Source organism: Miniopterus natalensis, chromosome 10 (assembly GCF_054644295.1).
Source record: "Miniopterus natalensis isolate mMinNat1 chromosome 10, mMinNat1.hap1, whole genome shotgun sequence".
Taxonomy (NCBI): domain Eukaryota; kingdom Metazoa; phylum Chordata; class Mammalia; order Chiroptera; family Miniopteridae; genus Miniopterus; species Miniopterus natalensis.
The window spans coordinates 75,205,561-75,340,270 of NC_142090.1; the positions used below are offsets into that span (position 1 = coordinate 75,205,561).

The 134,710-nt window shown below is 55.0% G+C and overlaps 10 protein-coding genes and 5 long non-coding RNA genes across 26 annotated transcripts in view; 3 read left to right on the forward strand and 12 right to left on the reverse strand.

The window, feature by feature from the left end:
- HOXA2 (homeobox A2) overlaps window positions 1–1,519 on the reverse strand; it is a 2,716-nt gene extending 1,197 nt beyond the window's left edge. The window contains exons 1-2 of the mRNA XM_087821425.1: window positions 775–1,519; window positions 1–66 (exon numbers count right to left, since the gene is read on the reverse strand). The exon at window positions 1–66 is cut by the window's left edge and continues 1,197 nt beyond it. Coding sequence (XP_087677551.1) covers window positions 1–66; window positions 775–1,150 — 442 coding nt within the window. The 5' untranslated portion in view covers window positions 1,151–1,519. The remainder of the gene's footprint in view (window positions 67–774) is intronic.
- Window positions 1,520–5,654: 4,135 nt separating this feature from the next.
- HOXA3 (homeobox A3) lies at window positions 5,655–50,512 on the reverse strand. Of its 4 annotated transcripts, XM_087821224.1 has the most exons (7): window positions 50,426–50,512; window positions 38,028–38,131; window positions 24,914–25,093; window positions 20,686–20,769; window positions 10,895–10,960; window positions 8,782–9,430; window positions 5,655–7,361 (listed from the first exon to the last, which is right to left on the reverse strand). In XM_087821224.1, exons 6-7 carry the CDS (start codon window positions 9,308–9,310, stop codon window positions 6,556–6,558), a joined length of 1,335 nt encoding a protein of 444 aa, XP_087677350.1. In that variant the 5' UTR covers window positions 9,311–9,430; window positions 10,895–10,960; window positions 20,686–20,769; window positions 24,914–25,093; window positions 38,028–38,131; window positions 50,426–50,512; the 3' UTR covers window positions 5,655–6,555. The 4 variants fall into 4 exon arrangements, with proteins under 4 accessions (XP_087677350.1, XP_087677348.1, XP_087677351.1 ...); XM_087821222.1 differs by lacking the exon at window positions 50,426–50,512 and having other exon boundaries at window positions 38,028–38,904; XM_087821225.1 differs by lacking the exons at window positions 24,914–25,093; window positions 50,426–50,512 and having other exon boundaries at window positions 38,028–38,904.
- Window positions 27,236–28,758, reverse strand: HOXA4 (homeobox A4). Its single transcript, XM_087821426.1, has 2 exons — window positions 28,134–28,758; window positions 27,236–27,588 (listed from the first exon to the last, which is right to left on the reverse strand). The coding sequence occupies exons 1-2, from the start codon at window positions 28,756–28,758 to the stop codon at window positions 27,236–27,238; spliced, it is 978 nt and encodes a 325-aa protein (XP_087677552.1).
- On the reverse strand, window positions 39,000–41,987 carry HOXA5 (homeobox A5). The gene is made up of 2 exons (XM_087821226.1): window positions 41,090–41,987; window positions 39,000–40,057 (listed from the first exon to the last, which is right to left on the reverse strand). Exons 1-2 carry the CDS (start codon window positions 41,982–41,984, stop codon window positions 39,807–39,809), a joined length of 1,146 nt encoding a protein of 381 aa, XP_087677352.1. The 5' UTR covers window positions 41,985–41,987; the 3' UTR covers window positions 39,000–39,806.
- HOXA6 (homeobox A6) lies at window positions 43,697–46,063 on the reverse strand. The gene is made up of 2 exons (XM_016217012.2): window positions 45,363–46,063; window positions 43,697–43,958 (listed from the first exon to the last, which is right to left on the reverse strand). The coding sequence occupies exons 1-2, from the start codon at window positions 45,802–45,804 to the stop codon at window positions 43,699–43,701; spliced, it is 702 nt and encodes a 233-aa protein (XP_016072498.1). The 5' UTR covers window positions 45,805–46,063; the 3' UTR covers window positions 43,697–43,698.
- Window positions 50,513–51,925: 1,413 nt separating the features above from the next.
- Window positions 51,926–54,858, reverse strand: HOXA7 (homeobox A7). Its single transcript, XM_016216995.2, has 2 exons — window positions 54,376–54,858; window positions 51,926–53,432 (listed from the first exon to the last, which is right to left on the reverse strand). The coding sequence occupies exons 1-2, from the start codon at window positions 54,752–54,754 to the stop codon at window positions 53,134–53,136; spliced, it is 678 nt and encodes a 225-aa protein (XP_016072481.2). The 5' UTR covers window positions 54,755–54,858; the 3' UTR covers window positions 51,926–53,133.
- Window positions 54,859–60,630: 5,772 nt separating this feature from the next.
- HOXA9 (homeobox A9) lies at window positions 60,631–64,700 on the reverse strand. Its single transcript, XM_087821227.1, has 2 exons — window positions 63,118–64,700; window positions 60,631–62,082 (listed from the first exon to the last, which is right to left on the reverse strand). Exons 1-2 carry the CDS (start codon window positions 63,695–63,697, stop codon window positions 61,844–61,846), a joined length of 819 nt encoding a protein of 272 aa, XP_087677353.1. The 5' UTR covers window positions 63,698–64,700; the 3' UTR covers window positions 60,631–61,843.
- Window positions 64,701–68,388: 3,688 nt separating this feature from the next.
- LOC148092300 (uncharacterized) lies at window positions 68,389–69,060 on the forward strand. Its single transcript, XR_015715190.1, has 2 exons — window positions 68,389–68,627; window positions 68,990–69,060. It is a non-coding gene; the product is annotated as an uncharacterized LOC148092300 (long non-coding RNA).
- On the reverse strand, window positions 68,756–72,816 carry HOXA10 (homeobox A10). The gene is made up of 2 exons (XM_087821228.1): window positions 71,630–72,816; window positions 68,756–70,430 (listed from the first exon to the last, which is right to left on the reverse strand). Exons 1-2 carry the CDS (start codon window positions 72,591–72,593, stop codon window positions 70,156–70,158), a joined length of 1,239 nt encoding a protein of 412 aa, XP_087677354.1. The 5' UTR covers window positions 72,594–72,816; the 3' UTR covers window positions 68,756–70,155.
- A 6,810-nt stretch (window positions 72,817–79,626) lies between these two features.
- HOXA11 (homeobox A11) lies at window positions 79,627–83,491 on the reverse strand. The gene is made up of 2 exons (XM_087821229.1): window positions 82,590–83,491; window positions 79,627–81,160 (listed from the first exon to the last, which is right to left on the reverse strand). Exons 1-2 carry the CDS (start codon window positions 83,287–83,289, stop codon window positions 80,928–80,930), a joined length of 933 nt encoding a protein of 310 aa, XP_087677355.1. The 5' UTR covers window positions 83,290–83,491; the 3' UTR covers window positions 79,627–80,927.
- On the reverse strand, window positions 83,162–98,396 carry HOXA13 (homeobox A13). 4 transcript variants are annotated; one of them, XR_015715191.1, is made up of 3 exons: window positions 97,432–98,396; window positions 96,194–96,752; window positions 83,162–83,178 (listed from the first exon to the last, which is right to left on the reverse strand). XR_015715191.1 is itself a non-coding variant. In XM_016217013.2 (2 exons), the coding sequence occupies exons 1-2, from the start codon at window positions 98,345–98,347 to the stop codon at window positions 96,508–96,510; spliced, it is 1,161 nt and encodes a 386-aa protein (XP_016072499.2). In that variant the 5' UTR covers window positions 98,348–98,396; the 3' UTR covers window positions 92,374–96,507. The 4 variants fall into 4 exon arrangements, 1 of the variants encoding a protein (XP_016072499.2); XR_001603485.2 differs by lacking the exon at window positions 83,162–83,178 and adding an exon at window positions 92,374–93,155; XR_001603484.2 differs by lacking the exon at window positions 83,162–83,178 and adding an exon at window positions 92,374–93,155 and having other exon boundaries at window positions 93,247–96,752.
- LOC107540303 (uncharacterized) lies at window positions 83,824–87,459 on the forward strand. 4 transcript variants are annotated; one of them, XR_015715194.1, is made up of 3 exons: window positions 83,824–84,399; window positions 86,707–87,027; window positions 87,123–87,459. It is a non-coding gene; the product is annotated as an uncharacterized LOC107540303 (long non-coding RNA). The 4 variants fall into 4 exon arrangements; XR_015715193.1 differs by lacking the exon at window positions 83,824–84,399 and adding an exon at window positions 84,429–84,719; XR_015715192.1 differs by lacking the exon at window positions 83,824–84,399 and adding an exon at window positions 84,737–86,143.
- Window positions 98,397–99,401: 1,005 nt separating the features above from the next.
- LOC107540328 (uncharacterized) lies at window positions 99,402–107,754 on the forward strand. Of its 3 annotated transcripts, none has more exons than XR_001603493.2 (4): window positions 99,402–99,636; window positions 99,763–100,010; window positions 100,622–100,892; window positions 107,662–107,754. It is a non-coding gene; the product is annotated as an uncharacterized LOC107540328 (long non-coding RNA). The 3 variants fall into 3 exon arrangements; XR_001603494.2 differs by having other exon boundaries at window positions 100,626–100,892; XR_015715195.1 differs by having other exon boundaries at window positions 99,763–100,892.
- Window positions 107,755–133,292: 25,538 nt separating this feature from the next.
- LOC107540340 (uncharacterized) lies at window positions 133,293–134,090 on the reverse strand. The gene is made up of 3 exons (XR_001603500.2): window positions 133,894–134,090; window positions 133,771–133,808; window positions 133,293–133,538 (listed from the first exon to the last, which is right to left on the reverse strand). It is a non-coding gene; the product is annotated as an uncharacterized LOC107540340 (long non-coding RNA).
- Window positions 134,091–134,263: 173 nt separating this feature from the next.
- LOC148092301 (uncharacterized) overlaps window positions 134,264–134,710 on the reverse strand; it is a 1,754-nt gene continuing 1,307 nt past the window's right edge. Inside the window, exon 3 of the long non-coding RNA XR_015715196.1 lies at window positions 134,264–134,562. This is a non-coding gene — a long non-coding RNA (uncharacterized LOC148092301). The remainder of the gene's footprint in view (window positions 134,563–134,710) is intronic.

Here is a 134,710-nt window from a genome sequence, read left to right on the forward strand (position 1 = left end):
TGTTGGTGTAGGCGGTCCGCAGGCGCCGCGCGCCGCCCCCGCCGCCCTCCGCCGCCGCCGGCGACTCTGCGGAAAGGGGAGACCAACGAGAGACACACGCGCGCGGTTGGAGGTGGAGGCGTCCGAGCCGGGGGGCGCCACTGGAGGATTAAAGACAGCGGGAAAGATCAGCGGCGACAAAATGGCCGCCCCTGGGCGCAGCGCGGAGCCATTGTGCTGGCTTTCCTGGGAGCCCGGCCCGGGGACACCCCATCTCCTCCGCCTCCGTCCGGTTCCTGCCTGGAGCATCCCCCCCTCCCCATCCACACACACACCCCCTAACCTCTCCATCCGGGAGCAAACTTTATATTAGCCACACCACAATTTATAATTAATGCATCAGCTGCTTAGCTGAGCAGGAGCGATCTATCACTCTTCATTACTGTCAAAAAGCCAAACTCTAGGACAACTAGACAAGAGGAGGTCAGTTCCAACTCAAATAAATCATCCCACGTTACACAAGTTAGGGAACGTTCCTCCCGCGCCCCGCGCCCCCCCCCCCCCCACACACCACCTTCTTAAAAATATATGTGCGTCTCGCGGTGGAGCGCAGGGCGCCTCTCTCTGCACCAACCCACGCCTGGGCCCGCGGGGGAAGGGAAGGCGGCCAAGCGTCTCTCCCGCTCCGCGGGCGCTCGCGGCCCGCGCTCCCCTCCCCCCGGAGCCGCTCTCGGGGCAGCCCCGGAGGGGCGCGGGGTCCCGGGACCTGGGGCCACGGCTTGGCTTCGGACTGACCTTTGTGGCCGAGGCAGGCAGGGCCGGCGGCGGCGGCCGAGGCGGGCGGCAGCGCGGATTTCTTGGCCGCCTTCTTCTCCTTCATCCAGGGGTACTCGGGCGGCGGCGGGGCGCCCGCGGGCCCCGGGCTGGCGCGGCTGCCCGCGGGGCTCGGCTTGGGGCGGCCGCCAGCGCCGTGCCGAGGGTGACTGCCCGGGTTCAGGCTGGGAATGGTCTGCTCAAAAGGAGGTGGAATCAGTGTCGAGTGTGAAAGCGTCGAGGTCTTGATTGATGAACTTTGAAATGTATCAGCGACAGGGGGAAAAGATGTCAGGCACTCAGCGAGCGACGGCTGGCTATTGATAAAACCAATCTCTCGCTCAAATTCGTAATTCATGGCCTTCTCCTTGGAGCCCCCTCGGAGAAAAAGTTCCCTCTTCTGGAGGGGCTTTGGGGGGGCGAGGCCCAGGAAAAAGGCGAGTGCGGAGAGGGGGGGGGTGTAAAAAAAAATCTATCATAGAAGATCGCTGCTGGGGTGTTTTTTTTCTAATTCACTGATTACAGCCGTATGGGGACCGCGCTACTATTAAACTATTGAATTCATGGAGACAAGGTTGAAATTGGACCGAATTGGCTGTCACATGATTGCTTCTGCCCAATGACAATTTGGGCTTTAATCAAAAGAAGCCACTGTCTGTTTGATTGATCCAAAAAAGTCGGGAAGGAACGCCTCATTGGGGGCCAGCGAGGCTTTATTTACACTTTTTTTTTTCCTGGGCAAAAATACATATATGCGGGTGTGGGTGGGGATGCCCGGGAGTGCGCGGGGGCCGGGGCGCCTGCCCGCCTTCCGATCCGCGGCGACCCGGTGTGTGCGCCCGGCGGTGCGCGTGAGCGAGCGAGCGCGAGCGAGTAGGAGCCGCGCGGCCGGTCCCGCCGGCGGCCTCCGCCTCCCCCGCACACTCCGCGCATTGTTTGGGACTGTCGGGAAGACGCCTCGCACCTCACAAATCATTTAAGCACCTCACTCTGACGCCTGCAGTCATTAACAAAGTAATCCATTAATCTTCAAAGTTTTGACACCCGAGGGCCCCCCATCCCAGCCACATAAGTTCTGCTAAGGCAGGAGGAAGGAGCAGAGGGAGCGGAGAGATGAGAGAGGGAGGGAGGGAGAGAGGGAGGGAAGGAGGGAGGGAGGGGGGAGACAAGGGTTCATTCTTGGGTTCCCCCCTCTTTTATTTCCCTTTTTCTCCGCCTTTTCCAAAACCATTTCCTGGATCTCAGAGCCGCTCTCCTCTCCGTCCCAGCCTTCCCCTCCTCTCTGACTTTCCGCCTTTTCCTCTCGTCTCCCCTTTTCTCCCCTCTCCCCCTCCCTCTCTCCTCGCAGTCCACTTCTCCTCTCCTCCCCACCCCCGCAGGCCCTCAACCCTCCCACGGCCCCGCTCGCAGTCCTGCGCCCCCCTGGCCCCGGACCCCGGCCCATTGTTGGCCGGCTTTTCCACCGCAGCTTCGCGTCTGGCTCCAGAGGGAAGCGGAAACCGGGAGACCGCTCTCGAAGCTTCCTGCGCCGTCAACTTTTCAGGAGCGGCTGGAGAGAGAGAGATGCATGTGCCAAGCGAGACAACAACCCCAGGTCCATGTGTTCAAATCCCTGTAGCCAGGGGCGGCGGCCAGCCAAAGAAAGGCCGCCCGGTGCAGGCGTGCGCGGCTCCTGGCTTCCTGGGTTTCATACCCGCGGAGCTCGGGCGCGGTGAGTATTTCCGATTTCCAGGAAGTCTGTTGGAAGTCAGCAGCAGGGAGCGAGAAGGCACTTGTTTCCCTCCCTCTTTTTGCCTTGCCTTTTTCTGTTCCTCCCCTTCTCCTGGTCGCTCTGATTGGGGGGCTTGTTGGTTCAGAGGTAGCGAGCGAGGGGGCTCCCTGGCAGCCCGATGTGTCTCCTGAACCTTCGGGCTCCTTGGCCACCTGGGATGTTTGCACTCGGGTCCTGTTGTGGGAAACGGCGCTGCAGGTGAGACAGAGCAGCCGGAGGAGGAATTATAAAGCTTCTCTTTCTCTGTTCACTCTCTCTCTCTCTCTCTCTTTTTTTTTTCCCAATTCGGAGACTTGAGACTGAGAGCATCTTGGCCTGTGCTCACTCCAGGGTTCAAAAGACAGCAGCTTTAGGTACCAAACAATAACTTTTTAAAAATCCACCAAACCAGAAAGAAGGGAGGAAGCTGAGAGAGGAATCTGAAGGCATCCCCAAACCCTGAGGAGGATGGTTCGAGTTTTCTTCCTTTGAAATGGACCAAGTGATCTGACTCCCCCAGGCCAGCAGGCATCGGTGGCAGGAAAATAAATCATCCTGATGGCTAGAGAGAGAGAGGTTGGCGGGAGAGAGAACCCTATGTAGAAACAAGCAAGGAAGGCCGAGCGAGGCGCAAGGATAGGACTCCATCTCTGAGGCCGGCATCAAAGGGGGTTTGGGTTGGAAATTGATATAAAGTGCCCTCCATCCTTGACTAGCCCAGAGCACTGCCTTACAGATAGAGATGCTATTTTGGAAAATGTGAGGTTTTTCAGTTTTCTTGCTTTTATTCCAAACAAAGCTCTGAAGGAAGTCTGGGCGCGATCAATCTTGCTCACCAAAAGCCTTGACAGCTTCTGGCCCTTAAGAACACATTTCAGCTTCGAGCTCTTTCCAAGATCAAATGTGGCCCAGCAAAAGAGGAGAGCAGGAAACGCAAGTAAACAAGGAAAACTGGACTTCTAAAAAAAGATAGTTTTTGGCAGTGGACAGAGTTATAAGGCTGCTTTTAGGAAAGGTGCTTTGCGGACTCTGGGATGGCAGCTTTTGGTGTTTGCTTTCACCAGAAAATATTGAGGGGTTAAGGGGAGGGGGAGCTACAGAGAGGGAGCAGGGCTGCCCCCATACCACCGAGGCTTTGTCAGGGGCTGCGTGGGTGAGAGCTTTCTGCTGCCTCAGCGGCCTTAATTCAAATACCATCTGGAAGAAAACCCTTTCCTTTGACCATTCAACACTGGAATCTCCAAATCTATTACTTTAACTCAGGAGATATTTTAATAAGGATTTCTTTTTAATATCTAGGAAGCTGGGGGTGAGATCGATATTTTTTCTTTGGAAGCCAAAATGAATGTCTTGACTGGCAAGATGTGGAAAATCATATTGGAATCTCATTTTTAAAAAATCTCTGCCCTGGGGGAAGGAGAAAGCCTCCAAACCAGTCTTCCCTCAGCTGAAGAGTGGATTTTAGAAACGGGTTCCAATGGTGGTCTCTGCAAGATATCCCCCCTCTCCCTCTCCCTCTCTCTCTCTCTCCCTCCCCACACTGTTCCTTATTTTCCCAGGTAATTTTAATTTTCATGCACTTCTCTAAAATTATCCCTCGAAAGGGGACACTGGCATCTGCTCACCCTGCCTAGTCTGGATGTGCACCACCCGAAGGGCGGAAGCTCCAGTCCTCACAAAGGCTGCGCTTCCAGCCTGTTTCTGAGACGCGCCATGTTCCAGCAGGGAGGCTGGCCGTGGGCTGGGGAGCGAGTCCACTTCCTCCACAGCCCAAACCCTCTAGAAAGAGAAAATACACGAGGAGCCCCGGGACAGAGGGGGGCAAAGCACCTCTGGCTGTGAAACGGCCAGGTCCTTCCAGCTGCCTAGGTTTGCGCCCTCGGAGCCCTTTCTCTTTCTCTCCAAAAACGCGAGGAGGTTTCCTAAGAGCAGCTCCTGCGGACGCCGCAGGCACCCAGAAGTGGCTCCGGTGCCCGTGTCTACAGATCACCTGAGGGAGCTCCTGGGGGGGGGGGAAGACAGAGGCCACGAGGATGGACATTTGGACTGCGGACAAAATGGCGACATCTCCACCTCTGCTCAGCAGCAGAGGCTCCAAGGAGGGGCTTTTCTCTCCACGGCAGATGCTCCGGGTCCCCAGACGCAGGTGGTGCCTCGCTTCCAGCTTCCAGGTGGGCTGCTGATGGGACGCGGCTCTGAGGTTTGCTCCCTGACTCGCGGCCCTGCGTTAACCTGAGGGCGGAAACCTGTCCCTTTCCGCCGCCTCTGTGCTTCGCCGGCCCGGCCAGCAGGCAGCCCAGGAATAGAAAGGTCCCGTTTAGCTCCTGTAGCATCGGATGGAAGAAGCACTTATAAAATTGCATTTTTATTACAAAGATGTTAATCTCCTTTCTCTCTCCCCCTCCCCCTGGGGCCATAAAAAAAAAAAAAAAAGCGGGGAGGGAAGGAGAGGAAATCCATCCAGAGAACTCCAAATCCAAGGTTCCGAGAGGGCGCCGGTGCGGGGGTCCCCGAGGTCCAGGGAGGGGCCGGCGGAGACTCGGGCGAGCCTGTGCGTCTGTCCAGCCGCCTCGCTCCCCACGGCGATTTCAGAACCGGTCCTTTCCTCGAGGCTGCGTAAAGCACCGCGAAGCCTCCGCGGGTGTCCGGTGGCTCCTTGAAAGTGCTGGGCATCTTCCGCGCGGCCGCCGGGGTCCCAGGTTAAGGCGCTGGCTGGTCGGCTTTGACCGGAGGAAGGTCGCGGACGCGAAGAAAGGCCGCCTGGTCCCCGGCGGGGTCGCCCGGCACCTGTGCGCCCCCCGCCGCGCCTGGGCCCGCCGCCTTTGTCTCTCCCGCACTCCGCTCTCCGCATCCCCCGCGCCCGCCGCGGGTCTCGGTGGCAGCTGCGAACCAGGCAGCGCAGCGGGCCGGCCGCCCCGGCGACTCCACAGCTGCAGCCGCCCGGAGCCCCGGCTGCCGCCCCGCGCTGAGGACGCGCCCTGCTCCCGGGCGCCGCGCGCCAGGCCCCAGCCGGAGCTGCCGGGCGGCCTGGGCCCGGGAGGCCGCTCCGCCTCCGCCTCCATTCCGCGCGGAACCCCATCTTCGGCCAAAGAACCCCTTCCGAACGCGGATCTTACTCAGAATAAAAACTTTATTATTTTTTTTGTTTTGTTTCTCAGAGTGTGAGCAGCAAGGAATGTAGAACTCTCAAAACAAATCTAGCATTTTTCGTGTTTACAGATTGTTTTCTTCAGTTTCGCCGGATGTTACAAACTTAAATCGCTGTGTTCGAAAGCTGGGTCCTCTCCGGTATCATTGCATCGTGACCGTTTTCTATAAAGGAATTGCATTTCCCTTTCAAATAAAAGAATTTCCTATGTACGCCAATACACTATTGAACAAAAGGCCCAAGAAACCTTCTGAACAATCAGGGTACAGAATTTCTTTAATATAAATACGAACGGATGGGGGATAAATAATATTTAAAACTTAGATTATTCAATGCTTGCAAAAAAAATATAAATAAATCTGACTGTTCACCAGCACACACACGGAAAGACGTACACTTAGTCACCCTTGCACAGGGAGCCCTGTTTCAAAGCGCCTTTGATTTTTTTTTTCTCGCTCTTTACAAGTGCAATAAAAAAACTAAAATTAAAAAAAAAAGTAATCGCTTCCCCTCGGGAGCCATAATGTACGAACAAATTCACATTGAAGAACTCGGCTAGGAAATTTGTTCATATACCCTGTTTCTGATCAACGAGAAGAGAAGGGAAAGGGTGCAGGGCCAGCGGCCGAGCGGGGCGGAGATAAATATCGCTACTGATACTGACAGCCATTCCAGCAACCAAGATTGCTACGTCACATAAACTATAAAAACGCGTTACCAAAGAAAACAAAACGAGGGGTGGGGTGGGGGGTGGAAGGGGGCGGAGGAGAGAGAAAAGGGAGGTGCAGGGAGAACCTTAAAACAAAAAAAGCAAACGAAGAAAGGTTGGGGGGGGCTCTCCTGGCGCGCAGCCCCGAGCCCACCATCACAGGTGGGTGAGCTTGGGGGCTTCCTGAATTCTTCCCTGAGAAGGATGGTGGGCAGTAAGGTCCGTGTAGGTGGGGTGCGGCTCCCCTGGCCCAGGCCCGTGATGGTGGCTGCTGCCCAGCGGCCCAGCACCCCCGTAGTCCATGGCAGCTGAGGCGGCGTGGGGGAGGTGAGTTAGGCCAAAGAGGGCCGGCCCAGAGTTGCTCATGGGCTCCACATAGCTGCCCCCCACGAAGACGGGGCTTCCCTGTAAGTGTGGGGTCCCATAGCTGCCGTTGCCCTGCAGGCCATGAGCGTGCGGGTCATAGTCGGGTGTGCCCCCTGCGCCTGCCCCCGCAGCTGGGTAGCGCTTCTGTGGGGGCGGCGGGGGCGCGCAGCTGGGCAGGGGTGCGGGGTAGGAGGCAGGGGGCAGCCCGTAGGCGCCCTGGGGGGGCTTGGAGAAAGGCGGGGGCGACTGGGGCTCGTAGGGGACACTGTTGACCAGCGAATGCATAGAGTTCAGATAGCCGCCAGCGCCCGGGGGCACGGGGCTGCGACTTGGGGACTGGCCCCCTGATGACGTCAGCATGCCCTTGCCCTTCTGATCCTTCTTGTATTTCATGCGGCGATTCTGGAACCAGATCTTGATCTGGCGCTCGGTGAGATTCAGCAGGTTGGCCATCTCCACGCGCCGCGGCCGGCACAGGTAGCGGTTGAAGTGGAACTCCTTCTCCAGCTCCACCAGCTGCGCGCTCGTGTAGGCCGTGCGTGCGCGCTTGGAGGACGCCTGCCCAGGCGGACTCTTGTCGCCTGCGCAGCTCTCCCCTGCCACGACAGACGAGAGAGGAAGAGCGGTGTCAGGGGCTGCTCGGCAACCCCGCCCAGTCCCTGACCCAACCAGGCCCCTCCTCGCTGCAAACCCCAAAGTGCCCTCTATTTGTCAGGGCCCAGAACGGGGAGGAGGAACGGAGTGCTGTCCTCTGGCCTGGTGGGGAAACAGTGCTGGTCCCTGGCCAGCTAGCCCCTCATTCGGTCAAATTGCAAATCATAGGCTTCTCCAAGGGGGTAAGGACAGAAAAGCAGAACCCCCAGTTTGCTTCCTAGTCTGCATTTCCTTCCTGGAGCTGTTCACTTTTTGACCCCTTTAATGATCCTGCAGGCCTATCAGACTACAAGCTCCCTGTGGGCAGGGCCTCACCATCTTCTTTCCCTTCACACTAACTGGAATGTGGGCCACATAATATATACTCAATAAACCTTTCCTTCATTCAGTCTGTCTAAGAGATTGGATAGTTGCCTCAACTGGCCACTTATTTAATTTCCCGGGTGGAGATGGGTAGCACAGAAGCCCCAATCTGGAAGCCTTCTCATCACAAAGGAAGAGATCCCATCACAGTATCCATTTCTGGTGGAGAGGCCCAGGCTCCTGATGCTGGGTCCTATTAATTAGGGTTTCTCCATGTCACCAAACAGCCTGCCCAGCTTTGCCCACTAATCTGGCTTCCTGTCCTCCCTGGCCCTCCCAAGTCCTGGTTTGGGAATGCCCCAGACTCTTAGAACAGAGCACTGGCAACTGGAGAAGGCAGGGGCAAAGGTAACCAAGATACTGGGAAGCCCCAAGACCCAGGACCTATCATCCCCTGGAGTCGGGTTCCAGGAAGCCCATGTGGTTCCTATTAGGATGACAAGTCTGAATCCCCTCCCCCAGGAAATCTCTGCTGCCTTCATTTTGCTAAGTCTGAGTTGGGCCTTCCCAGAGGTAAGGCAGCCACTCCATCTGCTGGAGCAAAAATTAAAAATAGGCTCTGATTATAAGCAAAGCATTGATTCTGAATTGGAGGGTGATTAGGCCTGCTTTTATTCTGCCACATTCCAGTGTGGGGGTGGGTGTCACTACTTCATTAAAAATGAAGAGTTGTGCTAAAAACAGAGTGGAGCTCAGGTTTGTTCTGCACAAAAGCCCGAACTCCAAGAATGGGACAAGTGACTCCAAACACACTAGGCCCCACTTGCTCTTGGTGAAGTCCAGAGAGACTTCCATTAGGTCTCTCTGGGGTTTCCTGTGTGCATAGTCCTGTCACCTCCCTAGTTGCAGACTCTGGGAACCTGTGAAGGGTAGAACCAGGAGGATCAGTGGATCCTTGGAAATGTTCCAGTGCTCCAGGCCGTGCTAGCTATGCATGGAGCTGGCTTAGGAAATGGGGAGCCAGGCCAGAGGACCCTCCTCCAGAAGGCACCCCTTTACCTGAGCTGGAGCCACTGGTTTTCTGCTTTGTGTTCTGTCGAGACTCCTTCATCCAGGGGAAGATCTGTTTGGCCACGGTGGGCGAGTTGAGTAGGGGGCTCTTGGCCGCACTGGCTGGGGTGGGGTTGCTGCTGGCATTCTGAGGTGGGGAGACTGAAGAAGGGGGTGGGGGTGGAGCAGGAGCCGGCGCTGGGGGTTGCGGAGGGGGTTGAGGCTGCTGAGGGGCAGGGGGCGCAGCCTGGGGCGGTGGCGGGGCCAGGGGCGGCTCGCCTAGGCCTGGGGGCTGGCTGGGTGGGCCACTCAGGGTGTGCAGACATGCCTCACTCAGCTCGTGCGCCTTGGGGTGGCCCCCGGCGCTGGAGGGTGACTGGAGTGAACAGGCGGGTCGGTGGTACTCGCCCTCGGTGCCCAGTGCTGCGGACGCCGGGTACGATGGCTGCTGGCTGGCATTATAAGCGAACCCGTTGGCAGCCTGGTAGGGGTAGCCACCGTAGATCGCGGAGCTGTCGTAGTAGGTCGCTTTTTGCATCGCGTTGTTTCACGATCTTGATCACACACTCTGACAGGGGCTTGACACCCGTGAGGGCGCACATTGGCACGCCCCCGCGGTCACGTGACGCTCCGCCGCCAATGGCCGCCCCGCGCAGACCTGGGGGGGGGGTGAAAATCGCCGCGCGGTGAGGGCTGCGCACAAATCCATCTTACTCTCAATAGCTAAGTGACATGAAAGCCATAAAAGAAAAAGTGGTCAGCAATATTTAGCAGCACGACTTGGCCCCGGGCGCAGAGAGCCGCGCTATAAAAAGCCGCTGGAATTTACTGGCGGCTACAAATATTTGCTTAACTTGCGTCTGGAGTTGGGGGGTTTTCCGGGGAGAGAGGAGGCGAGGGAGTGAGGGCTGGAAGTCGGGTCTCGGGAGCTGGAGTCCAAAAGAAGAAAGGTCTGATGGGCTAGAAAGGAACAGGGCTGGCATCCTTCTTTTCCAGGGAAGAAGAAACTCGGGGTGCCCCTTCCTCTCTGCTCCTTGGCCTTGTCCGGCAGGTCCCGGGGCTCCTTCCCTCTGGGAATTTTGGAGAGGGGTCCAGGAGGCAAAGAGGGGCTTGAGACGCCACTTTTTCCTCTCCAATCCTCGCTCTAGGGCTTTTATTTGCCAAAAGAGCACTGGCAGGGGGCGATGTCTCATCCGGCCCCTTCTTGGACATTCCGGAACCAAAGAGAGGTATGCGCAAAAAAATGTCAGGTAATTGCCCTACTGGACCCTACTGGATTTCGAGATTATTAGGCAGTCTACCCCTGTGCAGGGATATGACCCGCCTCCAAATGAGCCCCATGTGGCTAAGAAGGGGAGAGAGAAACTTTAGATGGACCATCCTGAGTGAGGAGGGACCACCACCAACACCCACTCCAGCAAGTCACATTCAAATCCTGGACAGCTTTTCACTCCTCTCCTTCTGCCATTCCTCAGGCATGTCCCAGCAAGCCACTCCCACCTCTTCTCCACGGCTACAAAAGGTCCCCAGACCCTCCTGTCTTGGACTTTCTGAGGTGCTGTTATTCAGGGCAACTATCAAATTCTACCTGTTAAAACATGATGGATTAGAGAAAAAAAAAACCCCACCAGGAACCTGAAAAACCAGCGTTCATCTCCATGACCACGGCTTGAACTCTCCTTCCAACTTAACGATAATAGGTTCTGTCTTAGAAACTGCTATGTAATTTGATGTATGGGGGTCATTTGGCTCCGGACGAGGGATGGAGGCACAAACCATAAAATCCTGCCAGAGTTCCCTGATCTTTGTGTGCTGTTGTTGTTGATATTTGTTACTGGGCCTATTTACCTGCTTCAGAAACACCAAACACCAAGTAAAGGGCAACCCTGGAAATCTAAAATAAGCAATGGAAAGCCTTCTCAACTCAACTTATTATTATTATTTTTTTTAAAGAAAGCAGTTTGCAGAAGTGAAATCTGTTTCCCTTTTTTTCAGCCTTTGCATGGTCAACCTCTGGTTCTGCTCAGAAAAGTTCCATGTGAGTTCATATATTCACACTCAGACTCTGACCATTTGAGAAAATTACAAGGACAAATTCACGAAAATGGTTTACACTTCATACCGCAACTCTGTGTATTTCAGTCCTGGAGTTATTCAAGTTTTCCAGGAATAGCGGACACTTTGTTAACTAGAAAAAAAAAATAATGTAATAAGCGTCTACCAGTGGATGATTACACTGTAATTTTGTCTTTAATAATGGACTCCTTTGGATTTCATTATTAAACCAACAATCTGACCAACATCTGGAAAACAGGCACAATTAATTTTCCAGAACCTCAATTAAAAATTACAGCATCCCTTATCCGTCCAGAGTTATTGTGTGTGATCTTGAGCCCTGGAGTACTGTTTCTCTTTGGAAATAGATAGAAAGCTACAGATACCATAATCAAAAGTAAATAAATGATAAAATAAAATTTAAAATGGAATAGTACTTTAATGTCTGTTTCCTGTCCTTTCACTGAAAACAGGTCCTATTACATTTGGCAGTGTTAATGTCTGCCACTATACATTTTTAAGATACTAGGCTTGTGTAAAATGAAACATCGGGTTAAGAAAATTACTCCAGACACTTGAACAGCAAGATATTAGATAATACAAAATTAAGTTGATTTTGAACATGCACTATTTCAAGTGAATTGCTAATCCATTGTCATAAGCTACACCGGCCTGCTGTTTACCTAATTCTTTTTATCAAGTTGTGCATTGTCTTGTAAAATATCAAAAAAATACCTTTAAAAATCAAAGAGCAAACAACAACCCCCTTAAACTTAAAATATGAATTCACCTCGAGGTCCCCCTAAAGTGCTTCCTATTGTTTGAGGTCAGCAGATAACCAGCTTGGGGCCCACACAGTCCACCCCACCCCCCCAACCCAGCCCCCAAAGTTTGCAACCTAGTAAAGAAGTTGGAGATTTGCCAGCCAGGAAACTTTGCTTTGCACCCCCTAAACAAGGGCTGGGGATGGGAGGAGATTGCTCGGAAAAGATCCTTTTCTGGACGGTAACCCCCAGGTGCAAGAGCTGACAGGGTTGAGGGGGCTAAGTTGAGTGCAGGAAACAAGCCCTATTGTCTCTCTGGAAGATCTGCCCAAATTTCAACCTCCGTCCTTCAGACACCGCTCTCTGCTTCCACTCCCGCCCCTTCCTCAGCCTGCCCTCACCCCGAGTTTCAGTGGGAGCACAGGGAAAGCGCCCCCACGGCCCCTTGCCCACCCCTCCCTCCCTCCCCAACCCGGAAAAGTTGCGGCCGGGCTCGGGGAGCGGGGAGAGGTGGGGGCGGGGATGGGAAAGCGGCCTGAACTCGACGCGTAAGGGTATCAGTCACTGCCGGGGAGGAAGCTCCGGCTTGTGAACTCTTCTTGAACCGAGATTTAAGTCTGCGGCCATAAATCACCGAGACGTACACTCCGCCATTCAGCGCCGAGCGCCGGTGGCGGCCCTGCTTACCTTAACTTCTGACGGGCGCCGCGAGCGCAGGCTCGGGCGCGGGCGCGGGCGCGGGCTCCGGCCCCCGGCCCGGCTCGGCGGCCCGGCCGGGTCCCCTCGGCGCGGGACAGGCACCGACCCTCAGCATCAGCCGAGGCGGCGGGCGGGAGGGAGACCCCGAGGCCCAGACGCCGAGGCGCGGAGCGTGGCCTCCTCGCTGCTCCGGCAAGGCTCGCCCTGGGCGGACTGGGGCGGCTGGGACCCCCCCTCCCACCCACCCCACCCACCCTCCCCTCCCCCACACCCCCGCCCCCTGCCCTTCCCGAGGGCAGCAGCCGCGGCCCGGAGATAAGCTAGCGCCGCGCGGGGCTCTGCCTGGGCTAGTGGCACCGACTTGGGTATGTTTCTTATGAATATTACGCGCCGAGCGGCGGCTGGTAGGGGGTGCGGCGGGGGGTGCTGGGGGCGGGCGGGAGGGGAGACCGAGGCGGCTGGGGCTGCGCGGGCCGGCGTGGGGGATGGGGCTGAGGCGAGGGGAGGGCCGGGAGCGAGGGGGAGCGCGGCGGCGGGAGGAGGGCAGCCCCCCCCCCCCAAACCCCACGCCCTCCCTCTCCCGCGCCTGGGCGTCACTAAAGTCCAGGAAAATTATGCTAATGAGGACAATCGGCTCTCACAAAGGGGATCTCTTGCCCGGCTCTATATTTCTTAGGAATGTTGGAGAAACCCTGTAACCCTCTGCCCCGGACATTTCCAGTTGAGGGGCGAGGAGAACCAGAAGAAGAGAGTTCCCCAGACTTTGGGCAGCTGACCTCACCTGCCACCCCTAACCCAAGACCCTCAAAGCCAATCTTTGGGGGAGGGGGGGCTCCGATAGGGCCTCTTTTCTCGAGAGACCTCCCGAAGAGGCAGCGGGGCAGCCAGCGGTGGTGTTTCTAGGCAGAAACCCTGAAATCCTGGCAGCCGGGAGCGAAGGAGCCGGGGGGAGATGCGCGGTGGTCGGGCAGTGAGACGGGAAGCTCTGGGCTCAGGTACGCACAGGAGTCTAGAAACCCGAGTCTCCAGCTCTTGTGTGTCCGGGGGTGGAGGGGGGCACAGGACAAACAGGCAGGTCACTCACAGGCAAAGGCTGATAAGACTCTGACCCCAGCAGCACCCGGCATCTACGGTATCCACTCCCACCCGAATTAGGGGCGCACGGGGGAAGCCGAGCGGAGGGAAGGCCTGCATGTGCCCCGCGATATTTCCCCAACTTTAAGGATAGTCTTCCTCCCTCCCATCGCCTCCCTCAACTCCCCAGATTCAAAAGCCAACTCTGTAGGGGTATGTGTGTGGCAAAAAGAGAGAAATGGAGCTTTCGTGCAATTCCAAGGTGTCAACGGCCGGTCCTTCTCAAAGGAAGGTGTTAAAAATATAAGTAGTATGTTTAAACTGTCAGGGAGCCAAAGTGTCACCTTAGAGCAAAAACAAAGCCAAGGGGAAAGGGAGGAATCAAAAAGCACTCCCGGCCAGGGTGGCCTCATGCATACCAATGGTTTTTGTCATTTATGGCTGGGCAAGATTTATGACTCGGCGCCCCAAAGCTGTAAACAGAGCACAAAACAGCAAACACTTGCTTCTTATGGCATATTGCAGCCGCGCAACTTGAAAGGGGGAGCCGGGCCGCGTAGGAGGCGAGAGCCGGCCTCAAAAATCCGCTCGGCGGCATTTTCTCTTCAAACTGTCCTGGTCCGATGTGGCATTTGAAGAAAGAAGGCGTGGGTCAATTATCAACCCGCACTTTCTCCTTCAAACTGCTGACGCGACTCTCACGCCTGCTCAACTACGCCAGCTGCCTGCCCGGAAAGACGGCCAGCCCTCAGTGAGAGCCTGCCAGGGAAGGGGATGGCCGGGCCAAGGGATCCGAGGGCGCGGAGGTGAGCGCTGGAGCACCCGGGGCGCATACCTTCCCACGGGCGCCAAGACCGTGCCGGGGTGGGAAACGCGGGCGCTGGACCTGCGGAGCTGGGGGGCCGGGGGGAAAGCTGGGACAGGAGCTCGGGACCTCCGCCAGCCAGCCCCAAATAGGTGGCTTCTAGGCAGAGGCAGGGTTCCGACCTCAAGGCTGGAGTCTCGCGCCTTGGCACGCAGACTGCCTGGATTCAGGCCGCTCTGCTGAAATCCAAAGTCCTGGCTTTTGGAACAAGGCAGGCGAGGTGATTAAAAAATAATAGTTTATAATAGCTGAAGGTAATTTTTGTTAGTTTCTTTTCTTTTTTTTAAGAGAAAAGTACCTCCTGTCGATTTCCCATCGCCAGAAACTGCCCATTGCTTGCCGCGGTGCCCTTTCCAGGCAAATTCCGCAGCCATTCACCCGGCTCCACCAAAACCACTGAGGTTTTCTTGGCTAAGAAGATCCCCTGGCTCTCCAAATTCCCCCAAGTCCCTGTGCTCCCAATCCCTCTCACCCATGGGGACCAGGGGAAAACATTTTCTCAGCATTAGAATATTTGGAGCAGCGAAGGTGCACTGGTGCCTTTCTCAGGGGTCTCCTTGTGAACATTTCTGAGAGGGCCTCCGAGGCTGGGGGGGGCTGTGCAGCCAGGGACCAACGTGAGGAATAACCCTTGGCAAGATGAGGCATCGAAACCCGAAATGGGGAGGAAAATTAATGTGGAAATACACTTGCCTGTAAGGGTGAGGCTGGCGTTTTGAGGGTGAGAAGGACTGAGCCTTTTTTATAGCTACAGTTTAGCTATGATAGAGTGGCTTTAGCTCCTTCCTTGGAGGAGAGGCCGACCAATGCTCTGTATCTGCGACTGTTGGTTTCTTCTTACTGCGCCGGCTTTAATACAGAACCAGCTCAAGAGGCCTTCCTGAGATATTTATTCTACTCGCTGGTACTGGAGCAACAATAAAAAGATGCCTTTAACAAACCTCTATTCCCTCTCTCATTCTTTCTAGTGAAACTATATTATTTATGAGTCTTTAACTGGGTCAAAAATGCGCCAGAACTGGGTCATAAATCAAATGAAATGCTGACAAGTAATTGAACAGCAATTAAAGCTTACATTTTATTTCCAAGGGGTGTTTTAGAGCACTTGAAACGGCCTCAGTTAAACACGGTTACTGCCGAGGCTGGCAGAGGGGGAGGGCAGAGCAGCCCTTCCATTCTGGGGAAGTAAATCCCACTCAAGTAGGGTGAGCCTCGTTTGATTTTTTTTTTTTCAAGTACAAAAAGAAATAAGATTTTTTTTAAAGAAAGTCACAGGGCAAATCCGCTTCCTGACTCCTGGTAGGCACCCCTTTCCTCTGCTCTAAGAGCTCCCTCTCAGAGCAGAAGAAAGCAAAGTTTCCTTCACCTTTTCCCGGAGTTTTCATCGTTCCCAGGAGTGCTGGGTCCCCAAAGCCCAATTAGCTATGGCTTTCCCAGTAATTTGGAAGCACACAGTTTAACTCTCATCTGCCTCCATTCTGGCTACAGTACCCTTTCTGGGGCTCGGAAGCCAGAGAAAAGTCTGCCTCTGCTTCCTGCGGACTGTGCCTCTGGACTTCCCTCCAGCCCAGAGTGCACCGGCCAGTCCTCCAACTCTCCAAGCCAGCCGGGGCGTACGGGGGTGGCCAGGCCATGCTCATTATGAAGCCCAAATCCAGCTCAGGCTCCTTCTTCCCGCTGTATCCCCAACATTAGAATAAAAGCTTTTGGGCACCCAGCACACTCGCCTCCCCACCCCAGCTGTCCTCCACCCCTACTGGGTAGAGGGTGTGCAGGGGAAACAAAGGCATGTCCTGGGGTCCACCAGCTCCTTCCATCCCGTGTGTGAGAAAGCGCATCCTGCAACCCAGCGCTGAACAAAGTGGCCTGAAGCATCATCAATAAAATGGCAGCGCATCTGCACACCCATTGATTTCCTTCTCCCAGCCGCTCCTGCCGCCCTGGTCAGCCCTCGCCCATCATCTCTGGCCAGCAAACAGGAGCAATGAGGGGAGCGATTCCCTCTCTCCTTCACTCAGCGTCCACCCTCTCCAGGCAGTGTCGCCTAGGAGAGCAGCGGCCACCTTAGCCTGCTCGGCACTCCGGGACCCTCCCTCTGCTTGGGGCTCAGCTCCCAGGACTCAAGCCCCGCCGTGGTGGACAAAGCCACCCCAGTGCTGGAGGCCACCAGGCCCACCGATTGGCACCCAAGTGCCCCTTCCTTTACATCCCCCAACACTTTTCAGGGAATTAAACTCAGTCTAAGGCGCTACTGGGGATCTTTCGAATGGTTTCGGTTCTAAAGGAGAAACAAAGGAGAGGGGCTGAGGGTCCAGTCCCTGAACCAGGGTCTCCTCGCCTGACCTTTGTCTCTCACAGCCATAACTCACTCTAGATATGAACAATCAACGGAAATACCTTAAAATAAATTCCATCCTTCTGGTGTGGCCTCGAGTCCCATCGGCTAGCTGGCCCAGAACCGCTCCATGAGTGCTGAAAACTGCAGCCCGCTAGGAGAGCGCTCTCCGGAGAAGGGGAAGGGGAAGGAGGTGGGTGCGTGGGGGTGGGGGGGAAGCTCTCTCTCTGTAGAGAATCTGGAAAACGTAATCACAGGCGAAGCCGCCCGGGTCTCCGCTCCAAATGCCACAATAATGTGCTGTATTATGTGCTCACGTGGTCATACGTCAACTTAAATCCTTTTATTTGAAATAGGGAATCACTGAAGAAACTAGGTTTCCAAGCAGAACATTTGGCTTTGGGGGAGGGGAAGAGTTTTGTCTAGGGCAGTTGGATGCTGGGGGCATCTGTCCCCTCCCCCCAACATGTGCCGCACAAGGCCAGTTATCTCCCCTTATATTTCTTTGCACTGATCCAAACATAAGGAAACAGCAATGCTGTCCCCATTCTTAAGAGTCCAGATAACTTTCCTTAGTCTTCCACACATGGACCTGCTGAACCCCTCACACCCAAGCACTCCAGTCTCCTCTGGCCAATACATCAAAAGGCAAGGCCCAAGCCCTTGCCTTTTTTCCAGAAGAAAACCCAATAATGGTCGGCCTAGTCAGTGGACTCCCTCATGGCCTGCCATTGTATGGAGTGTGCTAACACCCACGCCACACACCAAAGCTACTGTAGAAACCCAAAAGGCCCATAATTAGCTGACAAAAGGCTAAAGCACCTCCTCCAAGTCCAGTTGGTTTTGTTTGGTGGGAGCCGCCCTAGGAAAAAGGTGTTTGGCTTTAGAGGGATAGGTCAGAGTTTTGCAAAATCAGGAAGGACCCAGTGTCTGGGCCAAACCTGCATTTACACTTTTCCTCAGTGCAGAGCTGAATGATAAATGAAATGATCAGCTTCTAATGATGAAAAATGTATGGGGAAATTATCTAATTGTCTCTGCAAGAAGAGGGGAAAAAACTACCTTTGCTAGCATCCCCTGAATTAACTAACCTACTACTGCAAGACAATTTGGGACCCTTTCTGTAGACATGTCTGTTCACCCTCCCCTAAGACAATTCTGTGTCCACCAGCAGAAACTGAATTGGACCAACTTTTCTCAGGAACAACCTGGCTGAAACAAATAAGCGCGCGCACACACACACACTCCCCTGCCTTCTGCTTGGTGACATTCTCCACTGATTTCAACACTTAACCCTCTCAGGGGCTGTCTTAAAAGTTCCTATTTTCAGGCCTTAGTTTCTGAACTTCAGGAGTGCTCTGAGGTGGAGAGATCCTCCTGCCATATTCTTTTGTTCCTGGAGAGCCGGTCTTCAGTTAGCTAGGCCTCTCTAAGCATGAGGCTCACTTGTAGCAGCTGCAGGAGGCTGTGCATGACTCTTCCCCTCCTCCCCTCCTGCCTGCAGGGGAACAGAAGGGGCCTGGTGAGACTGTGAGGCCCTCAGTAAGGGAGCCTGGTCATGGGGGTATCCAAATCAGAATGGCAATGAAAGAGAAGGAGACCTCACCCCTTGGAAGTGAGCCCTGGCCTAAGCTGGTGGCAGTATTCCCATAAGGTCTTGTCTGTGGTACAGCTAGGAGAGAACTTCTATGTCAACTTTCACAGCTCTGACCTAAGCCACAAGCTGGAAAGTAAGACCCCAAAGTGGAAACCTGCTTCTCTCAGGTTTGGGTGTGGGGTGGGGGACAAGACCAAAGGCTGGGGGAGGGACAGGACCAAAAAGCACACCCCAGTCCCCTCAAGGACTCAGTCCAGTGATACACTGTCCTCTACTCCCCTTACCCACGACCTCCAAATATTTTACATTGAGCTCTCCAGATAACCTAGAAAGGACCTGAAAGTATTGCCTAATTGTTGGCAAACTCCACTCCCTCCAACCAAAGTTTCTGTAGAGGCTTCAACTCAAAGATGAGAAGGGGCCTCCTTCAGAACTCTCAGAATAGTCTGGAGCAGATCGAAATTCCCAAGGCCATAAATCAATGGGAGAAGTCTTTGGTAGTGCTTCAGAGAAATGCCTTAACGCCAGCAAGGCCCAGAGGCATCTCAGCTCCAGCCAGGAGCCTCCATGCCATTATTAACAGCCCGGTTAATGCTCCAACTGTGGTTTAACAATTAACATTAATGACTTGGGGTAGGATAAGGTGATTTTGTGGGATATAAAGGAAAATATCTGAAGAAGTCAAAGAAGTTTAACTTTTGAGGTGGAAATGGCTTCCCTAAGAGAGACCTTGGTCTGGGCAAGCCACTAGGGAACCAGCAGCTGAGAGTCCTCCTTCACCATTCTGAAATCTGCTTTCCTGGAGCCAGGCTATGGGCCTTTTAAACTTTCATTCCAGAGAACAAGAATGAAGGTGCTCAAGGATGCAGGCCCAGGCCGGGAACACAGCTGCCAGTACTACTTCATTCACTCCTCCGATCCCCAGCCTGGCCAGCCAGGGCTGGGGACACATGCCCTGGATCCAGGCCACCAGAGCCAAAGTAGGCAGAACATTGTCTCAGAAGGAGCAGGTGACTCAGGATACAGAGCTTTAGTCAATATTTGCAACGCTGTTGGCAGATTAGATATATCTGTATTCAAACACTGTGATCTGATTTCTCTGTCAAAAATACACTTAACATCTTTCCCCCCTTAGTTAACTCTAGTGGTTTTTCTACTCAGCATCGGGTTAGGCCCTCTTAGCCCACTTTTCTTTTCTTTTTTTTTTTTTTTTGGTGGAGGTTATAGATCATTATTTAACATGAGATATTTCCTGTGGGTGCAACTGCACTACAAATGGGCTCCAAGTTCTCTGGACACACACGAATGTGTATATCACTTTATACACATGGTCTCAAACTCCTGCAACTGTTTATACAGGCAATAGTTCTGTTGTGTGCTGAGATGCAAATCATATGTGCACACTGAGTGGCAAATTCCTGAAATGCTCTGTCTCAACTTGATATAAATAGACATACAGTAGCTGAGAAAGTAACCCAACTTTACTATTACTCTGTTTACTTCCTATCTAATAAAATAAGAATTGTATCCAGAACACCTTATCCGCCTGAGAGCACCTGGGAATAGCATGTTGCAACAAATTAGCAACCTAGTATCTATTTGGAGAGACTATTTTCGCCAAGACTGAGGCCTAGGGAATAGAAAACAAAACCTCAGAAAACTTTTTAAAAGAAGCAATTCCTCAAAGAACAAAGCAAAACCCATTCCTTCATACTAAGCTTCGGAAAGCTGTTCCAGCAGCCCCTCCCCCAAACAGGCACGAAATTTATGGATCTTTTACAAGGCAATAAACCACAGTAATTACCTTCCTGCATCCCAAACTAAGAGGACAAATTAAGCCAGAACTGGAAAAGAATTTTAAAGAGTTTTCCCTTGTTCCAAATAGGAAAAGAAAACGCGGGGACACAGAAAACCCGTGCATTTCCCCCAGGAAGAAGAGCGGGGAAGCCTGGCTGAAGGAACCTGGAGCCCCCCCGCTGCCTGCCACAGTCTACACTGGAAATACAGCAACTTCCCTCTTGCCGAAGAAAAGCAAATGGGCAGGAGAAGCTGAAAGGCGGCGGGACCAGTTTCCTCCACGCAGAGCTGGACTGACCACAATTTCCGAACTCACAGTCTCCGCAGGCGCCGCCAACAGTGGACAAGAAGAACAGCCCACGCAGCGGCCGCCGCGCCCGTGGCCTCTGCTGGCTTTTGCCCTGCTGTTCCTTGTAGTGGTTTGTTCGGAACTTGCCCGGAAGAGACAAATACAACCTTCTGACGCCCCCGCCCCCAGGCGCGCACAGCTTTGGTCTCTTCGCCGCCCTTTCTGCACTCCACCCGGCTTTGCGGGCCGACTCTTTGTCCGCCTGAAGCCCCGCATTCGCGGAATGTGGAGCCGAGAATAACTCAGCTCCAAAACTCCTCCGAAGTTAAACATTGACCAGAACCTCTTTCCAAGGGCTGCAGCTGCCCGGAGAGCAAACTCCTGCCAAAGGCCCGGTGCAAAGCCCCAAGCGGTGACGAGTTTGGGCGCAGCGCTTACCTTGCAAGATGTTTAAGACCGAACCCCAGATTGTCTCCAACTCCGGGGAGCTCAGGGGATAGCTTCTTCCAGTGTCCAGGAGCTCTGCGGATAAACAAACAGCAGAGGGTGAACGGTGGCTGCGAAGGAAGGGAGCTGGAGGACCCGAGTTGGAAGCGCGGCCGGTCGGGGCGCCAGGGTGGCCCCCGGGGTGACGCGGACACGGAGGAGTCGCCAGGGCATTCGTCCATGCGGCTCACTCATTGCTCGAAAGGTTCCAGTCTACAAATGGCCTGAAGATGGTGATTTATTTTTGTAAAATAAATACATACTCCATCTCCGCACCCACACTCTTCTTTTTCTTTCTTTATATAGGGGGTGGGAAGGGGGGAAGGGGCAAGAAAATGGACGAGGCGGAGCGAGATGGGAAGGTGGAAGGGGCTTTGCTGTTGGTGCCTGCTCTGCTCCGAGAGCTCCTCACGCACCTCAACTTGGGGAATGTGAATGCACGCTTTATTTTCTTTTCTAACAAAGGGAAGCCTTGTCTGGGAGCATTCAATCACCGACTCTCCCGAAACCTCACTAATAGTGTTCATTTCTGTTTGGCGCGAAATCAAACTCCAGCTCAGCCCATGGGCCAGGGGCAGCCTTGAGAGGTTTTGTCTTCTGGTTCATTCAAGCCCTGAGCGCGTCACTTCTCTGCCCCAGTGGGCTGGCAGGACTACCGAGCTAGTCCCTCACAGCAGGCCAGCTCTGGCTGCTGGAAATAGGAGGAAACTGCGAAGGACGGGAGCATCCACAATACCCAATCTAGGGGCCCTATCCGGCCTCACCTTGTGCAGCGGGGACAAGCCCCTAGATGCCCCAATTCTGCTACCACCTTGTCCCTCAAGATATCTGCAACCCTTTCTTGCTCTCTAAGTAGCAAACGGTCAGCCAATTGGGGGGTGGGGGGAGTACACTGGGGAAGAGGCAGTGAGCTCTGACTTGGAGAAGTTTTCCACTGGGCTGGGACTCTGCCGAGTGGGTTGCTTCCACATTCCTGTCCCTGCCCCCCTACCCCTTCACCCAAACCGGCATAGCCTCCCCACACTCCAGCCTGCTCCAAACCAGCCCTCAATGGCTGTCGGCATCCATGCAATCCTCCTGATAGCACCAAGACCGGCCACCAAATAGCTGACAGGTCCCCTGACCCCCACGCAGGCCTCACAGCCCCCTAGCACACTGACCCGTCGGCCTCAAACCAGAAGCTAGCTGCCCTCTGCCACCTCCACGACCTGCAGCCCCCACTCTCCATCAGGCACTTGGGACTGGGAATCTATGCTGGGCCCCTTTCTCTTGTTCAAACTCGCCCTCCATGGTCCCAAAGGGAGTGCCCCCTGGCCTTGGGGCTCCTGGCATGACCCCGAACAAGGTGGGGCTTAGCTACACAGCATGTGGCCACTCAACTTCGTCCCAGAAAGATCCGCTATGCCCCCATCCGCCAAGCCACCCCCACTCGGCGACGCTTAGGAGTGTTGTAATTATTATGGTTATTATTATTGTTGCTATTTCTTTATCCCCCAGTCAAATATTCACGGCTGCTGTTCCCCATAAATCGTTCAGACTAATGAGTCACAAAGAGATGCGGCCCAGGTCTCTCCCTCCGCCATGGCCGCCCGCCGCCGCGGCCTCTCTCTCGGCGATTTTGGCGCTCGCTCGCCCCTCGCCCGCCCGGCGCGGGTGATTTATGAACACCGGGGAAATTGAACAAAGCCGCGCGCCCGTCCTGTGGCATCTCCGCAGCCTTCCCCAGTGTGAATCAGAACATTACCAACTGTCTGCGCAGCCGTCCCACTTCATCACCAAAGCCAGGATGTGACCGCAGAGAACCCGAGCTCCAACTCGCCTTTCCCCGCGCGCGGACGTGGCGCGCGCCCCGGACTCGCAGAAACCCTGCAGAGAAAGCCCCGCGGCCCAGCGTGGGCCCGCAGCTCGGGTCCTCCCCTCCTCTCCAGCCCTCCTAAAGCAGTTCAAAGCCTTTGGAAATCATACTGACGGTGTATGTTTAAAAAAAAAAACCAAATAGGAAGTTGGGGGTCTTACTTCTGAGAGATTCATTCCTAGTGAGGCCCTGCTGACTCCATCCATTCTTGACGATCGGCATTAATTATTTAATGAGTCACGTGACCTCGGGGAGATTACAATTTCAATATCTCCCTGGAACTGGCGCTACACCTTTATCTGCTGCCACCAGGGTCCTTGGTTGGCTTCTTTAGTTCCCAGGCCTCTGGAACGCAGACGCCCTTGCCCAGCTCTGGGGCAAAGGAACGCCAGCGAGATCCCAGGGCCGGCACAGCGGAGCCAGTCACTCCGGACCTAGGAGAACTGTGGACAGCGGGGTGTCCCCTGCTCTCCCAGGCACCCTGACGTCGGTCACCTCCTGAGCCCAGAGGTCAGCCCACTTATCTCAGCACCCTTCCAACCTGGCCAGCGCACCTGCGGCCCTCCATGGCAAGTGTGAACCCAGGCCCATTGGTCCAATCCAGGCAAAATAACCTTCTCCCAAGGAAAGATGCCTGTGCAGGTACCCCCACCCAACCTGACACCAAATCTACAATTCATTAACACAAAGAACATGAAGGGGGAGCATTCCCCTGCCTCAGTTTCCTCTTCCGAAAACTGAGATGGAACCAAAATGGCCTCCAGATCTCTTTTTCCTGGGATATTCTTTCAATCTGGGACCCCTTTAGCCTCAGGAATCCATTCCAGAGAGACTGGGGCTGACCTGAAAGGGGGCAGGGGTTACTCCATGAGTTTGGGGCCTTGAGAATAAGACATGACAGAGTTCCAAGACAGAAATGTCAAATGAGAATATTTCACAACAGCCCCAGCAGCCTCCTAGGTGCTGTTAAAGAGTTAGAACACAGGCCTCTCTCCTTTCTGCTTCCCAGCCCATACTCTTTGAGAGAAGCAGCAGAGTTAGCCTTGGGCCTGTATATATTACAGAGAAGGGCAACCGCTGGAGGAGCAGCTGCTGGGCAGGGTGAGCCTGTGTTACCCAGTAGAGGACCTCACCTCGCCTAGGGATGCAGTGGCCAAAAGAGTGTAAAGATCAGTTTATTGCCTGCTCAGGACCCATTCATTCGGAAGGGGAAGCCCCAGGTTTCTGTTTGCTACATGGATTCTTTGGGTTTTTCTTTTTCTAAAGAGTGGTTAATCTGTTTCATTGTGAAACTGCTGGAGGGAAGGCAGTGGTGGGTGAGACCATCACAGTTTGGTAGCTTAGGGGAGCAGGGAGACACAGGAGGCATGGCATGCCCACCTCATGGGGAGGAGGCGGAGAGGTGGGGGAGGGTGTGGGCACCCTGGGAAGGTTGAGTATAAAGTCAGAGATGCTGTGCAGAGGGCCTACTCCCCATATATCTAGGTAATCTTCCCATGAGCTCCATCCTGGGTATTAAGTACTCTACTCTTCCTGTCACAGTTGAATTCCTGCTGTAATAAAACACCGGGTATATCGTAGATTTCAACAAAACTAGGAAAGAGAGCCTGCAAAGTGCCATTTTTCTTCAGGGGGGCGACTGTTAAGTACTTAATTCAAACTGTGACCATTAAAGTGTCTCCTATCCGATTTAGGTTGATTTCAGATGTTGACAAAACTTTTATCTCCCGACACATGCACAGCTTGGCTATGTGACTAAAGCAGATGCGTGTGTGTTAGAGGGAAGGAGAGAGAAAGAGGAGGAGAGCATGTGTAAGGGTCATTTTGGTAGGCGAATTACAGAGCTCACACAAAATACCATTTTTTAAGGTCAAGGGTTTGAGGGGCCAGTAGGGTTTCCTTAAAAAAAAAAAAAAAACAATTAATGAGATAGAAAATTTGTCCTCTGGGTGAACTCTTATGGTTGCCCTAGCAAAGGGCAGACAATGCACGATTTTGAAGCACAAAGTGGGATTTTCTAAGCTGTTATAACAAGCTGCTTTAAAAGACCAAATCTGAACCGGGCAAAACACTGAAGAAATGAAACAATCATCTGGATCATTTTTGACTATTTTGACCTGGTGAAATTTACCAATACCTTAACAACCAAGACAGCTTGGGTAAAAATGTCATTTTGCACTGGATATTTTAAAAAACCCACAAAAACAATCTCCACCCTCCCTCTTCGTTACCCCTTTTAGCCCCACACAGCTGCCCTCCAGTACGCAGCTAATTAATGCCCTCATCCTCCCTCCTTCACTACAAAGGAGAAATATAAGAATTTACCTTAATTGATGACAATCTGCCATGTGAGGTTTTGCAGCTCGACATTCAGTTTCCACCAAGAGCCTAGGCATTTTTTGAGCAGACAGCCAAGATGCTGCGTCTTTGCCCGAGACCACATTATTTGCAAGAAGATCCCTTGCTTCTCCATAGACTTTTCCCAGAGAATGCCTTTCAGAATTGCTGTTGAATTACAAAGAAGTATTTATTGTATGAGGTGATTAATGATTCCCGGGAAAATTGCTATTTTCAGCGTGATTTAATTTCGTTTTACAAGTGCGTGTAGCAGAGGAAGGGTTAATAAGTTTCAGCAGCAGTTTCAGGGACTCCAGAGATCCCTGGCAGTCGTTCACACCTTATAAAATGCACTTTTTGCCAGGTTTGGCCTGATTTGAGAAGGCGGGCACTTGTTTGCCCCTGAATTTTCTTGGGGAGAGGTGGAGGCCCCTCTGAGGCTGGCGTCCATCACTTCCCTCTCAGATCTGGTTTGTTCATAGGTAGACAGCAGCTCACCTTTGCCTGTGCTACACACAGGCGTTAGGAATAACAGCACTGACCACTGGCTAAGGGTTCCCTGCTAATGGAAAAATATGTTTAAAATTCCCGTTATTGCAGAGGTAGGTAGGTGAGCACTCCCCTCCCATCTCCGCTAAAATTATTACATGAGCTAAAAATTGCCCTCATTCAAGGCCAAGGGACAATTCTAATAATCTGGGGCTAATGTGTGTTGGTTTTTTCTTTTTTCTTTTTGTATCTTGCCCCTTTAGTGACAACTAAGTCTAAATTCTCTTGACTGATTTGTAAATCAGTAAACAAATACTAGGGTTATGGAGATTGAGACGTGGATTTTATTTTCAACCTTTTGAATCTAGATCTCTAGGTTGGGCAGAAAAATTCAGGAGCATTTGAGGAAAGTGACCCTTGTTCAGAGTTTGGCTTTCTTCTAGTACTGAATACTCCCAGGTCTACCTTGCTTGGGGTGCAATTGGTGGTGTCATTAACTTTTTCTTTCCTCAAAAGAAACTTTGGAGGGTGTACTGGGAAAATCCAGTTTATTTTGAAAGGTCTTGCTTAAAAAAAAAAAAAAAAAAAAGATTCCCAAGCTGTAGTTAGTGATGAGAACCTTAAAAACAGCAAAGAGACAAAAAGCAATCTCAACCCTTTGCACAAACTATTTTTCATCTCCAGGGAAACAGGCAGATTAAGTGTGAAGGTGCCATAAATACCAAAGGGACCACTTCTTTCCAAGTGTGCTCAGAGTTCAGTGAGTAGAGCAGCTGCAGAAACTCCTGGGCCCGCAGCACTGCGCGGTTTCACCTTTCATTGCAGGGAAGGACACGTTTCTATGCCTTACAGAGACTTGAAGACTGAAAGCCTAGCCAAGTTTGGGAAGAAGAGGAGCCCTCTCAGAGCTCAAGAGCCTTCATGCTCTTTGGAACTTTTCCCACAGTGGGTCAAACTTGACAAGAGTTCAGCCCAAGTTGAACACACTCACACAAATTATATGAGCAGTCAGAATCCACAGCTCAAGCCATCTACAAGATTTTCACATGCGAGGTCAAGCACTTTAAAAAAAAAAAATTAAAAGTAGGAAACACGCAAATGTGTTTTAGAACTTTAATGTTTTGTTTTTTTAAAACAGACTTTATTCTTAGCAATGGCTTTCTATATAGCCGCACCACAATTTGTACAGTTGCACATGGGTCTAAATGCACTCCCCTCTCCCCAAAGATTGTGCCTCGGAGTAAGACCACAGTATCTCTACAACAATATTTTAAATAAATGCAAGGAAGGGAAACTATCATGTCACATCTACCATCGAGGTCTATACATTTGGAGAATTAAATAATCTTGTGAGGTCCACAATGTCTACTCATTTATTCAGTTCAAGACAAGCTTGTATGAGCTGCCTTAATGAGGGAGGGGAGGTAAAGAAGGTGGGAAAGGGTCTGTTTTCTTCTGCTTGCAACAAATATACATATACGTGTCACCAGACAGCATGGGGTGTCCAGCGGACTTCAGCCATCTCAACAGTGCTTGATGCCAAGCGGTCCTTCTCAGGTACCCAAACCTGGCAGCCTTCTTTAGGCCAGCAGGTTGTTCCACCAGCCAGCATCCTGGCCATTGTCCTCTCTTGGGTGGCAACCAGCTCACACTCTTACCAGGATAATGTCCTCTCTTTTTTTATAATACTTTTCATCAAGTTGGGCTTTGTTGGGGGGGGGGTCTGTTATGGTCCAGACAGGGGAGGGGCGGGTGGGAGAAGGGGCAGAAGAGAGGAGAAAAGCAGGTGAGGGAAAGAAACTGGTCTGGATCTCTAGAAGATCATATGGCGGAGGGCATGGGTGTGGAGGCACCCTGGTGGGGGTGCGGGTGCGGGTGCGGGTGCGGGCTTGGACTCTGTACTTTCCCTGGCGGGCCTGCTGAGGCCGAGGCCGAGTTGGAGGAGCGCATCTTAGTGTTGGGCAGTTTGTGGTCTTTCTTCCACTTCATGCGGCGGTTCTGAAACCAGATCTTGACCTGGCGCTCAGACAAGCAGAGCGTGTGGGCGATCTCGATGCGGCGCCGCCGGGTCAGGTAGCGGTTAAAGTGGAATTCCTTCTCCAGCTCCAAGACCTGCTGCCGGGTGTAGGCGGTTCGGGAGCGCTTGGGCTCCCCTCCGTTATAACTGGGGTTGACTGAAAGCCCACAACCCCAGGAGGAAGCCAAGGAGGAGGGAGTGGAAAGAGAGGGAGAGGAGGAGGAGAGATAAGGTGGGGTGGGAAGAGCAATGGGACATCATCATTATATAATAACCTGACACCAAGTTCACGCAAGATACATAAAACGGCAAAGAAAATGTTTCACAGGCTATTGACAACGGGAAACACCCGAGAGCCATAAAGAACGGTGCTGGGCCTTGGGGCTGAAGAAAAGCTTCAAAGACACATGGCCTGAAGCCTCTGCCAGGGCAATTAAATTTATGGGGGCTATAATTACTGCCCTAACAGTTTGGCGTCTCGTAAATCTCCCGATAAAGGGACCCCGGGTACAAAAGGGTTCTCACATCGGGATCGGGCGGCTGGCTGGCGCGCACACACCCACATCCCCCCGGAGCTGGGGCCGGTGGGGGCTCCCTCCCGAAGCCCCCTCGCCCCGCGTCGCCTCCTGACCCCCGCCCCGACCCCCGGGCTGCGGCCGGGCGCCCGCCCACCTCCCGCGCCTCCCCAGCGGCGCCACGTACCGGCGCTGACATGGATCTTCTTCATCCAGGGGTACACCACGGGCTCCTTGCCCTTCAGGCCCGGCGGGCTCTTGTCGGCCAGGAGCAGCGGGCACGCGGGGGCGCTGCCCCCTGTCGGGACGCCCGGGGCGGCGGGGGCCGCCTCGCAGCGCCGCGGGGGCGCCGGGGGCGCCGCGCGCTGCTGCGGGGGCGGCGGCGGGGGCTGGCGCCCGGGCGGCAGGACATGGCCCGCGTGCAGGCCGTGCGCGGGGCCCTTGGCGAGCGCCGGGGGCTGCTCGGGCTGCGGGGGCCGCCCGGGGCTGGCGCCGCCGCGGTAGCCGTAGGGGAAGGCGGCGTCCGCGGCGCCGTGCGCGGGGTAGAGCGCGGCCGCGGGGTAGGAGGGCTCGCGGGCGGCCCGCGGCGCGTAGTAGGAGGCGGGGGGCTCGCGGCCGCCGCCCGCGTGGGGGAGCTGGGGCTGCTGCGGCGGCAGGTGCTGGGCCGCGGGCGCGGGGGGCTGCTGGTAGCCGGAGCCCCCGCCCGGGCCGCCGTCTCCGCCGCCCGGGCCGCTGTGCTGCGCGTACTCCTCGAAGGGAGGGAACTTGGGCTCGATGTAGTTGGAGTTTATCAAAAACGAGCTCATGGTCATTAATTTGTGAAGTGCAAAAATACTAATTTTTCTCGCGTTGTCGTTTTTCTGGGCTCGCCGAGGCCCCTCCCCCTCCTGCCTCGCTTCCCATCCCCCCTGCCTCCGCTCCCTTCCCCTCCCCCGCTGTCAAGCGCCCACCCTCCCCCTCCCGCCGCCGCCAATGCCACCAAAGTTCGCGCCGCTCCGCCCCCGCCCGCGCCCGCGCGCTCCCCGCCCGGCCCCACGTGACCCGGCCCGGCCAATGGGGGCGCCGCGCGCGCGGACCCGGATCAGGAAGCGCGAGGGAGGTGATGGATGCTGCCGTCCCGTCCCGGCGGAGGGAGGGAGTTGGCGCTTTGGTTCCCCCACAGCCCCCCAACTTCGAGTCCCGCTGGGAATTCGGGGCCCTGGGGGCTTCGGGGCCTCTCGGACGCCCAGAGCCTGCGCGAGGGCCCTGCTCCTGGCCTAGGCCTCGGGGCCGCCGGGCGCCGCGGCCCAGCGCCGCCCTGGGGCCCGGCCTGGCCGGGCCCGGCGCCCTGGGGGTTCGAGGCCGGCGGGGGGAGGGCAGGGCGGTGGGACGCAGGCACTGTTCAGGTTTTAGTCCCGGCCCCGGGGTGGAACGAATGAGGCCAACGGGCCCGTTTTCTCCCGGCGGACCCCGTCCCCACCTCGCCCGGCTCGCCGCGCCCGCGCCCCGCGGAGGAGCCGCCGGGCCTGGGGCCGCGAGGCTGGGCCGCCCCGGGGTGACCGGCCGGGCGCGTTTCACTTCGTATTCCTTTTAGAGACGGGATCTGGGTGTTTTTTTTTTCTTCCTAAGAAAAACCAGACCCTTCTAATAGCATCTCCTTGGATGGGGGGGGAGTTAAACACTCTCCTGTAAACTGGGTGCGATTGTGCGAGAGAAGGTGGCCCAAGGGGGGGATGGAAGCGGCGCCCCCGCAAAAATAGAGCTTGGAGACCCACCACCTCCTATTTCAGAACAATTCCCAAACCCGAACGAGCGGCGGATAGAAGGCGCTTCGCCCAGCCTGCGGGCCGACGGGTCCCCCCCCCCCCCCCCCCCCCCAGAACTCGGTGTTTTGGACGCGGCGCTGTCAGCCCGGCCCCCGGGGGCAGCTCGGAGTCGGGACGGGCCGCGGTGGCCGGGGCGCCGCCCGCGAGCCTGCTGACGGTAACAGCGGCCCTGGAAAGGGGGACAGGATCGCTGCCTTGGTAATTGAAATTTGATGGGTAAACTAATTACACCGTTATTAACAAATAAATGATTTATTAATCCCACCTAATGTTGATCTTTTGGAGTAAATCCCGACGCCTCGCTGGTACCGGGTCCCTGCCCTGCCCCGAGGACCAGGCAGACACACCTGGTACCTTCCCGCCCAGAGGAAGCGCCGGGAGCTGGAAGAGCCACCACCCCAAAGGCTTCCGCAGTGGCACCCACGGCAGGGGCTTTTTTTTTCTTTTTTTTTTTTTCCTTCGGCTGCTGCACCTTATTTGATTTTTCAAAGAGCAGTATAAACAGCCTTCTCGCAACTGAGTCTGGAAGGCAGACAAGGAAAGTTATAGCCGAAGCCTGGAGACACTTCAAAAGGAACGTCAGTTCTATCTTCATTTATATCGCTTACTCCTATGAGTTACTAAATGCTGGGATATCCATTTGATGGATAGTCGCTTAATGCTTAGCCACATAAAGCCTATTATATGGGACTAATCTTTAAACTAATTTAGGAAAAGAGGTTTAAACAGGGATCATGTTAGCTTTTTTTTTTTTAACTGGAATCACCCTGAAGTGGTACAAAGAGGTTTTCCACATTGGCTGTGTGTCTGCGAAGAGTGCTGTCCATCCATGTGGGGCACCCTGAATCTCTCTTTTTTTTTTTTTTTAAATGAAATCTGAGCCACAGACAGAAATCAGTGCTGAATGTAATCTTTAAATATCCTCTCTAGATTCAGGGGGGAAATCTAGCCTATGACACAGATGCCTAAACCAACATCTCTCAACAGTAAGAAAAAATAATACATATATACCGAATATATAATCTGGACAATATATACATAATGTAATTGACCAAACTGGGCTCTTTAGGCTTATGGGGGGGAGAGAACATGACAAGGAAATTTGCCGTCATCCTCATGTCATCAGCATTGAGTACTAGGGTCTTAACCACGTTTGTTTAGTATTATTTACAGACATCAAAACACAAAATTCATGTTGTTTAGCCTCAGAACCTCCTACTGGGTTTCTATTTTAAAGCATTAACAAGGCATGGGCCCTGTTTTGTATATGGTTAGCCTAAACGAGTGAACTGCGCTGTTTCATGTGGTTCTATTACTTCAGGAAGATGGGCTTACACAGAATCCCCCAAGGCCTGTAACTTGTCTTTGTGGTTCCTATCATAAACACAAACGGAGCCAGGACCACCAAGTGTTATCTCACACACCGACATTTTGACATTTTACTGCAAGATTTATGGCTGTAATAAACAATCTCAGTACCTTTTCTGATCCTTCCACAATCTCTCTGTGCAAGCCACAACATCATTCCATTGAATCAAATAATCTTTTGAAAAACATTAAAAAAGCAACAACTCTTGCCTTTACATAAGATCCAAGACACCAAAGTCAAGCCAGAAAGAGAAACTTAACTCAATTAATAAATAAACTGAAGTTTACCAGCAGCATCTCGCCCGAGAAAAAGATGGGATGCTCTGAAATGGAGCAGAGAGGGAGTGTGCTGATCTTCGCACACCAACTGGCTCCAGTCCCAAGCAGGGTGAAAGCAGTTATCCTTTTCTTGGGAAACTGGTGAGCACATTTGCTCATTTCCACGTGCAGGGATAACAGATATTCCCAACAAAAGCTTTCTTAAAATCCCATTAAGTGAAATAACTTTTCATCATCTCCTCGAATCCCAGATGGAGAAGGAGAGCGGAGGGAGGCCAAGGGAGAGGGCGGGCGGGCGAGAGGAAGACAGCGTTTGCAGCCTAGTTTGAATCTGTTTGAATCATTTTGAATATATTTGGAATAGCCTTCGCTCTTGAATGCAACCCTGTCCCAAGATTCAAAGTGACCGAACAGTGACACCGTGTGCATTTTGTTTCTTATTAATCTTACACATTGACAGTCTTTGTTAAATCACAAGGCGCGCCCTTCACCAGCCGACATTTTCATATTTGTTAGACGCGCTGACCTGAAGTTCACCTCGGCCTTGGACTTTGCGCTTCTAAAAGGTCTATACAGTGTCTTTTAGAGAGCAGGGTCTTTGCCCAGGTCACTCCTTCTCAGGGAAAACCAAGGGGGGAAAAGCAAAGGAAATGTAAACCTTATGGAATGTATTGACTGTATTTGTCCTTTGTTCTTTTGAGCGAGAGTCCCCCAGACTGACTGCTCTGTATCTGAAGCACTTCTCCGGAGGAGCGCAGGCGAGAATGGCTGAATTTCAAGAAGCCTGATGGTGGCATTTGAGGGCTTTCTCCCACCTATCCTAGGCGTATGATTTTAGAGAAGCAATGCTTTATCAGCCATTTGACCAGTTAATTGTTCAGGGGTAATTTCCTTGCAGTAGTTTAGAGTAATGAACATGACCCAGGCATAAAGACTGAAATTTATACTCACATTTCTATATGAATTTTCACCAGGATTGTGTAAGAGGCCTAAAAATCAAAATTCTCGCAATAAAAAACGCACTCTGAAAGCAGTAACTTCTACAGGTACCTTTCTCTTTTGCTTTAAAAACTGGCGAAGAGGTGTCTACGATTATTGAAGCTGACATGTTTCTAAGGCGTGGAAGATTTTTAACCAATAAAACAATAACAAGTTTTTCTCAAAGGGACACATAATTGTCTCGGTGAGTAATAGCGGGGGGGTTTCAGTTTTCTTCATTTTGCTAGCCCAGATGTGGGGAAGTGTTCACTGCTGTAACAGCAATCACCACAGTTGTTCCCTTTCTTGTTTTCATCTGGCACACCCCCATTTGGCTTCAAGCTCTTGGCCAGAGCAAAAACTTTACACATCCCACAGTGGAAGCAATCTGATTACTTCCACGAAGGCACTGTTTGGGAAATATTTACCAGCGATGGTGCCTGGCACCCACAAATCCAACCAACCAGAATATATTGGGATGATCTTAAACATCCCTGCAAGAGTCTACATTCCGAGTAGTTGAATTAACTCATCTCTATAGTTTAAAAGAAAAACCTAGGAAAAAATTTCATCTTTCTCTTCTCTGCTCCCCAACAATGATTACTTAAGGATCAATACATGGAAAAGGAAGATATGTCCCCCAGAAAATAGATTCTAATGGCACCAACACTTACAGCTAATATCGGTACATAAAAAATAAGAAACATTGTCTAGCTCTCCAGTTACAACTCACACACGAGGGAGGCATGGTTCCAGTCGGCTTCCTTAACACACTGTTCCCTTTCTTTCCCCATTCTCCCACCCTTCCTCCTTAGCTTGCTTTCCCTCTCCTTAGCTTTTATCCCAAATGTGTTTTTAAAGACTATTTTCTGGAGAACAGAAGTCTGTCACGATGCTCTGGCATTTGTGGATTCCACCTTCCTGCTCAAATGGCATATTCTTTACAGGGTAGCTATTCACTTACAGATTATAGCATTTCTCTTACATTCAATGTAGGGTTAACAATAAACATAATGAAAATTTTCCAACAACAGGATCATTTTCATGGTACCAATAAGCATTTTCTCTCTGGTGGAGGGGGTGGAGGGATCCTGTCCCTTTGGGGGAGGGTTTCCGTTTCCTTCCCCCTCTCCCCAGCTCTAAGAATTGCATTTAGTGGGTGGCAGTTTCAGCAAAAGCATGCTGCGTTTGAAAATCGCTAAGAATACATTTTGCAAGTAGCTCCAGTGTTTGCCCTTGCTCTCGCACACTTTAGGGATCATTAAGGGTACTAAAAAGAGAGAAATGGCAAACCCAAAATCACCATTTTCAAATAAAGGAAGTTTCCTGCTGGTTCTCCTGCCTTTCAAGGTACCACGGAGCATTGGAAACTTGCTACGTTATTTCTTAAAGGTCCACTGATGAGTTCTGAGCTTTTTAATTTTGTGACACGCACACAGACTCCTGGTTCTCCCACATCTGAGGTGTTGGGTTTTCGGTAATCTAAGCCTATTTACCTGCCGCTACTCCCTCAGAATGGGGGCGATAATTCAAGATGAAATACAGCATGTATTACTCTCGAAAAGGAATCTTCTATCCTTTTGTCCGTAATTGAGGTCACTCAACCACTAGGGTTCACCTGGAGTCCAGACCGTGATACACGCGTCACTCGGAGCCGTTTTATCTTTTGTGCTGATAGTCAAGATCGCAGCTCTAACATTGACATCAAACTCTGTCTGGGCAGATGACTGAGAGTGCTGCACAACGTAAACTTTTGACCCTCAACTTTTTGACCTGCAGTTGCAACGCACTAGCCACAAAGATATACAAAGCTGTGCCTTTTCTTTCAGGGGGAAGGCCCCCCCCCCCCAGGATCTCAGGGACGCCCTGCTTCTGCCACAGCCTTTTAGAATAAGAGGGCACACTGGATATTTCTGTGTGTTTGTGACTGTATCTCTTGCCAAATCAGCCTCCTACCTCTTTTTGTCAGCGCTTAAAATAGGAAAGAGATGATTTTGAAATCACTCATCATTACATTTACAAAGGAAACTGGGAGTAGGGTGGGGGAACCTCACAAATAGCAAAAGAGAGAAGAAAAAAAAAGGTGGGGGAAAGCAGGTAATGGAAGTTGGAGACATGTTTTTTTTTCTTTATTTAAAAATAAAGACGCAGCCCTAATTGTTGGGCGAGCTGGCCCAGGCAGGCGAGTTGACTGTGAACTTGTACTAAAGCGTGCTCTGCTGGCGATTCCTAGGGTGTGCAGATTTATCTTCTCTGCATTTACTTAACCCGGCAGTGAACTGCGCGGGCGTCATTTGTTAGGTGATGACAGACTTCACCTCTAGCAAGGGCTGCTTCACAAAATCACAATAATTACCCAATAACCTTCATAACAAATATTATTATTGAAAAGACTGGTTTGTGGGGAGGGGATATGGTGGGAGAAGGAAGCTTTCTTTGTGAAAGACACTAAACAAAACAAACCTAGGCAAGTCTTCCAGTTCTGGGGCTTTGAATGGCTAGGACTGAGGCGCCCCACTCCTATGTGGGCGGGAGCCTAGGCTGACCCCCTTAGCCCTGTCTGGAAGCCCCATTTATAGTTTTGTCATTGACTAGAAAGAAATTCTGCCCTAGAAGCCAAAGGGATAGAGCCGTACAGTTCTGCACTCTCCATGGTGGGCAAACTAGGACAGACTCCCAAGCTAAGGCGGGGAGAGACTTCCAAAGGCACCTTTTAAGCCTAAAGGATTGTTTTCCTCTTTAATAGCCCAACTTTAAGGATGTAATTTGCTCTCCCCTCACTAATTGTTTGGATATAATACTCTTCACATCTCAACAAATGAACATGACTCTGTTTCTGGTAGAAAATTCTGCCTTGCTCTCCCAGAGCCGCCAACAATGAAGAGGGGAGAGAGCAGAAGAAAAGGGATCTTGGCATAATGTTGTGAAATTAGACCATGGAAACCCTAACAAACCCCTAAGTGAGTGTGACCAGAAGCTTCCTATTATATTTATAGTTCAGGAAATATTGTCCCTTTGGCTTGTAGAAACAAACGGGGCCCTGCACATTTCGGACACCTCCTTTTACAAGACAAGGAACACAGACAGACACTTCTGCCACAGGCTGAGGCTGGATGTCTTCATAAAGCTCTCAGTGACAGGTATTTTCTTTCTAAGTAAGTTTCTCTGCAAAAACAACCCAAAAGAATGCACAAGAAATAACTTATCTACAAAATGAGCAGATAACCAGCCATCCTCTTTCCTATGCTTCCTGTGAAAATAGGAAGAAAGAAAAAATTCCTCCAGTAAGGCTCACATGGGTCTGACTGGATGCTGTATTTTTTTTTTAAAGTCATTTAACTCCACGTGAGTTAAGGCCTGCTCCTTAAACTCTAAAGTTTTATGAAGATTACAGACAGAAATAAGCCAGCTGACAATATTTATAGCCTCTTATTCCTTTAAATCATGGGAAAGTTTCTCTATATTGTGTGATGCTGGATATGGGTCCAACAGCCTTTCTGCCCATTCCCACACCCCAGGGTGGGATGTGGCCACGGAGGTGGTGTGGCCACTTCCTCCAGGCAAGTTAGTCAAGTGAGTCTGCCAGCAGCCCTATCACTCTCTTTTCTGCTACTAATTTTAGTCACCAAGAAATCACTCAAGCAAGATCACCCAATGAGCAACTAAAATAAAACCTTCACCCAGTCTTTTCCAAGAAAGAACCCAAAAACTCAGAGCAGCAAAACAAAGACTCCAGAATTCTTACAGACACTTAAAATAATACAAAAGAACCCAAAGAGAGTTTCTATTCTGGTTTCCACCAAGGTGCAGGCACATTTTCCTGAGTACCGAAATAGCAATGCTCACTTTTTAACAGGTTACAAAAAAATGACTTCAGGGATCTGGCTTGCCACTCACTGTTCAAGAGAAGTGGGACTTGTGGGAGGGTTTCGATATTTTCAGGAAACTTCCCAGGTTTTGCTTTCTGGACCTCTGACTTTGGGAACATCTGTTGGACTCATATTGAGTATAAGTGGCCTGTGCACAATCAAGTATGCTGAAACTCCAAATCTACACTTTAAATGTTTTCACTTTAGGCACTTAGTAAATATCTTTACCAATTAGAACTTGCAGAAAGTTACCCCCTTTCCTAAGGAGAAAAGCATTTGGAGACAGAAGATCCCATTTTTTTTGTTTCATTTCTAAGTTGGAGAATTTGGCTTAATTCCTCAGCTGGGATAGGGGGAAATCCGCTAGGTCCCATGTGGGTACCCATCCAGAGAAATACCCCAGGACAGGCCCCAGCGCCCCAGCCACCGCTCTGCCACTGAAGAGTGTGGGGGGTTGAGGCCAGAGGGGGTGGGTGGCTGAGGCCAAGCTGGAATTGTACCTAGGAAAAATTTATTTCGCCTTACTTCACCCGTTGGTGCAATATTGGGGACTGTTTTGGAAATCATAGATTATGTAAATTTCCTGGGATCAAACAGTAAGAGCAGCTAACAAAAGAAAGGCGGAAATCTCCTACTGACAAACGACCAATTTCTTCCCTCAACTACCCTTTATGACGTGTCAGGGAAAACAACCTAATGGCTCTGGGGACTTTTAAGTTGGGTGTTGAGGACACCTCCGTTTCCCCCCAAACTTTAGGGCACAGTTTGGAAGAATCCCCCCTGTATGTTTGAGGGGGAGTCGGTTTCTCTAGTCTTCAGTGTTCTCTAGGGGGACGCCTAAGCTCCTGTAGAGGGTCCTGTGCCTAGATGATTTAATTCTACAAAAGAGGAGAGAAAGGGAAAGAAGCGAGAAGAAAGGCCAGGCGGGAGAAAAGAAAGCGCTGGCGCTCCTCTCAGTTAGCCTGGGGATTCAAAGCCTCAAGTTAAATCCGGCCATAAAGTTTATTGCTTCAGACTCGCAGGCGGGTGAGAACAGTCCCACCGAAATAAAGAGGTGCAGGCCAGCAAGGTTCAGGGCCTGGCCCCGGGTGCGGGGAGGGGGTGGGAGCCCTCCCCGCAGGTGGGGGGACCCGCGGTCCCCCGCGCGCCGTGGCCGGCCTGGCAACCCAGGGGCCCAGCCTGGAGGCGCGGCGCGCGCCTGGCCGGCCTCTGCCACCCTCGGCCTGAAACCCGGCCGCCTCCACCCAGGGCTGCCAGACGACCCAGGCCCCGCGAAGACGTATTGCCACAGCCCCACCGGGAATCCCGCCGGAGGAGAGTCCCCTCGGCCCGGCCGGGGCCTTTCTTTCCAACCCCCGAGCTCGAGCGGCCCTGGGCGCACGCGGCCTGCGCCCCGCCGGCTCCCAGCCCCCACCCTAGGGCTCCGCGACTGCCCCACAGAAGCAGGGCCGGCCAGCCCGGGATGGGGGGCGGCCCAGCCTAGTCCCCCCCGCACAGAAATCATCTTCCCGCAGCAGCGGAAGTCATCCCCAGGCGCGGGGGGCGGCCAGTGAGGCTGGGCCTGGGGCGCGGCCGCCGCGCGCGCTGCTCCCCGTGGGGGCTCCGCGGGGCAGGCTCCTGGCGCTGCTCGGGGGGCGCAGAGGCAGAGCGCGCGCCCCTGTCCAATTCAGGGGCGACCTCAGCAGCCACTGAGCCAGAGAGCGGGAGAGGGAGAGAGAGAGATCCGGGAGGAAAGTTTTCAGAGTACAAACAAACTTGAAAGTGCTCAGGAGGCGAGCTTACCTTAACTCGGAGGGAGCCATTTTTCAGAGAGTTTTGAGAACTTGTGGTTTGGACACTTCTGGACCTAAAATTGACAATTTGAATGACCAGGCGGCACACGTAGCCTGCAAAAGAGTCAAATGGAGTCCAGCGTCAGTGAGATTATATGTTATGTGGTATATAATGTTGGATGTCAACTCCCCAAAACCATAAAACTTACTTTAATGGCCCCACGTGACGTTTTATAGCCAGTGAGCCGATCTGTCTGTGCTATGGATGATTTTACGATCTAATTCATAGACAAAACCCTATTCATTTGGCACCCAAATGTCAGATAGCCGGAACTGGGGCTTATAAAGTTTACTGTTTTATAACTTTTAAAAGGAAAGACGGCATCAGTGTAAGCAGTCGGTAAATGTGCAAATCTCTAGTTGCGCTTTAGCTGCTCTGAGGAGTTTCCCAATCGAGCTAGGATGGGGTAAGTACCTTCCATTTGTAGCAAATTAATTGTAGCAGAAGAAGCCAACTGGGTTCAGGGCGAGGAGTGGGAAAGGGGTGCCTGGGTGGGTTAGGGGCAGAGAGATTGGGGGCCACAACTTGGCACAGCGGCCTCTTCAAGTGGAGGCCCAGGCTGGCCTTAGGAAACAGCCAGCATCTGCGTGGGCCCGGTGGGCCGCTAACAAAGCCCTGGGCTTTTCCTCCTTTCTGTCTCTTCCTCTTGTTTTGTACCCAGCAAGTCAACTTGGTTTCCTCAGAGATGGGCAGGTTGGACTCAGGCTTTGGAAGCACCTACAGCTGTTCTACCTTCTGCCCTGAACTTTCTGAAAGGTCAGAGTTAGGGAGGCTGCAGGTCAGGGCGTTGGTCTGAGGTCTCCTTGCACAGGCAGGCTGCTGCTCAGGTAGCCTCAGACTCACCCGCCTCCAGGACTGGACAGACAGACAGAACAGCAGAAAGAGCCGCTCACTATTTGGCACAAACCAGACCAAGAGAACTTACAATAGAAAGTTTATTTTTTTTTTTGTTTCCAGTCAGTATTTTTTCCTTAAAAACAAATACAAAAAAAAAAAAAAAAAAAAAAAAGCTGATCACAGTTTGCTTAAACAGCCAGACTTGGACAATATTTGTAACTTTGTTCACAAAAACATACATCACTGAAGCTGCGCTTATAAGAGCCACTTCCAGAGTTCGTGCAAAGGGTCCTACAAAGGCACGCGGGGACACACCGCTCGGAGTCACAGTTTTCGTCACAGAGTCACTAGTCACTACACGTCAAACAAGTTAAGTTGTGTCTCATCAAGTCACCTCTACAACAGCATTAATTACACAAGGAATATAGGTAGTTTGAATAAAAATATCTTTAACAGCTTGGAGCTATTGAGACAGGAACACTTCCACTCACATGCACAGTTAAACAACTGGAGTGCAACACACAACATTGGCACTAAACGAGGTCGCAGGGGGGCTTTTTTGTGTGTTTTTTTTTTTCTCTCTTTTCTTTTTTGTCATAGTTACTTCAAGTAACACAGCTTGCTTCATATAAATAAGTTAAAACATCTATTTTTTTTTTCTTCTTCTTCAAGACAAAGCCATTCAGGACAAAGAGATGAACAGAAAGCAGATCTACTTATACAGGCGCTATAATGGCAATAAACAGGCTCATGATTAAAAGATGAATGAGGGCAACGAGAACAGGGCTTCTTCACAGAAGGAACACAAGGGAGTTTCAGAAAAGTCACCTTTAGTACTGACACTACGCGGGATCCGCTAATACTGCTCAGTACTTTGAACGCTCAAAATACTCAGGGGCGGAAGGCCCCTCCCGCCGCCGCCATACTCATGCTTTTGAGCTTGTTATCTTTTTTCCATTTCATTCTCCGGTTTTGGAACCAGATTTTAATCTGTCTCTCGGAGAGGCACAGGGCATGTGCGATTTCGATTCTCCGCCGGCGGGTCAGGTAGCGGTTGAAGTGGAATTCCTTCTCCAGCTCCAGCGTCTGGTAGCGCGTGTAGGCCGTGCGCGCCCGCTTGCCTTCGGGGCCGCCGATGTTGTCTGCAACAGAAAAGTCAGCCGCTTAGCCAGCAACTCCGCGCCCTGGCCACCGGAGCCGGCCGGCCGGGCGAGCCAGGGTCCTGAGCAGGGAACAGGGCAGAAAAGCTCAACAAGTCCTCCCTCTTCGCCCGCCCCCCCCCCCCACGCACACACCCCCCAATTTCCTTCCCTCTTCCTTTCTAGAGAGAAAACAATACGATTTGGACTCTGGGAACAATCGGCCCATCCGAGGCTGGAGCTGCGTCCCGGAGGATCCCCTGGCTTTCCCTCAGCCCTCTCCTGTCCTCTCGGGCCCTGCCCCTGGCGCCCCGAGGCGGGGACACAGCCCTTGCAGGCTGCCCACCGCTCAGAAACCCACCAAAGCGCAAGGCCCTTCCCTGAGCGCCCCAGTGGCCTCCAGGTCACCCTCCCGTGAAGTTCCAGCCCCGAGAGCCGCCTCCTGTTCCAGCCCGCAGGCTTGGGGCGCCTGCTTTCCTTTCCTTCCCTTTTCCCTTCCCTTTCCTTTCCTGCTCTTCCTTCTGCCCCCAAAACTTCAGAGCCCCGCTGGCTCTCGCCTGGATTATTTCCCCCCCTCCAACCCCCCACCCCCAAGCCCCGTTTCGGGGACTCTAATTAGTAACGCCGTTTCCCCCAGCGTAGCCCTCCTCATAAATTATCCGTCCTGACAAGCCCGATTCACAGCCCCCACTGCCATCCTGTACTCTCCGCGCCCTGCTCGGCGGGCCTGGCCCGGGAGCGCGCGTTCCGAGGCGCAGGGGTTCGACCTGGGTTCTCTCCACGTCCCCCTTTCAACGTCTTAAACTTGCCTATCCAGCGGCCCTTTCCCCCCCACACACACTTGCGACCGCAGGGCGCCGCAGAGAAGAGAAGAATGGAGGAAGGCAGGGAAGGAGACCGGCGGGGAGAGGCGCCCCAGGGCCGGGAGAGGCGACACCGGGAGAGAGCCGGGGAGAGAGGGTGGCGAAGGGGAGAGAGAGAGACCCGGAGCCGCGCCCCCGCGGCCGCGTGGATTGAGAAAAAGGCTGGCTTTACCATGACTTATGTGTAGCTTGCGCATCCAAGGGTAGATCTGGGGCTGGGCGGGCGGCGCGGGGCTCGGCTCGCTCTGCGCGCTCGCCTGCTCGCTGCTGGCGGGGGCGTCCTCCTCGGCTCCGGACGCCGTGCCAACCCCCTCTCTGCTGCTGATGTGGGTGCTGCCGGCGTTGGCCGAGGCGCTGCTGGAGTTGCCCAGGGAGTTTTTCCCGCCGTGGTGGCTGTCGCTGCCGGGCGAGGGGGCCACGGCGGAGCAGGGCAGCGGGTCGGGCGGAGGCGAGTGCGTGGACGTGGCCGGCTGGCTGTACCTGGGCTCGGCGGGCGCCGCGCTGGCGCCGGCCGCGTAGCTGCGGGCGCGCTCCCCGGAGCCAAAGTGGCCGGAGCCCGAGCGGCCGACGCTGAGATCCATGCCATTGTAGCCGTAGCCGTACCTGCCGGAGTGCATGCTCGCCGAGTCCCTGAATTGCTCGCTCACGGAACTATGATCTCCATAATTATGCAACTGGTAGTCCGGGCCATTTGGATAGCGACCGCAAAATGAGTTTACAAAATAAGAGCTCATTTGTTTTTTGATATGTGTGCTTGATTTGTGGCTCGCGGTCGTTTGTGCGTCTATAGCACCCTTGCACAATTTATGATGAATTATGGAAATGACTGGGACATGTACTTGGTTCCCTCCTACGTAGGCACCCAAATATGGGGTACGACTTCGAATCACGTGCTTTTGTTGTCCAGTCGTAAATCCTGCCTGATGACCTCTAGAGGTAAACTCGTGCACTAATGGGGGAGTTGGGTGGAGGCGAGAGGGGCGGCGCGCGCGCCCGAGGCGCGTGCCCGCCGCCCGCCGCCGCCGTTCAGTCGGACTCGAGCGCCACCCGCTGGCGGCAGGGCTCATCGCTCCGCTTCCGACCCTGGGCTGCAAGGGCCGGGGTCGAATCGAGGTTACAGCCCATTATGGCAAAATTATTGCATTTCCCTCGCAGTTCCATTAGGATGTACCAATTGTGAGGCCGTCAGCTGCCGATCGCGTGCCCGGCGAGGATGCAGAGGACTGGGGGGAGATGGTGACTTGCGTTTTATTTACAACAACTTTATTTCCCCGCTGTGCAGCCCCTCTTATTTTTGTGTCGAGGTTGGGGTCGGTTCTGCCCGTCCTGCCGGCAGCTCTGAAATTTGAAAATACAGATATCACCTTCGGGGAAGGGGGGGGGAGGCCATTTAGCCAATTGGAGAAATAAATCCTGCCCGCAGCAGCAGCTACAATTACGGCTCTGTTTTGGCGAGCGCAGGAGGGACAGTATCCCTGCCGCTCTTAAATGACAGGCGTCTATTAAAGATAGCTTTTGTGTAGTGTTTCTCCGAGGCGAGGTCAAATTCCATACACTTTTATAACCAGATTCGATTTTTCTTTCGTGTAAATATTGTTTTCGTGTCATTAGTTTGCTATGTGATTTGCCTTAAGTATCCAGCCTGGGGAATCTTCACCACTGGGTCCTTTCCCTGGAACCAGCCGGGCCCCAAGTCCGAGGGGTTCCAGGTGAACCCAGGGAGTGGGCCCAGGCTCCCCGCAGCCGCAGAAGCTGCTTGGGGGCTGGGGATTCGTGGGCCGAGTTCTTAGACCTCCAGGAGTAAAGTGAGGGCGCGAATGGAAGCATTTCGTGGCAGTGCCTAGTATCTCCGTAGTTATTTTCCCGGGTTCTGAAAGATGAAAGTAAATCACAAACATAGATGAAAGGCAAGGGAGGGTTTCCCCGCTAGAGGCCCGGCGTCGCAGGCGCCCCTGGCAGGCTTGGAAACCACGGCTCCTGCCGCGCCCATGGCCCTGGGCCCCCTCCTGAGGTCCGGGGAGCTGCTGTGGTGGCAGCGCCAGCACTGTCGGAGGCGGGGAGCTGGAATCCGGAGCCCGGAGCCTTCGGGAGCCCGGTCGCTCCCAGGCTGTAAAGTTCCACCGGCGCCCAGGTTGCCTGGGCTCGGCTGAGGCCGCTTCTCTTCCACCAACGGTGGCGCGGGGCCGAGAGACTAGGCTCCCTCAGGGCCCCCTTTGTTCCTCGAGCTTCTTCCTGTCTGGGGGCGCACTGGGAGGCCACCGCAGCGCTGGGGCCCCAACCTTTAGGCCCCCCCTCTTTGCAGTGGCCGGAGTCGATTTGGTGGTGCCCTCCGGGACTTGGCAGCCAGGGACCGAGGCCGAAACGCCCAGACACCAAAAGAGGCTCGGTCCCGGGGTTCTTTCCTCTCCAGCAACCCCGCGCGTCCCGGGCTCAGGGGGGTGCGGAGGCGCTAGCACAAGAGTCGGGGACGAATTTGAGGCGCGCCCCGGGATCCAGAGCGGGCTTGGGCAGACTTGGAGAGCGGGCTTGTGTGTGTAGTGCACCCCGCTCCACCGCTGGGATTGGCTGTATGTGTGGGTTGTTTTTTCCTTCCTTTCCTTTCCTTTTTTTTTTTTTCCTGTAAGAAATAAATGCTCAGGCGTTTGCAAAGCTCCGGGCTCCCCTGAAGCTGCGTAAGCCCCCCGGATGGTAGCAGGCAGGGAGAGAAGTTGGGGAGCAGGCGAAGGCAAGGGGGCAAAGCCGAGGGAGGGCGCACCGCTGGCCTGGTCCCTGGCCCGGCGTCTACTCGCCCGCCTTCGCCTCGGCTTCCTCCCCGCTGGGCTGTGTGGAATTGATGAGTTTATTTTCCTTCTTCCACTTCATGCGGCGGTTCTGGAACCAGATCTTGATCTGGCGCTCGGTCAGGCAGAGCGCGTTGGCGATCTCGATGCGGCGGCGCCGGGTCAGGTAGCGGTTGAAGTGGAATTCCTTCTCCAGCTCCAGCGTCTGGTAGCGCGTGTAGGTCTGGCGGCCTCGGCGCCCGTGGCTCCCGTACACAGCACCTGCGGGCAGAGAGGGCCGGGCGCCCGTGAGCCTGGATCCGGGCAGCTGAGCCCGCCAACCCCGCACCGCGCGCCCTGGGCCTCCGGGCTGGAAACCACCCGCTCCGCGCTGACCTCTCCCACTATGTCTTGGGCCAAAAGCCGTCTGGATGGGAGGAGATTATTTCATACCACGCGAGCTATTTTCCACCTAAAACGACTGGGGGGGGGTGTTATTGTTTGTTTGTATTTTTGTTTTTTAAATCTGCTCTGTGAGAAAACCATTACAAGCAAAAGGATATAAGGAGCATTCTTAATGCGGGGTACCTAGGTCGTGTTTTGTGGGAGTGTAGTGTGTGTATGTCTGGGAGTGGGGGTGTGGAACCCTGAGTGTAGAGTAGACACAGCGAATCCACATATGGATCTCTGTGGAGATGTTACTGTGGCCAGCCATCTCAGCATTCAGTGCGCTTTTTGGGAGATTAAAAAACGGTCAGCCTCCTCAAATCTTTGCAATTTTCCCCAAATTGTATGGCCCTTCTGAGACATGCAGACCTTTCTTGAAAAAAAACAAGTGGATTTTAAAGCAAAGCACTGTAAGTTTTAAAATTCGCATTTAGGCACTGTCCTGCTCCAAGGATTCCTTGTGGAGTTTTTGGAAACTGTGGGGCAAAGAGATGAAGCTATGGGCCATCTGGGGTTCCTGGAAATGTAGGACTGTGATGGGCTATTTGTTCTGATGCCAAAGGGGCCCATGGGTGGGGGCTCCCTCCAAGCTGGGTGTCTGAGATATGGGCAGGGTTCTCAAAAGGAGGCAGAAGTTGGCTGTAAGTGAGCAGTTAAGTGGAAGGGGGAGGAGGGGAGGGAGGGGAGAGAAGAAATACTGCAGCTGGGGATGTGGCCCTCTAAGGCTTTGGGGTAACCCTGGAAGAAGCCAAATAAGGACCTCTATCTACCTGAGTGCCTGAAGGGCAGATAGGAGGTGAAGGGGGATTGTCAGTGATGGGTGCAGAAGGCCCAGTCGGCTTGGGAATCTGAGCAGGGAGCTGCAGTGTGCGCAGGAGCTCCCTCCCATCCAGCCTGGCTCTCTCTTTAGGTTGCCCCTGTCTAGGGTCTCACATAGCATAGCAATGACACCCCCCCCAACACACGCTCCCCTAAGGTGTCACCTTACATGGACACTAGTGCCCTGCCTTCACTATGCCACAGCTTGATTGCTCCACTGGGAATGGGTTGGGGTGGTATTTTTTTAAATCTCTCTCTTTTTTTTTAAGTCAAAGAAACTTTGTTCATGCTTCCTTCCTGCCTTTCTATTTCCTCTTTCGACTTTCTCCGTCTCTCCCTTCCTTCCTCCTCTCGCTGCCTCCTGCCCGCTCTCCCTGCGCGCTCCTGGGGGCGGGCGGGGGCTGCAGGGACATGCCTTACCCGCGCAGGAGTTCATCCGCTGCATCCAGGGGTACACCGGGCTCGTGTACTTCCGGTCGCTGCCTTCGTCATGCAGGGCTTTGCCCGGCACGCTGCTGCTGTCGGGTTTGTACTGCTGCTCGGGAGGAAAGTGCAGGTAGTCCCCGGGGCCCCTCTGCTTGCCACTGCCCGAGGGCGAGGCGCCACTGAGGTCCTTATCAGAATAGAAACACGAGGCCCCGTACTCGTAGGACGCCCGGTTGCAGGCCAGGACCGAGTTGGACTGTTGGTAGAAACAAGGTGAGGTGTACGTCTTGTCCTGGAGGCTCGACGCCCCGTACGAGGCCGGGAAGGGCCTCAGCGCGTCATAGCCGGCCGGGTAGAGGGGCAGCTGGCCCAAGAAGGAGTCCTGGCCGCTGGGCAGGCTCCCGGGGAAAGTGGGATTCACAAAATAGGAACTCATTTGCGCGCCCCTCTGCAGGACTGTGATTTGTTGTGTATTAGTACATCTGGCTATAACTATTAGTAGTCATCGAACTGGTTTGTTTCTGGATGGCCGAACGCCAAAAGCGACAGCAGCAAATCGCACCAGCTGACGCGGCGGCGGCCAATGGGAGCGAGCGCCGGAGCCCGCTCCCCGGGGACCGCGGCGACCGAGGCAGCAAAGTTACAAACAGCCCCCAGCCCGCCCGCCCGCCGCCCTCGCGGCAGATTGATGGGCGCGCACAGCCGGCCGGCCCGGCTCCCTTCCCGGACGCCGGCGGCGGGCCCGGCCCGGGCAGGGGCGCGCGGTGAGGCCGGGGCAGGGGCGCCCGGGCCGCCGCCAGGCCCGCCAGGCCCCGCCAGGCCGCTCTCCCCTCCTCCCCTTTTTGCCTCGCTGGATTTTGCCGGTTTTTCTCCCCAAACAGGAAACCTGACAGCTCTGCGCTCCGAGGGGCGGTGACGAGGATGGCTTTCCTCTTTGGGGCCTGCCCTGGCGGCTGGGCCCGCGCCTGCCCCTCCCCCTGCACTCCCCGACCCGTGGGTGCGGGCTCCGGAGCCCCGGGAGGGCTCTGAGAAGCCAGGCCTGAGCTCCGCGCCCCGCACTCCTTAGCAGGCGTCGCGTCCCCCCTCCTCTCCGTCCGCGCTCCCGCCGGGGGCTCGGGCCAGCGGGCCGCAGAGGGCCGGAGGCTCACCTGGAGCCGCCGGGACCGGCCAAAGGTGGTCCCTTACCCCGCAGGCCCCCTCCTCCCACAAACAGCGCGTCTCCTTGGAGTCCCGACTCCCTCCCCTCCAGTGGCCAGCGACTGCCTGGCCTCAAAGCACCCCCAAAACCTGTTCACCCCCGTTCCGCCTTTGAACCCAGGAACAGAGAGGCCAGAAACCACTGGTTTCTACAAGAAAGGGACCTACAGGGGAGTGGCCTTGAGACTGAGCTCTGAAGCCAGCCGCGGGACCTGCTCCCCTCGCACAGAGCCCGGGGAATCGCCCTCAGCCCCCTGGACCGCTCAGAACCGGGACAGATCCAGACAGGGAATCTCTGGGTTCATCGCAGAGGTGCGGCGGCCCAGGGTCCCTGGCCCAGCCGGTCACGGAGGGCAGCTCGCCTGGGCCCAAGGCTGCAGGATAATTGATGTGCTTGGTGTCTGGGGCGCCCCACGCCCCCACACTGTCCTGGGGTGGGTCCTCTTTCCTGCTTTTCCTGGGACTGGTCCGCGGCCTGCCCCGGACAGTGGCTCCAGAACGGGGACCAGTTGTCTCACCAGCTCCAGGAAATCGTGTGAATTGCTTTTACGGCAGTCCCAGGCCTGGTCTTCCCCACACAGGACAGGCAGAACCTGTCTGGTGCTGCTCTCTCTTGCCTGAGAGGTGTGCCTTGGAGAAAGTTGACTTTTACGGCTCATGGATCAGTCTCATTTTGTAAAATGTGATCTTTCCAATGGCATTTTTAGGACTGTATCTTGGGGGCTTGTAAAACCCCTTGAATTAGCTTTAAGATCCTCAGTTCTGTGGAGATTGAAAAAAGACTGTTTATATGATTTGGTCGAATTTCCGGTGGGTGATTATTAGCTCTGTAAAACTCTGGCAAATGCGGAGAGTGGGGTTCAGGACTTGTGGGGAGTGGCAATGCCCCCTAGGAATCTGGAAACGATTTTCTTAATCTCTTCCTTGCTTTTTTATTTTTTCCCACCTGCCCTCACTTCCCCTAAAGGGAAAAAATTGGAAAAGAACTGGGCTAAGGTTAGTTAGGTGCCCAGAGCCTAGTGTGAACCCTTGAAAGCTGCTGTTGCCCATCTCTGGGGGCTGTGCCCAGAAGCCTCCTGGTTGTGCCCCAATCAGTCCAACCTGGGAAAGTTTCTCCTTTGCATATATAAAAAAGGGCCTGGCAGGAGAGGCTAGAATTTTACATTTTCCTCGCAGTTCTTCAGGGAAAGGATTCAATAGATGAAAGTAAAAACTCAATAGTCAAAAAATTTAAAGGGAATTATTTTTTAAAGCTGTGTTTCAAGGAAATTATGTGTGAATTATTGTTTCTAAAACAAGACCATCAGATGACAGTGATTTCAAGCAAGTTTTTATGTAAGACAAAAAAACAAAAACAAAAAACAAAAACCCGTTTAGAGATGTTGATAAATGATTACATTTATAATTTCTGCTTCATTCTGCCAGGTCCCCCCTGCACGGTGTTGGGGCTGGTGGCAGTTTACGACTGTTGTTATTATTTGTTATGGTTTGACCTGGATTCTCAATCTAATAATGCTCCCAGCCAACAAGAGAATTTGATTTCTCAGCTAAGAACCAACAAAACATTGTATTTCTAGCTTCTATAGGCAGTAAGATGGACAAATATATTAAACTGAAATCTCTACATGTTAGCCAAGGCTGGTACATATCATGTTGGCAGCCGCCCAAATCTATTTCTCCAACCAGTGAATATATATTTAGAGAGAGAGAGAGCCAGAGAGAGAGAGAGAGAGAGACTGATTCAGGCGAGAATACAAGCCCCGGACGGCGGAGGGAGCCTTTACTGGGACGGTGAGAATGACCACCAGGGCTCTCTCTTCTCGGTCAAAGCCACACAGAAAGTCCACTTACCTTTCAGCTGCTCTTCAAGGGGGACGGGATGGCAGGCAGGGCCCCCCAATCCGCCCTTTCCCTGGGCTGCCCACTGAGCTCCTCGACCTTTGCCAGCCTGGAGGACGGCCTGCCGGTGTGGGGGGACCTTGAAGGCCACCTCCTCCGCCCTGGTCTCTAGCCCAGGCCAGAGCCCACAGCACACAGGTGCGGCCTGTGCCCGTCACGGGCTCTCGCCTGGAGCCAAAGGCCGCCTTCCTTGCCATAGCCAGTCCTTCCCAGGGTCAGCCAGGCCTGCAGGCCTCGGGACTACCAGTGGTCTCTGTGATTTCAAAATCCACAGACCGCCGCGTTCCCCGAACCAGCGTGCGCCCCCAGGGCGCCTTAGGACGCGCAGTTTGGACAGAAGCAGCCATGACGTGCCAGGCGGCCTGTGCAACCAGTCTCCATGGTGCTGGGGGGGAGGGGGGACCCGAGTCTAGTCGGGCGTCCAGCTCCTGTCAGGTGGCTAAGGCGGGGGAGGTTCCCGGCCAGTCAGGCCCTGGGAGACCGCCCCTCGGGTCCTCCCTCGCCCCCCTCTCCGCGGCCTGCTTGGGAATCTCCGAGGGGCCCGGGCAGTAGTCGCGCCGGGCTGCACCGCGCGGGGCTGCGGCTGGCGTCGGTCCCGGCGACGGCCACAGCGTGGCAGCAGCGAGCCGCCGGGCTCGGTCGCGATAAATAATGGGCCCGCGGCAGCCGCAGTCAGGCCGCCCGCGGCCCTGCGACGCGAAGGCGCCGCTGCCACCTCGCCGCGCGCACCCACGGCGCCCGGGGCGTCCCGAACCTCCGCGGCCCCTTCGTTACCTAACGCACACCGAGGTAGTATCTTAAGGTGGGAAAACATCAACAACCTACACCAAAAAAACAGAAAGAACTCGAGCCCAGAACCTCAGGGTGGCTTCTGGCCGCTGTCCCAGGAAGCTCCCCGCGCAAACCCAGCGGAGAGGCGCCCAGACCGAACCGCGGTCGGTGCCGCCGCGCGACGCACAGCTGACCCCGCGGCCCCCTCCGCGCCTCCGCCGGGGCGGCGGCACCGTCCTCTCCCCGCCTGCCGAAGGCGGGCGCTCGGGCGCCGGCCCCGCTGCGCCCCGGCGGGTGGGTGGGGGTCCCCCTATCGCCCAGACTCGGTTTGCAACCTCCTTGCAACCTTAGCAGCGGGCCCCTGCCCCTCGCAATGACACCACTCCATCCTCTGCACCGAAACTTCCCGCCAAGCAACACCCAGCCAATTAACCAGTCCTCTCCTCCAGCACAGAATCCCACCCGCGCGCCGCTCCCCTCTGCCCGCGCTCCTGACGCCTCCCATCGGAAAACCGCGTGGAGGGAAGCAGGCGATCCGCAGAGGACTCCGCTGAATTAGTAAGTTCACGTTTGTTTACCCCCCACGCCCGCCATCCCACCTTTCTCTCCCCAAACCACTTCCCAGGGAAGGGAGCCTGCCGTGTGAACACCAAACGCGTGTCGATAAATTCTCTTGGCCCTGGCCTCTTCCCCACCTTCCCAGGTCGGGAACTGTCCCCAGTCGCTGGGGAATTCAATCGAACCAATTGGGTCAGGAATGCAAAAAGGAAAGAAAAAAAAATTCCAAACCCGAGAGGCTGGCGGGGAACGCAGGGTGCAGGGCCAGTTCCTCTGGGGCGAGGCCAGGTCGCTGGGGAAGGGAGCGAGGCCTCGGTGCTCGCGCGCGCGTGCCAGGGCGCCGTGCCACCCGGAGGACGGCGGGCGTTCTCTGCCCCCGCGAGCCAGGGCGCGGAGAAGGGAGCGCGCGCGTGTGTGCGCGTGTGTGTGCGTGTGTGTGTGTGTTTGTGTGCGTACGTGTGTGTGGTGGGGGGCGGCTGTCCTGTCGCGTGCGAGGGGACGAATGTGAACGGGCGAGTGTGGGTGACGCGGGGTGTGCCCCTCTTCAAAGCCGCCCCGCGCGGCCTCCCCCGCGGCCGCCAGCGCTGGCTCCCCTCTCACCACCTTTGCTCCTGTCTCCCCACATGTCTCACCTTCAGATGGCGGCTCCCAGAAGCTCCTGCCCCTCTGACAGCTGTCGCTTGGGCTGCCGGGGAGACGGATTGTCCTCCCTCCTGGTGCCAGAGGACGCAGGAAATTAGCCAGGTTGCGAGTTGCCCAGCGGCCGCCGCGGCGCCCGGGGAGCTGGGCGCGCCCCACCTCCAGCGCGAGCGGCCGGGCCGGGCCGGCCCCGGGGCCTCGCCTCGCTCGCCATCGCCGGACAAAGCGCAGCCGAGCCGGGCTGGGAGGCAGAGCTCCGAAGCAGGCAGGACGGAGCGGAGCGAAAGAATGCGGCTCTATTCTCGCAAGGGAAATTATAAAAAAGTTCATGTTCACGGTTCCCATCCACATGACCGACAGCGGCCAATGGAAGGGCCGAACAACTCATAAAGTTGTATTGCAAAGTTGTAAATTTTCATAAACAACAACGGATTTATGACCCTTTCCCCATCTCTACGAGGAGGCAGCTCTTACACCGGCGCCATCTTACCACCGAGGCCGCCCCGACTTGGTGCCTCGGGTTTTACGGACCCAGTTGGACCGGGTTTTATTAAAAAGAGCATCGAGAAGCGGGCCCAGCCCAGGCAGGAGACGGCAGGCGAGGCCCTCGCCCCCGGAGCTCACGCTGTTCTGCGCTGTGCCCACCGCCCCCTCGCCCCTTCCCCAGCCCCTCATCCTTCCCCGAACCCCGACGCCCCGCCCGGGCTGGCTGCGGGGGGCTGCGGCCCGGCCCCCCTCGAGCCCTCAGCTGCAGCGCGGGGCTCCGAGGCGCCCTGGCTCAGCCGGGCTGCGGGGTAGGGGGGCAGCCGCAGAGGCCCTGAGTCCCACCTCCCGCCTGCCGCCAGGTTCAGGGCTCATGGAAAATTCGGGATCAGACCCAGGGTGATACCCCTTTGCAAACCCACCCCACACCCTGAGGCGAAAGAGCGGATTTGGATTCGCTCTTGGAATTTATGGAGGTTTTTGGGGAGGTTCATGGAACATAACGCATATCTAGCGAAGATTCCATTTCCAAGGTATCTGGAAGACGTTTGTGCGCACGTACACAAGTCGGACACAAACCCAGAGAAATGCGCATACACAGCTATGGACACACAGAAACGCATAGCGCCATTCTGCGCACACACATACACACGCAATTATTTACACACAGAAACACATTCGCTCAGTGACAGACACAGAAATACATACAATTACGGACTCAAAAATACACACAGGAGGACACTGAAATACATAGGCAAAAAGAGGCACACACATACCTATACAAACCCGCACATAAAAATTCCACACAAAAAGGAACTTGACCGGCATATGCACCAATTCGTGGACACCCAACACTTGGACCCTATTTGTCCTTTGGTCTTTTGCTTCCCTAAAAGCCCTTTGGACACACACACACACACACACACACACACACAGAAAGGGCTTGCTCTCCAGCTATAATTACCCTCCTCCCCAGCCCTCCTCCCCAGATAAAGCAGTCCACATTTCTTTGTCACCAAGCATCTTTATTTTTCTGTTACCTAAAACACGGTTAGCTGGGCGAGGCGGAAAGCATACCTTCCTGTTCCTGGAACCCGAGGCTAGAGCTGAGAGGGACGATAGGGGGACGCAGGACAACACAGATGAAGGGCACCAGGGAGGGCATTGGCTCTCCCCACCTGCTATAGAGTTAGCTCAAGACAACACACCATGCTACAAGGTCACCCCATTAACACATCCTTCCCAAGTCAAGACATTGCCTTACAAATGAGCTCCAAGACTTATATAAATGACAAAAAAAAAAAAAAAAAATCTTGTTCAAATATACAATATTTGCTATTGTAGGAAAAGTCAGGGTGTACATATTCAACATGGCTGGGCAGTAGGACACAGGGGCAGGGAGGGGGTCAGGGAGGCTGGGAGCATCTCTGCAGTCCTACTAAGCAGAAGCTAACTCAGAAATCTGCAGCCAGCTTGGGAATGCTCCCCTCCAGAAGTGGGGGGTGACGGGCCTGAGCTTGGAGTACCCAGGCCAGAGAAGAGGGAATTCTAGATTGCAGCACTTAGAATGCTTTGGAATAAATATATTATTTTTCAATTTAAATAAAAGCCAATGCCCTGGTCCCCCGGCCCCAGCACCTTCTCAGTGCAGCCTCAGGGACCCCCCAAAGGCTGCCAGCCACAAGCAGCAGGGGCCTGGCTTGGGAGGGGCCGGCACTAGGTAGGAGGTGAGCCAGCGAGCACAAAATAGGTAGTTTGGGACAAGTAGGTAGTACAGAGAGAATCAGGTCCTTGACCTATGGGAGAGGTGCTGGGTGTCTGCCAGTGTTGGGACACTCTGGGCTTCCTGGGAGTGGAGGTCCGCTGGGGCTGGGCCCATAGGTAGTTTGGGGGTGCCTCTCTCCGAGGCCTGTGCTAGGTAGTATTTTAGCCATGCCAGCGCAGAGCCAGCCGGCCTTGGGATGAGGGGGGTGTCTGCTGGGGGTCCTCAGAGGCAGAGGGGATCCCCAAGGGAACCCAGTCTAGGCGGCTGCTGTCCAAAACAGTTGGGAGCTGGAGTGGGTCATGGGGTCCATGGGGTGCAGGTTGGGGACTGGGTTTTTTGTTTTTTTTGTTTTTTACATTTTCTTTTTATTTTTCCACTTTTGTAAATAAAATCGCTGTGTCTCTAAAGACGCTTTCCTGACTGTCTGGTGCAGCCAAGGGCCCGGCTGGACCCTCATTCCTCCTCCTGGTCGTCGTCGTCGTCGTCGTCCTCAGCCTTGTCGGCCGCGGCGGCGGCGGCGGGCCCCGGGCCCTCGGGGGCGGCGGCGGCCGGACCTTCCTCCTTATGTTCCTTCTTCCACTTCATGCGGCGGTTCTGGAACCAGATCTTGATCTGGCGCTCGGTCAGGCAGAGCGCATGGGCGATCTCGATGCGGCGGCGCCGGGTCAGGTAGCGGTTGAAGTGGAATTCCTTCTCCAGCTCCAGCGTCTGGTAGCGCGTGTAGGTCTGGCGGCCCCGCTTCCTATCGGGCCCTGAAAGCAGACATGTGGACACATGGACACACGGACAGGCGAGCCAATAGGGGCACAGACAAGAACGCGCGTTAGCCAGGCCGCCGTCCCAGACCTCTTACCTTCCTCCCGGCCCTGACCCGGGGCGCGCGCTCCCCTCTGCCCTGCGCCCCCAACTCAGCTGGGGGAGGAGCGGGCGTGATAGGGAGAGACCCCAACTGCGGTGCCAGACAAGCAGGCAGCTCCCTGACGAGGGAAGGCGCAGAATCCCAACTTTACAACCGCGCTTTCCAGCCGGCTAGGCTTCCACAATGTCCTGCTGCCCCCTGACAAAGGGAAATTGTAAATATAGAGTGTGCGCAAGGGGAAGCGCTGCGCTTTTGCCATTCAAAGGCCAGTGGGGCCGCTTCCCTGCCTGGTTAGGCAAGTGGGCGACCCTCGGTGGCCCGCACTCCAGGGGCCCCCTTCCTCCCTAGCAGCCGATTCCCCCATCCCCGGACCTTCCTGGGGCACTCCGACCCTCTGTCCCCGCTCCAGCCCTGCACCCCAGCCTTTACAAGGCCCCTGGCACAGGGGCGCGCGAGGGGCCCTGAAGGGTTCGGCTCTCCCAGCTTTTGAGAAAGAAAAGCGGGGCTGAAAGGGCGAGGAGGAGGGAGGGAGGAAGAGAGAGAATCGCGACCAAACAAACTTAATGTTAAAATTCCTAGGCAAACGGAGTTAAATAAATTTACGAGGATTGAACCCATTAATTGGGCCATAAAAAGTTTTATGAGCCTCATTTACATACAATGCTACGGGTTCTCCACGCTATGGCGCCTCGACTCTAATTAAAACCAGAAAGGCAGCGCCGCCAGAAGTCACGGGGCCGCCCGCTCGCTCGCAGCCGCCGGGCTCCCAGCTCCGAGCTCCCCAGCCCCGCGCCCCCGCGCCCCCCGCGCCCGGCCCGCCCCGCCGCTGCGCCTACCTGAAGACCGCATCCAGGGATAGATGCGGAAATTGGCCTCGGCCGGACCGTGCAGCGCGCCTTCTTCCACCTTGTCGCAGGCGCCTTTGGCGAGGTCACTGCAGAGCCCGGGGATGTTTTGGTCGTAGGAGGCGCAGGGCAGGTTGCCGTAGGCGTCGGCGCCCAGGCCGTAGCCGGACGCGAAGGGGCTCTGATACAGGGGGCTGTTGACATTGTACAAGCCCGGCACGGTGGAGGCGAAGGCGCCGGCGCCCGCCCCGTAGCCGCTTCTCTGCGAGTTGGGCGCAAAGGAGCAAGAAGTAGGCTCGGCATTTTGGAACAGAGAAGCCCCCGCCGTATATTTGCTAAAAAGCGCGTTCACATAATACGAAGAACTCATAATTTTGACCTGTGATTTGTTGTCCGGCAGCTTTCAGTGTCGGTTTTACGAGGTAGCGTGATATATGATAACATTACACCCCCAGATTTACACCAAACCCCATTTTCTTTTGGACGGAGCTCGCCGCAGCACGTGACCGCCCACATGACCGCCTCCGCCAATCTCAGCAGCCCTCACAGGTGGTCTTGCTCCGCGGGGCCCGCGGCAGCCTAGAATGGAAGGGGAAAGGCTCCGGCGTGTGGCCGGAGGGTCTGCCCGCGTGCAGCCGGCAGGGCACGTCCCGCGGGAAAAGACCCGGGCCCCGCGGGAGCGCTCAGCCCGCCGCCAACCTGGACGCCTGGCCCGCAGAGGCTGCGCGGGGCCGACAGGGCGCAACCCGCTCTTGTCCACTACAGAACCCTGGACCAAGCCTTCGGGTCCTCTCCGCCCCTCTTCTGCCCACTGACCCAGCCCAGGGAGGGTCTCTGCGCCCCGCGCGCCCCGAAGTGACCCGATGGGCAAGTCTCTGCTCTGGGTAAATCGACTCTCTCTGCCTGTGTCTCCTCCGGCCCAGGTCCAGCGGGCAACAGGCTGGCTTAGCCTCGGGTTCAGATGGGGCCGGCGCAGCGTCGCTTCCAGCTGCAGCGAGAACGCAGCAGCAAACTGGAAACCATGTGGTTTGAATAAAGTCAAGGTCTCCCAGCTTCCTTTCCTTAATCAGGGGCGCACTGTTTATCCGCCTAAAGGAAGTAGTGAAATATTTATCTATTAATGAGCCTCATTTGCCAAAAGATTTACTAACGTGGGATTCCCCTCCCTCCTCCTGGACACTGCTGGCCCCTCAGGCTCTGGGTTTTCCCTCCCGGGCACCTGCCTGGCCTCTGACAGCCAGAGAAATGGTTGAACATTTTTGTCGTCCCAGCAACCTTGGATTCTCCCTGGCTGAAGGGGAACCAAGTCTCCCCCAGCTTGGAGGAACCTCAGGCCCTGCACCTTTCCAGGTACCACGTGTACCCCGAGGTTTCCGGTAGCCTTCCCTGTAGCCACCCTTGGGCCTCCACAGCTCCTCATGGGCTTGAGTGCCTGGGAGCAATACATGCTTTAGAGCCAGTTTGGAGAGGAGAGAGGGAGGCCCAGGCACCTGGGAACTGCAGCCCCCTCTGGGTCTCCTTTTCTTTCGGAGACACCCCCCCAAGACAAATAGGGAGACACCTCCCCAAAGCCCACCCAGCACTGGCAGCTTCATCTTTCGAAAGATCAGCTCACGGAGAGTGGAGCACACAGTAGTCACATTCCCTCCCATCCAAGCCCCCAGCTCCTGGAGCTTACCTTCCCAAACCTGCAACCCTTGGGCAGGGTTGGAACCGCCAAAGCCCCCTCCGCTCACTGCTCCTTTGAGGGTGGTGGGGAGAAGCCTTCCCCTAAACGCCTCATAAACTGCCCAGGCCGAGCTGGAAGCCTGGCGGCCAGGTCAGTATGCCTTTTACTGCTCAGCTCGATTGCACACCATAAACCCGACCTCACAATGGAATTGCCCCGGAAATTCTCCTCTAAATTATAGAGTTTGGTTCTTCGCGTACAAAGCGCTTCCCATCACTTTCAGAGGGTCCAGGCCGCCCCCCGTTCACCGCACCCTCTCAGGGGGTCCTAGGAGCACAAAGGGCCACGGGAGGGTTCAGACCCGCATGCAGCGGAGCCCCAGCTCCGGCCTAGTGGATGGCCCAGGGTGTGTCTGGGGAGGTGGGGGCTGTAGGCGCAGGTGGGGCCAGGGTGGCGTCCCCTGGAGGTACAGGAGCCTCGGTGGGGCAATATCCGGGATACCTTTTATGGCGGGGCAGGATGCTAGCTGTCTTGCTTGGGGAATGGTGGGGATCAGTCAGGAAGGGAAGGAAAAAAAAAACCCAAACAAATATTCCAAATAGCGTCCATTTCTGGCAGGAAATAAAAACCTAAGAAAGTTAAAGGGAGATGAAACAAACAAGGAGAGGGCCAGGAGATCAAAGAGGAGGAATTAGACAGCTTTAGACCAATAAATTGTTCCTTGAGTGACGCAGAGCTTAGATGCAAAGAGAAAGACCCAGGCCCGCCGACCGCTGTCTGTCTAGACTGGGCGGCTGAACGGCCGGCAGCGATGGCGGGTCAGGCAGAGCCTGCCCTGGGCGCGGGGACCCCGCAGGCAGAGCGGGGAGCGGCCGCGGGGAGCCGGGGAGGAGAGCGGCCCCGGCCCAGCGCGCGGAAGGTCTGCGCCACGCGCTCCCCGCCGCCTGGGTTTGTGCCGCGAAGGTCCAGGCGGCGCTGGCCGGACGCGCTGCCCCTCCGCCCGCGCGCAGGCGGCTCCGGATGCTGCCCCGCAAGGCCTCGGCCTCTCTGGACCCCAGGCAGCCAACTGGGGCACGTCCCGCGCGTGCCAAAACCTCCCTTTCGTTTCTGGTTTCTCCATCTCCTCCTGCCTTGTGTGGCAGCGTTTTTAAAACGAAAAGGCCAGATAGAGCCAGGCTTTCCACAGGCCTCTTTAACTGCGTGTTCTGGAGCCGGTGGTATCCTACATATCTGGCTGGGGGGGAAAAAAAAACAACAAAAAACCAACACGATTGCCCTGGGTTATTTGTGACAATATTCTCAGAAATACGCTCGGGCGCTCGGCCTGGAGCAGGCACGTGTAGGCGGGGTTCTCATCTGCCCCGCCGTCCTTAGATGAAGACATTGGCCACCGCCGTCCTGGGGCTGGGTTCCTATACACCGAGCAATATGTGTTTCCCCTGCTTTTTTGGTACCAGGTTGCCTTCAACCTTTAAATCCAGTTAAAAATGTCAACCCAGCCCCCCGGCAGCGCACGGAGCCGGCCAGAGGCCCCGCGCCTGGCTGTTCGCTTCTCTGAACGTTTCTGTCCGCGCCCCGCGCGCGACCTGCGCGTCGGTTCTCCATCCAGTAAGCAGCCCCGGGTCGCGGCGCGGGGACACATCCATCCCCGACGAGTGCCCAGGAGCTCGGGCTGTCGCGGGGTCGCGTCTGGGCGGCGGACAGGGAAGCCGGCCCCAGGCAGCCCCGAGCTGGGAGAACCCCTTCCCAGCCAGCGGGCAGGCCAAGGGCAAGAGAGGCCCCGCCTGGCGATCCGAGAGGCCTCTGGGGTCCCCGCCGGCCTGCACCTACCTGGGGCCCCCCGTGACCTGGGGAGAGAAGCGGTGGCCACCGATCTGCTCCGTGGCCATTTATTTGTAGTTACATAAACGGAGCTTTCCATCTGCCGCTTGGATACGCGGCCGCGGACGGCTCTCGGAAAGTGATAAAACCCTTCTGACAATCGGATGCAGTGAAATACTGTGTCTTATGTAATGAAATAGGATGAAGGCGCGTGTCCGTAATACCAACGTGTGTGTATGAACAGGGAAAGAAGGGGGGGGGGAGAGCGAAACACCCGGGAGAGATGTCAGCCAAAACCCAGTCCCCAGTTTTATAGCTTGTGCAGCGCGGAGATGCAGGTTGTAAACATTTTGTGGGCTTGGCAGAGACGGTTACAATCCAAATAAATGCGCCGCGTGCAGTGTTCACGGGGCTCCCGGGCGCCTCGAAGAGCTCTCCGTGCGCTTTCGAGTTTTCTCGGGGAAACCATCCTGCGCCCGGGCGGATCCTCGCACCGGCTCTCCGGGGCGCCTCCTGGCAGGCTCCGGGCGGGTTCTCCACTCAGGGTGGGGGGTAGGCTGGGCCTTGGTGGGGGTCCCCTCCCTCCTCCTGGCCTCCTGAGCAGAGGATGCCCGACCGAGCAGCCGCAGCATCTCCACTGCCGAGGAAATTCCGCGGCGAGAGAAAGCAGGCGCGGCTTCCACGACGTGAGCGCCCATCCTGGGGCTGGGAGGCTGCTTTAATTATTTTAAACATCACATTTATTTTATAATAACCAGAGAGTCCCTGGTCTGTCCCCCCAAGGATTCCCATCTCTAGGCAACTCTGCCGCCAGACCTACACTGGACAGTCACCAAGGACGTCTTTACGCCCGATTTCCAGCCGCTTAAATTTTATTGTCACGTATTCAAGGCAGCCGAGTCCCGGGGTCCTGGCTCACCCGCGGGTGCTGGCTCCTCGGAGCCTTTACCAGGGCGCAGCTTTTGGGGGTCTCCCTGGCCCCAGGACCTTTGGCACGATGCGCGCCCTCTGCGCACCCTCTAGGTGGGGGTCACCAGGTCCGGGGGCTGTAGGCCTTTCGTCCCTGTGTCTGTCCGCTGTCAGCCGGGTTCTCCGAGCGTCGCGCGTCGCCGAGACTGGTCCGGGGCTGGGGACGGTGACCCTGGAGCGGTCCCCGCGTCTCGAGCTGCCGTCCTGCAGCGCTAGGCCCGCGGGGTGGAGGGGGACGGGAGGGGGCAGGCCGGGCGAGCCCCTGCCACTTGCTCGTTTCCCAGTGAGGCTCCCATCGTGGCGTGAGCAGGACGGAAAAAGACGCCGCCGCCGTTCACACGAACCTGGGGCTCCCCTGGCAGCCAGGCTCGCGTCGAGTCGACATCTTAGGAACTTTCCAGGGTCGCGGCGGCGGGAGATGGCGGCGTGGCTGCCTCTTGCGTGGAGTCACACTGCCATCTGCTGGCCAAGCTGTAGTACTGCAGCCCCGGCTGCCGCGCCTGAACTTCCTCGGCGGCCGCCGGGGACCCCACTCCCCGAGGCCCGCGAGGGCCTGGTCCCCGGGGGGGTCTGCGTGGAGCCCGGAATCGACGCCGCGGAGAGGGCAGCGCCCATAAAAGAGGGCCGTTTCCGCAATCGCTTTATCGGCGGCAGACAGAGCAAACAAATGAAAGGGCTTTGGTGGAAAATCTTAATTGGGGCTGGACAGTTGTAAACTCATTAAGGGCCGAATTCCAGACAGTTCGCAGACCCGGCCTTTATGGCACAACCTTAGTGCCCATTCTTTGAAGTTCCTTCTGTCTGCAGCAACAGAGGGCGTCGCCCCAACCTGGCGGCGAGGTGGGGGTGGGGGGTGAGGGGACACCCCGTCCCCGGCGCCCTGGCTCCCCTTTTACTCGTCGGAATACAGAGAGATACCTTCGCAGAAGTCGGGGGGTGGGGTGGGGGGAGTGGGGGCAAGAAAAGAGCCGGGGAGATGAGGCTGAGCCCTCCGGTCACACGGAGAAGGCGCCCGGGCCTCCGAGGTTGTGGCCGTTCCCCCCGCAGCCCTTTACACCCCATAAACAGTAACAGCCCTCATTTCTTTTATGGCACTTCGGGCTCTTCGGTTGCCTGGGCCCTGCCTCTGCCAGGACTTGTGCTGGGGAGGGGGCGCGGAGCAGGGCCCAGAATCCCCCGGGCCAGCCTGACGGGAGGTGGGGTGAGGGGGTGCAGGCCTCGGGTCCCCGCAGGAGCTCCCGAAGGTCTGTCCCCGCAGCCACGTTGGGGCGATCGGGCTCGTGTTTCCCTCCTGGAGACTCTTTAGGGGTCAGGCCCTCAGCTCACGGTCCCGGTGCCCCCCACCCCCACCCACCCCCACCCCCACCCCCTGCCAGGGGAGGCCCAGCAGTCTCCGTGGACACGGGTTTGGGCAATTTCTTGGGGCGCCAAGATGAAAGAGTGGCCTTTCCTTGCTGCCAGCCAGCGATACTGGGGACGCCAGCCCAGCTCCTCGGAGGCCTCCTGGCCGTCTGGCAAAGGGACACAAAGCGGGGGGACCCCGCCTCGCCTCCCCGTGTTCCCCAGCCTTCCTCAGACACTGTTGCTGGTGCCGCGGGGCAGCCACGGGGCCCTGAGGCCAGCCCGCCGCTGCCTGGGGTAGATCTCACCTCCCCGAAGCCCCGCCGCCGAGCAAAATCGAGGTTCTGTCTCCCCCCATCCCAACCCGGCCCCACCCAGCGACTATCAAGGCTCCCCTGCCCCAGGAAACGGTGCAAAGAGCTGACCCGCAAAAAAATAAAAATAAAAATAGTCAATATATTTTATTTGGCAAAAATTTAAATATCTCAACACAACAATTTGGTCAGTAGGCCTTGAATTAAGTATCACAAAATATACAGTGTGTGTTCAGCCCCGTGGAAACCCCGATTCACCAAGAGTACAGATCTACGGCAGCCCAATGGCGGTTTCATAGTGTATAATTTATTATCAATAAAATTAGCTCCATTACAGTATTATTCCCCCCCCCCAGTTAAAATTAAACATAAACCATAGGTAGTAACCTTCTGCACATACGTAGAGCTCCGAATTTCCTCCCTGTTTGTCTGGTGCAAAAACCATGTTCAAGCTGGTCTGGTTGCCTTTTCTGGAACGTGTGGGTTATCTACACAATGGATGAGACAAGGTCCACAGAGCACGTAGAGACTAAAATGCCCGAATTTCAAGAGTGGAGAAACCCATGAACCTATGCATCCCAAAGAACCCGTTCTTTCTTTTTATTAAACATTTTATTTCACTGAGAAACCCTTACAGCTAATTTACAATCAAAGGTTAACAGCCTAGTTATACAGAAGACATATCCCACTACAGAGCTATCGTCTAGGCAATTGTTCCCCCCCACCCCACCCCATAAACAACCTGAGTTTGAATTGAGTCCTAGCTTTCACAATCACGACGGGCGCCTCGCCCAGCACAGAAGTTCTGAGTCACAAAACATAATTACCACAGTAAAACACAGTGTTCAAGTATCTGGGCAGATCGCTCTGCCCCACAAAGAGAGAATTAAATTAACTACACAGACTAAAAACTATACAGCCCGCAGTCAACAGTTGTGCATTATAAAAAGGTAGTTTTTTTTTTTTTTAATTTTTTTGCTTGTTTGTTTGTGTGAAGTCAGGAACAGGTAGGTTTTATAAAATATATACAAGCTAACAGACACAGCCACCGGCGCCAGCTCTCCCTTGGGCTTCCACTTCTTTTTCATTCATTTATTTGTGTGGGTTGTTTTGTTTTTTTGTTTTGTTTTGTCTTAACAGAAAATGGAAAGCTTACAATACCTCCTCCAGGAAACCGGCAGGCCAAGGAGCCAGCCTGGGGAAGGTCTGCGCGGGGAGCCGAGGCCTGGCGCGGAGCGCGGCTCTGCGCCGGGTGCGGGAGGCCTGGGTGCGCGGCGGGAGGAGGGGCGCGGCCCTTTCTCCGTCCCTCTCGCTCCCTCGGCTTCCTCAGCCGGCTCCAGGGGCATCACTCGTCTTTCGCCCGGTCCTTGTTGATTTTCTTCATTTTCATCCTGCGGTTCTGGAACCAGATCTTGACCTGCCGCTCGGTCAGGTTGAGCAGCCGGGCCACCTCGTACCTGCGGTCCCTGGTGAGGTACATGTTGAAGAGGAACTCCTTCTCCAGCTCCAGCGTCTGGTGCTTGGTGTAGGGACAGCGCTTCTTCCGCGTGGAGCGCGCGTGCAGCCAGTTGGCGGCCGGGTTGCCTGCGTGGAGGAGAGAGGGGGGAGAGAAGCGGGATTTAGACGGACCAGCACGCCCCCTCCCCCTCTGCTGGGGGCTGGGGAGCCTCCCGGGGTCTTCGGCCGAAGCGCAGGACGCTGCTGAATGGGTTAGGGCAGGAGGCAGAGCGGCGGACACAATGGACCCCTGGCAGACAGACGCGGGGACGGTCACTTACAATTGCGCGCAGTAAAACTCGGCTCCCCCTCCCCTCAGAGGCCCTCCTTTCTCCCCAGTCCCCCCGTTCTTCGCTCTCCCCTCCCACTTCCCGAGCACTGTGTGAGGAGTGAAATTTGAAAACAGATCTTCTTGCCAGGCAGGGGGAAACCACGCTGCCCGGCGTCCGCGCAGCCAGGTTAATATTCTCGCTCTCCGCAACTCCGTGCGCCTGCCCTTCCCCGCCCGTCCCTCCGGTCTCCGCACCCCTTCTCTGACCCCCCCGGGAGGCCGGCCCGGCGCCTCCAGGCGCCCCAAGGCCGGGGATCACCTCCCCAGCTTATTAGAATAATCTGGCACCGGGGCCCTCGCGCCCGGGAGCTCGCAGCCTCCTCTCGGGCCGGATTTACGCCGCCACCGGCTGAGACAGAAAGCGGGGGGGCTCGGCCCGTCTTCCCGGCGTCCGGGCCGCAGTTGCTGCCGCTGCTCCCGGACAATCTACTCTCACAAAAGACACTCTCTGCGAAGCTGCTTTCGAAGAACAGCCCAAAGTATCTCTGCCCCGGTCCCGGGCAGCCGGGGAGAGGGACGGCTGGTCTTGGCTCGCCCGCAGCACCCGCCCCGCCCCCTCTCTCAGTAGCAGCCACCTCCCCTCCCCCCCAGCCCGGCGGCCCCGCTCGTCACAGCTCCGTGGACTTGGGGCCCCATCCGAGGCGTCCCAAACAGCAACTTCTGGCTCCGGGGCCTCTGCTCTGGAGGCTCCCCGGGCGGGCGACGGCAGGCTCGAGAGAAAGCTGGCGGGCCGGCAGATCCGGGTGGCCGGCGTGGAGGCGGCGGCCGGCTTGGAGGGAGGAGACACTTACTGGGGTCGATGGGGGGCTTGTCTCCGCCGCTCTCATTCTCAGCATTGTTTTCGGAGAAGGCGCCTTCGCTGGGCTGTTTTTCTCTATCAACTGAAGGAGAACCACAAGCATAGTCAGTCAGGGACAAAGTGTGAGTGTCAAGCGTGGGACAGTCACCCCTTCTGGCCGACAGCGGTTCAGGTTTAATGCCATAAGGCCGGCTGGAGGGCAAGCCCGCGAAGGAGAGCGCGCCGGGCGTGGGCTCCAGCCAGGAGCGCATGTACCTGCCATCCGGCGCCGCCGCCGCCACGGGCGCCTGGGGGTGCACATAGGGGTGGTGGTGGTGATGGTGGTACACGGCTGCGGGCACCGCGCTGGCGCCGGCCGCGTGCACCGGGCTCCACGAGGCGCCGAACACCGCCGCCTTGGACTGGAAGCTGCACGGGCTGAAGTCGGGGTGCTCGGCCAGCGCCGCCGCCTGCCGGGGGGGCTGACCCAGGGCCCCCGCGGCGTAGCGTCCCGCGCCCAGCTCCTCCGCGGCGTCGGCGCCCAGCAGGAACGAGTCCACATAGTAGTTGCCCAGGGCCCCGGTGGTGGCCATCGCCGTACCCCGCGCCCTGCCGGCTGGCCTGACCCGCGGAAATTATGAAACTGCAGATTTCATGTAACAACTTGGTGGCACCAGGGGGGGGAAGTACAGTCACCTAATAAGTTGCCGGCGCCCGCGCCCCGATTGGCCACGCGCGTCACGTGGCCGCCCGGCAGAACAATAACGCATAAATCACTCCGCACGCTATTAATGGCCCGGTGTTTTGCAGTCATAATTTTTATAGCAAAAGCCATATGTTTTTATGCAAAGAGATCGCGGCGCTCAACGATCGGGTTTGTTTTAATTGTGGCCAACGACGATTAAAAGATCAAATCTGGCCTTGCCTCTGGACTCCCGCCCCTTCCCGCCGCCGCCACCAGACGCACGCACTTCTTAAGCGGACTATTTTATACCACAATTAATCACGCCATCGGCGAGGCGCGGGTCCCGCGCGCGAGCGCGGCCAGCAGAGCCCCTCACATAAAATTAGACAATAATTGAAGCCATAAAAAAGCAGCCAAATCGCATTCTCGCTCTACTGTATTTAAATCTATATTTATATTTCATAAGGAGTTATTGTTTCAGAAGCCACACAGGCTGGTGGGAAGTTGGGAACGACCCACAGATTCGTTTACCTCGCCGTGGCTCCCAGTTGTAAAAATTTACGAGGACTTGGAAAGGTTAAATTAGACTGTTGTGTTTGGTTGGCGGGCTCCCTGTAAATAATCCCCGAAGTCCCGGGAGATGCGAGTTTACCCCGGCCGGCCTCGAAAAGTCAAATTCAACGCAGTCGCCTTCCCAGACTGAGCCACCACCGCCTCTGCCCGCGCGCGCCGAGCGGGGACGGCGGCCCAGAGGACACAGCCCATGGAGGGCCCCTGGAATCTACCCGACCCGGTCGCAGGGTGTCCCGGCAGCTCCCAAATTCACCGCTGCGCGGCCACCAAGGAGCGGCCAGCCATCCCTGCTCCGAGTGTTTGGGGGCCTGGTCGTGTCGCGCCTCCGGCCCCAACCGCGCTCAGCGTCAGCGGGGATCACGATCCCCCGCATGGGCGCAGCATGCGCCCTGGCCCGGTGCTCAGCCCCCGAGAGGCCCTGATGCTGAGCCCCTAACCAGAGCACAGAACCACGAGGCAGCCTTAATAAAAGGCCAGTGCGGCCTAAGAGACTCGGTGGCTCAGTAGCTGGGAGGCCCGCACCGGAGAGGCTGGCCCCCGGGCCCAGCATGAATCCTTCGGGTCTCCCTCCTTCCTTCCTTCCCCCCTTCCTTCCTTCCTGGCCACTGCCCCCGGCGGGCCCGCCTGGGTTACCCACGCGGCCGGGCGGCTCAGCGGAGCTACGAGGCCCAAAGTGAGGTGGCCGCAGCTCAAGTCCAGGGCCAGAAATTAAAACGGGGTGGGGCACGGGGCATTGACTTTAATGCCATCATTCAGCCTGACCACATTGAGGAGGGTGATTCTCACCCCTTAGAGTCTTTCGGAGGTAAATTGAAAGGCCTCGGCCTCTTTGCTAATTGGAAGGGAAAAAAAAAAAAAAAAAACCCACACCAAACACAAAAGGAAAGCAGCGCCTACTAAAACCGGGGTAATTAAATTCACGTGTGAACACTGTGCCTGCAAGAGTGTGTTTTTCATTAGCCCACTTCCCTGGCGGCGAGGGCGGGCGGCCGTGGCGGCTTCCACCTCTCTTTCTGCCTTGCCCGCCCCAACAGTCCCAAACCCTGAAACATCTCTATCCCGCCCCGGGAGCGGGGGGGACACCCTCAAATGCCGGGCTCTGCCTGCGAGGCTGAGAGACCGCGCAGAGACCGACCGCGCGCCCCTTTCCGCGCCCTGCCGGGGGAGGGAGGTGGCCGCCCCAGTGAACTCCGACGTGGCCGGCCCGGCCGCCTCAGCCCCCTCCCCCGCCCCGATATTTTCCTTTCCCTGCAAATTCCTCCGCGCTATTCCCACTCCCTCCGCAGCCCAAGGAGGTCCCAAATATGGGGCAGTTCCGGGGGTTTCTGAGATTTTCATTAGGAAAAATTAATCCGGGAGGAAACCTTTGCTCCTAATTGTAATTGTCTGCAAACGGGCTGGACACGCCTGGCTGCCTTTTGCACTGTTTTGTGTTTTTTTGTTTGTTTTTGTTTTTTTTACCCAGAGAAGACACGAATTATTTATAGTATTTTTAAAAAATAATAAGGCCATCCTTTAAATAGCCTTAGCCCCCACGTAGGATGCTATTAAGTAATCAGAAGGGCTTGCGTGTCAAGTCGTCCTCACTGGTGCCTAGAATGGGGGGGGGGGATCACAAAACCAAAATTATCCCTCTTCAGCCCAGAGGTTTAAGGGGAGACTATTCGGGTTTTGTGTCTGCGTTTATTTTGGAAGTAAACGGGCTTGCGTGTGCATAAAGAAATAATGAGTGGGATTACAGACGGTCTCTTTTTTGCCCCAGAGTTCTAAAACCTTGGCCCTCAAAACAAATCCAATTCTCAGGTCCTGAAAATGGCAGAGAGGAGCTGAGGGTAACACCGTGTGGGCCTTTCGGATAACAGGACCCGGGGCTGAGCGGTGGAAACAGCCCCTGGGCGCAGAGCTGAGCCGGGAAGGGCAGTCCTGCTAGAGGCAAACAGTCTGAAGGGCTCCGGGGTGGGGGTGTGGGGGGGTTGGGAAGGGATGGAGGTCGTTTTCAGTTCCCAGTAATAATGAAAATAAGCCCGTCGTGGACTACTACTTGGATTAAGGACTCAACTTTGTATTCCAATGGTTCCGGAATTCAGAATTCCTTCCCCCTGTTATTTGAAACACTGGCGCTGGAAGGGTCCCCATCTCCAGCAGTCAGTCGTAGGCACAAGGATGCCACATCCAACCTACTCTGAACCTGAGAGAGGCTACTGGCAAGCAAGCAGCCAATCTTTGCCCAGGCGGGACTCCCTTATCGCGGTTAAAGCCCGAGCTGAGGCCTAGGAAGCTTCCGGAGACTTCCCTCCGTGGCCCGGCTCCCTGCGCCTGAGCTGGGCCTCAGCCCGATCTGGCCTCAGGCCCCCAGCGAAGCTGGCGAAGGCCTCCTTGCAAAAGCCGCCGCGAATGCCCCCTGACCGGGTCTCCGGGGCGGCGGCGGCGGACCCGTGGAGCAGGAACGCAAGGCCGCCGCCATCCGGTCGTGATCGTAACCGAGGCCTTGTCTGCGCTCAGATCCACAGCCCTCGACAGACGCCCCACGCGAGCCCTGCCTGGGCAGAGGACGGCCTCTACTTGAGCGCGCAAGAAAAACAGGGCGCCCACCCCCACCAGGGCTCCCCCCAGGCCAGCCTGGGTCGCGCCAGAAGGAAGGACCCGGGAGGAAGGGAGGTGGAGACCGAAGAAGAAACGCACACAGAGACCAAAGGAAAAAACAAAAATAAAGGAAATGGAAGGAAAGGAAGGAGACATAAAGTAGAAAAAAGAGGCAGGAGGGAAGGAAGGAAAGAGTCAAAGGCGACTCCTGGGAGCCGAAAGCGGCTCCAAGAGGAAGGGTAAGTGACAAGGCCAGGACCCAGCCCGTCTGCCCGGTCCCTTCTATTTTGGCCTGAGTCTTCACGGGCCCAGGGATCTCTCCTTGTTTCCTACCCTGGCTTGGGGTTGAGGCTGTCCTCGCTTTGCAGGAGGATGGCGGGGTCGCTGGCTAGGCGCAAGCCAGGAGCTGGGGAGGCCCAGGATGGAAGTGTGCGCCCCTGACCTTGAATGGCCCGGGGCCCAGAATTCCTACCACGCCCCCGGCGTCCGCTGGGCACAGCTAACCTGACCCTACCTGCTGAGGCCAGGTGGGGCTGGGGGTGCGTCCAGCAGCCTGGCAGAGCTGAGAAGGAGGCAGGGACGAGGCTCCTGCGTGGGAAAAGCCGAGGTTGCCACCATAGGCCTGGCACGACCAGAGCCTGGATGCCCCGCCCGGCCCGGCCCCGGCGCGCACAGGTACCTGGAGACGATTTCAACTGAAGTAATGAAGGCAGTGTCGTGCTGTCGAGAGAAAGGTGGATCCCAACAACAGGAAACTACCTAAATCACCGACCAGTTCTGGTGCTGCCCGCGCGGGGCTGCGTCGCCCGCGCGCCTCCGCCGCCGCCGCCGCCGCCGCTGCAGCCGCCGCCGCCCAGGGAGAGCCCCGCGATCGCACCCGGCCCGGCCCCTCGCCAACCTGCGCCCGCCGCCGCCACCGAGTGTCCCGGGCAGCCGCCCGGGCGTCGCGGCGGGAGAAGCCACCGGCCCCTGTAAGGTAAACCTGGGAGAGGGAGGGAAGCGAGGTAAAGGAGAGAGAGGAGAAGAGGAGGGGAGAGAGCGCGCGGAGAGCGAGCCGCGCGCGCGCCGGTTCCCCCCCATCTCGCAGCGCAGCCAGCGGGCGCCGAGCGGCGGCGGCCCTGGGACGCGCAAAAGCGCCAGGGACAGCCCGGAGCCCGGCGCCCGGTCTGGTCTCGGCCTCCCGCGCTCGCCGCCCGCCGCTCGCTCTCCCCCTCGCTCCCTCCCCGCCAGGCAGCCAGCCGGGGCGCGCGCTCCCGCGCCCCCTCCCCCCGCCGCCCCCCCCCCCACCTCCCGCGAGCAGGAAACGCGTGGCCCCGCGGAGGGCGACCAGGTGGGGGAGGCTGCGCTGGGGGAGGGGGTCCGGGCAGCCCGGCCGCCGTCTACCTAAGCGCCGCCGCGGACGCTGGAGAGGCGCTGTGGGCCCGGCCGGCTCCCGGGCTTCCCAGACTGGGGGTCATCTAGACCAGGGGACCCACAAAAATAACCAGCCTCTGCGAGCCTCCTGGGGCTCCCGAAAGAAATCCTGTTTGGCTTCCTCTGTCTATGAAGCTCCTCTCTCAACTGAAACCACCGGTCCAAGACAGCCACAATCCAGATATACTAGCAAGTCATAAAACGGAACAAAAGCCGAGGAGCCTCACGGCACCAGGGCTGTAGGGCCCAGACAAGTTACGACCGTCTAGGTAATATTTAAATAGATGCCGAAAGTAATTGCAGGGGGCGCGGGCTAGTCCTCCTGTCATAAAAGTAGTGGACGGGATAGAGTGGAAGGTGAAGATAAAAGTCGAAAAAAGAGGTAAAATTAAAAAGCTTCATTCCACAGCTTTTATTCTATAAGAACATAAACATCGTCTTTTTTTTTTCCACGCACAGCAGCATTACAATATTAATTTATTCTGATTTAAGATTAGAAATAGAGCTAGAACTAACATTTATAATAAGATAGAATGCATTTGCATAAAACAAGATTGGCAATTTTTCATAATAATAGACATTTATACAGATTTGCATTTATAGTTTTTTTTTTCTTTTTCTGCATCTACAGGTTTGACCCTTTTATGCATGTAACTTCACAGTATAAAGGAAACCAAACAATGTCTCCCTTCTCTAGTCTATTCCGCCTGCCCCCAGCCCTCCTCGGCTTCCGTGAATTTTGGAGAAAAAAAAAAAAAAGATAGTGGGGAAAACAAACAACAAACCTCCGCAAGATCGGGAGAATTGTGGTGTGCTTGTCATGGGTTACCAGTGGTAACAATTACTTTATGACAAAAATCCACTAAATCCACATGTATAAACAAAACTACATCAGATTATTTATCTACAGCTGGAGGATATGGAGATTCAGAGGAAAGGGAAATAGTTTAGCCCCACAATGCAAGACCTTACACAAACTGGAGCAGGAGTTTCCTTGCCCTGGGCTGGCTGGCTCTTTCTTTCTTTCTTTCTTTCTTTCTTTCTTTCTTTCTTTCTTTCTTTCTTTCTTTCTTTCTTTCTTTCTTTCTTTCTTTCTTTCTTTCTTCTTTCTTTCAAAGCTGGGATATCTTACAGAGGAAAGAAAAATTCATCTTTCTGACTCTCTCCATTTTCCAATCAGCCAAAGTCAAGCCCTTTTGCCAACCTGTATGCCCATGCCCATAAGCCCTTCTCTTTGCCAACGCAGAAAGAAAGAAGAAACCGAGGGCCTGCATCCCCTGATTAAACACAGCCCAGCACTCCAGGCCAGGGAGCCGGTGGCGGCTCCTTGCACCATTGACCTCGGGCCAGACACCTCAGCGCCTCCGAGGGGACCTGGGCCTTCCGCTAGGTTTGCCCCGGCCCCGCAGGAAACCAGCTCCACCAGCTCCACCAGGAGAACAGGGGCCCTGTTGAGCAGTGGGACACGGACACGACAAACCACCCCAGCCCACCGCTTGACAGCTGGGACAACGTTTACCTATATAGAATTTAAGAGCGATATGGCTTTTTCCCCCAGAAAACAACAAATAAACCAGCACCTAGCCAACGGACAAAGAAATAAAAAGTCAGAACAAACCAGCCCTGCACAGATGTCACGGCCAGCGAGATGCGGGTGTGGGAGGGAGCCACGGGGCTCCCGCACAGGTGCCAGTTCCTGGGCAGAGGCCGAAGACAGGGGGAGCAGAACCGCTCCCTGGAAGCAGGAGGAAGGGGGGGGGACCAAACAAAACAAAACGGCCGTGGCCTGGAGCTTCATCAGGAAAAATTAAAGTTGGCTGTCAGCTCCCGGATCCGGTTTTCTCGGTTCATTTTCTTCAGTTTCATCCTGCGGTTCTGAAACCAGATTTTAACTTGTCTGTCCGTGAGGTGGACGCTGCGGCTGATCTCTAGGCGCCGCTCTCGAGTAAGGTACATGTTGAACAGAAACTCCTTCTCCAGCTCCAGCGTCTGGTGCTTGGTGTAGGGACAGCGCTTCTTCCGGCCGCTCTTTGCAGTGAGCCAGTTGGCTGAGTTCTCGCCTTTGGGGTTGCCTGGCATTTTAAGGGAACAAAGAGGGGAAGGTTAAGTGGAGGCTGTGTGGGCTGACCACAGGGGTGGCTTTGGGCCGCCCCTGCCACAAGAGGGGTGCCCTAAGCCATGCACAGAGAGGGGTGCTCCCCTTTAGCTTGCTTGCCCAGGAAGAGCAGCTCCTCCAAGAGGCCTGTGCAGACGCCAGTGGGCCTCCAGTCCACACCTACCCGCCCAAGTTACATTTTCCTCCATTTCCCCCAAACACCTGTTTTAGCACAAAGCTGCCAGGTGCCTGCAGAAGGAACGGCCTGGGAGGGCGGGCCTGTATATCTTGAACTTAATGCCTTAACTTTGTCTTTGCGTCTTGCCCCCAGGCACACAAGCACTTCCTGCACCCCCCCCCCAGGCTGGGGTCCGGGGTGCTTGCTTGGAGGGGGGGCGGGCAGCAAAGCTGCGTCTCACTGCAGCCCCCTCCTCGCCCAAGGCCTGGTGAGGAGAGGAAGGACGTCGTTGGGACTTGGGGAAGACACACCAAAAAAACGGACTGGGGTCAAGGGCCTGCCGCCTTCACGGCTCTCCAGGAGCCAGGGACGGGCAGTCTGGGCGATTCGGAGCTCCAGGGAAAGCGAAAAGGTCCCTCTCTGCCTCTCAGCTCAGGGCCCCGGCGTCCGGGCCGGGGTTTGCCTTTCTTCTACCCGCAACAAGGATTCCCGCCCCTCCAGCAACTTTGAAAAAAGCGTGGGGGATCGTAAACTCGAACTTCGCCGGTTAATGGGCTTATTTATTGGTGCTGGCGGCTGCTTATTTTGGATGCCTTACAAACATCCGTGCTATCTGCGGGCGAGCCACTTTCCCTCCCTCCCCCTCCCCCCGCGTGGGCCGCGCCTCGCAGCCGGGACCCGGACCACGGCGGAGGGCGCCGCGGCCCACGGGGAAGGACACGCGCGGGACGGGGGCCGCCCGCCGCGCTCGTCGCCCCCAGCCGCGGTGCGCCGAGGCCAGCGCGGAGGGCTTCTTGGTGTGGGGCACGAAGCTGGACATGAATTTTTACTGCGTCCCCACGCCCAAATATTAAAAAGCAAGTTCACAAGGTCAGCCTGCCTGCAGCTCGGGCCAAGGCCAGCCGGCTGCCGCGCGGGCTCCCGGCGCTGCGCTCCTTCCCGCTCCGCGCCAGCCTGTCTGCCCGCCAGACCGCGGCCCTTGCGCGCACCCGGCTTACCCAGGGAGTCCTTCTCGGGCGAGGCCTTGCTGCTCTCGGAGGGGGCCGGGGAGAGCTCCTCGGCCGCCGAGGACGACGCGTGCGCCTCCTCGTCGCCCTGCGAGCCCCCGCCAGCGCCACCGCAAGTCAGCGCGGGGGGCGGCGGCGAGTCGAGGGCTCGCTCCTTCCGGGCTGCGTCCGCCGAGCCGGGGGCGAGCACAGGTGGCGGGTCGAAGCCGCGCCCGGGGGGCTGCGCGGGGAACGGGCCGGCGCCCAGATGCTGCGCGCCGCCGCCGCCGTATCCCTTGGCCGCGCCGTAGGCCTGCGAGAGGCGGAAGTAGCCGGGCACCGGCACCCCGCCGGAGGCGCCCAGGGCGCAGCCGTCGGGCGGAGGGCCCCTCGGGAAGGGGGCCAGCTCGGCAGCGGCGGCCGAGCCTTTGGGGCATTTGTCCGCCGAGTCGTAGAGGCAGTAGGAGCTCTCCTCTTTGATGTTCTGCGCGAAAGAGCACGAAGTGGCCTGCGGCGGGGGCTGGGGCGGTTGCGGCGGCGGCGGCGGCGGCTGCTGGGGCGGTTGCGGCGGCGGCGGCCCCTCGGGCGGCTCCATCCGGCAGGAGCGGGGCGCGTCCAGCCACAGGTCTATGGGCGCGGGCGGGTAGCCGTGCGTCCCGGGACCCAGGCCCCCGCCGGCGCCGCCGCCGCCGCCGCCGCCGCCGCCGGGCGACGCCGCCTCATTGCGCTTGCCTCCCAGGGCCGGGAAGAGCCCGCAGCTCTGCAGCCCGTAGGGCAGGTCGGCGGCCGGCTGCAGGTAGACCCCGCCGTGGGCGAAGTAGCCGCCGCCCCCCGCGCCGCCGCCGCCGGCGGCCTCGACTCTGCCGGAGCTGATGAGCGAGTCGACCAAAAAGGAGTTCGCGGCGGGGCTCTCGGAGCATGACATTGTTGTGGGATAATTTGGCGAAGGGAGCAGATAGCCCTTTCTGGCTGACATTTCTTGTGCAAAACATGCTGAGTAGGATTAGCAATCCCCCCGCACCGCGGCGGGCGCCCGCAGCCAATCCCGAGCCAGGGTTTCCGCGCGACCACTCCCAGTTTGATTTCGTAGGCTTGGGGCCGCTCTCCGAGGGCGCCCTCCGAGCCCGCGATTGATATAAATATGTAATCTGTATTGATGGGCCGCGAGACGCGCGCCCCGCACCTCAGCCCGAAGGCCAGCAGCTGCGGGGGCCGCGCCAACGCGGCCGCGGAGGGGGGAGGAACCTGGTCCTGGGGCTCGCCCGGCCCCTGCCCGGGCGTGAACCCTCTTTCCGGGTCTGTGTGAAGGGTCCTTCGGCCCCGTGCTGTTAACAAGTGGGGTGTTTATGGCGTGCACCCTGGCCCGCCTTGGGTGCACCCCTTCCTTGTTTCGGAATCCGCCACTAGCCCTCCGTACACTCTCAACACTAAGGGGTCCTCTCAGGGCCTCAAGCTCTTCCCATTCAGCTCCTCAGCCGTCTCCCAAACGTGGTGGACCTGCTCCTAGGCCACCAGGACCCTCAGAGTGTCCAAAATCCAGAGCAGACTGGAAGCTGACAGTTGCCACTTATTTATTTATTTTTTGCTTCCCACTCAGAATTTCCCCCCAAATGCAACGCCCTGGACTCTCAGCCCCCTACGCGCGCCTCTGCCAGTGTGCTGATGGACTTAGGGTCTTTGCCTCTGGTGCACTCCTGCGGCTTGCCTGTCGGGGGACCTTGGTGGGCTAGCATGAGTGGGGGTGTGGAAGCAACTGGCGACCTGAATGACTCCTGCGCCCCTGCTCTGAGTCCAGGTCCAGGCGCCCCACGGCCCCATCACCCCGTCGCGTCGGGCTCCCAGCTGCAAGCCCTTTCAGGGAAGTGAAAGGAACATTGGTCTTTAGGGTCTTTGCCAGGCCCTGAGGTGAAGACCCCAGGGGGAAACTTGGAGGAGGGGCGGCCAACGGACACCCCTGACACAGTGTTCTCCAGTTCTCCCTTTAGCCTTGGCATTCGCCCGCTCCTGGAGGCTCTGTATGACAAGAACCAGTGTCACCAAGCTCCTGCCTCTCCGACCCCTCCCTCTCCCCCCTCCCCTCCAAACCCGAGGCTGGGGCAGCGCTGGCTCCGGCGGTGTGCGCATTTTAACGAGGCCCCGCGGTGAGGAAATCCGTTCCCTGCGAGGCCGGGCTAGGCTCCTGGCCCAGTGACAGGAGCCTTCAGAGGACAAGCCCTTTGCTCAGCGGACCCCAGGGTCTCCTCCTTCCTGGGCCGTCGGGACGCGCTTAAGTCAACTGGAAATGGCCGGCCCGGGGCGCTAGCCCCCAAGTGCGGGCCTCAGACGTGTCTCAGGAAATTCGACCTTTTCCGGCCGGATCCAGCGGAGCCCAGGAGGTCGCGGCCTTGCCCCTGGCCCGCGGGCTACAGCTCTCCGGGATGCCCCCGGCCTGCCCGCCCCACCAGCTCCAGCCCCTGCAGAGGCCTTGACTGGGGCTGCAGGACGCGGAGATCCTAGGCAGCCACCGCTCAGGCCTCTGCGCGCGGGGAGGGACCCGTGCGTCCCCGGTGCTTTGCCAGGCATTTGGCCTGGTTGTTCCGAGTATCAACCAAGTCCGAGGAGGAAGCGAAGCCAGAGAGGACCCAGGGAGAGCTCACGGGAGGGCAGGCGACAGAGCCTTGGAGCTGGCTTCTGAGATGCAAGCAGTTGCGGTCTCTGCCGGCAGCAGCTACTCGGAGCGCAGAGCGCCGGAGGCCGCGCCAACGCTCGCGCCGAGCTCTAACCACTTCCACCTCTGCTACCCGAGGTTACCGTCCGCGGACCGACCGGGCATCTGGGGTGCAGAGAAGGGGAATAGAGAAGGAACGAGCGAGAGGGACAGAGGGAGAGAGGGACTGAGGGAGAGTAAAGCCAGTCCTCCCCAATCTGACAGGGTCCTGAGGCTGCAGCATCCGCACAGCGGAATCAAGTGCGCAAGATTTGAAACTGCCCTTAGCTCTCCAGCTCTCCACGTCGCTCTTATGCACAAGGCCAAGGCAAATTCTAACCTGGCTAAGCCCCAGAGGCCAACGAACTTGAGCACAGAAAAGTTTCAGAGCACCGCAGCTCCGGACCCTTCCCTGATGGATGGGCCTGGTCCTTACCCCGCTTGCCTTGCCAGGAGGGTGGAACTGACTAGGACGGCTGTGCTCAGCAGTGCTGCTGAGAAATGCCACAAAGCTGAGGGCTACCTGAGAAGGGGGCTTTGCCCCTCCGTACTGTTCATACCTCTCAGGAAAGCTCTGCCAAGTGGAAAGTAGGTCACAAGAACAAGAGAGGGTTTCTTGGGGAAAACATGGGCCCCAGCAGGCCAATGGGTTGGGACGTTGTGCCCCTCCAGATTAAATGCAGAAAGCAACTATCCAGGCCACAGGGTGGGAAGGGCCAGTGGCCACAGGATAGAATGCTTGAGATGGGGCGGCTCAGAAAATAAAGTGAACGACTATGATCTAAACCCGTCTTTCCTAACCTTTCTGGAAGTTAAGGCCCCTTTGCAAGATCTATGGCCAAGTTCTGCCTCTTGACCTGTGAAAAATAGAAGCCTGTGCATTTCCACTGTTTGACCCACCATTTTCAAGGAGCCGAGAAGGCCCTCCAGAATATTTCAGGACTCTCCAGGAATTCAGCGCCCCTGTTAGTTTGACTGATAAGACAAGCCCTGTGCCCTGCTGTAGGCAGCTTGGGCCTGGTCTGATCAGGGCCCTGTAGGGTGGCCAAATGGGCTTCTAGGCTGGATGGGATCCAAGAGTGTGCACGTGCCGATCCAAGTTACAGAAGTCAGCTTGGTACTGCATCTGCTACAAGGAGGTTGCTGGCTGCTGGCGCCCAGGCCATGGCATTGGCACTTGGGTCTTCACCGATCTTTGGGGAGAGCTGGATGTTTTCCTCCAGCGTCGACTCCCCCACCCCATCCCTTGTAATAAACCAATTGGAATGTTTTGTTTGTGCTGTTTCTTGCCCCCCCCTTTTTTTTAAGTGTGTAAACCAGTGTGGGAGCCCCTCTCTGACCCAGGACCACTACCCAACCCCCACCTGGGCTTGCAGTGCCAGGAGTGAAAGGAGAGGCTGCGGGTAAGCTTGGGGCGCACACTGGCCTGCCGCGGCTGGTTCCAACAGAAAGGTATCAGCATAGCAGGAGCTCAGGCTAAGCCCTCTCAGCCTCAGAGCCCTCAGCATCCCCGACCGCCCCCGAGGCTCCACGCTCCCCAGACTGTAACACCGAGGTGTTAGCTTGCTCAATAGAATATTCCACTGATCGAAGGCCTCGGCTTCCCTGAGGTTCCCCCTCCCCCTTCCAGAGATTAAGAAAAGCGATTCAATTGCAGCAAGGGTGGACTTCTAGACTTACTCTCTGCTGCTGGCCCCTTTGCCTTCTTACCCCCCCTCTCTCTCCCTTTCGCCCTCCCTCCCAGATGCCGAATTTCTCTATCACTTCTGTCTGCCTTTGACCTAAAACTCTCAGTGACTCCTCGCTTCAACCAGGCCTGTGCAGGGTTATCTGAACCCTGCCGGAGCCCACGTTTTATTTAGGAGTAAATATCAACTATTTCTACCTGTATAATAATACACCCCCCCCCCATTGGCTGTGGAGCCAAAATAAAGACCAGGCGGGTGGAATAAACCCTTTGGTGAGGATTACGATGCAGTTCACCAGATAGTGGATACAGAAGAAAAAAAAAGCCCTTGCAAATGGCAAAAAACAAACTGCTATTACAAAAAAAACTCTTTTAAAAAAATACTAGCTACTGAGATTGAGATAGGCAGTAAACAGTTTGTATCTGAAGGTCGCTCTCATGGTTTCCCGACTCAGACTGGCGGCGGAGTTGGGCTTCGGCCCGCAGGAGAAAAACGCTGCTTTCACATACCGCTTTAAGAAAAATGCTGGACTGCTCCGACCACTGCATTTACCGCAGAGCTAGAATTTTTTTTTTCGTAAGCGATGACGTTCTTTCCCGATCGCCTTTAAGAACAGTAATGTTTCTGGGGATATTTGACGTGTTTGCTTTCAGTCAATCAGGTGCAATCTATCTCCAGACACCCGCTTTAAAATTTTTTCTAAATCCAACCACTGAACTGGTCCTTTTCTCCTGATGGGGGACGTGTTGGGCCTTTTCACACACATCCTAAACTGCAATATTCTTAGTTTTATACACGATAAACTGCCTCTGGCTCTGGGATTGCAGGGACGGCTCAGGCTGTGGAGAGCACCGTGTGGGTGCCCACTCCTCGGCTGCCTCGCTCTGGCAGACTTTGGGAGCCTGTGCTCAGCAAAGACTAGTGACTTTGACGGGCAAAATTTACACATATGTACACACACACCCAGAGGCAGCACCTACTCTCTAAGGTTCCCCCACTCACCCATGTGCTGTATATTTGTGAAAAAAATAACCATTTCAAGAAACCAATGAAAATATATTGGAATAAAGATTTAAATACAGGAAAAGAGGGAATTTGAATCTGCCCTCCAAAATTTAAGTGAAATGATTATTTAAAACTGTTTTATGACAACCCTGATGGAGGGATGTTCGATCATGTTTACAACTAAGAAACTGCTGCAAAATCCCAGCCAGGTTTATAGCGGTACATTCCAAATAAGTGATACAGACTTCTCTGGGAAGCCTCGAAAATCAAAATCCACTTTTCTGGAAAATTGGCCTCTTTTGGAACAAAGGCTTCCCCCAGGCTGCTAGGCAGACTAGAGACCTCACCTAGTAGGGAACCAGCGACCACCCCAGGTCTGCCCCAGGGAACAAGCCGGCCGCAGCGACCACGGTTACTGACCACCTCATTGTTTGGAGTGGAAACTTTCTGTTTTCCCCAGTCCCCCCATTCCCCCCCCATCTCCTATCCTAGCACAGCAGGGGGGTGAACCCATTCTCTTAGATGCCCCCCCCCCATTCCTGGCTCATCTCATTCTGAATACTTCTACAAAACCGAAAGATTGCCTTGGGTTTCGAGCGGGCGCAAGGAGCTGAAATCGTCAACTTTTCCACTGAGGCCTCCCCTCTCCAGCCTCAGGGAGCGAGGCCGGGGTAGGTGGGCTGACCACCTATAGCGTCACCCCAGGAGCGCACAAACCCAGCCACTTTCCTCAGCCCTGTTCAAACACCGGCCACCTCCCCACTCCCGCCGCAGCCAGTTCGCAATTGCTAAACTTGTGGCCTCTTACCTTGACACATTTCCGAAATCACTGCCAAGGGACAGCTGGCTTCTCCACGCCAAGACGCCCGCGAGGCCTAGAGAAGGTGCGCTGCTTTACATTACTCCACCAACCACTTCTTGCAGGTGAGCACCCCTTGTTGGGTAGGAAAGGGAACGGGACAAGTGAAATAATGTAACGTGCTGCTCTTAGTATCAGAAGCGAACAAAGGCCAGGAATCGCGCTGGGCTCCCCGGCTCGCCGGCGGCTTTGACATTGATCGGAAGTGCGCCCTCTCGTGGCGGCTGCGCGCCTACGCCGGGCCCGAAGTCAGACCCGGGCCGGCCGCGAGCAGCAGGCTCCAGGCAGAGGCCGGCAGGGAATGTGCCCAGCCCGCTGCTAAAGAGATCTCACTTTTACATCTAAGAAATTGCTGCAAAACCCCAGCCGGGTTTATAGCGGCGCATTCCAAATATGCAAATTGGCCGGCCCCGGACGGGTTTACGACCACATTGTCACAGCCGTCGGAGGATGGGCTTTTATAGGGCTCAGAAATCAAACCCGCGCCCGCGCGCCGCCCGCCCGGGAACAGTCCTTCTGGCTAGACTCTCTCTAGCAACTTGCGAGAGACTTTGGTTAATCTTTAACCATCCCAAAGGAAATCTTTCTTTAAACCTTGGGCTTCCCGGCCCCCTCCCCCTCCCTGCCCCTCAGGAGAGTCCTTGTTCACCTCTGTCTATCAACCTAGACGTCCATCTCCAAGGAGTCTGTCCCGCTCCTCTTTGAGCTCCATTTTCCCAGTCCAGCCAGCTAGACAAACACACAAACAAATAAACAAAGCGGGGCCTGGGCCCCTCTCCAGGTTGGATCCTCTCTGCTGCTCTGGCTCTGCCTGGGAGGCCAGGGAGCGGGTGGGGTGGGGGTGGGTTGGAAACAAAAGGCTCTGGCCCCTCCGCCCTGCCCCTCAAGGTTATGGGTGAGGTCCAACTTTAAGGCAGAAGTTCAAAGGCAGGAAACAAAGAGGAAACCGGCATCTTTCTTTCCCCAAAGGGAAAGGGCGGTGTCAGCTGGGAGCTGGGGAGAAAGCACCCTTAGAGACTCCCGAGCGTCTGCTCTGTCTTTGTACCCAGACCAGTCTCCCTCTTGCTGAAGGGTTCCCCAGGGCACCCTAGAGTGGCTCCACTTCAGTCCTTCTAGTCCTGAGGTGAGGGAGCTCAGCCTGGGATCAGATTCACTCACCACCTAAGGCCCAAGGTTTTCTCCCAGGGCTGCCTCAGAGGATGAAACCCATATGCCAAGTCCTGAGATACCCATTTCCTGGGACCACCCCATTTCCCCCAAAGGACGTGGCCAGTCACCTTGGCTTCCTAACCCTGGCTTCCAGTGGAATTAAATCCTAAGTCACCTCCCCACCCCCTCGGGGGGCCTGGTAACTTGCCCCTTTCCTGTTGTGTGTAGGAGGGTGATGGGGTAGACATTTGGCAGTAAAAGGTGAGCAAGGAGAGAAATGTCACACCAGGACCCAATACTCAAGTTTCCACAGTCTTTATTTTCCTTGTGCCCTGTCGCTTGTATACATGCTGCGACATCCGCGGTAGGTGAGAACAGAGGACAGGCCAACACTCCAGTTACAAACAGAGCCACCAGACGCTTCTTAGCACAGGGAGGCAGATTCAATGGGAGGGGGCCTGGCTTTCTCAGCTGAGGTCCCCAGACACTGTTGGGCAGAACCACCACAGAGAAAACCCCCAACGCTTTCAAAATATTGCAAGAAATTAAAAAGACCATTCCCGGCACCCTTCCTGCCCCCTCTAACACCTCAAAGGAAATCAACTAATGGCAAAAAAAAAAAAAAAAAAAAAAGTATTCAAACAAAATAGGTTATGGTTTCTTTATTTACAAGTCTTCTGAACACCATCCCTGTATGAAGCGTACATTCAAATATTCTTAACAGTGAGTGAGTTTAACCGTGGAACACTGTAAACAGATAGAGCCTTTAAATATTTCTTCATCATCTTTCCCCCCCTCTACATTGCATCTTTTAAAATTCGCTTTGGTTCCTGCAGGGAAATATATATATAATATAATATTTATCTTTTAAAATAATTCCAAATCACTCTTGAGCTCTTGGAAGGTCGCTGGAAGCCTCCAAGCTCAGTTCTGGGGCGTTGAAGGGTCGAGTGTGGCGCTGGAACCGGGTGTTTTGGGGAACTTGCGCCCCTCAGAGCTGAGGACCGCTGGCTAGGCCTGCTCCTCCGCTGAGCAAATCCAAGCTTCCATTAAGTGTGGCAGAGGTTTTGCCAAGCTGCCGCGCTCCACAGGCATTTCCTGCAGAGATCTAGGGGCCAGCGGCCTGGGCGCAGCCTCTTTGCTTTTTGATGCCTTCCACCTTGGGGAGTAGTCTACTCTGCAACCAGGCTTTAGGCCTGCCCGAGTGCAGACCAGGGCGAAGACCCTCATCCATCGGGAAAACTGGGTGGGCTGCAGGAGGCAAATGCTAAGAAGCTCAGGACGGAGACAGTGCGGTGAGTGGCTAGGAGGAGAGGAGAGCCACTAATGCCACTTGGAATAGGAGGGTTTCTTAATTTCCCCTCAAGGATCAGCACCCCTCTCCCAAATCCTATGCACCGCCTAGTCCAGTCGTCTTTCACATTGGCTTTGGAAAGCAGCCCCATTCTGGGCATCTAGGAATCCTCCCCTCTCCTCCTGCTCCTGTCCCCAAGCTGAACTAGGTTTGGAGATTGAATAGCTTCTTGATGCAGGGGTCCTGGGGGGTGGGGTGGGCAGGCTCCAAGTGGAGGGTCCTGGGTGGGGGTCGATCTCCAGGGGGCCTGGCAGAGGGCCCAGTCCCTGATGGAGACCACACTCAGCCTGAAGCTCCGCAGTCACCAAGAATGAACCACCAGGGGTCCCAAACCATTCATTCTAGTTGGTGCACAATTCTCCGAATCCAATTATTGTTAGGAACCTTAACCACGGATGCCCAAGAGAGTCCCGGGCCACCTCCTTCGGGGCTATCTCCCTGTAGTGGCCCCTCTCTTGCACACCTCCTTTCTTCAAAAGTCACCCTGTGCCTTGACCTTGTCAAGGGCAAAATCTGCATATAATCTCATGTGTATGAAGCCCCCCACCCAGTTCCAGCTGGCTGGAACCTTAGAGGAGCGGGTTGGCGGAGTAATATTGTAACCGGTCTCTGTTAATTTTTTTTTCCTTCATTCTTCTGTTTTGAAACCAGATTTTGACTTGACGATCGGTGAGGTTGAGCATACGAGACAGCTGCAGACGCTTCTCTTTGTTGATGTACACGCTGAAGAAGAACTCCCGCTCCAGCTCCCGGATCTGGTACTTGGTGTAGGGGCAACGCTTTTTTCGGGTGCGTTGGCCACCTGTGGAGGGAGGGGGAGGCAGCAGTGAGCCAGGTGTGGGGGCTCAGCCCATCCAGGGCCCCAAGTGGAGGAGAGGGGCTGGCCCCAGGGACTGGAGGCCCTGCCCAAGCCCCATCGGGGTCTCCCCAGGCCCCTACCTTCAGGCTCCTGCTGTGGTCTGGACACAGGCTGCAGGCGGAGGCTCAGCCCCGATAAAAGCCAGCTCCCTAGACAGGCCCCCAGGGAGCTGCTCAAGCCGCCTCCAGAGCAGAAAGGAGGGCTCCTCGCAGCAACAGGCGAGTTTGGGCCCGGAGGCCGCTTTGAAAGCGGCCGGGTGGGGGTTGCCGGCTGCCTCCAGCCTGGCCAGACTAAACAAACAGCCACCCGAGGACATTTCACCTTCCAGCACCTGGCGGCCGGGTCCGAGGCAGTAAAGGCGGCCCGGCCCCAGCCTTCCCCCTCCTTAACATCTGGGGCAGCTGCCGGCTCTTTGTCAGCCTGAGTCCTGGCCATCAGCTCCTGCCTCCTTGGCCAGCCTCCTGCCTCCTGAGAGGTCAGGACATGGCGGTGGAAGCCCCCCTACCCTGGGCCTTCCCTGGGCACCCAGTCGGCCCAGCCACGGTGGTCCCCCTAGGGCAGGGCTGCTTGCTCAGACAGGGTGCAGGGAAGAGGGGTCTCCCAAAGCCCCGGGCGCGCTCCACTCGCTCCCCCCTTTGGATAAAACTCCACCAGACCTACAGAAAAGAAAGAAACAAAAAAGCCACCCCGTTTCTTTGACAGGCTCACAATTGTGAGCAACACGCGGTTGGACAGAGGCCGCACCTAATTGCCACCGCGCCGGAGGAACGTGGCTTCCTTTGGACCAAAAAAAAAAAAAAAAAAAAAAGGCCAACTTTGGGTTAATTTGTTTCTTTTAATATATTGCTCGAGCTAAGCGGGCTATTTTATCTGTTCAACACGCTTCTAGCGCCATCGTTAAACAGCGATGCCTTTGAATCCCGGCCGGGCCCGGAGACCGGGCGCAACACATGGTTTTTATAAAAATCTCCGGATTACCTCGCTATCAAAGGCTCCCGGAGCCCTCGCAGGGGGAATTTACAGGCGCCCACCTCCGGCTCCGCAGCCCCGAGCTGGCCCCAAGCGGGGTCGAGCCGCCGGGCCCGGGAGCTGGGAAGGGGAAGGGGGAAAGGGGAGGGCGCTTTTTTTTTTTTTTTTGGCTTTTTTTTTTTTTTTTTTCCTGCAGGCAAGCCCCGGCCGGTGGGTATTTCACGGCCAATTTCAGCACTCGCCACGTGATCCCGCCTTTTATAACAAAGTTTTGTTGGGGGAAACCTAAAGGCCCTTCATAAACCTTATACGCTTATAAAACAGCATATAAAAGTTTAACAGCGGCGCGCGCGGCGCTCCAGCGCCCCTTCCATAAAGCGCGCGGCCCCGCCGGTATACGTACTGGGGCCGCCGGCCTTGTCCTCAGTGTGGCCGGAAGACGACTCGGGGCTGCTGCTGCTCTCGGGGCGCCGCCGCCGCTCCTTCTCCGCCGCCTCCCGGCAGCCGCCGGCGCCGCCGTCCGAACTTGAAGTTGCCGGCGCGCCCGTGGCCGCCGCCGCCGCCGCCCCCGCGGAGCTCGCCGCGGCCGCCGGGGGCCCCTTCTCCGCGCTCTTGTCCCCGGGGTAGTCGGCCGAGGCGAGGTTCTCCGTGGTGCCGTAGGCCGTCTCGAAAAACTGGTCGAAAGCCTGCGGCAGGACGCCGTTCCTGCCCACGGCGCTATAGAAATTGGACGAGACGGCGGGGGTGGGGTGGTGGTAGACGTTGGCCGAGCTCTTGGCCAGCACGTCGCCCGGCACGCCGGCCGCGCTGGGCGCCTGCAGGCAGTCTCTGTGCACCAGCTCCTCGGCGGAGTAGCAGTGGGCCAGGTTGCCCCGGGGGTGCCACTTAGTGGCGGGCTCAATGGCGTACTCGCGGAAGGTCACCTCGCGCACGGGTTGGACCTGGGGCAGGTTGGAAGAGTAGGAGTATGTCATTGGGCGCGAAGACGGGGTCTGGGGCAGAAAAGAAGGGAGGCTGGAGAAATCTGGACCCGAGACGTAGTAAGTACAACTTGGCAAATACATGTTAGAGGAGCAGGGACCACGCTCATCAAAATCCATCATTGGGCTACCTCGGGCGCTCCGCGGTAGCCGAGCTTAACATGATTCTCCACCGCAGCTGCCTCTTTGAAGCGGATCCGTGAAGTAGAAATTTGGAGACGTAAGCTGACGTGGAAATCTATCCGCATCCTTCGCAGGGAGGTGCTGGTCATGTGACCCGATGTTGAAATTGACAAGCTGCGAGCGGGTCCGGGCCTTTTTTTTTTTTTTTCCCCTTTCCTTTCCCCCCCACCCCCACCCCTCCCCGCCCGCCCTCCCCGGTTTCCTTTCTTTGTAGCTACCTCAGGGGAAGCAACAGATCGTCACTCGGTGTTCTCACCGAAAGCACGTAATCGCCGGTGTAACTCATGTTGGCTGGGGGGCCTCCCGGCGCGCGCGCGGCGAGGCTGGGGTGCGCCCGGCTGGGGCTCAGCTGCGCGGTCCCGGCCCCTCCAGCGCGCCCGGGGCGGCGAGGGAGCTCAACTCCTGCCACCCCCCGCTCCCCGGGTGAGGGACGCCCCAGGCTGCGGGCGGGGGGCCGGGCGGGAGCTCGTCGCTGCGTGTCCCGTGGAATCACTGCGCCCTGCCGCTCGCGTCCGCGCCGCGCCTCGGTCTCGCGGGCCCCCCTCCCACAGCCTTGCTCCGGGAGCCACCGCGGCCCCGACCCCGGGCGGACCCCGTTCGGGGCCAGGGTTCGCAGCCGTGGATGTGCCTGCCTCGTGGCCCGCCCGATTTGCACGGTGACTTGATTACACGCTCGCATTCATGGTCACTTCCGAACCGCTTTAGTCCCTTCCGTCCCTAAACCGCCAACAACCAGGGCGGCTTCCCCCGCGGTTTGTCGGGGATCCGCAGGTCCCGGAGGGCCTTCGTCTTACCCGGGATCCACCTCCCCTTCACCCTCCCCGCGGGCCTCCGCCCCCCCCCCCCCCAGTCCTTGGAGGAACCCCGTCCTCCTCGCTGCCTGCCGGGGTGCGGAGTCGCTCGGCGGAGCCGGAGGCGCGGGGGCTGCGCAGCTGCGCCCCGGTCCGCGCGCCAGCCTGGGCTTCTGCAGCTGAGGACTCGGGGAACCGTGCAGGAGAGGAGAGGCTGAGCTGCTTTGCAGGCGGTGACATCCGCGGGGTCTTCTCCTGGGTATGCTGCACCTTCGGGGGCCCGCCGGCTGCTAGTGAACTCCAGAGCTGCAGGGATGGTGGGGCAGTGAAGAGGGGCCGAGGGCGGGGAGAGGCTGAGAACCGGGTAGCACGCCTCCTCTCCTTCCAAGCAAAGCATCGGAGCCAGGGATGTGCACGGCAGAAACTCAGAAGCCTCTGCGCCTTCCCTGCCACTCATCCCACAGAAGAAACAGTGCAAAGGGAAGGGCTGTGCTTCCCAAACTCCCAGCACCGAGGGGGACCAGGCCGCCTTGAAGGGGCGACGTTTCAGATAAAGACACAGAGGCCACAGCGGCTACTGTGAGTCTAGTTTTCTTGGGAAGAAATAAAAAAAGGGGTGGTGAGAACTGCTCACCAGCCTGCAGGATCGAATGCACAATGCTTGGGGGGGTCGGAAGAAGTAGATTAGCCAGGCAGGGCTGGCAGTGGGGAGCTGGGAGCTGGGAGGGGCCCAGCCCTGAGCCCCCCCACACACACCTATCTTCTTGGAAGAAGCTGGATGTCGCTGAAGCAAAGTTGAAAATGAGAAAGAATAACCTTTTCCCTTTCCCCATCCAGGAAATAGCTGAAGGTATTTATATATCTTGGGGAGATTTAGAGTATAAACTCTAAGATCTTTGGTATTTAAGTGTCAACATCGATTTATTTATTTATTGCTGAGCTGACCGTAACTGACTCAATAACAAATCTAATCATGTATCGCGCTGGAAAAGGAATATTCTCATTATGTATTTTCTCCAAATGATGGCTCCACATTGCATCTGAATGCCCGCTGTAAATATCAATAATATCGAGTAATTACTCAGTAGTGGAGTAAACTAATTTATTAGCGTTAATGTTTATGTGGCTCCTACTCCCCTCCTTTACAAGGGAAGCTTATCACAAATCATGCTACTCCGACACATCGGTTTAATGAACTCTTTATTTGGGGTTTGCTGCAAGAACGTTCATGCTCCTCGAATCTCTGAGAGCTGAACTCGAAATTATTTGTGCATCTTCAGCTTGACATATTTGCCCACTGTGGCTTGTGCAGAGGACGGTAACAGTGTGAGGAAAGAGGTCTGGTGGGAAGGAAGGTTGTTGGGGAAGGGTAGCCGGAGACCTCCTAAAGCTGGAAATTACAATTATGGGATTGCCCTGCAGCGGGAGAAAAAAAGAAAAAGAAAAAAAACCACCACCAAAAAACTTCGATTTTCAGCAGCGACCCACAAGGCAAAATATTTATTTCTCTACAGTGTCTCTTTCTTGGAGACGGACTGTGAAAGCCAGAAGGAGAGGGGTTTGAGGAGCAGGAGTTGAGCCAGTCTCTGGCTTGATTTTGGCTCTCCCAAACTCTCTCCCAACAGCCCACCCAGTCCCCGCCACCCCCACCCGGGAACAAAAGGAATGCATGAGGGGCTTCAGGGACTGTGCAGTAACAAAGGCGCCACCATCGCGGGGCTTGCCCCGCCCCTGGGTGAAGGCAAACAAATTCTTGCACTTGTATTAGGGCTTTTAAGACTATAATTGAACCCGGGGGCGTCTAGGGGAACCGAAAACAGCTCTAGACAGACCTGGGGTTTTATAGCAGTTTTGGCAGTCAACTTCAGCTTGTGCCTGAGCAGACCGGCTGTGGTGGCCCGCCAGCGGGGGACGCCAGGCTGCCTCCCCAGCTGCTTGCAGCCCCTCTTCTAATTAGACCAGTTTTCCCCTTGGTGCCAGGGAGAAGGGGTCCCCACAGAAAGGTCGGTGTGGGGATGTGCTCTGTTCCGCATAGCCAACGCCTCCTGTGTCCTTGAGAGACAAGGCGAGAGGGTGCCGGCAGGTCTGGATCCCATGGGTGTCTGCAGGGAGACAAAGGCGAAGTCCCGAGGAGAGGCTGGAGCAGAGGAAGGCGCTCCGGGAGCGGCCGGCAGGGCAATGCGAAGGGCTGTACAGAAGCGGGGTGCCGGGTGGGACTTGTAGTCTGGAAGGGGGCGTGTGGGGGCGCTGCGGCGAAGATGGATGAAAGCTAAGGCTTTTGATGCCACGAGAAGGGAAAATGCCTGGAGTGGTGAACGCTTTGGTTCCCCAGCAGGGACGGGAGGAGGTTCTCCGATCCCCCTAGGCAGTGCACTGTTCCCAGCTGTGACCGCTCCCGCCCCTCTTGCCCAGGACATCCTGACCGTGTGAATGTTTGGGGGGCTGCTGGTGGTGTGTGAGGGTGGGCGCAGCTCAGAGGATGAGACCAAATCTTGGGGGAGCAGGGGAGGCAGAGCTGCGGGGTTTTGACTTTGCTCCGAGCCTAATTGACTCTTCCGCTTCGTAGGAGGCCCAACAGCAGAGCTGAGCCCACCCGGCTCAGGGGAAGACCGTCGGGGGCTAAGGCCGCCCTGGAAGTCCAAGTACGAGCTGTGTTTCTTGAAGAGGCTGAGCCGGGCAAGGCTGTGACATTGGCCCTGGAGACTGGTTTCCCACCAGCTGTTCTTTTTCAAGAGCTCCACGGCGCGGGGCCATCCCCAGAAAACAGTCCTCAGCGTGTATTTCCTTTTAGCGTCAACACGGAGCCCCACGGCAGCAAATGAATGCAAGAGGCCAAAAATGTTTTGGAGGAAGAAAAACAAAGGCAGGAAGTGGCGGCCGACTGACGGTGCGTGTGTGTCAGCGGAGCAGGGAGGGAGCCGTTTCAGTCTCCTCTCGTTGTTTTTCCAAACTTCTCTTCTTGTTGTTTTTCCAAACTTCAAGGTCTAGGCAGCCCTCGCGGGGCCGGCCCCGTCGCTCCCCGCGCAGCGTTTGGAGATGGCCACCCGGAGAGGAGAAGCCTGGCGCCCGCACCAAGCTCGTCAGGCGGAAATGGCTAACGAGGAGATTGGCTCTGCAAAGCAGACCTGGCCTTTCCAAGGCTTCGTTTAATTTGGCCCTAAAGTTGGAGGGGGGAGTTGGGGGTTCTGCAGCGCCTCCGGACCCTCCTCGGGCGGGCTGCGTGCGCCCTGGCAGTGCCGGGACGAATCGTGCGCCCCGCGCTCCACGCGCCTTCGTAGGCGGGATATCGGAATAAAGTGTGTCCAGGTGCTTCTGCCCAGCACTGCCGCCTCCGCTTCTTCTTGCAGCCGACGGGCCTGGGCAGCAGCTGGAGGGCGGTTGTTGGCGGTGCCTGGGGTTGGGTAGCCTCGGCGTGCGCGCGCGGTCAGTGCGCACCGGGGCGATGTGAGGCCTTTTCGCCGGGACTGTCGTGCTGGGGGGTTTTCCAGCACAGTCGTTCGAGGGACCTGAGCCCAAAAGACTGTCACATGATAGGCGGCTTAACACCCGCTCACTCCCAGGGAGAACAGAGCTGGGCGCAGGGAGCACCTCCCGGCTCCGGTGTTCCCAACCCCAGAGGCCCCTGCTGCTAGGATGCCCTCCTCATTCCCTGGAGCTGGCTCGGGCGCAGGCAGTGGTTCATTGTCCTCCAAATCTGAGAATCCAAAATCCCCAGTGCCTGCCCTTGCAACCCGGTGACTGCCCAGTGTACAGTCCATGGTGTGAATGCCAATACCAGGCTGCCCACTCACCCCATTCCCTCCCTCGCCGGTCCCGTCTCCTTGCAGCTACTGCTCCAGTCTCCAGCCCAGCTTCTTTCCAGCCCCGTTTCCCCCTCTTCAGCCTCCGGCCTCTGCTGATGCCTCTCATAGGCTGAACAAGAACTGAGGTGCCACTGGAGGGCACCCAGCACTCAAGCACAGAGAAGGGGGCCTGTTAGGTTCCTGACTCTCAGTTCAGGCCTCCACCAGGAGTCGGAACTGGGTTTCTCACCTTTTTCTGAACACTCCATTCCAAGGCCCTACCCTGTCCTTTTTCTCCTGCCCCCCCCCCCCCCCCTTCTCACCAGCACTTCTGCCTTCTCTTCTTGGGACCCAGCTTCTGCTTTTCTAGGCCCAGCAATCCTGGATGGTAGCCGGCCTGGGAGGAGTCAGGCCCACTTGGCAGACAGAAACTCTCTCCCAAAGATCTATGGTCATTTATCTGTGGATCACTTACTTACGGCACCATTTTCCCCCCTCTTCTTGCTGGTCTGAGTCTCTACCGTCTTCTCTCCTTATATGTCACACCCGTTTCTAGAAAGCTACAGAGAAGACTATGTCAACCCTGGTGACCGTACTGCATGCAGGTGCAAGAGCCAGCTGGAGGACCCAGGGTGCAAATGGCCATAGAACACTTTGGGGGGGGGGGTTGTTCTGTTCCGAGGCCAGGCCTCCACTAAGCTCTCTCCTCCCCAGTGGGAGGTATCCTGGAGGTACCTCAGTGCTCCACAGTGAGCCTGGGAAACGGGTTCTCAGTCTATCAGCAGATCAGAGCCAATCTATCATTTCCAGGTGCTGTCCCGAGGCAGTGCTGAGGCTGAGATTAAATATCAGGAGAGACTCCCTTCTGTCACGGCTAGGTGGAGGCAGGGGTTAACTTATCCCCTTGGCCTGGCAAGGTACCCACCCGTCCACAAGCTCCTCTACTCTCCCCAAAAGCAGGGGGAACAGGTAATGCCTGGAACTTGACCTTCTGGTTGGTTCTGACCCACAGACTCAATCATCAGAGGTCCCTAAATATGTGAAGTCCACATCCCCTGGTGCCTGTGGGGTGGGGCATAGGGCTCACTGAAAGTCTCGGACCCCCAAACAATCTGGTGATTATTTAGTTTAGTGGGTTCAAACTGATGGGAGGAAGAGGGTTACTTTCTTTGAGAAGAACTATTAGTTTTATTGTGTGTACTCATCAGAGATTTTTTCCCCCCTACCAAGTGGGAACAAATGAGTGGGGGGAACTTTGAAGGGCAAAGCCCTGGTTCTCAGTGTCTGTCTTCCAGTTTCCCTGCAACTTCGGCCCAAACGGGTTTCCCCAGCCGATTGTGTCTGCAATAAAGGGGACAAATGAGGGTGGCCCAACCAGAAGGTCAGCTCTGGCCCTGGGGTCTCTGTCCCCACAGTTGTAGCCTACAGGAAACCCCTGTGCTCTTGGGGACTGTTCCTGAGGCTCCTCTGTTTCTACTCAGCCACAATTCATGGTTCATATTCCAGACTTGAGAAGGGTGAGCCCCTGTCCAGTCCAAACCTGCCCTAAGAGTCTCTGCCACATGCCCTGCAAGGCAGCTCTGCGATGGTACCCATCCACAGGAAATCTCTCCAGTAGCTGGTATCCCCACAAGGCCCTGCTCCACCGTGCAGCCCAAGGGATAAAGCCCAGCTTTTCGGTTTTCTGGGGGGCGGGGGGGGGAGTAACAAAAATCTTTGATTCACCTGGAGCAATAATAAGTGGCAGATCTGGTTTATGGAATTTGTTGATCACTGGTCCTGATGTGGTGACCTGCTGCCAGCAGGCGATGGGCAGAGGGAAGCCCCCTTCCCCCCCCCCCCAGAACACAGTGAGGGTGTTCTTGGAGCCTGGGACCAGGGATTTTTATCTTTGGCAGAATGCACCTCACGTCTCGGCCCAGATTTTAGGCAGGAAAGGAAGGGCATCAAAAATCTCACCAAAAGGCCTGCCACACACTGAGGGAGCCAGCAGGCCTGGACTCAGGGACCTGGGGAAAGGCTCCCAGGGGGTCCTTGCTCCCTCATCTTATTTTGGGCCCAGTTGACCCCCTGGCCTTACCCCGGCCCTTGTTTCTACGGGAGTTAGGGATTCAGAACTCGGATCCAGCCGCCTTCGGTCTGGTCTGTCCACCTTGCAGGCACTGCCGCCTCTCAGCAGAGCAAGGCCTCGCGGACTCCTGGACCCTGCTCTTCCAGGACTGGATGGTGGCACAGCCTGGGCCATCCCTGGCTGCGGGGACTTTTCCATAGGGCTGGCGGCGATGGAATCAGACACTAAGAAAGCGCCCCTGCTCCCGGTCCTGGAGCCCAGGCTATCAGAACCTGCTTGCCGCTGGCCAATCGCGCGCCCCGTGCCTTCCTGCGGCAGCCGCCGCCGAGACCGGCCCTGACCGTGGAGGCGGTGGCGGCGCGGAGGACTTGACCTTTGCGGCCGGCGGGGAGGTCGCTCTTTGAGCCCGAGGGAGGGGGGTTCGGCCGTCTCCAGCATCTCCCACCCAATAGCAGCCGGGACCACCCTCCCCTGCAGCACCGCTCACCCCATTCCCCCCTCCACTTCGTGCAGGGTCCGCAGACCCTCAGCCTGAACAAAGCCCCCAGCAGTGCTCTCGCCACCTCCTTTTCGAGCTCTCGTCCCCAACTGCCCTAGGCCAAAAGGCTCGGAGTTAAAGCCAAGCCGGCCAAGGCCCTCCCCAGGGTGCTCTTCCCTCGCTTGACCCCAGCCGCCCTCAGCCAGCGGCCAGGGACTGTTGTGGGTGCCAATCGGGGCCCTGGCCGTGCCAAGTGCGCGCGCCGGGTCCCGCCTCGAGCTGCGGGCGGCGCCGGGCCGAGCGGAGCGCGCAGAGGCGCGGGGCGCGGCGAGGCCCGCGGCTGCGTCCCGGCCCAGGCGGAGCCCGCGGCTGCCAGCGCGCCAGGGTTTGGCCGCTCGGGTCCGCGGCGTGGCCCTGCGTGCCCAGCTCGCTCTCCGCGCCCCGGGCTCTCACCCCACCTCTCGGCCCGGGGCTCGGAAAACGGAAGCATTTGGTAGAGAAAAACACGGTTTCTTTTCAGTCGGTCTCAGAACCCCTTTTAGAGAAAATGCTCCTGTCAAGTTTTATTTCCCGTTGCAAACCACCTTCCACGCTGCCAAGAATTAAGACCCGGAGAGATTAAATACCCGATTCTTCTCTTGGGGAGGGAGGGAGGGAGGGGCGGGGCGGAGAAGGGGGCACCCGCACGAAACCTTCGTTTCCATCGGCTTGGCCTCATCAAAGAACGCGTGGCCCGGCCCGCGAAGGCCCGCTCGAGCGGCGCTGACGTCAGCCTGCAGCTGCGGGGCGACTCCCCAGCGCCGGTGCCCCGCGCCCCCGAGTGCGCCCGGCGCGGGCCTGGGGGTCCAGGGCCTGGGCCTCGGCCTGCGTCCCGCCGCGCGCCCGCCAGCCCTACGGGAGGCCGAGGCCGGCTCTGCAGGGCCTGCGCCTCCATTTTGAGCAGAGGGCTCCCGGACAAGCGTGGAGGGGTTTGCGCCTCGCCTCTGGCCCCGAGGGGCGGGACGCCAGGCGGCTCCTGGTCGGCAGCGGCGCCTCTCCCGCCGGCCCGCGTCCCCGCACCCGGGGACGCCCCGCGCCGCCGCCCGCCCGCCCAGGCGGGCCCGTCTCAGGGGCGCCCTCCTCGCCGGGGTGGGTGCCCGGTGGATCCGGCTCTTCAGCGGCGCGACGGGGCCGCGCAGAAAGGAAATCAACGGTGGCAAGGCCTTGAGTGCGTTAACCGAGCCATCTTTCGGCGCCAGCGTCTCTTTTCTTCCCTTTCAAATCCAATTTAAAATAGCAAACAGCTTTTAGGCCTTCGAGGCGCTGGGCAGACGCGCGAGGGTTGAAGCAGCCCCACCAGAAAGTGGGTATTTCCATGCGGGGGGAAGCCGCCTGTGACTCACCCGGCGGCGCAGCCGAGGAAAACCTAGTGTGCGCCTGTCCCCAAACCTTGGCAAAAATCTCTGCGGGCCTCCTGGGTAACGCTCCAGTTCTGCTCATGAAAAATGGGACGTGTGCGGCTCGCTGCATGTTTCTCGGATTCTCCAGGTCCTGGGCCGCTGACACGCGTTCGATCAACTTGAAAGGAACGCGCATAAATCAGCGAGCGCCCACCGGCTCCTCCGCAACTCCGGAGGCGGGCTCTGCGCCCACCGAGTCCAAGGCCGCGCAGTCCCGGGGCGGCCTCCGCTCGGCTCCGAGGCTCGGGAATTCGACGGGAGGACCGGCGAGGCCGCATCTTCACCAGACGCGCTCAGCGGGGCGTCAGCCGCACACACGTTACGCGGTGAAACCGTGTCACCACCCGCGCACGCACTAGCACCCTCAGCTGAATGGCGCTGCCCCGTACTTTTTAAGAAAACATTTCAACTAGGTTAAAATTTTCTAAAAGAATAATTTTCTCTCCCCCCTCTTTCTTTCTTAAAATTTTTTTTCTCTTAAAAAATAAAAATAACAAAGAAAAAACCCCACACAATTTAAATGCATGGCATCAGCTCTGCATCAGGCATAAATAGCAGTGAAATGAAAAATGACATTTTACAATCAGCCACTTAAAATACCTTAATAAATTTGACAGTATTAAGAGCAGATGAAAAAAGTAGCAGTCCCCCCCTCCTAAATTCCATATTTACAATTCTCTAATGGCAACATGACAGGCCATTACAGGATTTAAAATCTTCGCTAGTTTAATAAATGAAAATGGTGTCTAGTTTGCATGCTTGCAATGTCTTATTCAGAAAGTTTCCCTTTTTAAAAAAAATATACTCAAATCAGCCATTCAACAACACTCTCCCAGTGTTTGGCATTACCCTTCCTTACGGTGGCTGGCGTCCTCCTGGATGTCTTTTATTCTACAGGTTTAGACTAATTGATTTGGGGGCATTAGGGAGCCATCACAATCCATGCTTACTTCAGGCTGTCTGGTAGATCCAAGGGAATTTTAAATAAGAGGGGAGTTAGGTAAGATCAACATTATAAACAACCATTTTAGAATCAAGAGGGGGAACTAAAAAAAACAACAGCAAAACAACACTCTGAAATATCTTCTGTCATTAGTTTCAAAAACTGCAGAGAGAGAGAGAAAAAAAATCACTACTTTACCCAGAGTTCCTGCAGTGGCGATGGCTTGTGAAAGGGGCGGTATCCCGCTGCAGAGCTGCAGTTGGCCTCCTTCCTAGGCCTGAGGCTCAGAATATTTCTTACATCTAAAGAAAAATATCCTCGTCAACAGAAGAGTCCCCTTTGGAGCTGTTCATAATCACGCAGTTTGATCCAGTTTTGAGGGGATTTTCCCACCTCTTTCAACATTTTGGGTGAAATCTGTTACTTTGGAACGATGGCGGCTCCTTCAGAAATGGAGTGCTGTGGCACAAGGCGTGGGGAGGTTGATCCGAACGAAGCATCATTTTCATTTGTCTCCACACGTAAAGATCTCGGGGCAGCAAAATTTGATTGCACCTCACAAGGCCGTTCCATTTGTCTGTCTCAAGACCGTGCCGTTTTTGAGACAGCCTTAGGGATTCTATAATTGTCCATCTATAAACAAGCTCTACATCTTCAGGTCGGAGAGGTTTCCATCGGGTTTGAAACCAACCAGTATTATTTTCCCTTAAAATGATGAATACGATTCTTCTGGTCACAGTGACTTTCCTCTGACATAAAGATAAAATTAACCTCATCTCAAAATTCTGCATCATAAGGCTCCTGGTTCCACCAACATTGCAATACATATGTGCATAGCATGGATTCTACAAAAACATGTTACCCTAGGTGTCTATTAAATATATAAACATACACATGTATTATTTATGACTCTAAACACAGCCCTGATTTGTTGTTAGGGGGTCACTAAGTAGTAAATATAATACTTAATATTATTATAGTTTTGATGGTGGTTGTTAATATTAAATGTATATATTTCTTCCACAAATCAAATGGCAACTCCGCAAACATCAATATAAGATTGCACACCACCCAGGAGCAGCACTCAGGTCTGAGCTATCCAGGATAAGTCTCCTTCTGCATCTATATCACGGTCATTTTGTAGATAATGAGATCTTTAAGCTCTCCACACTGACCCTCTGAAGAGGTGGGTTTCTTTGAATTTCTGAAATGTAACTCTAGAACTCTAGGGTTAGCGAGGCATCTGAAACTTTTTATTTGCCATACAGACTCCCCTATAGCTCTAATGAGGATGGTAGACCACCTTGGAGGGCGAGGCCGGGAAAGAATGGTTACTTAAGAACACCTCTTAGATTGTTACAAAAATGTACAGCTTTAGAGGAGATCTGCAGAAGTCTGATGCAGAGCAAGTCACTATGAAAACGAAATTGAACTTGGCCATGAAAGGAGCAAAGCTTCATCACGTAAAGTACATTTTGTACCTCAGCTCTAGAAATCACCTTAAATTACAACTTCTCAGGTCATCAGTAATTAATGATACTGTGTATCTGTACAGATTCTACAAACATATATATACAAGCACACACAAGCACTGATATGCATATATGTATACACATATATGATATATATTCACATATGTACAGGCACATGTATAACTTACATATATTCAAATTTACTCCATCTGGAGCCAAAGAAATGAGTACTAAATCTCTAAGGAGTCAAGAAGGTAAGACCTTTCTTTTGATTCCCTTGAAGTTGAAGAATTACAAGGAAGCTTGTCAACGCGAGGTGGCGCCCTTGATCTACTAATCCAGCCGAGGCCAATTCATGAGCTGTCAAAAGTCAAGGTCACAAATTGTCTTTTTTCGTCAAGGTCAAGGTTTAAGGCCTTTCCTAGTCCTGCCATTTCAACAAATATCAAAACCTGCCCTCTCAGACGCATGCAGACCCAACAGCAGATTTTAAAATACGACGGCCTGGGCATCGCTGATACTAAACAACTGGTTTTCATTTTCGGCAGGGAGCCTGAGAATTTATACTCTCTCTTCCTCGTTTCTTTTTCTTCCTCTTCAGCATACCTGACATTTTAACCTTTTTGAAGCACTTTCTGAAATTTTTAGGATTTTAGCGATGAGGGATTTCTCCCCTTGCTTAAAAAATTTGTAGGAAAAAAAAAAAAAAAAGCTAAATAATAATAGAAAAGCATGGTCCTCGGTTTGTGTAGGACAAACCTGCTCCTTTTATTTCTGTGCAGTGCACGTTTAGCCTGGGAAAATAATGACTATTTCCTTCAGATTTTAATGGCAGTGACTATTTTATTAACATAATTAACACCACTATAGCACTATCTACAGGTCTAAGGGTTGTTTTTTGTTTTTTTGTTTTTTAATTATTATTCTTAGTAGAAATATTTGGAAAGCAGGTGCACAAATACATTTTCACAGTGTGCTGAATGTCTTTATTTACAAGATAGCATTTTATAGTGAGTATGAACAAAATGAATGTGCTGACTGAAATAACTGCTTGATTAAAAATGTGCTGTGAAGAGGAATGCCTAAACTTTCTAATGCAGCCTCCTAACGCAATAAACAAGGAAAAATAGGAATCCCTTAACAGATCAAAATATAGAATGTAAACCTCTCAACGTTTCGGGGTAATGGATTTTCGTTCTGAGTTTTCTATAAAACAAGAAAATAAAAGTGATTTCTCCCGCAATATGTTTGGTAAATATTGGAAAAGAGCAATGTAAGTGAAAATTTAATTGTATTTAAACCGAAGTCCACCATGTTAGGGTGGCACCTCTCAGGAGAGCTGATATAAAGTGAATTCTGTGGATCGTCTGATGCTTTGAATATTTTAAAAAATAATATCAAATCCTTTGGAAAGTAAATTATATCGGGGCAGAAAACATAGTCCAAGTGCCACAAAATATGCTTGTTATAAGCAAATAAAAATTATCAGAAGGACATCCTCAACCTGGGGTTCCCTTGTAGCCTCAAAGGCTCAGCTGGTTGTACTCCTCCCAAGACAAATGATCCTTGGAAGAGCTTTCTCTCCCTATCTCCCTTCACAGAAAATAGTCCAGAAAAAAAAATCATTATTTCAGTACCTTCTTCTCTTTCCCCCTCTAAATCTAAATACAGGACATGTTCTGCAGAATATACAACAACGGTAGGGTTTTAACTAAGATTTACCTGAGCAGTCACTTAACATGCAAAGGGGATGGCGATGGGGAAGGGTGGGCAGATGTTTACAACAGCCTCTTGCTTTTGTCATCAGTTTTCGGATTATTACCATATAACATAATGTCCTAAAATATAACGGTCACATAAATACTTACAAGATTTCAGTAAATGCGTAACTTATCTGAAACTGCGTACTTAGGGGTTGACATTTGACACCAGAGTTTGTCATTTAATGGTCTGGTGGGGTTGGCGGAAGAACTGGCAGTCTTTACCATTTCTTAACGTTTTAAAATAGTTGATTCCACCAAGGAGAAAGAGTCTCCCCCCTCAGGAAAGCAAAATGCCAGTGTCTCTCTCTTTCTCGGTTCCGTTCTTCAGTTATCATTAAGCGCTATAACCATGATCTGGGTAAAGCAGAGAGTCCCGCGAAGCATTTCTTCAAGTTCCTTCTTTCTCCGCTTTTAATCCATTAACTAGTGGTCTTCAGTTTGTTGATGACTTTTTTCTCTTTGACCCTCCTGTTCTGGAACCAGATTGTCACCTGCCGCTCGGAGAGATTCGTGGTGGCTGAGATACGCCTCCGTTTGTCCTTGGTAATGAACTTATTCGTGGCGTATTCCCGTTCGAGTTCTTTCAACTGCACCTTGGTGTAAGGGACGCGCTTCTTCCTACCCCGCCTGTAGGAGCTGGCGTCTGAGGGGTGAGACACCACGTCTGCAAGACAGGCAAGAAGACAAGTTACACGCGGACCGGCCCCAGGACGGGGCCCAGGGCGCAGGCTTGATCCGAGCGGGCCGCCTGGCAGCAGCGCCCGGCTACTCTTTGCCACGTTCTGCAAAACCCAGCCTTTTTGCCCAAACCTGGAGGGTCAGTGGGGGAGAGCGATTGGTTCTGCACTGAAATGAAATCAGCCAGGGCGCCCATGGCCATCCCAGCCGGGCTCTCCCGGCCGCCTGGCCTAGCGGCCCGCGCCTCAGCTCGGTGCCCAGCTCCTCTCCGCGTCCCCCGACCCCTCACACCTGGCGCTTCTGCCATGAAGCCACGTCTGAGAGAGCGAACACTGGCAATTTAATAAACCGTTTCCAGGTCAATTTCCCAGCCTTAAGTCGATGTCAAGGGCCGGGGAGGGCGGGGCACAGAGTGAGAAGGAAGCCGGCCAGGGTCCCAGCAAGTTATTCCAGCCTCGCCTCACCCAGGGGCAGCCGGGAGCTAGCCCGGCCCGAGGGCAGGTCGGGCTCCCAGGGGGGCAGCGCCACTAGGGCAGGGCACGGCAGGGCACGGCAGGGCAGGGCAGGGCGAGACGGCGGAGGGGCACCGGGGCGACCCGGGGCGAGCGGAGGGGAAGCCGGCGCGGAGCCGCAGGACCGGAGCCGAGGAGGGGGGCGCCATTTACCCGGCAGAGCGGACTTCCAGAGGTGGGGAGGCTGCGCCTGCTCTTTGGGGCAGTACATTTGGCCGTTCCAGCCGTTGGGCAGCGCCCAGGGCTGGTAGCTTTCCATGGGAAGCCCCAGGGGCTCGTGGCGCGACTCGCCGGGGCCCCCGAGGCCGGGCACCACCGGCATATCCAGGTAGCCAGGCACCGGCTGGTGGTGGTGGTAAGGCCCCGGCGCGTAGCCCTGGTGGTAGAAGGCGAACTCCTTGGCGCGGGAGCTGAACTCCTCCGCCGCGGGGCCGGCGGTGTCCATGTACTTGTCCGCGAAGGCGGCGGCGGCCGAGGCGGGCTGCGCGCACGACTTGATGGCGTTGGGGTGCGGGCCCATTCGCGCGCAGGGGTAGTAGCCGCTGCCGAAGTAGCCGTAGGGCAGCGCCGCGGGCCCCGACGAGCTCTGCGCCGCCGCCGAGCAGGGGCTGCACTGCTTGGCCGCCTCGGCGCCCGCCGGGCCCGCCGGGCCGGGCCCTCCCGAGGACGACGCCGCGGCGGCCGCGGCGGCGGCGGCGGCGGCGGCGGCGGCGGCGGCGGCGGCCGACGGGGGCGCCTCCCCGGGCGCGCTGCTGTAGGCGGCGGCGGCGCCGGGCGCCAAGGGCGCCGGGTGCGCCATCAGGTTGCGGCACTGGTTGGCCGCCGCCGCCGCCGCCGCCGCGGCCGCCGCCGCCACCGAGAAGTTGCCCCCCGCGGCCGCGGCCGCCGGGTGGGGGAAGCCCCCGCCCCCGGCCCCGGCCGCCGCCGCCGCCGCGGCCGCCGCCGCCGCCGCCGCCGCCCCTTCCATGTTCTTGTTGAGCTCGTCGGCCACGAGGCCGCCGCCGTTGTCGTAGAGGAACATGACGGTGGGCTCGATCCAGCGGGGGTGGAGGAGCACGGAGGCTGTCATAGCCCGAGCCGCATGGAGAAGACCCCAGTGGCGCTGTTTTAAAAAGCCCCCAAGAAGTGAAGAGCGCGCCGCGCGGGGCCGGGGCCCGAGCGAGGGGGGCGGATCGCGCCCCGCGGGGTCGCGCCAGGCGGCCGCCCATTGGCCCGCCCCCCCCGCTCCGCCCACAGCGTATGCAAAGCGGGCGGCTCCGGCCCGGGCTCCTCGCCGGCACCCGCGGTCCCCGCCGCCGCCCCCAGGTCCCCAGCGCCGCGCCCGCCGGGAGGCCGCGCACCGTCCGCGCGGGGAGAGGCGGGGGCGCGGGCGGCCGCCCCGCCGCTCCCCTTCCCGCTCCCCCGGCGGGCGCGGCGCAGCCCAGACCGGGCAGGGCCGGGGGCGCGCTGTTAGCTCGCGACCTGAGGCGTGGGGACGGGTCAGGTAAATCCGCGGGGGGCTGCTGCTGCGACAGCAGCGAGGCGCAGGCCCGGCGGGGTGTTTCCTGGGGCCTCCAGCGCTGTTTTCTTTCCAGGTGTCTACTCGTCTTTCTGCAGCGAGGCGCCAGCACGGACACTAGCGCTTTCCGCCAAGAGAGCGTCGCGATTTGGCCCTTTCCAGGGGAACCGTGGCCGGCGGTTGCCGATGCGCCCGGCTCGTGGGCCCCAGGACATTCCCCCGGGGAGCTTGGCCCGCGTTCAGGAGCCCCCTCCCCGGCCGTCCCCTCCCCCGTCCCCGGCGCCGCGGCCGTTCCTTACACGCACACTTAGGCCGGCAGGCGTAGAACCACCCGTCGCACCCACACGGACGCGCCGTCAAGCGTCCCCTCAGCGCCCAGTCACACTTGGGTATGCGGACTGCACCTCAGGGCGGCAGGAACACCTCTTCCTTCTCCAGAGACTGGGAGGTGGAGAGAGGAATTTGTGGGCACCGCTCTCCAGTGCTCCCCCACCTCCAGCCCTGGAAGGCGTGTAACAGGGACAGGCTGGTGGGGTGCTGGCTGGGGCTCAAAAGGGCGCCTCTTCTGGGGCCTAAATGAAGCTTCATAAAGCCTGGGCAGGAGCTGCCCCTCCAGGTACCTGGGCACTCCCTCTTCCACTCCGTTGTGGGGCAGGGAAAAGGGACTCTTTGGGGTCACTTCATGCCTTCCCCCCAAGTAGGACTGAGGACACTGTCTTCATCATGCAGAGGGTGCCGGGTCTTCCTCCATCCAAGAACCAGCCCGAGAAGCCTTTCCTCTGTGCCTGGGGAATGCGACCCCTTCCTGAGGGCACGGTGGGATGTCGGTGCTGGAAGAGCTAAGCAGCCGCCATAATCTGGTGAGGAATTCTGGGGGTCCTGTCGCTTTGGAGCCACATACTTGTCTTTTTGATTGTGGAGGCTCTGATCTGGCCAGAAGCCCAGAAGGGGAACATGCATTCAAAGCGAAAGTGGGTGTCTTCCAGGGAACGTCAGGGTTGGGGAGAGTGCTACAATCCCTTCCACCCTGGATGGACTGGGGAGCAGCCAGCCTTGGACCTGCCCTCTGGTCCCAGCTTGCAGACTGAGCCCTAAATTCAACCCCTGGAACCCCACTCCCATCCCGCCTCGTCTGCTCTCTAAGGCTCTTGGTCTTCCTGCAAGGTCCAGACCAAGGAGGCTGGGCTCCCTCCGGCTTTTATCCATTCTGATCTCCAGGTTTGCCCGGACCAATGTAAGTGTTGCCCAATAAAACCTTCTATGACCCCCCCTCCGCCCCATTCACCATACACATAACCAGTGTGTCCTTTCCCTTCTGCCTTTTTAGTAGCTCCGGGTAAATATTGATTTGCCCCCAGTTTACCTCCTCCCTGACTGTCCATTTGCAGACTAAAGAACCGGCCTCTGTAGGGACCTGATTTTTTGTGTTATTTTCTGGGGCCTGTTTTGCCCCCTTCCTTCCTCCAAGTGGCATAGTAAAACTCACGGTGACAAAGAGGCAGGGTAGGGTTCAAGGCCCCAGTTCCTGACAACTTGAGGGCTATTTTACATACGGGTCAGACAGGGCTGGAGGCCAAGGTCAAGTTGAAAGTTGCAGTCTAGCCAGCCTGAGAACTGCCATGCAAGCCTGGAGACCCAGACAGCTGTGAAAGGCCCACCGCCCATCACCCCTCACTCTTGACTTCTTTCTCCTTTGGAATTCTTGTTTCTGGCTCTGTTTGGTTATGGAGCATTTTTTTTTTTTTTTTCTGCCTTTGTGGAGTTTTTGGGGCGGTGTTTACAGACTCTTCTTCTCTGCCTCCGCCCTGCTCTTGGCCTGAGCTTCAAGCCTCTTCTGTTTTCTAGCCAGACCGGGAATAACGAAAACGCAGCTCGGGGAGCCCCCACCAGCCAGCGCCCGTGCCAGCTTCCCCCTGGCCATGGCGTAGCTGCGGGTGCACACGGCCGCCAAGGCCAGCTCCACATTCCTCAGTCCCTCTCCCCACTTCACCGGAGAGTGAGCCCTGCGCGCAGAGGAAGGGCCCCAGCTGCACAGACTGCCAAAGTCGACTGGGTCCCTCCTCACCAAAAATGGTGAGACAAGATTTCCTCTTGTGCACTGAGGAGCTGCGAGCAGGTTTGTCTGGGAGGGACGGCTCTAGGGGGAAGGCTTTGGGTTGCATCTCAAATTAGGCTTTGCTGGCTATTTGGTGGCCCTGCCAGGGAAGGGCTTCAAATCTGAATTATTTATTGAGCTTTGTGGTGGATCCTTAGTGATCAAGTTATCTGGATATTTTCTTAGTTTAACTTTCAAAAACTCTAACTCTGGAGACATTGTTACTTAGAGGGAGGCAGCTTGCTCGGTCCCTTCGTGTCTTGGATCTCGATATATATGAAATTATTTTCTTTTATCAGGCAAGCCAATGGCGTCCTGGCATGCCGTCACTATTTTTAAAAGTCTGCAGCTCCCAGTAGATACAGACTCGTAGCCACCAACCAGTGGTGATGGTTTGTAGAATTTGAATGAGCTCCGTGAATAATTTTGGGTCTCAATTTCTAGGATTTCTACTCACTTAGAAGCTAGAAAATCTCTTTCTCTCCCCTCCTTGTCCTTTGCCAAGGGACATAAAGGACTTGTTCATGGTTCCCAAAGCTGTTTCTTTGCCTCTTAGCCCTCCAGGCAGCCACCACAGGCTTGCTGTGGAAAAAGAAAGGTTGCAGGGCAATGAAGAACCGGAGTGTGCTCTGGGAAGCAAGCACAGAACTCCCAGCTCACTTCTTTTTCCCAGAAGCAAGGTCAAGATTCTTGCCTGATCAGCTAGTTGGCCCTGACCCTCTGTTGTTTTTTTGTTTGTTTGTTTGTTTGTTTGTTTGTTTGTCTTTGTTTTTTTCTACCAGGCTCAGTCAGGAATTCCTTTGGGATTACAGAGAGGTGCCATCAACTTGAATCCTGGCAATGACAATTTATCCCTTTGTGAGCTAGGCTAGGGAAGCCAGGGCACCCAATGAATGGGATCTGAGGCAGGAAGTGGCCCTTTGAGAAAGAGGGTGGCAGGCAGGGGTGGAGGTGTGCTCCCTCATTTCCCCCAAGGGGCCCTGACCCCGCAGCAAGGGCAAGGTGGGAGGGCGGTGGCAGTCCAGTGGCTTGGCCTTTGTTCCAGGAGCCAGACCCTTGGCAGGCATGGCTTTTTACCTCTTAGGGCAAGCCGGGGTGCAGGGGGGGGGCTTTGCTATCTTGGACTCTCCTTCTGAAGAAAGAGACCTTGGCTGAGTTTTTTTGGGGGGGAGTAAAGGGTAGGAGATTTGTTACCAGCCTGGGCTGGGGGGCCCTGGGCTCTCAGGGTTAGAAAAGAAAGGACAAAGGGAAACCAGGTTTTAATCGAGTTTGATTTTCACTAGCAAGTGAAATTTACCTGCTCTCACTTTAACTGGGAGGAGGCTGTCAGCGCTGCTCCCTGGCACTATTTCTCTGCATCCATCCAGCATTCGGATAAACATTCCTCGGTTGGTTTTAAAGACACTTTGTATCTCAAGATATTCATGTGTTTCTAATGTATCCGAGCAGCTTTACGAGCAGCATTTGCAGAACATCTTAACCCTCTCTCTCCCGCCGCAGAAGGGGTGGGGGCGCAGAGATAATGGCACCGGAGGAAAGATACAGGAGGGGGAAATGGCGGAGGGGCCGAGGCTAGCTTAGAGGGAAAGGGAAAGAGACGGGAAAACAGCTGAACAGGACAGCGCCTCGGAATCTGCAGTCCCCCAGACCACTGGGGAAGAGACAAGTGGAGGGCCGGTCTGCTTGCGGTGGGGCTTCTTGAGTTTCCCCACCCTACTCCCATCAGGGTGGAAGCTGTTCTCATTTTCTTAAGGAGAAACCTGAGCTGAAGCTGGTTAGTAGGCAGGACACTGGCCCATCCCGAGACACTTGCTCAAGTTTTGGTTCTAGATTTTTGTGCATCTGAAGCATTAATGGAGCAGCAACAGGCCCAAGGCTGTAGGAACAGTTTTGGACTCTGGGAAGTCACTGGGCACTGCGGTGACCCAATGCTGACACTGAAAATGGAAGTGCAAGATCCAGGAAGACCCGCTCAGATCCCACTTTGCCCGTTAAGATCCCCTCATCCCGTGGGTTTTGAGGACAGCAAGTTTGGGGGGTGGGGGCACAGCTCTCCAACTGCCTGGTGGGGTCCTTCAGTGCCAGGCCTTCAAGGCCACCAGTGCATAGTAGTACCTGGGGAAAGACGGTGGCAGAGCCCTGGGAGGATCTCAGTTGCAGCGGAGCCCTGTAGTGTTGCTACCAGAAAGTCCCTGAGCAAGGTGAGGGACGTCCCCGCACCGTTTAGGACAGCCAGCCCCATGCCCCAGGCTCCCCTGAGGAGCAGCCGCCTCTGCACAATGCCAGCCAGCGGCGCCCTCCCTCCCCAGGGTTGGCGCAGACTTGCAATGAGGGGCGCTCTCCCGCCTCTGACACTGGCGGCCCTCAGGCTCGGGGAGGCCTGGGTGACCCCGCCAGTGGCGGTGGTGACGGCGAGGGGAGCGCCGCCCGCCCCGACGGTGCCCGCCGCTGCTCTGCTCTTCACCGGACCTGGACGCTCAGCCTTCGGTCAACAGACCAGAGCAGGCGTCAGAAGCAGGGGGACTCCAGAAAGGAGGAATCGCCTTCCTGACGGTCTCAGCTGGCCGCTAACTTCCCGGCCCTCGGGACTCCGGACCCACGCCACCCAGGGAGTGAGCTCCCCGTCACTCGGCCAGGGCACTGGGAGAGCGCAGGACGCCCGCCCGAGGAATCCGGGCGGCCGCGCGTGGAAAGGCCAAGCGGGCTCTGTCCCGACGGTATCTGCACCCCCCTCCCCGGCGGCCTGCACCCCCATTCCGGTTTGACGCTCCTGCCCGCAACGAAACAGGAAACCAGCGCCCGGCTTCGGATCCATTATGTCAACAAATATTCTGAAGACATTCGAGCTTTGGAAGGAACTGGGGGGTGTAGCCTTAAGCATGGCCCCGGCCGAGTCCAGGTTTTCTCGCCGAGAAACCCGCGCAAGCAGCCAGGCGGCCTGGGCCCGCGCGAGGCCATCTCCCCGCAAACCCTCAGGGCGCCCACGTCCCAGACCGGGGCTGCGAATTCTCCACGCGGAGAGCGCCCGAAGGAGGAACGCGCCCCGGCGCAGCGCCGGCGAGGGCCGTCAGGACGCAGACAGAGGTGCAATCAGACTTTTACCAGCGCGGTCTAGGCTGTAATCATAACGACGTGTGAGCTCTGATACGCACCCGCGGATTCACACATCAAATGCGCCCCACACACGGCGCAAAAGACACCCAGCGTCACGTGGGCGAAACGCAGGCATCAGCCCGGAGGAAAAATAGTTCACCTCGTCGGAGCAGCCTGGGGACATCCTTGGGGGTGGCCGGCGCCTCCCCGCCCATTCTGATATTTCCTACCATTCACCGTTCCCTCCCCCCGCGGCTGTGTAAATACACCTGCCCCGGCGGAAGGCGAGACCCCGACGGCCGCTTACCTGGTCCGGGTAGCTCTGGCCGGCTCCGGGGCCCCGCGCGCAGCCGACCGGGGCGCGCGCCGCTCAGGGCGCAGTCGCAGCTCCTTTGTCCCGCGGCCCCAGCCCCGCTCGGCCCGGCGCGCAGGCCAACGAAGGAGCTCAATAAAAACTTTTGATATTAGTTTTTATGGGTAGTTACCCTCTGGTCCGGGGAGCTGAGTGCGGAAGCTCCATTAATCAGCTCCCCAGCCTCGGGTTTGGATGCTCAGTTTATGGGCTGGGGAAGGGAGGTCGCCGGAAAGCAAGCTCGGGGATGGCCGGCTGCTTCCCGAGACGTGCACAGGGAGCAAGTCGTTTTCCGTTCCTGGAAAACGCAGGTTAAATGGGTACCTCCGGGTGCTATTCCACTAGACTATGTTTTTACTTGAGCCCCCTGGCAGGGGTAATTTTTCCACCGTTGCCTAATACAACATTTAAAAAATCTTTTTATTATGGAATTTTCCAAATGCACGCAAAAGTCTAACGAACCCATATATACCCAACTCCCACTATTATCATTTTGTCTTTCAAGTTTCATTGCCCAGGTCCACTTTTTTTTTTTTTTTTTTTTTTTTTTTAGCATTTTATAGAAAATTCTAGACATGGCATGCTCCACTCCCAACACAGGGTTTTGAGGATACATTTCAAGGTTGAGCAAAACTGCTCAATAAAAAGGAATCCTTCCTCTGTCTGAGGGTAAGAGGTCAGTGTGTTTGAACTTGAATCGCTCTGATCGCAATCTAGCAAGAATTTAAGGATCCACCCAAAAGAAATCTGAACCAAAAAAGCGGCTTGGGGTGTGGGGCATCCTTCTTGAAATTCTGTGTCTCTTCTCTTTCAAATATACATACGAGGGAGACACATGCTACCCTTTCCAGGAGTGTGTCATTTTTTTAAGAGATGATTGCTGCAGCTGCATTAGGATTTGGGGGAGAGATGAAAATCATGGCTCAGTCCTTTCTATGTCCTAAATTGACATATATTCCCTTTTAATTGGACAAATGACACTTTTGCATTTCAACACACCTCCTCCCCTGGTAGAACCAAAAAGAGATTTCTAATGATTAAGCCAGGAAAAGCATGTTTGTACAGCAACCACAGTTTCCAAAAATAAATGCAATTCGGTGTGTTTTTTAAAAATATCAACACCAGTAAAAGATTTTTTTTTTTAAAAAAAGAATAGATAAAGGCATTGTGGTTTATTTTGCTTTAATTCAGCAATCTAATTGATAATGAACGTAATCCTGCCCAACAAATTCTGAAGTGTGGTTTACCTAAGAGCCTTGGCAACTTTCGGAAGCAAAAGGGCAGAAATAAAAAATAGCAAACCATTGAATTGGACGGGTCCTGCAGCAGCCAGCTACTCCAAAAATGCGAAACTTAACTTGTCTAAGAGGATCTGAATTGTCCGTCCTGGGCAAAGTGCTGGATTATTTTGTGTTCAAATTGCTCATGGTTCCTTAACCACCTTTTTTGGGGGGGGGCGTTGTTAAATATCTGGGATGCCTTTGCTCTAGGATGCTCTTATGCTAATATATGCTAATGTAACCGCTGGTCGCATTAGAAAAGAGCTATTTGTCTGTCGTAAGGAATGTGTAAATTAAGCAAGAGAACTGTATGCTCAGATTTTACATCACTCTCGAACAACTCCAAGTGCACCCAGCAGGAGCCCCTGGAGATGCTGCCCTGAGTCCCTGCCCTGCTGCCTGGGGGGCATCAGCAAGATTGGTCCCCATCGGGACTTTGGGTACAGCAGCTCCTTCGAATGTTTCTAGTCTCCTGACTCCAGGATGGAGTTCACCCCAGGGTCCCGGTCAGGGTCAGGTTAGGGATGGCAGAAATGAGACGATTTGGAGGAAGGGGGTGAGAGGAAGAGATGCCCTCACAGAAAAGCTGGGAGACAAAGACGAAGGGAGGGATGGGAGGGCAAAAAATAAGAAGCAAAGAAAGCATGATTTCCCACAAAAAGTCAAGCCAAGCAGCAGAAGGCAGGCCTGTGTTTTTAAAGCTCTGCAGAAGCTCATTCTCTGCGGAAGCCGGTTCACTGAAGAAGCCTGGCTGGGGGCCCCCGCTGGCCAGGATCGAGAAGCGGATACTTAGGCTGTGAGCCTCCCTGAGACTTCTTTAACTGCACAACAGTAATCTGGGTTTTGAGAAACTGATTGGAGTCCAGAATTAAATGTGGGCTTGAACTTCTGCCGACAGAAAACGCAGGCAAGGAATTCTGGCTGCTATCAGCTGTCCCGGCACAGGTCTCGAGCCAGACTTGGGACAACCAATGGAGCCTGCTAGCAATTATGTGCTCTCAGCCACTTTTAAAAAGGCCATATTTCTTTACATTTCTAGGACCTAATGTGGGGTTATGTCGGGTCATGGGACCCTTGGCTGGTGCAAAGTAATTTGATGTCATTGAGAGCAAGCAGACTCGTTTGTCACCCTGAGGAAAAGACGTCCCCACAGGCCTGAGATGGGAGCAGAGCAGAGTTGGCAGGGGCTGTGGGATCCAGTGACGGGTCCAATGCTGGCTTAGCTAGGTGGGCTGGGAGAGGGGCTTTCTGGGTGGTGTGTGTTGGCGCAGGGAAGCAAGAGGTCAGCTGTGCTCCAAGCATGGACATCAGCCCATTGAGCTCCTGTGGGACCCAGACTGCTCCAGGCCCTGGATCTCAAGTTCATTGGCTACAGGATCCAAATCTGAGCTTTTCATTCCCTGAAGTTAAAGCTGGGTAACACAGCTGTAGTCCTTCCTCCCACCCCCACTCGCCGCTGCTCCAGTGGTCTGTATTGGATTCAGTACAACCTAAGGGAGCCTGCCTACCGGTGGGACAAGATTCACCTGGCTGAGAGGTGAAGAGGAGTGGGCAGAAGGGGGCCGGAACCCCTATATCTCTTTGGGGATGCACTTTGGTGTGTGATAGGGCTGGCTAAACATCTTGGGCTTCAGGCATTTGCCTAGGATGGTCTCATCCACTGTTTCCAGTTACTTTCAGTTATTTGGTGTTGGTTTTTTTTTTTTGGTGGGGGGGAGGGGGAGGTAACAAAAAGCCAAAAAAGAGGGTTCCCTGAGCTCTCCTTTGAGAATCAGGGAGGGACCAAGCTCTAGAGTATGGGTACCTATGGAGAAAGCATCTTGATGGGCAAAAGGAGGAGGGGCCATGGAGGCCGTTTGTGACGGCCCTGGACTGAGCCTAAGGCAGAGTCCTCCCGCGGAGGGCAACTCTCAGACGTCATCTCTGCCACCTGCAGTCCCCCCCAGAGGGCCTGGGAAGTCTACCAGGAGAGCTGTGGGCACACTGCGGCCGGCTCAGGGGTGGCTCCTGGGATTCCCACATTGAAATGTGACCCATACGTATCCCTTGGCCTCTGTATCCTCAGAAAACGTCCGAGTTCTGCTCTTCCTCCCTGACAACTCCAAGAGGATGCGATGCCACAAGAAATGGAACAAGACGGGGAACTTAGACTCAGCCCAGGCGGTCACCCAGGAGGCACGGAGGAGGGAGACGCCCGCCGCACGCAGGTGAAACCCGCTCCTGGAGATGCTGCAGCTGGCGACTCTCAGGCAGACGGGGAGGCGGGGGAGGCCGCCTGTCCTTTGCGTTGCCTCTGGGTCAGAAGGGGCGCTGGTGCTGCGGACAGAGCCCAGGCAGGACAGCATCCCGCACGTGGGGCGCGCTCCCCAGGGTCCCGAGAGACGCCCAGGCCGAGGTGGAAATTAGGAAGCGGACAGGGCAAGGTCCGATGGCCCCACGGCGGAGATGGGGCGAAAATCCGCCCGCAGTCCCTGGGAAGCCGGGCTCCTCGGGCTGTGCGGCGCGCCCGGCCCGCCTCCGGGTGGGATGGCCTTCGGACCTCCGGCCTCCCGTGGATTTTTGCCGCGGCCTGTTGGTCCCCAGAGTCACTCAGGACCCGTGAGGAGAACCCTCGCTGGTCGCTCCAGGACTCCGCCCAGCCCTGGTGGAGGAAGTCCAGGGGCACTAGGGCGCGAATGCGGGGATCCTGGGCCCTTCGCGCCCTCAGTGGGCCCCTCAGTCCCTCCACCTGGAGAGGGGAAAGCCAAGGAGAGCTGGGCCTTTCCTCTGAGGTGGAAGCTGCGCCTCGGCCCCGAGATCTTCAGGACCGTCCCTGCTTTGCAGGGGTGGCCAGGGAAAGCCGGTCTCGGTCTCCGCCCTGCCACCCCCGCGCAATCCTGCGGGAGTCGCGGCGGAGGTGGGTCGCCGGAGGAGGCCGGGCGGCGCGGCTGCAGTTCCGCCCTCTGCCCACTAGGTGTCTCCCAGTTAACCGGACGGCGGGGAGCCGCGGGTTCCCGGGGCGCCAGCCTCGGTTTCCCCCCGCTTTTGGAAGTGTGTCGTTCCGCTGGGAAAGCAACCAGTTTTCTTTCCTTTTTTTTTTTCCTGCCCCCTCCTCGCCCCGCACTCCAGACCCTGGCTCTGGAAATCCACCAGAATCAAACGCTGGCTCCCTGCGGGCCTGCGTCGGACCGCTCTCGCCATTGGAATCTTTTTATGACCTTTGATGTGTTTAAATAACATAGCGAGGCTGAGCACACACCTCGGATTAAACTTTAATCGGCAGCAGCCAAGGTCGCCCAGGTGGTAAACGCGTTTCCTCCGATGTCTCCTGGCGGACACTGCGGGGTCCGAAGTCTGGGGCTGTGGCCCCCACTGTGCCCTCCCGCCTCTGCCCAGGCCGGTGGGGGCCAGGACGAGGGCCATCGCATCCAGCTCCAAAGAGGGCTGAGGAAATGGGATCGGACGCAGACACCCAGGGTGGGCTAATGACCTGAACACAGTTTTTATAGCTACTAGACAGAATAGTTAAAAATTCCAAGAGGCACTTCCAATTTCCCCTGACTCCAGAGAATGGTTGGAGATCCAAAGTCATGGTCAGGGCCTTGATTGTTTCCCCCAGGTTGCCCAAGGAGGGGTGGGAGGATTGCTGGTAATGATGGTGCAGCCAAATTAGCTGATTGTTTTGAAGCTTGCCAAGCCCATTTTGGGTAGGTGGGGACCTAGAACCCAGGCCATACAAGGATAGCTTGAATTTCAGCTGGGCTGAGTCACCGGGGCTCAACATAATTTTCTGAACCAATACACTCATCATAGAGAATTGTCTTGGGCAGTTATTTAGGTAAAAACCCAAGGCCAGGGCAGCATATATAGTGAGGGCCAGCAGTGTGCTCCTAAAAAGGGGATGTGTACATAGGGCTGGAGAGCTAGACAAACCATCAGTAAAAGTGGCTTCCTCTGGGGAGAACTGGGGGCCAGAGGGTCCAGTGGAGAATTCACTTTTTGCTATCAATTCTTTTGTATTGCTTGCAATTTGCACCAATATTATGTGTTAGCCATTGAGGCAATACTTTTCAGAAAATAGGGTGTCTCATTTATCCCATGACCAAACATGCTTTTGGGGAATTCCTTCTACATAGCAAACCAGACTTGGATTCAGGCGAGACATTGAAATAAGGCACCTAAAGCTCAGGCCAGAGCCTTACTGGCTATCCAGTCAGATTTCCATCTCCTGGGAGGGATTCTCAGGACTTTCTCTGCTGGGCTGGCCCTAACCTGGAAATGAACCTGCCAGCCCAGAATATAAAACCCCAGTCATTCATAGCAACGGGAGAACTCCATTGTCTCAAAAGGAATTAAAGCCTGATCTTCAATCACATGCCCCCCCCCATCCCTGAGTGCCTGAGGGTTTATAGACAAGGCCCCTACCTGCTCCTTCAGATTAGAGATTCCCACGGCCCCTAGCCATGGTGCGAATAGTAAATATTTTTTACGTGTATGTGTATATTTGGTGTATCAATTCTTGTCCCCAAGTTTCAAGAAGCTCCACATACTTGACTGGGGTGCTGACTACTTGAATTAGAGACAATATTACCACTCACTAAAGTTAGTTTTAAAAGTGCTTCTTCATGGAGCCTTTTGGGGGCCGGTAATGCTCTATATCAGGACCTGGGTAGTAGTTACACAAGTGTATACACATATAAAAATTCAGCGAGCTGGGTGCTTAAGATTTTTATGCTTTGCTATATGTAAGTTATATGGCAATAAAAAAAAATTTAAAGTGCTTCCTCATAACGACCTGTGAAGTAGGTCCCGAGGTTGTTATAATCGTCTCCATTTTACCGGCAAAGCAACTTAGACTCAGGGGCAGCTGGACGGTCCCCTGCCTCTGGGGGAGACAAGAATCACTCCCAGACTCCTTCTCCTGGCCCTGCAGCTTCAGTGGGGGGCTCTTTCTTTTCCAGCCGTTTTCTCAGGTGGCAGGAACCAGCTCAGTCTAGAGCAGCTCTTCTCAGGGTGGCTGTGCGGGGAAACTGGGCCATCGACCTGCAGCTTTCTTCACATTCCTTAGCCTTTGAGCAGGGAGACGGTGGGGAGGCTGCTGTGCCCAGAGCCCGCGGTGCCCACAGGTCCCCCCCACTTGTGTCCCTCTATAGAGGAAGAAAGCCTCTGGAGCTAGGGACATATTTCCTTCCCATCCCAGTCACCCCTGCCCAGGCGCACCCCTCAGCGGAGCCGGTGGCCCCAGAGACCCTCTCCAGGCAGCCGCACCCTCCCGCGGGGGACCCCCCCCTTTTCTCGAAAGCACAGGCGGGGGTGGAGCGGGGCCGGGCTGGGGGTGCTCTGAAGGAAGGTGGCTGCAGTTACATGGCTGAGGACCTAGAAAGCGGTTGTTATTTATTCCAGGCACAGTCGCAAAAGGCTTCCAAAAATATCGAGCCGAGATAGTTTATTGCGCAGCCTGTCTGCAGCCTGTAATTATGCGTTCAAGATGTTTAATGTGTGCGAATGCATTAGGCGCTCGCGCTCGTGAAAGCCCGGCCGGCGCGGGCGGAGGCAGGTCTGGAGGCAATTACGTCGTACAGTCGCAAACATGATTCCGCTCTTACTGTAAACGGCCCCGGCCACCTTTACGAGAAGCCGGGAAAACCTCGGGAGGGACTCGCGGCGTTGACGCGGACCAACTGGCTTTTTCCCTGCTCTCCCGCGTGGTTCGAAGCGTCTCCGGGCGGCTTCTGTGCCAGGCCCCGGGGCGCGCGGAGAGGGCGCGCGGGGCCTGGCGCCGCGAGGGGGCGGCGGCGGGTGGCCCCCCGCAGCCCCCGCCGTGGGCAGGGCCGAGCCCCCCCTTCTCCCGGCTGTCCACGTCCCGGCCCCCGCCCCGCGCCCCCGTCGGGCCGCCCCCGCGCGCCGCGGACCCCGCTCCAGGCTCTGCTCCTGCGCCGAGGCCCTGCGCCCACGAACAGCCCTCGGACAGGCGCAGGCCGAGCCCGTGCTGGGGCGGGGTGCGGGGCACCCGGGGTGGACGAGCTAATTTGGGTCCCGGGTGCTGCGGGGACCAAGAGGGCACCTAGGTTGGGGACCCCCGCCTCCACCCTCGGGCGGGCACGTTGGCCCCCAGGGGCGCGTCTAGCGCCTCCCAGCCCGCCCCGGCCCGCGGGAGCCCCGTGAGGTCTCGTAGTGGCACCTTCCACGCCACCACACGGATATTTCGGTCCCTATATTCGGGCAGCGACTCCGCCCGTCCAGTGAGAGTGACCAGTGCGGGGACGGCGCCCGGCCCCGGAGGGACAAAGGCGGCAGGTCGGCCGGCCAACTGCAGCCCTCGTCTTCCCCGGCTTCCATTTCAGCTCGGCCTTTGAGGCCAAAAACAACAGGGCAGGGCCCTGGGGTGGTGCCGCGCGGCGCTCAGCCCCAAGCCCAGCGGGCCCCGGGTGGGCGACCCCGGCCCCGGCCCCGGCCCCGGCCCCGGCCCGCGGGTGGCGGCCGCTGCGGTGGTGCGCAGACCCCGCGCAGGAGCCGCGCCCGGGTTCCGCCGCGCGCCGGTGTCCGCTCGTTTCTCCTAAAGGAAATGACCAGATTTTCAAGCTCATGTGAGGCCGCTGATCTAAAAACACACACACACAAAAGAAAAGAAAAGCGTTTGGCGCTCGTTTCGTGTTGTGGGGCACGTAAGAAAATCTGTGTGGGAGTCAGAGGCCTGGCAGGCTGCTGCTGGCCTCAGGGCTTGGGGAATAGGCGGGTGGAAGGACGGGGAGGGTGAGCTAATCTCAGGGAGGGAAACGCTCACACAGAGGGGGGAACCGCCAGGCGGGGTTTGTTCCTGCTCCAAATGCAGCAGGCCGGAGAATCCCCTAGGGCTAGAGTTCCTTGGGCTCAGGGGTTTGGGGTCTTCAGATCCATCAATGGTGGGGAAGTTTCTAAGATGTGAGAGCTCCGAGCCTCCCCCTTAAGGGTGCAGGCTCTAGCTACAGGAGATGAAAGGGAGAGGAAAAGCCTAGTGGGGGTCCTGGGTGGCTGCAACCCCAAATAAACGCCATGCCTTGGATGCCTGGCCTAATGCAGTTGCCAAGGCTCCCAGACCTGGAGGAGGGAGCTGGTTAGTTCTGCAGCAGCTGGAAATGTGAGGACAGCAAGACCCCGGCGGGAGGTGCAGACTAAAGCTCTGAGACTATCCCATTGTTTTTCCTCTCTCCCCTGGTGTCTCCCTTCCTCTTTCCCCTCCCCCCCAGGGGGTCAGGCCTCCAGGTGCCAGTGGCTTTGCTCCTGGGCCCTAGTTGGATGGGATGGAGAGACTGAGAAGTTTGAGAAAGGGTTTCACTAGTGGTTCAGATTTCAGAGACCCCAGAAGTGACCACAACCCAAAGCCCCCCCCCCAAAGAAACTTTGACATTCAGTGTCCCACAGGTTTGTAGCCTACAGGGCTTTAGAAAGGTTGTCTTCTAACCCAGAGGCTCCTGGCTGCCTGTGAGGCTAAGCAGAATTTTGCAATGAGAAGGGGGGGGGAGCCAGTGTTTCTGTAGATTTCCTGGCTCAGTGCAAAATCAGTGCTCACAGAAAAAGGGCATGTGTCTAAGCACTGCTCTTTTTTTTTTTTTTAATATATCTTTATTGATTTCAGATAGAGGAAGGCAGAGAGAGATAGAAACATCAATGATGAGAGAGTCATTGATGGGCTGCCTCCTGCAAGCCCCCGACTGGGGATCGAGCCCACAACCCGGGCATGTGCCCTGACCGGGAATCGAACCGCGATCTCCTGGATCCTAGGCCGATTCTCAGCTGCTGAGCCACACCGGCCGGCAGTACTGCTCTTTTGAATGTAATTTCCTAGAATCCAGGGTTTCTAAATGCACCCACAGAAACACAGAAAGGCCCAGGGGAAGGCTCTCGCCTCTAGAAATGACTCTTCCTGGGACCCAGAACCCAGAAATGGTGAGTGATTCCTCACCTGGGTCCTGGGGCTGGGCTGGGCTGGGCTGCCAGGGGGCCTCCCTGGAAGCTGCACCCAGCCAGCGAAAGGTGTGGGCTCTCAGGGAAATGGGTGAACAGGGCCACCTGGAGACCCTGCATTTCCCGGCTGTCTAGATCCCCCGGAGGCGGAATTCTCTGCCTGGGAGTGATTGTTGCCAATTCCAGATTCCAGATTCAGTTTTCTGGCCCAGGAAAATCAGAGCCTTATTTAAATCTTTTCCTAGAAGTTATACACTCATTCTTTAGCTTTCTGTTTTCTATTAGCCAAACAGAGACTTCACGTAAGATAATCTGGGTTTCTCCCTCCGACCCCTGAAACATGTAATTTGGGGGAGATACTGTATTTCAAATGCCAGTCCCCCCGTAATGAGCCCAGCTTAGCAGTGTGAGCTCCCACCCTCCCCTTAATGAACAGTGCTGTCGAGAAATCATTTCACTTTGATCTAGTTTGTGACCTGATTTTTTGGCTTAAAGAAGACTGGGCGGCTAATTGGATTCTTCAGTTGCCTTTAATCTCCACCTCAACACTTGGAACCTGACCAAGCTGAATTAAAACAAGTCTGATAAACAAGATGTAGCTGGCTCCCAGGTTAACAGCAATGAGAAAATCCCCCCCACCACTGTGGAGTTTAATGATCACAGCGTGGTTGGCACCTCACAAAAAAACATGAGGCTGTAGGCCCCCAGAACCTGCAGCCCGGAAGTCTTCAGAATCCTTTCCCCTTCCCTCCCAACACCCTGGCCGTGGTTTAATTAGAAAGGGCAGGCGAGGGCTGGAGGGAGGTGGGGAAGCAGAACTTACAGTTGGTGCAAGAGGCAGGGTTGGGGGCTTCATCTCAAAGGGAGGCAGGACGTCGAGGAGACTTTGTCCCTGGGAGAGGAAGCAGGCCCAGCCTTTGAGGGCTGGACAGTAAAGATTGCAATTCAAATTTCCAACTGTGCTCCGGGAGAGGGAGCGGGCACAGAAGGGAAATAGGATATGACCGGCAGGGTTATGCAGCCTGAGGGGCTGGGAGTCTTGGGCCTTATTTAATCTTTTCAGATGCCAGGGTTTTGTGTTCTGGAGGCAAAGCAGAAGGGGGCTGGGACCTCTCCATTCTTGGGGGGAGGGGAGGATGGCTGAGAAAGGGTCCTCTTGGGCTCCCCTCCGATGCCCCAGTTTGCTCTATGCTTAAGAAGCTGGAGCAATTCTGAGGGGCTACCTCCTCGCAGGCAGTGGGAGTTTGGTTTAGGTCAGGATCTCTCGACCTAGACACTATTTATATTTGGGGCTAGGTAATTATTTGCTGCAGAGTGTGTCCTGTACACTGTAGGATGCTAAACAGCATCTCTGGACACTATCTACTAGATGCCAGTAGCCCCTACCCCAGTTGTGACAATCAGACATATCTCCAGCCTGCCTGGTGTGGCTCAGTGGTTGAGCACTGACCTATGATCCAGGAGACTGAGTTTGGATTCCCCATCAGGGCATATGTCGGGGTTTCGGGCTTGATCCCCAGTAGGGGGCGTGCAGGAGGCAGATCAATGACTCATTTTTGATGTTTCTCTCTCTCTGTCCCCCTTCCTTCCTCTCTCTGAAATCAATAAAGATTAAAAAAAAAAAAAATTCTCCAGTCATTGCCAACTGTCTGCTGGAGGCCAGGGGTTTCCCCCAGTTGAGAACCACCAGTTTAGGCCTCTGTGAGGCAGGCACTTCTGGGGGAAAAGTGGAGTGCTTTGCTTAAAGTAAATGATCTTTTGGGGGTTTCAGAGACCCTGAGGAGCAGGATGGAGGGCTCCCTCTTCTGTGGCCTCTCTGGACAGCTGGACTGTGAGCATCTTCTCAGGGCTTCTTGAATCTCCACTGCAACGCCTTCTTGAAACCTCTGGACAAACACGTAGCTTCAAGGGCATATGATCCAAACCTTTAGACACCCTAATCTAGGACGAATATGTGTGTGTGTAAGATAGATGCTGGGGGAAGTGGATCCAGGCCTCACCTTTTCCTGCAGCCATGAGTAGAAGAAAGCTCCTTTTCTTGGCATACCTGGCCTTGAAGTGGGAAATGGCTGAAATTTGTGTAACCTGTGCTATTAGGTGTATCAGGGAGTGGAGAGCCTATTGCAAATGTCAAGGTGAGAGCTGGTCTCTATGATGCTGTTAGGAGATTCTTATCCAGCAAGGGGTCCGATAGCTCATCCTTTCCCTCCAGCTCTGAGACCCAGTCAACCTGACTCGGAGCAACCTCTTTTCACCTAGGTGTTCTGAAAATTGTAAGGTCCAGGAAAGTATGAGTGTGGCATGATTTATTGAACATTTGGCATTATTATTTTAAGGCTGGTGAAAAATAATTTTAAAAATAAGAATATTACCTCGATCCTACCATCTTGACCAGATCCTTCCTCCCTTCCCCCCTTCCTTCCTTCCCTCTTTCTTTTGAGGTTTCCTTCCTTAATGTGTGCATATACAACACAAATGAAAAATTAATGATTAAGAGAAATCAGTTAATTCACAAGGCAGTTCTATCAGACTTAAATATCAATAATAAGAACAGGGTTAAATTGGAATATATATATATTCCTTAGTCTCTCTCTCTAGAATAGGTTATTACCATTTAAGGCTAACCAGGCACCTAGGAGTCAGGGTCTCCATATGTATTAAGCTTTAGGTATTTGACAAAAATCACTCGTTGAGTGCTTACAGAGTGCTAATCATTTTACAAATATTAACTCATTTAATCTGCCAAACAACTCTAGGAACGATCATCATCATTGCCATTATCCCCATCTCACAGATGGGGAAACAGAGGCACAAGCAGGTTCAGTAATTTACCCAAGGTCATCCAGCTACTAAGGGGCAATACCAGGGGTGAAACCCAGGCACTGGGTCCAGGGGCCATGTTTTCAACTGCTAATCGCTGCTGCTTCCTGTTAATGCACTGGATAGAGGCAGGGGCCGGGGAGGGGAGGTGGGGAGGTGGGCATCTCTGTACTAAGCAGGTAGCCACTGCTCTAGAAGCCTCACTCGGGGTTCAGAGCCAGAGTCCCCGTCAACAGTGGGTCTAGTAATAGATGCTTTTCTGATCATTGAAAGTAAGTTATGGGATGTAATGGATATCCCTGGTATTTACTACCTCAGGAACACAGGAGATGTAATGAAGGAGGGAAAGTTGTAACTGCAGAAAAACACCAATTCTAGTAACAGAAGTCAGTGGCAGCCAGAGACGTTCTCCCAGGTTTCCGGCCCTGCTGGTGGCCCCTCCACCAGGCTCCATGCAGGCAGGAACCCCCCAGAGGAGGAAAGGGGCCTGTTATAGGAGTCATCAACCTGTCACCACGGTTAGGGTGAATATGGCTTCTGAGTTGGGGGGAGGGGGTGGAGGCTTAGTATTTAGCACCACCAGCTGCAGGGAAGGGGGAAGGGGCTGTGGAGGGGGGATTGAGAAGGGGAGGCTGGAGGGGGAGCAGGCCTTCTCTACCTATAGCCCTGGAACAGATATTTATTGAGCCAGCAAGGCTCCTTGCTGGCCACTGCTTGGCATTTAACACGAGAAGGGGGTACTTACCCTCAAGAAGCCTTAACAGTCTGTAAGTGTGTGCATGTGTGGGTCTGTGTGTGAGAGAAAGACTGGGTGACTACATCCATGAGCGCCCGGGGGTCTGGTTGGGGCAGGCAGCGAGCAGGCTGGGGTGCTTGTCCTGGGCCTAGAGGGTCAGAGGGGGTTCTCTCTCAGGGACATGCAAGGGGCATGGTGGGAAGAAGCTCAAAGCCAGTTTGGCTCAAGGTGAGGGAAGGGTAAGGGGAGAACTGTCCAGCACCCCCTATGTTCTAGATGCTGTTCCTTGTAGGGATTCTCTCACTGAACCCTCACAACTATCCCATGAAGCCGGCACTGTTGTTATTCCCATTTTACAGATGAGGATCCCGAGGCAGAGGATCAGTGACTCGTAGGAGATCCACAGCTGGGCAGAGGAGGCCTGCGGTGACTGGGGAGCCCCCAGGTGCTCAGGTGCACTTGCGCAGGTAAGGCCAGGTAAAGGGGAGCCCCGGGGGACGGCTTCGGTTGGGAGTGCGGTTAAGGGAAAGCGGGCTGTTCTCTCAGGTGTCTGCCCTTCCCCGGCCACCACCCGCACACCTTGCGGGAGTCAGCCAGCACTGATGAGAAACTGAGTCTTCTTTTCCAGGGCGGGGCCCTCAGGGTTGGGGACCAGAGCGCGGAGGCCCGAGAGGAAGCTGGGAAGGCGCCAGTGGACTGATGCACGGACAGATGGACGGATGGACGAGGCCAGGAGGAGCAGCAGGCCCGGGGGAGCGCAGGGCGGAGCCGGCAGGGACCCCGCGGGCCGGCGGAGGGCGAGCCGAGCGCGACGGGACCTCCCCGGACCTGGGCGCGTCGGGGGGCTGCGCGCCCGCAGAGCCGCTGGGGCGCCGCCTCCTCCGCCCGCCCGGCTGGGGCGGCCCTGCGGGAACGTCAGCGGGGACCCCATCCCCTTCCAGCCGGGGAGAGGGACTGACGCTGCGGCTCTGCGGCTCATCCGCGACGACCACAGTCAGAAGACTGGTCGCGTTTGCTCACCCTGCACGACAGGGTCAACTGAAGTCACTTATTCCGTGACCCTGTGTGGCGTCCACCGACTCCCCGACAGGCGCTGCGCTAAGCTCTTTTCATTCTAAAATACATATTTTTTAATTTGTGACTTTTGGGGATACATTTAATTGAAATACTATGTTAAAAAAAAGTACATAACTCATGAGATCAACAAAACACCACAAAGTGAACACCCCTGGGTAACCAGCCATAGATCAAGAATCCGACCGCAGCCAGCACCGCACTACCCACCAAGGGTGCCACCATCCTGACACCTAACACCAGCAAATAGTCATTTTCATTCAACAATCAAATGATGCTGTGAAAGGTCATTACATACAGACAACAAAGTGTGATAAATAAGAAGTCCCCCAATCTCAGCTGCCGCTGGGTCGAATGGGATTTATCTGGGTATTTGCTTCTCCTGGATCTTTTCCAGGGACCAGAGACCTGGGTTCTTCCCTCCATCCTGTGGCCTCTGGTCTCCCTCGTGGGATGGCTTTCACCCTGAGGACCCTCCGTCTGTGACCAATGAGAGTGGCTTGGGTGTGTCTCAGAAATAATAGGGTGCATTTGGAGTGTGACTTGTTGAAGTTTTTGTTACTGAAACATATTATTTATACGTCCATAACAAGGTGAGTGTCTCCAGTCCAAGACTCGTCATAAGCCTGGGGCCTGGGACTCATCATAAAACCTCAAAAAGGTTCTAGTACCTTAAATAACAACTGGAGATTTCTTTAGAAATCTCTACAGGAGAGCGTATCTGCCTGTGTGAGCAGAATCTTCCCAATGACAGTCCCCTCAAGTACACTGGGTGGTACTTGGGAATGGTCCATCCTCATTGGTACAACGTGCTGATGGTCCAACCCCAAAATTGTAGGGGGCGTGGATCCCAAGGGGTGTTTTCCCGACCGGCTCATTCCCTGTTAGGGTGATGGGTAAAGTCCAGTCTCCCCAGGCTGCTTAGCCAGTGCCCCAGGCAACCCCTGCAAGAGGCCAGGAAGCCCACTCCAGCGGAACTGAGACCTCACGCCTCCAGCTTTCCCCCAAGGCAGCTAGATGTCCTCAGGACGGGGCAGCACCGGGTATGGAGAAAAGCAGAGTAACAATTCCTTGGACAGGAGCGGAGATTCACAGTCCACAAAGCGCTGGCCATTTTTCTGCATCTGTTCGGTGGGGTTACTATGAATACTTCCTTGGGTTTTGTTTTTGTGATGATGGAAGGGTCCAGAACAAGAAGACCCCTGTAAATTTTGAAGTGCAAGGTGACTCTGGCTTTACCTTTGGAGTCACACAGACTTAGAATAGAGTCCCTACTCTGCCACCTACTGTACTTGCTTTGTGACCTTGGGCAAGTCTGTTCACATTTCTAAAATTACGTGTGTTTTTTTAACTCAACAATGGCTATAATAATATCACCTAGATAGCCCATAAGACTATTGTGAAGTTTAAGTTCTATGATTCAAATAAAGCACTTAGCCCAGTACCTAGACTAATGTATGTATAATAATGGTTAGCTTTCATTACATATTATTAATATTATTATGTAATATAATTCTTTTTATTTTTTCCATCACCTTTTATCCCTCTCTGCCATCTTCCACCTCCACCCACCCCTCTCCAACCCCACAATCACCACACTGTTGTCCATGGCCATGAGCTCTCTCTTTTTTTTTGCTCAATCTCCCCACCTTGCCCCACCCCTCCCCCAGATGTCTGCCTGCTCTCTATGAGTCTGTCTCTATTTGGCTTGGTAGTTCAGTTCATTAATTCCATCTATGAGTCACATGGTAATCGTCTTTCTCTGACTGTAATATAATCCTTATAGGCATGGCAGAAATCACTCTGACTCACAGTGACAAAACAGAAAGTGCCGAACTACAGCACTAATGTACGCTACATCATGGATGAACCTAAAAACTTACACTAAGTGAAAGAAGTCAGACACAAGAAACTACCTATTGTATCATTCCATGTACCCAAAATGTCCAGAAAAGGTAAACCTTTGGATACAGAAGGAACATTAGTGGTTGCTTCAAGCTGGAGGTGAAAAGAGAGATGAACTATAGAAAGGTGGGAGGGATCTTATGGGGGGATGAAAATGTTCTAAAATGGGTTTATTGCGATGCTTGCACGGCTTGGTAAAGCTACTAAGAATCATGGGATTGTACTCCTGAAATGGGTGACTTTTATGATATATAAAATCTATGTCAATAAAGTTGTTTTAAAAACCCAGGAAGCATCACAGAAGAGGGAGAGCAGGATCCAGGTTTCCAATCAGGTGTTCTTTAGACTGTGGTGCAGCCATTTGCCTGCTATTGGGTGGGAGAGAGAAGGCAACCAGCAGGGGAGCAGCTACTGTTCGGATCTCCATTCAATATGAGGTGGAACCAACAACAGACAAACAAACAAGCAAACAAAGAAACGATGGAACCAAGACAATTTGGAGAATGTGGAGATCCCAGTGTCTAATGGGGGAAGATAAGGTTTTTGGGGCTGTGTGTGTAAAAGACTGCATAATAATTATGGCCTTTATTAAATTCTTAGTATTCTAAAAAGCTAGTGCTCTAAAACCTTTATATAGATCACCTCGTTTAAACTGCACAACATACTGTAAAATGAGTAGTGTTGTTATGTCCATTTTTGAGGTGACGAACTTGAAGCACAGAGAAGTTAAACAATTTGACCGAAGCCGTTAGCTAATAATATGAGGCCGAGTTAGGTGGAACCTAGGTAGTCTGTTCCAGGGCGCCTGCATTTTACTCTGATGCTATAAACCCCTATGAAAAGGAGAGAGATGCCAGGGGTTTGAGCACAAATCTCCAGTTATGTGTGTGAGTGTGTGAGCCTGGAATAGCCCGAGATTTTTGCCTAAGGAAATAGGATGTTGATTCATGTGTAAATAAGAACCATACCAGCTGTCTTGGAGGGGGTGGATCCTGTTTATTGCCGCTGGTGCCATTTTTCTATATGAATATTTGAACATGCCAGACAGCCCATTCGTTTCTGCTTGTTTGAAGTGTGGCTATGCTCATTTCTCATAGTATGAACTGAGCTCATGTTTCTGGAACAACATTCAGACTGATTTAAACAATCCCAGAATTACAGCCTTTGTCCCAAATCGCAGTCCCCTCCCAGCATCCTTCACAGTGTCCCTTCTTCAGTCAAGAGTGTCTATTCCATGCCAGTTCCTGTCCCTGAAGATCCTGTTCTACTCTGCAAGTCTTTTCCTCCATAAAGTATGAAGCCTTTCTGGATTAAATAGAAACAAAACCACGTTTTAAAGATTTGCTCTTATGGTTTGCTGCATCGGGAGAGAATCTGTGCAGCTAGGACATAACAGGCCGCATCTACACAGAACTTGGAAACAAAGGATTCAAAACTGCAAAGCTTTCAAGGGCCAAAAAATACTGTGCGTAATCTTTTCATCTGAATCGTATGAATAGATTGAGGGGAAGTAAAAGTCTCACTTCTTTCATTCTTTTGGTTGAAAGGATTTAAAAGCTGTTTGCACTTATAAAACAGGCAACTTGTAAGTTGAAAAGAATGCAAGTTTCTTGGATACAGTTCAGGGAGAAGAGATTGAAGGGCAAGTTAACATAATAATAAAAGATCAGAGAGAAGTGCACAAGTGATAACTATCTGGTGGTCTTGGGATAGGGAAGGGGTATGATTTTTTAAACTCTTTATTGTTAATTTGTGTGTGTGGGAAATACAAAACTAATGCATGCTTATTTAAAAAGAAAGCAAACTTAGAAAAAATATATAGTGTGGCAAATTAATGTCCCCCATACTCCCCTCTCACCATCACCCTGAAGATAAACAGCGTAACCTTTGGGTGTATATTACCCCAGATGTATGTGCATATAAAATATGCATATATTTCCTGTATAATCACCCGTGAAATAAAAAGTCGCTAATCATATCTGAGTGAGTTGCAGACATTTACTTACAATTCCTCTCTGTATTTTAGCAAATGTGGAATCATACCATATATTTTTACAACTTCCCTGTTTTCATTTAATGTAAGCTTAAACCTGTTCGTCTGTGAACGAACAGATCTCCTTTTATATAGAGTATTTCTCCTTAAGTATACTCATTTACTTAACTATTTTATTTATATGTTGATGGACAGTTGGGTTATCTCCACTTTTTCAGTGTCACTGAAATGTTGTAGTGAATATTTGTAATGCATTGTGTAGGGAAAATTTGAAGACGTGAGATTGTGGGGGTAATAACTGTGAATTCATAATGTCAAAATTGCCTCCAAAGAGGTTTAATCTTTTTTTTTTTTTTTTTAATATCTCACCAATAGTGTGAGTGTGGCAGGGTCCTTATACGCTGTCGTCCGTCTTTAAAAGTTCTTTTGCACAAACGGAATTATAGAGAAAATAGGCTTCTTGGTTTGAACTTGACAGAGCTTCGCCTCCGTGGAGCGCAGGCTGGGATGGATGGGGGGGCGGGGGCGAGAGAAGAACACGGCTCAGGGGCCCCTGCTGGGCGTCCGAGGGGAGGGGCAGTCAGAGCGAGGCCCCGGGGATCGGGGTGTCTGCGGGGCTCCCCACAACCCACAGGGGCCGGGCCCCGCCGCCTGGAGCCCAGGGCTTTCTCAGCAGATGGAGAATCGATTTGAAGTCCAAGCAGGACGGGCTTCCACTGTTGCTCGGGCGTCGAATTTCCTCCCGGCGACTGGATGCGTGGTTTTCGTTTCAGGGGACCCCCGGCGGCAGCGCAGGCCCGGCCGCTGTCGCCCTGGGGCTTCTCGCCAGGTGCAGCTGTGCGGCCACCGCCGGCCGCCGCGTCCCTCCGCACCTGCTGGCGGCGCTGTTTGCAGCTCGCAGCCCCCGCGCCTCAGGTGTGGCTGGACCCAGGAGGCTGGGGGCCCACAGCCGACGCTGAGCGCCCCGAGGGTGCCCTTCCTGCCTGGTTCCTACTCTTTTTTCCCTCCCTCGACAGGCAGGCCCACTGGTGGGTGGAGGAAAATAGGCCTAGGCTGACCCATACCACCTCAGGTACTCTGGGGAAACTGAGGCTTGGGTAGGAGCAGCAAGGCTCCGTCCGAAGCTCTGACCAGCCAGCCCAGCCTTGGCCAGGCCAGCTGTATCCTGCACATGGGGGACACTGCATCCGCCCCCAGCTCCAGGTCCCCAGCCAGTTGGTCTCTTCCTTGGGTCAATAGACTGTAGAAGTCTCCTGTTGCCCTAGAGGGCCACTTCTGGCCTACAGCCACTGGCCAGTACAGAATTTCATAACAATTCAGATTACTTGCCAACATGTAAAAACACTGAAAATGAAATATCTGCCATCCCAGTCTGCTCAATAGCTAACATGACCAAGGCCATCTTTCTCATTGCCACTACCAGGGTGCTCCTGTGGGCATTGGTGCTTGTCCCCGGCTGGAGTCACAAAATTCCATGATGGGGGCACCTGAGAAACAAATCCCTTTACTTCCTCTGAGACTTGATGCTGTGAATTGGCCAAGGTCATCCACTGTGTGGTAGAGTTGGGATTGGTACTCTAATCACTGATGAAGGCCCAGAGGAGCGAAATGACTTGTCCAAGGTCACCCAGTCAGGTAATGGCAGGTGCAGGACTGGAGCCCAATTTTCTGACCATTGGCCCATTCTCCTGGCTGCCCAAGGAGGCTCAGTAAAACATAGCCAGTGGCCAAAGATGTTGCACATGAACATGACCTTGGGCTTTCACCTAGTCGTTGGTCAGACCAACCAAGCTTCTCTTGCCTCCATCTGCACGTACAGAATGGAGAGACGCCATAAGGGGGTGGCATGTGTCTTACTTTCAGGAACTTCACAGAACTGTGGGCAGCCGTTCCTCATCCTCATGCGCAGTCTGAAAATAGACCTGGCCAGTACTATAGCAATTATACTTGAATGTGTTCATCTGGTCCCATTGGAAATCCATGCATCTAGCCATCAGGGGAATTTTCCCAAACCTTCAAACTTGCCAACTATAGGGTGGATGGAGACCAGAAAAGTAACAGCCACGTCATAGTGCCAGCCCTGTCATAATTCTGAGTTCTGTCCCCATTTTTCACTGGGGAGCCAGAAAGAATTGGCTAGACTAACAGAGGGCCTACAGTGGTAGAGACTGCCTATCATAAAACCAGTGCAGGGAACCACGGTGGATGGAAAATGAGTTGTTAGAGATAATAACTGGTGTGGGAAAGGAGAAACACTGCTGAAATGGTTTCTTATTTTACTTAGAGTCATTTCCCACCCAAGACTAAAGCATGTAAAAGAGGCCAGAGACCCTGATGTGTCTCCATCAAGGAAATAAAAGTTTGAGGCACTTCTGTTAAGTTAGCATATGGAATAGCTATCTGTAAAAGCATTAGCTCTTCAGACAGATCCTCTTACCTCCCAGCCCTAAGTGAAGTGCTTACAAAAGCTACATTTTTTGTGAGAGAGGCTCAGTTTGGATTTGCAATCAAGAAAGCTTAACAGTACCCACTCTATATGAAATTACCACCCCATTTTAATAAGGTCCAAGATGTTTAATGGCTCACTTAAGGTCTTGCAGCAAATTGAGAACAGAAATAGAAGAGCTGGCTGTTTTTCTCAGATGGTTTCCTGAGAAAGGCTGGTTCCTTTTCCTTCTATCTCCAGAATACTTCTCAGTTGCCCCTTTCACAATCCCTCTGCAACATCTCACTTAGGTGATATCACTGTCAGGTAAAATGATTTTTATTTTTTAAAAGTGGCATATTGTACATGTAAAAATAATTAGGTCACTGGTTGTGCTCTAGCAACGTTTTCTTTGGTTCGGCTGCCTGCCTGGAAAAAGGTTTAGCATACCCTGAAGTTCTATGAAGATGTTGTATAATTTGTCAGTGGAAAATATCACACATACACACCCTTTTATCACCACCCAGAAAAACTTGGGAAATTTACATTTTCTTAAGAGCTTTCTCTCTCCCTCACTCCCTCCTCTTTCTGGCTCTCTGCTTTGAATTTGGAAAACATGACTCCTTAACTTCCCATTCTCTTGTAGGCCTTTGGTCCTTCTGGTGTGCTGCTCCATGATGTCAGAGACCCAGGTTTCTTCCACCTTGTTGCTCTGCCATATGTAGGTCCAGGATGTCAGTAGACAAGCTCAAGGCAATAGGACAGAGCAACAATAAAGAAACCCTGTGCAAAGGGTTCGTACAGGGGCAGGCAAAAGTAGGTTTACAGTTGTGCATATACAAACCAGTTTATTCTTGTATTATTATTTATTAATTATTGTATTATTTGCCATACTAATAACTGTAAACCTACTTTTGCCCACCCCTGTCCATTTCTGTCTTTTAAAGAAGGCACCTGGAAAAAAAGAAAGAAAGAAAGAAGGCACCTGGACATTGCCATGTGACATTTCTGCTGACAGCCCAACACCACACAGCTAGTACAGTGGATGGCAGAGCTGAAATTAGAACCCACACAGTCTAACTTAAGTCTGTGTCCTTAACATTATGCTAAATTGCCACTACCATTAAGAGGGCAGTAATGGTACCTTATTGTTATTTCCAGATCACCTGACTATGCCTTTACCACAAAGGGACCATTCAATGATCACACTAGGTAAGCCTTGATTTTCTTTGCATTATCCCAGATCCCAGTGAATAAAGTTACAGAAAGGACCCGGGATCATGGATGCCATCTATGATGGCACTGCAAAGATGCCAACCAGATGATTCTTTGTTTCAGTTACGCATTTACCATCTCCATATTTCTTGAACTCCAACAAATGCATGAACGCACCCTACATACTTATTTCTGGAAAATATTACCACCAGGTAGGCAGAGGGGCGCTAACATATTGGTTTAGCGCCATTCTTTATTTCAGAATCACCACTGGCTCTCATTCAAGAGCATAATATTGAGAAAGGAAAATCACAGACACAGTAGGGTGAAGTAGGGAGACTGCCAAGGTGGGACAAGAGGGAATTTGCATTTACTGACGACCCGCTGTAGGCCAGATGCTGTGCTAGGCCCTTTCCACTGGGCATGGCATTAAATCTTTAGAACAGCTCTAAACAGCAGGCCTGGTCTCGTTCCCCGACAGCTGCATCTTGGGTCTGACATCCTGCAGCTTTGGTCTGCTCAAGGTCACAGGCTTGAACCACAGAGCTAGGGTTCAAGCTCAAGTCTGTCCGGTTTCCAAGTACATGCTCTTACCTTGTCACCAACTATTTTTTGAAGTACCAGAAATGTCAGCTGGACAAGTTTAGGAGCACTCCTCCAGCATCAATTCTGTTCTCACAGCAGTTATACCTCATCTCCTATCTTCCCAAAGGTTCCTGGGATCTGTCTCCCTCCCTCCAGGCCTCGCTGCACTTCATGTCAGCTCCTTAACTGCTCTGTTCCTGCTGGATCAGAAAATCTCGGTCCACATAGATATAGAGAATAGATCGATGGTTGCCAGAGGGGCGGGGGGTTGAGGAGCTGGGCGAAAAAGTTGAGGAGATTGAGAAGTACAGATCGGTAGCTACAAAATATTCATGGGGATGTTAAAGTACAGCAGAGGGAATATAGTCAATAATATTGTAATAACTATGGTGCCAGTTGGGTACTGGAAATATCAGGGCAACCACTTTGTAAAGTATATGATCGTCTAACCACTATGCTGTACACCTGGAACTAATACAAATAATTTTGAATGTAATCTATAATTTAAAAATAAAATAAAATAAATAAAAAACAGTAACAAACGGGAACAAATCTCAGAGTCTGTATCCATAGAGAAAATGGATTCATAGCTATTGGAAGTAAAATTTGGTATTTACAAGCCTGGGTTTTTCCCTGGCTCTCCCATTTACTATCTGTGTGACCTCAGGCTAGTTGTTCAACCTCTTTCTGCCTCAGTTTTCCTCATCTGTAAAATGGGAGACCCATATTTTCCTCTGAGGATTGTGGTGAGGCTTAGAAGAGAGTGGGCATGTCACTCTCAGCCTAGAGCCTGAGCAAGTGGGGTTTTCTTTTTCCATTGCCTGTGTGGGAAAAAGATGAAGATTGTGATGGAAGGAAGGTTCAAATAGAAGGAAAACTAGTCAATTGTTGGAGGTAATCAGGCTTTTCAGTTGTTGATGGGCCATATTTAGGATTAAAATCATGACCTGACTGTGCCACTTGTCAAAGTGCAGACCTGTTCCTGAGGGCCTAAGACCAGGGCAGAGTTACATCCTTTGGCCCTTTCCATGCCTATTTTTAAAACAGTGACCTTTCTTTCCTCTTCTAATTCTTTCCAAGAACAGTAAGGCTGACTCCAGAATAATTAGGAAAACATTCTAAAGTTGACATATTGCCAATAATGAAAGTTATGAAACAACTTTAAGTCCATTATAATAAAAACTTGCATTAGCGGCACATTATATTACCATACTTTTAAGTTATCGGTAGTATGTCACAACCGTCTGCCTTTCCTTTGTTCATCTGTCAGTATTGCTAGGCTTTAAAGATGGGGCAGCACCTAAGAATAATTCATTCTGTAGAATTCTCTACAAAGTCCATACCCTTCCTGGGAAGAGTCTGAGATTTTGCTCCTTAGTGTGGCTCTGTGACCTTGGTCAGGTCCTCTGAACTCTCCGAATCTTGTCTTTCTCAACTAGAAATTTGAAAGAAAAACTCTGGCCTTTTCTACCTCATTAGGGACCTGGGAGGAGCAAAGAAAGTTCTGGACAGAGAAGTCCTTTGGAGCAACCTAAAGTAACAGAGAGCTACCAAGGATTAATATGATGATGCATGAATATGTGTCTCAAGTGAGAATGAAAGAAAAAAATAAGAAACAAATACAAAGATGTCAAAAAGAGTAACAGTGTCCCTTGATTGCCTATGATTCATAAGCTGAGTGATTTAGGGGGAGGTACTTAACCTCTCTGGGCCTCAGTTTCCTCATCTGCAAAATGGGGATTATATTAATAGCTGTTCTTTCTATTACACAGGATCATGGTATCAAATGGGACAGTGGATGTGAAACTGTTACTGGAATAAGAAAAGACCATCCAACTGTTAACTATTATTGATAATAGTAGTAGTAATGCCTGGTGAAGCTGCAGTATTCCCAGGGCTTTGACTAGTTTTGTCATTGATAGAAATGAGATCAAGCCTGTGAGACCACAGGGCCTGGCCTGTTAGCTTCCGCAGGCAGGGGTTGAGTCCAGTGAGTAAGAGCCTGACCCCTGATCACGCTGGTGGGATTCAAATCTCATCCCTGCCACTAACAGGCTGTGTGGCCTTGAGCAAGCTCTGAACCCCCCTTTGGCCTGGTTTCTGCACCTTACCTCATGGAATTGTGGGGATTAGTGATATGATATCAGCAAAGTATTTAGAACAGCACCTACGTGGGGCTTTTCTTGGTGGCACCTCGGCCTCATGCTGCCTAATTTATAACATTAGCTGTAAATTTAACTTATTAAAGAGCATCTCAGAGTATGTCTGATACTAGAAAAATCTGACTGAATGAAAAAGCATCTATATCTGTAGACACATGGCTCAGGCCTTTTGGGCTCCTACTAAACCTGCTTGCTTTTAACCAGCTACAGCAGATGCCTAAATCACTATCTTGAGATATCAAAGATGAAAAATGCTTATATATCTCAAGCCTAAGAGTCTGTAAGCAGGAAGTGTTGGCAGAACCCCCTTGGGTCCCTGCCCATAGTCTTTGGCGAGCCCATAGAAAACTTTTTTTTTTTTTAAATCTTTAAAAAGTTATTGATTGATTTGAGAGAGAGAGACATTAATTTGTTCCACTTATTTATGCATTCATTGGTTGATTTTTGTATGTGCCCTGACCAGAGATCAAACTTGCAATTAAGACAATGCTCTAACCTGCTGAGCTACCAGCCAGGGCTAGAAAACCTATTTCCCTGCCTCACTTTTCGTTGTCCCTGGGCCCTTCTTTCCATTCTATCTGTTCTTTGGCAGGATAGGGGTACCCAGACATGAGAGATCAGCTCTTTTCCACTCTGGAGCCAGCAAGCCAATCCCACCTCAAGGCCCCTGACTCCCTTTTGTGGGAGAAATCTCTGGGTAGGACAAGTTTTCCATTCTGCTCCAGCTGCTTCAGTTCCAGAGCAGTTTCTAATCTGCCACCGAGTGAGATGTGTCCTTAATGGATGAAGGAGAGGAAGAGTGAGGGGCTAAATGAGGAGATGACACCATCAGGTAATATGTTAGTGCACAAAGAGATACACGGAGGCCATCACGTGGAAAGGACAGGGGCAAGTAAACATGGGTAACAGAGGCATAAAATTCTGTATCAGAGGTTAAACACACACACACACACACACACACACACACACACACACACACACACACACATTCCAGGCACAGGTGAGAATCATGGGAACTCAGAAGCCAGGGTGATCAGGTGAAACCATAGGGCAGCAGTTCTAAAAGCGGACTGTGCGGGGAAATCACTTGGAGGGCTTGTTAAAACAGATTGCCGGGCCCCTCTCCAGAGTTTCTAATTCAGTAAGTCTGAGAATTTACCATTCTAACAAGTTCCCAGGGGATGCAGGGACCACACTTGGAGAAACCTTGTCAAAGGGACTCTGAGAAAGAGTTGCCACATTGTTCATAAATGGGCCTCAGAACTGAATGAGTCTCTAGAAGGAATCACTGGCGGTCTACAGGGACAATGGGCCAGCTTCACAACAAATAGGGTCCACAGGGTGTGTCGCGTGCCTGACTGGTCAGACTGGCTGGCCAGGGGAATCTATAAGGCACCCCTCCGCATGTGACCCTCCTTATGCCAGCCTGGACTGGTTGCGGGGGTGGGGTTCTGCACCCCCTCTCAAAGGAGCTGCTCTCTTCCTCCAGCCCCTCACAGAGCGCGGTTAAGTCCGGGTCCCTAGAAGCCGCGGCTAAGGGGCACCGACCTGCCACCCATCCCTGTTGGAGTCCAGCTTCGCTGGCGGGCGCGTGGGACCGGTGCCGCTCCCCGATCCACTGGCCTGGTGGGAATGGGGACCTGGGCCGCCGCCTTGGCCGAGCGGCGGGGCTGGAGCCAGCGTGGATGCCAGGACGCGCCACGATCTCCGCCTCTGGCGGTCGGCAGTGGGGGGCGCACCAAGACAGCAGTTCGGGAGCTGCGCTTTGTCACCGCGGAGGCGAGGGGCGGGAGGGGAGGAGGGCGCGGAGAGGGCCGGGAGCCAGGACGGCGCGGTCGGCCGGCTCCGGGTCGGCGAGGGAAGCTCGGGGGGCTCTGGCTGCGCTTGGCACGGCCCAGGTGGGGTAGGGACTGCGGCTCCAGGTCCCGGCCAGGTCTGTGCGCGCACTCCAGTCCTGGGCCGGTGACACCCTGTCCTCTGCATGACGTCCCTCCTGCTGCGCCTCTCACAGCCGGGACCCACCCTCTGCAATCGGCGGCGGGCGCGCGCACCCTCACTCACCCAAGGCCGAGCGCACAGTCCCTCCACGTCGCGGCGCCCTCCAGCCCTTCCTAGCCACCCTTCCCACGGTGCCCCGCTCCTCTGAGACTTACGGTGACAGCCCGAGCAGGCTCCTGCCCACCGCTCGCCCGCCGCCGCATTCTCCAAACCAGAAAAGGTGGCCCCCGTCGGGGCCTTTCAGTCATGCCCAGGGCACCGCGGCCGCTGTCCTCGGTGTCGGGGAATGAGCCCTCGGCCCTGGGGGCACAACCTAACGTCAGAGAGAGAATCTGGCTTTTGGAGGCTGGACGATTTGGGTTAAAATCACAGCACGGGCAATTCCCAGCTGTGTGACCCTGGGCGAGTTCCTCAGCCTCTCTGAGAGCCAGTTTTCCCCTGCACAACGGGAGGGACTGTACCGCATCCGGGCTCTGTGAAGTTCAGTTGGAGGGAGGGGACTAGTCTGGGTCCCCCTATAAAAATCAGTCCCCTGAACTCACGCAAGAGTTTTTCCTGTTCGCCAGAGGGAGCGGCTTTGTCCACCCAACCGGCTGGACTTCCTCGCCTGGGGCGGTTCTTCTATCCCTCACTCGGGAGACTGAGTCTGGCGACAACGGGTCTCCTGACCCCTCGAGGCTGAGTGGGGAGAGAGGAAGGGGCTCCTCATTGGCCCGGGAACCAGGAGAGACAGACAGATGGTCAGTGAACACACAGAAAGAGACTCATAGAGAGACCCGCACCCGGGGCAACATTTAGGGGTAGTTAAGTTGTGGAAGAGAGATCCCGCCCAGTAACCAGTGCACCCAGATAGGGATCACCAGGTTGGACGCCCTGAGGGGTGCAGCAGGCTGGGGGGGGGGGGGCTCCACTGGGCAAGGAGCAGGGCTGTCAGGCTCCTCTGGCCTTTAGGCAGTCCAGGGCTTGGAAAGGGTGCCCGAATGAAATCTATTAAAAACAGAAACAAAAACCTACTCGCCTTTTGATCTTCCCATGCAGAAAAGGAACCAATGGCGTGGCCAGTCCCCTGCACTGGGACCCTCTCATCCCAAGGGAAGGTCAGTCCTGCTTTATAGGAGACGCTCCAGACTGGCCATTCTCTGCCCCAGATGCACCTCTGGGTCCTAGGTTTTTGAATGGAGGCCTGTGCAGAGTCAAGAGGTTGTGCTTCCTCCAGGATTCAGTGTGGGAGGCCAGGCCAGACCGTAGGTTTTATCACTTGGGCCAATCAGTCCTGGAGAAGCAGCTGCCCCTTGTAAGGGAAAACACTCTGGGAAAGCCACACCCCCTATCACAGGGATCAGGCGACTGTGTCTGGGGTTTGGTGGCTCTAGGGGGGCTGTAGGGGGTAGGGGGACCTGGGAAGCTGAAGGCTAACCTCAATGCCCCTGTACATTGAGTTTCGCCAGATACATGAAGGGGCTATGGCTCTCAAAAGGTTGGAACTGGCTGGGTAACCCTGGTGAGTTTTGCCCCTTTCCAGGCAGGCACTCAGGGCCTCAGTGGATTGTAATGGTCAAAGAGGGTCCAGACTTTGTCCCTTAGGGTCTCCAGGGTCAGCTGCTGCAGTGACATTTCTGATATTTTGGAACATAGGCCCCGAAGACTCTTCCCACCTGCTTGGGCAGGGCAGTTAGTCCCTCCTCTCCCACATCCCTAAGGGTGGTTCCAGCCTCCCATTGGGCTCTTGCACAATCCCCACCCAGCCTCTGGGTTCTGTTTTAAGAGGGCAAGGCCTGGAGGTCTTCTCCAGGAGGTTTCCAAATGGTTTTTTGGTCATATTTTTTTTTTCTTTACTCTCCTTTATGTTCAAAGCAAGTGGCCAGAGGTTAGTTGCCTGCAGTACCCCCCACCACACACGCTTCTCCCAACCCCTGTGAATTCACCTGGGAATGAAGAGGAAAGGCTTTGGCAAAAACCACGAGTGGGGTTTTTGGAAGGAAAAGCTCACGATGCAATGCCTGGTGTTTTCCAATAGTTCCAGCTGAAGCTAGAGGGGTAGGGGTTAAGCCCTAACTCTGCCGTTTATATCCGAGCCTCCTCTCTGGGCTTCAGATTACTCAGCTGCAAAATAGGGATGAGTCGTACGTAATATGTTCCTCAGGCCTGTTGTGAGGATGGAACCAAGACCAGTGAAATGCTTGGAACAGTGGCTGCTCTTACCACGTGGGGTCCCCAGACTTCCAGAGGGGGTTCCTCTTTGCCCTCCTGGGAAATCACAGGTGGGGAAGGGTGAAGACATCCGTGCGTGTGGCCCTGGGCTTTCTCTTCTGAGGGCAGGTGCGTACCCTTCCGGAGAGGCCCCGGGACCGCCCAGATCCCAGAAAGGACTGTGGAGATTGCCTTATGGGGAGTTAAGGCACCGTTGGGTGCTGAGGCACCCCTGCAGGATGGGGAGGGGCAAGGTCCCGGAAGAAGCATTGGTCCAGGTTCTGACACTCAGCCGGGCCCTGGTCATTTGAGTCAAGACCACACTGGTCACCCTATCACTGTGGGAGAGAAGGCACCGCAGCGGGCTGAGGTCTTTTAAAGGAGTGCTATGTAGATTCAACAAGCAATGGGCATCAATGCACTTTGTAATAAAAGCAAATTTCAGGACAGTAATGGTGAAGGAAAAAACCTGTGTCTTCTCTGCTAAGGTGGGAAAGGGGGATGCCTGGGCCTTTGGGGGCTTGGAGTTGGAGAATTGCTCGTTGAGCAGAACTGGGTCCTTCCAAGTTCTTGGGGCTTGGGCAGGGGCAAGCCTGAAGCTTTGGGAGGTCCTCAGGGCTCCAGTCCTGCCCTGGGTCCTCCAGTTCTGGGATGGGCAGGTGATGGATGTGGGCTGCCCAGGTCTTAGTCCACAGCTCAGCCTGGGGAAGCTGCCGGCTCGGGCCTACAGGAGCCAGGCCAACAGATGAAGCAGCAAGAGCGGCTGCAAGGTGGGCTGGCTCCGAGGGCCTGAGGAGGAGGCAGTTGGTCCGGAAAACATCCAATTTCCTGTCCCAGAAGCCTGGCCCTTCGTTTCGGGAGGCGCAGAGAGAAGGGGGTGCTTGTCCAAACCAGTTTTGGAATCCAGAGGCTCTGCCTGTCGGAAGGAGAAGCCGCATTCTGGTTCCCAGCGAAGGCACACGCAGCCATCAACTACCTCTGAAGGGTGGGCAAGGGGATGGGAGAAGTGGTCCAGGTGTAGTCTCCTGCCTGGGGAAGCAGGGCCTCTGCAGGGGTCCACCCCACAGTGCCTCTGAGCTCTGGGTTCCCAGGTGGGCCTGGACAGCTGCCAGGGACCAGACAGAACCGACCTCCAGAAGTCCCCTCACCCCTCCACGATCCCGCTCCTGAGACACCTCTCCAGGGCCTGGAAGATGATGGAGGGCTCAAGATCAAGATCCGCAACAGCCAGCGGTGCTTATTGTTTAAGGGGGAGCTCTCTTTGTTCTTACGTTTTAGCAAAGTGAAGAGCAGAACCATTATTTTCCTGATCAAATTTTTGCCAGCACCGAGGCAGGGGAACCATCTGCGGGAGCCCTGCGTCCTTGTGCCAGTCTCTTCGCCCCCTCCTTTGGGCCGGGGCTGTGATCGCCTCTGGGAGGCCCGGCGCCTGGCTGGGGAAGGTGCTCAGGCCGCAGACCTCGGGACCCGCGCGGGGCTGCAGGCCACTGGGGCTCCCCCACCCCCGCCCCTGCCCCCCGCGCCGCCGCTCTCTGGAGCTGGGTTTTCTTGGGAAGCAAAGCGACTCCAGCGGGTCGGCGCTTCTGGAGGCCGGGCCCCGATTCCCTCTAACAGGGCGCGCGCCCCGTCTCCGCGCCGCGCGGGGTTCCCACCGCCCCGCCCCGCCCGGCCCGGAGGAAGCGGGGCCGCGAGCTTTTGAAGTCCCGAGAATTTCAATCCCAGAGGAGCCGCCGGGAACTAAGCCTGTCACCCAGCGGGGAGGGGACAGCAGGCCGGCGGTCGCGGGCAGGGGTCCGCCGGGCCGGGGGAGGTGAGAAGCGGTGGGGGCTGGGCCGGACCCCGCTTCGGTGGCTCTGTCACCCCCTCTCCGGTTTTAGGGGGCTGCCGGCGACACTCCCTCTACGAACTTGCCTCCCTTCTCCATCGGTGCTGGGAAGAACCTTCAAGACACGGCGATAACCCCGCTTTTAAAATACCCCCAACCTCCACCCCGAAAAACCCAGAAAGTGTTTCCATCCAGTCCCCTCCTGTTTTCTCTTTCCTCCTGCTAAAAATCCGGTGTCTCTTCATGTGATGTTGACGAAAGGA

Coding starts and splice junctions, on each gene's coding strand:
- HOXA7 (XM_016216995.2), bottom strand. CDS start 54,754: ATGAGTTCTTCGTATTATGTGAACGCGCTTTTTAGCAAATATACGGCG. Junction 53,433..54,375: donor TCCCTGGATGCGGTCTTCAG/GTAGGCGCAGCG, acceptor GTCTGCTTTCAG/GGCCCGATAGGAAGCGGGGC.
- HOXA10 (XM_087821228.1), bottom strand. CDS start 72,593: ATGTCAGCCAGAAAGGGCTATCTGCTCCCTTCGCCAAATTATCCCACA. Junction 70,431..71,629: donor GCCCGAGAAGGACTCCCTGG/GTAAGCCGGGTG, acceptor TTAAAATGCCAG/GCAACCCCAAAGGCGAGAAC.
- HOXA5 (XM_087821226.1), bottom strand. CDS start 41,984: ATGAGCCCTGCCGCCAGCGGGTGGCGCTCGAGTCCGACTGAACGGCGG. Junction 40,058..41,089: donor CAAGCTACACATAAGTCATG/GTAAAGCCAGCC, acceptor TTTCTGTTGCAG/ACAACATCGGCGGCCCCGAA.
- HOXA4 (XM_087821426.1), bottom strand. CDS start 28,758: ATGACCATGAGCTCGTTTTTGATAAACTCCAACTACATCGAGCCCAAG. Junction 27,589..28,133: donor GAAGATCCATGTCAGCGCCG/GTACGTGGCGCC, acceptor GTGGGCTTTCAG/TCAACCCCAGTTATAACGGA.
- HOXA13 (XM_016217013.2), bottom strand. CDS start 98,347: ATGACAGCCTCCGTGCTCCTCCACCCCCGCTGGATCGAGCCCACCGTC. Junction 96,753..97,431: donor CTGGAAGTCCGCTCTGCCGG/GTAAATGGCGCC, acceptor CCTGTCTTGCAG/ACGTGGTGTCTCACCCCTCA.
- HOXA11 (XM_087821229.1), bottom strand. CDS start 83,289: ATGATGGATTTTGATGAGCGTGGTCCCTGCTCCTCTAACATGTATTTG. Junction 81,161..82,589: donor GGACAAGGCCGGCGGCCCCA/GTACGTATACCG, acceptor CTCCCTCCACAG/GTGGCCAACGCACCCGAAAA.
- HOXA3 (XM_087821224.1), bottom strand. CDS start 9,310: ATGCAAAAAGCGACCTACTACGACAGCTCCGCGATCTACGGTGGCTAC. Junction 7,362..8,781: donor AACCAGTGGCTCCAGCTCAG/GTAAAGGGGTGC, acceptor CTGTCGTGGCAG/GGGAGAGCTGCGCAGGCGAC.
- HOXA9 (XM_087821227.1), bottom strand. CDS start 63,697: ATGGCCACCACCGGGGCCCTGGGCAACTACTATGTGGACTCGTTCCTG. Junction 62,083..63,117: donor CAAGCCCCCCATCGACCCCA/GTAAGTGTCTCC, acceptor TCCTCCACGCAG/GCAACCCGGCCGCCAACTGG.
- HOXA6 (XM_016217012.2), bottom strand. CDS start 45,804: ATGAGTTCCTATTTTGTGAATCCCACTTTCCCCGGGAGCCTGCCCAGC. Junction 43,959..45,362: donor GCGGATGAACTCCTGCGCGG/GTAAGGCATGTC, acceptor CTCTGCCCGCAG/GTGCTGTGTACGGGAGCCAC.